At 52.5% G+C, this 125,540-nt stretch overlaps 6 protein-coding genes, 2 long non-coding RNA genes and 1 pseudogene across 11 annotated transcripts in view; 4 read left to right on the top strand and 5 right to left on the bottom strand.

Moving 5' to 3' along the window:
* The window catches only part of LOC135988990 (uncharacterized), a 2,666-nt gene extending 2,282 nt beyond the window's left edge, over positions 1–384 (bottom strand). Inside the window, exon 1 of the long non-coding RNA XR_010606260.1 lies at positions 1–384. This exon is cut by the window's left edge and continues 21 nt beyond it. This is a non-coding gene — a long non-coding RNA (uncharacterized LOC135988990).
* A 1,200-nt stretch (positions 385–1,584) lies between these two features.
* Positions 1,585–6,189, top strand: LOC135988751 (gastrula zinc finger protein XlCGF26.1-like). Of its 3 annotated transcripts, none has more exons than XM_065634946.1 (4): positions 1,585–1,801; positions 2,391–2,517; positions 3,007–3,114; positions 3,294–6,189. In XM_065634946.1, exons 2-4 carry the CDS (start codon positions 2,391–2,393, stop codon positions 5,024–5,026), a joined length of 1,968 nt encoding a protein of 655 aa, XP_065491018.1. In that variant the 5' UTR covers positions 1,585–1,801; the 3' UTR covers positions 5,027–6,189. The 3 variants fall into 3 exon arrangements, with proteins under 3 accessions (XP_065491018.1, XP_065491008.1, XP_065491029.1); XM_065634936.1 differs by having other exon boundaries at positions 3,291–6,189; XM_065634957.1 differs by lacking the exon at positions 3,007–3,114 and having other exon boundaries at positions 3,474–6,189.
* A 4,123-nt stretch (positions 6,190–10,312) lies between these two features.
* On the bottom strand, positions 10,313–17,493 carry LOC135988735 (oocyte zinc finger protein XlCOF6-like; annotated as a pseudogene).
* An 11,055-nt stretch (positions 17,494–28,548) lies between these two features.
* Positions 28,549–31,677, top strand: LOC135988968 (uncharacterized). The gene is made up of 3 exons (XR_010606257.1): positions 28,549–29,082; positions 29,253–29,402; positions 30,465–31,677. It is a non-coding gene; the product is annotated as an uncharacterized LOC135988968 (long non-coding RNA).
* A 3,075-nt stretch (positions 31,678–34,752) lies between these two features.
* LOC135988745 (oocyte zinc finger protein XlCOF6-like) lies at positions 34,753–38,525 on the bottom strand. Of its 2 annotated transcripts, none has more exons than XM_065634912.1 (3): positions 38,453–38,525; positions 37,908–38,015; positions 34,753–37,726 (listed from the first exon to the last, which is right to left on the bottom strand). In XM_065634912.1, exons 1-3 carry the CDS (start codon positions 38,484–38,486, stop codon positions 35,742–35,744), a joined length of 2,127 nt encoding a protein of 708 aa, XP_065490984.1. In that variant the 5' UTR covers positions 38,487–38,525; the 3' UTR covers positions 34,753–35,741. The 2 variants fall into 2 exon arrangements, with proteins under 2 accessions (XP_065490984.1, XP_065490994.1); XM_065634922.1 differs by having other exon boundaries at positions 34,753–37,723.
* Positions 38,526–47,883: 9,358 nt separating this feature from the next.
* On the top strand, positions 47,884–51,362 carry LOC135995109 (proline-rich proteoglycan 2-like). The gene is made up of 4 exons (XM_065646202.1): positions 47,884–48,687; positions 48,798–48,948; positions 50,581–50,597; positions 51,179–51,362. The coding sequence occupies exons 1-4, from the start codon at positions 47,884–47,886 to the stop codon at positions 51,185–51,187; spliced, it is 981 nt and encodes a 326-aa protein (XP_065502274.1). The 3' UTR covers positions 51,188–51,362.
* A 3,907-nt stretch (positions 51,363–55,269) lies between these two features.
* On the bottom strand, positions 55,270–118,972 carry LOC135988953 (zinc finger protein 850-like). The gene is given in 9 exon segments (XM_065635362.1): positions 55,270–56,776; positions 71,397–73,072; positions 84,618–85,583; positions 115,553–115,976; positions 115,978–116,425; positions 116,608–116,730; positions 117,371–117,479; positions 118,118–118,268; positions 118,439–118,972. Coding segments are annotated over 5 exon segments (4,989 nt in total). The 5' UTR covers positions 116,412–116,425; positions 116,608–116,730; positions 117,371–117,479; positions 118,118–118,268; positions 118,439–118,972; the 3' UTR covers positions 55,270–55,287.
* Positions 74,942–84,064, bottom strand: LOC136000028 (uncharacterized). The gene is made up of 3 exons (XM_065653704.1): positions 84,007–84,064; positions 75,423–76,073; positions 74,942–75,315 (listed from the first exon to the last, which is right to left on the bottom strand). The coding sequence occupies exons 1-3, from the start codon at positions 84,062–84,064 to the stop codon at positions 74,942–74,944; spliced, it is 1,083 nt and encodes a 360-aa protein (XP_065509776.1).
* On the top strand, positions 96,470–99,431 carry LOC135988830 (gastrula zinc finger protein XlCGF26.1-like). Its single transcript, XM_065635095.1, has 3 exons — positions 96,470–96,596; positions 97,236–97,343; positions 97,510–99,431. The coding sequence occupies exons 1-3, from the start codon at positions 96,470–96,472 to the stop codon at positions 98,904–98,906; spliced, it is 1,632 nt and encodes a 543-aa protein (XP_065491167.1). The 3' UTR covers positions 98,907–99,431.
* Positions 118,973–125,540: the final 6,568 nt, after the last annotated feature.

Genomic DNA, 125,540 nt, shown 5'->3' with positions numbered 1-125,540 from the left:
GGTTTCTCCACTCCTCCCGCTGCTTGGGGAAGCTACCGAGGGAGCTGATGGAGTGACGGCCGGCAGTCCCCGGCACAGCCCCGGCTGGTCAGTGCCATCTTGGGAGAGCGGTGGGTGCTTGTCCTGTCCACCCACGAGCAGAACTCTGCTGCGTTCTCCTCCCTCCTGCAGAACAAACGGAAACAGATATGGTGTATTAACAGCCAAAGGCACCTCTGAGCGAGCTGTGTGGGGAGGAACTGCAGCAGCGGCACACACTAGAAATCACAACAGGAAACTATGATGGCCTGTCATGGAGGACTCTCTGCTGAGGGGCACCGAGGCACCTGTTTGTCAGCCCAACCGGGAACTATTTGATGTTTTCTGCCTTCCAGGTGATGAGGTCTGGGATGCCACAACTTGTTAGGAACTTGGGCCATTATGCACTGTTGCTGTTTCATGTGGGCACAAATGTCATGGCCAGGTGGAACCTGGGCAGAATCAAGCAAGGCTGCAAAACTCTAGGGGTGCAGTTCAAAGGGATGGGTGCTCAAGTTATGCTTTTCTGTTTTTCCCAGTCAGAGGAAAGGGTGCAGGCAGGAGCAGACACATTATGTGAATCAACACTTGGCCACCTGGCTGGTGCTGCCACCGGGGTTGTGGCTTTCACGCTGACGGGACACACAGTGATGACTCTGACCTCCGAGGGGGAGATGGGACACGGCCGACTAGAAAAGGCGAAGGAATGTTTGCCAAGAGCAACCCTGCCCGACCCCCCGCGCGTCCCGCCGTGTGCCGGTGCCCCCGGTGCCGGGACTCCCTGCCAGGGGCCCCGCGGGGCCAGGGCTGCGGGGCAGGGCCAGGGGCCACCAGGCCACAGCGGTGCTCCCCGGTGCCCGCCCCCCCGAGCCGAGCGGAGCGGGGCGGGGCGGGGCGGAGCGGCAGGACTCCAGCTCCCGTGCTGCAGCGGCGGCGGGCGGCCCTCCCGGGCTGACGCTGCCGGCGGCTCCCGGCGCCGCCTTTGTCCGTGCCGGGCTGGCGGCGCGGCCCCGGCGCAGGTAGGGGCGGCGGGCGGCGGGCCCGCGGCACGGGGATGGGCGCTGCCCCCCCGCGGGGTCCCGGCGCTCCCCGGCCGCGGGCATCCCCCGCCGGGCGGCCCCGGGAGGGGACCCCGGCCCCGACGGCCTCTCCCGTGCTCTCCCCTCCGCCGGCCGCCCCCCAGCCCTGCCGGCCCCCCCCGGACTCCCCTTAGGGCCCGGCTCCCCCCGGCGCTCCGGCCTTTCCCCGCCTCGCCCCGTGGCCCCCGTGCAACGCGGACACGCTGCTCCGTGGCCCACCCGCCCGGGCCCCCCTGGATCCGGCCCTGGCGGCACCGGCGCTGGGAAGGGCTGGGCTGGGGCCGGGCCGGCTGCTCAGAGCCCCGGGACACCCCTGCACATCTGCCTGCTGCCGCTGGGGGGCAGTGCAGGAAGGTTTGGGTAGTCGGCAGCTTCCAAAACTCTTCGTGCCTCTTTCCCGGCTTTTCCTGGAGCTGGAAGGGTTGTTGCGTGACGCTCTTGGTGGGTCCTTTTCCCAGTAGCTGTGCAGGCTCGGGGTGCAGGGAAGGCAGCTGTGGGCGGTGGAGTGAACTTGTGCCGCTGATCTCTTAATGAAATTGTTGTGCTTGGCAGGGACCATCTCTCCTGGCTGTGCTGGTTGACGGGCCAGGCATCTCCTGTGGAATCCGGAGCATCCCGCCTCCCTCTTCCCGGATCAATACCTGCACGGGCTCCATCTCCCGCCAAGAGCAGTGACGCGCCGGGCTCCAGGCTGCTGCGGCAAGGTGGGGTCAGGCACGGCCCCGGCCCGTCGGACTGGCCGAGTTGCGGGTCCGGTTGGTGCGGGGCGGTGCGGGAGAGCAGTGGTTTGAGACCCGGTGCGGTGCAGGGTGCTCCCGTTCCTGCCCGCTGAGCCGCAGCACGGGCAGGGGCAGGCAGGAGCGTGCCTGCTGCCAGGCCTCGGGCCAGGCCTTGTGTCACGGTGCTGTGCCCGGGCCTGGGGGGTGATCTGGCCTGTGGCATGGGTGGGGGGCAGGGTGCAGTCCCCCGTGCTGTAGTATGGCTTCCTTCATGCTCTAGCATGGGTCCCTGATCTGGCAGGAGCAGGGGACACCTGCCTCTAAGCCTGCCAGCCCTGTCCTCCTGCAGCACAGTTGGTGAGGTGTCAACCCAGGGACTTGCTGAGTGAGTCCCCGTGCCCCAGCTGTGCCACCCAGGTGTGCCAAGACTGCACCTCTGCTCTCCTGGCACTGCCCTCGGGATGCCAGAGCCCCTCGTGCCAGTGGGTCCCTGCCTGGCAGCAGCAGGATTTCAGCAGAGGTGTTCAGCAAACGTGTGGTGGGGCGTGCTGAGCCGGGTTGCTTCTTGCTGCAGATGTCGGTGACGTTTGAGGACGTGGCCCTCTACTTCTCCCCCGAGGAGTGGGCAAAGCTGTCGGGCTGGCAGCGGCAGCTCTACTGGCAGGTGATGCTGGAGAACTACCAGATGGTCGCCTCGCTGGGTGAGGACTCTCTCTGGTGATGTTGGGCTGGGGTCGAGCTGGAATTCCTCTCTTTAACTGAGCCGGAGCCCTTGAAAGGGAAAATCCAGCTGTCTCTATTGCTGCCTGAGCGGTTATGACTGTAGGTTTTACCCTGCCAGACAGCGTCCTGTGGAGAGCGGTCCTGGAGGACAGGATGGGATGGGATGGGATGGGATGAGATGGAACTTGTTCTGGGGTTTGACCAACCTCTTGGTACAGAAATTCTTCTTCACTTCCAATCTAAACCTCCCTGGCGGAGCTTTGAGCTGTTCCCAGGTATCGTGTCTGCAGGAGAGTGGCTGAAGTGACGAGGGTGAGGCGAGAGGAGGCTGTAGGTGCAGGGAAAGGGGGGGTGAAGCCGCAGCCTGGGAGCGGCAGGAGAAAGGAATGGAGTGGGGGGGGATGCGGGAGCTGGTGCTGCTGTCCCGGCAGTGCAGGAGAGGGGGTTTCTCTTCATGCCCTGGACAGGCTGGGCCACCATTAAGCCAGATATCATCTGCAAGATGGAGCGAGAAGAGGCACCACATGTGCCAGACCCCCCTGGAGAGCAGCAGAGACACCAGACCCCTGTGCCAGGTTAGTGCCAGGGTTCTGGAGGGTGGGATGGGGGATTCAAGGAGCACCGTCCCCTTTCTCCAGGTGCTCCATGCACCTGGAAGGTTGGGGGCTGGCTGGGTACCTGTACCACTCACTGTGGGGAGGGGTCCCACATGCCCTGGTACCTGGCAATGACCGTATTCTCTCCTTCCCAGCAGCCGTCAGCCCCGGGATGCAGAAGGAGACCAAGCAGGTCCCAGAGGGGCTGCCAGAACCCACAGCCCTGCTCCCGGGAATGCCAAACCCTGGCATGAGCTGTCAGGCAGGCATGGCCTGCAGCCAGCCAGGTGGGAGCCAGGGGACCCAGTTTGGGCTTCCCTGTCTCTCCTCTCTCCCAGAGCCGCAGCCATTAGAGAAGAGCCGTCCCACATGCTCTGAGTGCGACAGGAGCTTCAAGAGCCAGACAGCACTGGGTGCCCACATGCGGAGCCACATACGTGAGCCTCCCTTCCACTGCACTGACTGTGGCAAGAGCTACATCTACAAGCAGCATCTGCTGAATCACCAGCGTGTGCACAGCAGTAGGAAGACCTTTGCCTGTGACGACTGCAACAAGAAGTTCACGAAGAAGTCGACCCTCATCATCCACCAGCGCATTCACACTGGGGAGAAGCCCTTTGCCTGCACCAACTGTGGCAAGAGCTTCAAAGAGAAAAGGAGCCTCATCATCCATGAGCGCATCCACACCGGGGAGAAGCCCTTCGTCTGCACTGACTGTGGCAAGAGCTTTGTCCAAAGGCCACACCTGCTGAGGCACCAGCACATCCACACTGGAGAGAAGCCATTCACCTGCTCTGACTGCGGCAAGAGTTTCAGACAGAAGGCAAACCTCGTCAACCATGAGAGCATCCATACTGGGGAGAAGCCATTCGCCTGTGGTGACTGCGGCAAGACCTTCAGGGACAAGTCAGTCTTCATCATCCACCAGCGCATCCATAACATGGAGAAACCCTTTGCCTGCATTGACTGTGGCAAGAGCTTCAGGGAGAAGGGAAACCTAAACATTCACCAGCGCATCCACACTGGGGAGAAGCCCTTTGCCTGCACCCACTGCCCCAAGGCCTTCAGGAATAAGAAGACCCTCATCATCCACCAGCGCATCCACACTGGGGAGAAGCCCTTTGCCTGTGGTGACTGCAGCAAGAGCTTCAGGAACAAGTCGATCCTCATAATCCACCAGCGCGTCCACACTGGGGAGAAGCCCTTTGCTTGTGGTGATTGCGGCAAGAATTTTAGGAACAGGTCAGCCTTCATCATCCACCAGCTCATCCACAGTGGAGAGAAGCCTTTTGCTTGCACTGACTGTGGCAAGAGCTTCAGGGAGAATGCGAACCTCATCATCCACCAGCGCATCCATACTGGGGAGAAACCCTTTGCCTGTATCAACTGTGGCAAGAGCTTCAGGGACAAGAAGACCCTCATCATCCACCAGCGCATCCACACTGGGGAGAAGCCCTTCACCTGCTCCAAGTGTGGCAAGGGATTTGTCCAGAGGGCAAGCCTGCTGAGTCACCAGCGCATCCACACTGGGGAGAAGCCCTTCACCTGCACGGACTGTGGCAAGAGCTTCAGGGAGAAAAGGAAACTCATCATCCACCAGCGCATCCACACCAGGGAGAAGCCCTTCACCTGCACCAACTGTGGCACGAGCTTCAGGTATAAGAAGCACCTGAAAAAACACCAGCAGGTGCACCAGGGCCCAGGGGTTGTGCCCGAAGGTGGACAGCAGGACAGGGCAGGTCCGTCCCCAGCAGGGCTGCAGAGAGAGGCCAAGCCTTTCCAGTGCGGTGTCTGCAAGAAGCGGTTTTGGAAGGAGAGGCTCATGCTGGCTCACCAGCGCACCCACGGCACCCCCAGCCTGCAGCCGCCTCCGCAGACCAGCACCCCCTGAATCTGCTGCTGAGGGGCCCGTGGGGTGCTGGGGGCTGTTGCGGGGGTGGCTGTGGGGGGATGTCCTGGTTTTGTTTGGGATGGAGTAAATTTTCTTCTGACTAGATGGTATATTGCTGTGTTCTGGTTTGAGAATGAGAAGAATGTTGCTGATACATGGTTATTTTAATTGTTGCTGAGCAGGACTTTTCAGCTCTTGATGCCCTGCCAGCTGGGAGGGGGCACAGCTGGGACAGCTGCCGCAAAGTGGCCAAAGGGCTATTCCTTACCATCTGACATCATGCTCGGTATAGAAACTGGGGGGAGTTGGAAGGGGGCACTGCAGCCCAGGGACGGGCTGGACATGAATCAGCGGGTAGTGAGCAATTGTGTTGTGCATCGCTTTTTTTGTATGTTCTTACATCATCATCATCATCATCATCATTATTCCCTTCCCCTGCTACTAAACTGTCTTCATCTCTACCCACTAGTTTTACACACATCACTGGATGAGATCAACAGAACTTTTGTATCTATCATTTACCTCTTAGAAATATTTTTTAAATAGAATGCTAAATAAGTGAGCCGTATGGCAATGGTTTTACTACTCACAGGTCTGTGGATGAGCTGAATTCAAGTTCAATATTAATCATTTAGCTTAAGTTGATGCACACTAAATGTAATGCATTATTTAGAGATATAAAGTTGTATGATTTTTAATATATTCTTTGCTACATGTTACTTGGTAAGCTGGATTTGCTAAAATTTTAAGCTGTAAAGTTCTCATATTTACCAAAAGTGACTACAAACTACACTGAACACTTGCAAGATAAGGTCTAGCATTTTGCTGGGAAAAACAACGATCCAAGGCTAATGCAGAGACATTACAGACATCTGCAAAACGGGGCCTATTTCACACTTTGCTGAGAAGAAAGGATTTATTCAGACAAAACAGTACCTGCAAGGCTATGGACCATAAACAATGTCTACAGCTGAACAAAACAAGGTCCCACGTGGAGTCAGAGAAGAAGATTCAATGGGAAGCAAGAAGACCTCAAAGTTAAATATTTCTATTGGACTGAATCATGGTATGAATGGTTTGTAAAGATGTAAAGGTCTATGGTTTTCTATGCTCGGTTGGACCTCTGCGCAGGTACCCAGCTTGAGCCAGCCCTCCTGCTATTCTACTCCATTAAATTTTTTTTCCCAAGAACTTTGTTTCCTGAAAGTCTGTTTTGCATACGGTTATTGGGCCTCGCCTGAAATTTTGCCTCTGGAGCTTTCAGCACAGACCCCAGAGCAACGGCTATCAGGAGGGAATGCCTGAAAGTTCGCTTTTGCGAACGGTACAGGCCTCCCATGAAAGTCTGCCTTCGGAGCTTTAAAATACAGACTCTGGAGCGAATGATTATCAGGGAGAGAAGAATCCTGAAAGTTTGCACCGCGACGGATACAGGCCTCGCCGGAGAGTTTGTGGAGCTCCAAGACACAGACTCCAGAGTGAACGGTTATCAGGGAGGGAAGGCACCTGAAGGTTTGCTTCATGAACTGATACAGGCTCCTGAGAAAAGGTAAGAAGCGTTTGGCTTGGCGTATTTCCCCATGCGGTAAATAACAGAGTGAACCTGCCACTGAATTCTTTCAAGTCGCACTTCTCTTTAAGAAATCTAAACGTCGTTCTGCAGTGAGCAGAACCCTAAATTACTCCCCCGTGACATCACCTGATTCTTTTTATCGCTTGGCTAGGATTTCAAAGTTTCATCATTCTGCATCTCATCCTCTTTACCTCCCCTCCAGGGGCCTGGTGCCAGGTCACTCCAAAGCCTGGATCCCAGGTCTCTTGAATCCAACTCTCAGGCGTTAAAGCTCGTAGAAATCAACAATTGAATGGAGTGGTCCAGCAGCAGGGTTGGCTCGAGCTGGGTGCCTGCGCAGAGCTGCCGAGCCCAGCATAGAATTCTCTGGGTAATTACACCCTGACAGGCTATTTACCTGCCTCTCATGTGATGATTCAATTGAATAGTAATGTTTGAGTCTGGGGTCTTCTTGTTTCTCATTGGATCCTTTCACTGTCTTCAGACAGACCCTTATCTTCTTTTGCTGCAGACTTTGTTGATAGCCCGTAGCTGCTTCATGCTGGCCTTGAAGCTGTTATTTGGCTCAAATGGATCCTATTTTGCTTTATGTGGTACAATTCAGGCATTATTGTGCAGGTTGATGTTTTGTAGCTGCTTTGTTTTGCTCAGGTAGACACAAGTTTGATGAATATGAGCAGAACTTTACAACATACAGTTGAAGATTTCAGCAAATATTGAATCATAGAATCATTTTGATTGGAAGAGACTCTTAAGATCATGGAATCCAACCATAACCTAAATGTAGCACTAAATCATGTCCCTACGAGTCTCATCTATATGTCTGTTAAACACCTCCAGGAACGGCGACTCCACCACTTCTCTGAACTTGCTCCAGCAACTCAAGGTCTTTCTTGTAGTCAGGGGCCCAAAACTGAACACAGGATTCAAGGTCAGGCCACCAGTGCCCAGTCCAGGGGGGTGATCACTTCCCTAGTCCTGCTGGCCACACTATTCTTGATGCACCCCAGGATGCTGTTAGCCGTTTTGGCCACCTGGGCACACTGCTGGCTCATGTAGCTACTGCATACTGGTTCATATAGATACTAGTTAACACGAAGTGGACAGTATATGAAAAATCACATTACCTTATAATTCTAAGCGATTCATTCTATTTAAAATGTACTTATTTAATCTAAATGATTAACATGACATTAAATTGGGCTTATCCAGTGTAAAACTCATGTACTGAGATGAAGAGAGTTTAGCTACCGGTGACCACTGTGCCCCTTGGTTCCTAACCCAAAGAACAGTTTATTGGGCAGGAGGTCTTAATCCTTTGGAATGGGGAAACCCTCTCACCATAACAGGGTCAATGGACCAATTCGTGGAAAATGTCCAAAAAGCAGTGTGTCTGCAAATGATGCATGATCGGGAGCCTAAAGTCAGGCAAGAGTCTCCTGTGATGATGCCTGTTGGCCCTGAACAGATGACCCCCTTGATAGGAGGTCTTCCTGAATCTCTAGAACCTACTGGCATACAACTACAAAGCACTATCAAGGCGGTACCTCTGATACCTAAAGTGATGCTTCAGGAGATGATGGGTGGGTTACCACTCCCAACCTGGAAGTCTTGGTGAGAGGCTGGGCCAAAATACTGATGGCATGGAAAAGAAAAATAAAACAGAAGACAAGGTGGACCTTAGGAGGGTGGAAGAAAATAGGAAGATAAAAGCTACACTCTTGCACAATCTTCAACCCTCTCTGGTGAGGCCGGCGCAACCTCCTGATAAGAAAACATCTAGAAGATGGACAGGGGTATCTCTTTTGTATGGTGACGGCTTCTATTTGCAGGCCCCAACTGTTATATTGTCACCATGTTTTCTGAAACTTCATACTTAGCTGTACATACACTTTTTTTTGTTGTTAATATTTTTAGGAGGTTGTCCCATCCCAACAGATGGGATGAGGGATGAGTTAACTCAGAGGTGAGATCAGGTGTGAGTTAACTCTGGGTATTTCTGCACGGTAATGCGAAGTGAAGGAAAGACAATCACTCCAGAGGTCCAATTCAGTTATGAACTTACTAAAAGCATGTGGTGGAATAAAAATTACAGCGATTAGTGAGTTGGCAAAGTATGTTATAATATGACAAAACTTATCAATACATTGACAGAAAAACCCTTCTAAAAATGGTGTATTGGCAACAATTAGTAAGTATAATGAAAAACTTAACAAGGTGTTAGCAGCAGAACTTACAATGATATTGCTTTTGTATGTTCAAGTACAAGGAAAAGAGAGAGAGAGAAGGAAAAATAAGATGTCAGAGAGAGAGAGAGACAGTAAGATTTCACAGAGAGACAGGGACAGTAAGATATCACCACTCCACAAGCCGATCGACCCCGCAACGTCCTCTGGAGGGGGGATGGACGCATTGAAGATTTTGGTACATGCCTCCACCTCATGTCACACGTGAGGTCATTTTACAACCTGGTTCATTTACATGCAGGATAGGAGAAGGCAGCTCCTCCCTCTGTTTGCTCTTCATGCTAATTAGGAAGACTCTTCTGGAAATGGATCTGGGGTCTTCAAACTAGGGGAAAGTTCACAGTACTGACCAGAAGCGAGTTGTTTGGCCCGTCAGGGTAGCTGTTGGTTCATGGTGTCTTCTGGTAATTGGTTGTCTGACAGACGGTTCATCTCTATCATCCCAATTAGGCCCTGAGGCCTTCACAGCAGCACTGTTAATTGCCTATATATTACAAGGTGTCTGCCTCCAGGGCCATCTATCTTTTCTGTCCAAAGTATCAATCACAAAACCTTGGGAAAGACAAGACAAGATGTCTGCCTCCACAGCCATCTATCTTTTCCTCCCAAAGTAACAAAAACCAGATGTTTAACGCATAACATAGCCCTTTGTTCTGCTGAGGATGGGGGGAGTGCTTCAAGGTTGTCACAGGTGTATAACGTGGTATCGCAGACGCTGCTTTGGGCGACCATTCTCTTTGCCCTTAACACCTCAGGAGACTCCCAGCTTGCCATCTCAGGTACTGGTATGATACAAGTGGAAACATAAAACGCTTTATGCATTTTTTTGCCTTTCACAAATGTCACAACTAATGATGATTGGGGATGGCATGGATGCAGATGCACGTGGAGTAACCAAGTTGGGGCCTGGAATTGTACCTACGGGGTAAAAAATTGTGCAGCAACAAAAACAACATCTATGGGAGGAGCATTTGGAACCCGGTCAACCACCTGTCATGACAGCCCCAAAGGAGGTAAATGGAGTCCCTTTTCTTCCCCTCTACTCTGCCCTGGTGAGACCTCATCTGGAATATTGTGTCCAGTTCTGGGCCCCTCAGTTCAAGAAGGACAGGGAACTGCTGGAGAGAGTCCAGCCCAGGGCCACAAAGATGATTAAGGGAGTGGAGCATCTCCCTTATGAGGAAAGGCTGAGGGAGCTGGGGCTCTTTAGCTTGGAGAAGAGGAGACTGAGGGATGACCTCATCAATGTTTATAAATATATAAAGGGTGGGTGTCACAAGGATGGAGCCAGGCTCTTCTCGGTGACAACCAACAGTAAGACAAGGGGTAATGGGTTCAAGCTGGAACACAAGAGGTTCCACTTAAATTTGAGAAGAAACTTCTTCTCAGTGAGGGTGACGGAACACTGGAACAGGCTGCCCAGGGAGGTTGTGGATTCTCCTTCTCTGGAGACATTCAAAACCCGCCTGGACACCTTCCTGTGTAACCTCACCTAGGTGTTCCTGCTCTGTCAGGGGGATTGGACTAGATGATCTTTCGAGGTCCCTTCCAATCCCTAACATTCTGTGATTCTGTGATTCTGTGATTCAAATGGTGCCTGCGCCCTACAAGGCCATTATTGGATTTATGGGCAGTATGCCTACAGAAAATTGCTCCCCTATTGGACTGGAATATGTTATGCAGGATATATTAGGCCCTTTTTATTTTTCTCTTACCCCAAATTCAAGGAAATACGTTAGGCATTTGAGTATATGATAATCTAGTAAGAGAAAAACAATTGATTGATACCTCCCTTACTGGTGGAAGCACTCAAAAGTGGGTAAAATATCGATGGCCACCAGAACGAGTTATACAGCATTATGGGCCAGCCATTTCGAGCCCGAATGAATGGATCAGGGGTGCTCAAGAACCTATCGATAACTTAAACCATAGCACCTGGTTACAGGCCATCCTAGGAATTGTTACCAATGAGACCGCCCATGCTTTTGATCTGTTCGCACATCAAGCCACACAGATGCAAACAACGATTTTCCAAAATTGTGTGGTTCTTGATTACTTGTTAGCCCAAGAAAAGTGATTCTGTGGTAAGCTAAATGATTCTAATTGTTGTTTAAAGATTGATGACAATGGTCAAGTTGTTAAGCAAATCACCATGGGAATAGAAAAGCTAGCCCATGTTCCTGTCCAAACCTGGAAGAGTTGGGAAGTCAAACCCTCCTCTTGGCTTCCAGGTGCCCCATGGGTTAAACGCATTCTGTTTTATAAGTTATGTGGTGTTATATTGTTGTTACTCCTTCCCTGTTTAATTCACTGAAATATGCAATTTATAGACGCTTCACTGCAGGGTGATGTTATACCAGGCTGAGCCTGAATCCACAGTTATACAGACTGTATAAAATAACGCTCTTTTCCATACTTACCTGTTTTCACTATTTTCCTGCCACCATGGACAAAGAAGCAACAACCTTTGAGCCACAGGGTGGTGTCAGGGACCATATTTTAAGTTAAATGTCTCAAAGTTTGTTTGCTCCTGACTGTCTCTGCCGTGAACAGCTACATCATTTTTCCGGACACCTGCCTGGCTACAAGTCAGAGAGAACCTGCACAGCTACAGGCAAGAGAGGACTTGCCTGGCTACAAGCAATCACCTTCCCCTGCTGAGGCACACACAGTGCTACATGGGACCAGCATGCTGGGACTGAGAGCATGCAGAGAAGTGCAGACTTGGCAGTATGTGCCATTGCCCAGGAAACAACATCCCAGAATAGCCCCAAAATGCCTTAAAGAAGTCTGTATGACCAGACAGTAGCACGTGTGCGATCCAGAGACCCCCACCAGCAACAGGTACTACGTGTGTACCTCTCAGGGATGTAAGGGGGGGTCATTTTGTGAGTGATGAATGAGCTGCCTTCCTGAGACGCACCGCCCCGCCTACTAAAGAGAAAACGCTGCTGGATCGATCCATGGTGGTCCCTTGCAAATCTGTCCCAACCGCTCACTAGGTTTCCTCCTCTCCCGTCTCCTTCTCCCTGTTCTATCCATATTTCCTTATGCTTGGTGTACTGGTTAGACGGAAAGTGAGTTAATCTTCTTCATGCAGTTAAAAACCTATTCTTTTTCATAGCTAGCAAGGTTATTATTTGTGAGGGGTGAGGCAGCTGGGAAGGGCGGCATAGATGGTACAGACCTTGACTGACATCCAGACTGACCAATAAGACTATTCCACGCCATTAGTGTCATGCTTCATATTTAAGGAGAGTTGCAATCTGACAGCTGGCAACAGAGTCAGAATGTAGTTAAGGCAGAGACGGGACACACAGGGATGGAGACCCATTCTGGTTCTGCTCCATTGCAGGGAAGTTCTGTTTGAGAGTTGCATCAGTTCAGCCTTTTGCCATCCTGCCGTGTTGCAGTGACCTCTGGGCCTTCCTGCCTTTTTGCATGTTGATGGGTTGTAGCTGCTTTGTTTTGCTCAAGTAGACACAAGTTCAGTGAATGTGAGTGAAACTTTACAACACACAGTTTTAGATTTCAGCAAATTTAGCTACTAACTAATGCAAAGCTGACAGTATACTAAAAAAAAAAAATCACACAAGCTTATAATTCTAAGTGATTAATTCTATCTAAACTGTATTCCTTTAAGCTAAATGACTGATACAAAACTTAAACAGCACTCATCCAGTGATCTATGTAAAACTCGTGGGCTGAAATGAAGACAGTTTAGTAGAAGGGGAAGGGAATAATGACAATGATGATAATGATGTAAGAATACAGAAAACAAGTGATGCACAACACAATCACTCACGACCTACTGACTGACGCCCAGCCCATCCCTGAGCCACAGTGCCCCTGGCCAGCTCCCCCCAGTTTCTATACTGACCAAGAGGTCAGATGGTAAGGAATAGCCCTTTGGCCACTTTGGGGCAGCTGTCCTGGCTGTGCCCCTTCCCAGCTGGCAGGGCATGACAAGCTGAAAAATCCTTGACTGCTCAGCAACAACTCAATCAGCCACGTAATTGGAAAATTCTTCTCATTCTCAATCCAAAACACAGTACTATACCAGCTATTAGGAAGACAATTATCCCAACCAAATAAGGACATCCCCCTACAGCAGCCCCCAGCACCCCACTAGCCTCTCAGCAGCAGATTCAGGGGTGCTGGGCTGCAGAGGTGGCTGCAGGCTGGGGGTGCCTTGGGTGCAAAGGTGAGCCAGCATGAGCCTCTCCTTCCAAACAATGCAACGGAAGGGTTTGGCCTTTGCCTGTCCCCCCACTGCAGACAGACACCCTGTCTGGCACTACACACATTCCGGCACCACCCCCAGGCCCCAGTGCACCTGCTGGTGTCTCTTCAGGTGTTTCTTCTCCCTGAAGTTCTTGCCGTACTGGGTGCAAGCGAAGGCATCTCCCTGGTGTGGATGTGCTGGTGGATGATGAGGGTCTCCTTATCCCTGAAGCTCTTCCTGCAGTCAGTGCAGGCGAAGCGCTTCTCCTCGGTGTGGATGTGTTGGTGGATGATGAGGCTCTTCTTCTGCCTGAAGCTCTTGCTGCAGTTGGTGCAGGTGAAGGGTTTCTCCCCAGTGTGGATGCGCTGGTGACTCAGCAGGTGCTGCCTCTGGACAAAGCTCTTGCCGCAGTCGGAGCAGGAGAAGGGCTTCTCCCCAGTGTGGATGCGCTGGTGGATGATGAGGCTCTTCTTCTGCCTAAAGCTCTTGCTGCAGCTGGTACAGACGAAGGGCTTCTCCCCAGTGTGGATGCGCTGGTGGCTCAGCAGGCTGTCCCTGCAGACAAAACTCTTACTACAGTCAGTGCAGGAGAAGGGCTTCTCCCCAGTGTGGATGCGCTGGTGGATAATGAGGCTCTTCTTCTGCCTGAAGCTCTTGCTGCAGTTGGTGCAGGCAAAGGGCTTCTCCCCGCTATGGATGCGCTGGTGGATGAAGAGGCTCTTCTTCTCCCTGAAGCTCTTGCCACAGTCAGTGCAAGCAAAAGGCTTCTCTCCACTGTGGATGCGCTGGTGGATGACAAGGGTTGACTTCTTCCTGAAGCATTTGCTACAGACGATGCAAGCGAAGGGCTTCTCCCCACTGTGGATGCGCTGGTGACTCAGCAGGGTCTGCCTTTCGATAAAGCTCTTGCCACAGTCGGTGCAGGTGAAGGGCTTCTCCCCAGTGTGGATGCGCTGGTGGATGATGAGCTTCCTCTTTTCCCTGAAGCTCTTGTCGCAGTCAGTGCAGGTGAAGGGCTTCTCCCCAGTGTGGATGCGCTGGTGATTGATGAGGGTCGACTTCCTCCTGAAGCTCTTCCTGCAGTTGGTGCAGGCAAAAGGTTTCTCCCCGGTGTGGATGCGTTGGTGACTCAGCAGGTGTTGCCTTTGGACAAAGCTCTTGCTGCAGTCAGTGCAGGTGAAGGGCTTCTCCCCTGTGTGGATGCGCTGGTGGATGATGAGCCTCTTCTTCTGTCTGAAGCTGTTGCCACAGCTGGAGCAGGTGAAGGGCTTCTCCCCTGTGTGGATGCGCTGGTGGGTGATGAGGCTCTTCTTCTCCCTGAAGCTCTTGTCACAATTGGTGCAGTGGAAGGGATGCTTACGCACGTGGCTCAACATGTGGACATCCAGTTCCATCTGGTTCTTGAAGCTCTTGTCGCACTCAGAGCACCTGGGAGGGCCCTTCTGTAATGGTTGGCGTTCTGGGAGGATGGGGAGGTGGAAGTTCCCCAACCAGGCCCCCTGGCTCCCACCTGGCTGGCTCAACGCCAAGCCCCCATGATGCTTCCTGCCCGAGTTCGGCATCCCTGAGAGCAGGGTGTTCTCAGTCCCAGCACGCTGGTCCTGTGTAGTGCTGTGTGAGCCTCGGCAGGGGAAGGTGATTGCTTGTAGCCAGGCAAGTCCCCTATTGCCTGTAGCTGGGCAGGTTTCCTGGGGATCGTAGCAAGGCAGGTCTTCGAGGAGTGACGTCACTGTTCAGAGACAGGAGCAAACTCACTTTCAGACATTTAACTTAAAATATGGTCCCTAACAGCTATTTGCCATCCATTCTGTCACTTTAAAAAACACCAGGTCTCCAGCACCCTCCTGTCAGCATCTCAGGAATCCCCTTGGTCTCCCTGTGTGTCCTGGAGCTGACAGCTACTGGGGAGAAGAGACCAGGGTCACAGCCAGGGACAGGATGGGCACGTGGGACCTCTCCCCATGGGGAGCGGCATGGACACTCTGCCAGCCTCACACCCTTTCAGGCACATGGATCACCTGGAGCAAGGGGACGGTGCCAGCTGAGCCCCCAACCCCCTACCATACCCCTGGTACCTACCTGGCACAGGAGTTTCATGCCTTTGTCGCTCCCTGGGGGGATCCGGCACACATAGTGTCTCTTCTCGCTCCATCTTGCAGATGATCTCTGGCTTGTCGGTGGCCCAGCCTGTCCGGGGCACAGACAGAATCCCCCTCTCCCGCACTGCCGGGACAGCAGCACCGGCCCCCGCACCCACAGCCCCAGCATCCCCCCCACCCCGCTCCTCTCTCCTGCCCCTGCCAGGCTGCGGCTTCAGCCCCCCCGTCCCTGCACCTGCAGCCCCTCTCGCCTCGCCCTCGTCACCTTGGCCACTCTCCTGTGGACAGGACCCCTGGGAACAGCTCAACACTGTAGCACGGAGGTTTAGACTAGGCATGAGGAAGCATTTCTGTACCAAGAGGGTGGTCAAACCCTGGAACAGGCTTCCTGGAGAGGCAGTCAATGCCCCAAGCCTGTCCCTGTTTGAGAGACGTTTGGACAACGCCCTTCACAACACACTGCAACTTGTGGTCACACAGTTGGACTAGATGGCCCCAGTATGTCCCTTCCCACTAAAATAGGCTATTCCATGCCATCCTGTCTCCCAGGACCGCTCTCCACAGGAGGCTGCCTGGCAGGGTCAAACCTGCAGTCGGAACCACTCTGGCAGCAGGGGAGACCAGCTGGATTTTCCCGTTCAAGAACTCCAGCTCAGTTAAACAGGTGAATTCCAGCTTGACCCCAGCCCAACATCACCAGAGAGAGTCCTCACCCAGCGAGGCGACCATCTGGTAGTTCTCCAGCATCACCTCCCGGTAGAGCTGCCGCTGCCAGCCCGACAGCTTTGCCCACTCCTCGGGGGAGAAGTAGAGGGCCACGTCCTCAAACGTCACCGACATCTGCAGCAAGAAGCAACCCGGCTCAGCACGCCCCACCGCACGTTTGCTAAACACCTCTGCTGAAATCCTGCTGCTGCCGGGCAGGGACCCACTGGCACCACGGAGTCTGGCATCCTGAGTGTAGCGCTGGGAGATCTTGGAGCATCCTGTGCCAGGGAAGGACGAGGGCAGAGGAGCAGTTTTGGCACAGCCGTGTCGCACAGCAGGGCCACCGGGGCACAAGGGTCTTGCTCAGCCCACCAGCTGTGCCAAGACAGTGGCAGGGCTGGCAGGTTTAGAGGCAGGTTTCCCCTGCTCGTGCCAGATTGGGGACCCATGCCAGAGCAGCCGAGACTATGCCGTGTCCCCCACCCATATTACAAACCAGATCACCCCCCAGGCCCGGGCACAGCACCGTGACACAAGGCCTGGCCCGAGGCCTGGCAGCAGGCACGCTCCTGCCTGCCCCTGCCCGTGCTGCGGCTCAGCGGGCAGGAACGGGAGCACCCTGCGCCGCACCGGGTCTCAAACCACTGCTCTCCCGCACCGCCCCGCACCAACCGGACCCGCAACTCGGCCAGTCCGACGGGCCGGGGCCGTGCCTGACCCCACCTTGCCGCAGCAGCCTGGAGCCCGGCGCGTCGCTGCTCTTGGCGGGAGATGGAGCCCGTGCAGGTATTGATCCGGGAAGAGGGAGGCGGGATGCTCCGGATTCCGCAGGAGATGCCTGGCCCGTCACCAACTGCATGGGAGCAGCGAGGACAGATGGTCCCTGCCAAGCACAACATTTTCAATAAGAGATCAGGGGCACAAGTTCACTCCACTGCCCACAGCTGCCTTCCCTGCACCCCGAGCCTGCACAGCTACTGGGAAAAGGACCCACCAAAGAGCGTCACACAAGAACCCTTCCAGCTCCAGGAAAGGCCGAGAAAGAGGCACGAAGAGTTTTGGAGGCTCCCGAGTGGCCGAACCTTCCTCCCCTGCCCCCCAGCGGCAGCAGGCAGATGTGCAGGGGTGTCCCGGGGCTCTGAGCAGCCGGCCCGGCCCCAGCCCAGCCCTTCCCAGCGCCGGTGCCGCCAGGGCCGGATCCAGGGGGGCCCGGGCGGGTGGGCCACGGAGCAGCGTGTCCGCGTTGCACGGGGGCCACGGGGCGAGGCGGGGAAAGGCCGGAGCGCCGGGGGGAGCCGGGCCCTAAGGGGAGTCCGGGGGGGGCCGGCAGGGCTGGGGGGCGGCCGGCGGAGGGGAGAGCACGGGAGAGGCCGTCGGGGCCGGGGTCCCCTCCCGGGGCCGCCCGGCGGGGGATGCCCGCGGCCGGGGAGCGCCGGGACCCCGCGGGGGGGCAGCGCCCATCCCCGTGCCGCGGGCCCGCCGCCCGCCGCCCCTACCTGCGCCGGGGCCGCGCCGCCAGCCCGGCACGGACAAAGGCGGCGCCGGGAGCCGCCGGCAGCGTCAGCCCGGGAGGGCCGCCCGCCGCCGCTGCAGCACGGGAGCTGGAGTCCTGCCGCTCCGCCCCGCCCCGCCCCGCTCCGCTCGGCTCGGGGGGGCGGGCACCGGGGAGCACCGCTGTGGCCTGGTGGCCCCTGGCCCTGCCCCGCAGCCCTGGCCCCGCGGGGCCCCTGGCAGGGAGTCCCGGCACCGGGGGCACCGGCACACGGCGGGACGCGCGGGGGGCAGTCGGGGCGCTGCGGCGTCGCTGGGCTGCTGGGTCGGGATCCTCAGGGGATCTGTCACCAGCAGTGACTTCGGGCCCTGCTGTCACACGGCGGTGTTGAGATCGCTGTCGTGGTTTAACCCGAGCTGGCAATACAACCAGGATAGCCGCTCGCTCACCCCCTCCCCTTCCACCTCTAATAGGGGAGAAAATCGAAAGGGAAAATCTTGGATTGAGATAAACACAGTTTAATACAATAACAAAATACTAATACACTACTAGGAAATATATATATAAAATAGAAATAAAATTTACTCAAGGCAATTTCTCACAAACACACTGAGCAACCAGGTCTACAAAACAGCACCTGGTCCCAAAGCCGATCGCAGAGAGAGAAAAGAGAGGAAAAAGGCAGAAAGGCTCATAGGCCTCTGCAAAACGGCAAAAGGCCGGACCAAACGTACCGCAGCGAACTCCTCTGGCTCTGACAAAAGAGCGAAAAAGCATGAATGGATTTGTGGTATGCACCTTCTGTAGGAAGAAATTACAAGTTCCTTCAAACAGATCAGAATCTTTTGTCCCTTTTCTGGAAACTGGAGCAGCCATTTTCCTAGGAGTTCTTCCTCCTAACTCACGTACCCATTCCTGAACAGGTGAGGCAAGAAGCCGGCTTGGCTGAGCAGGGATATTCTTCTTGAACTACGGCGTAAAAAGAAAGCACATGGTCAGTGGAAGCAAGTCAGGCGTCATGGGAGGATTACAGAGATGCTGCTCACCACTGCGGGTAGGAAATTCATGTGGTCAAAGCCCAGCTAGAGTTGAAGGTGGCTAGTACTGTGAGGGACAGTAAAAGCTGAAACGTTTCATGCTTTCTTTGCCTCGCTCTTCCACACTGAAGATGGGCTCTGGGCCCCCCATAACCCTGGGCTAAAGAACTGTGGCTGCGAGAACAATAATTCAGATCAATTCAGAACATGTGCAGGATTTACTGCTCTGGCTAGATCCCTACGGGTCGATGGAGCCTGATGGGATTCATCTAAGGGTACTTAAGGAGCCGGCTGATGTCACAGTGAGACCTTTCTCCGTGATTTTCCCACACTCCTGGGAATCTGAAGAGGTCCCGGTTGACTGGAAGTCAGCCAGTTGAATCACGACTGTGGTCACGGGGTGGATGTGTGGCAGATGCACTTCCTTACCCCCACCACCCCTCTGAAAGCACCAAAGACTTCTAGGCTCATGGACCACTATGGTCTTGTGCACACTCCTTGGTCAACAGACATGGCCCTTGACCAATGAAACACCTTGTTTGAGAGAAATTGCTGGACCACTACCATAAATGACCACAGCTCAGATTCCACTTAGGATATAAATGGGGCTGCCAGGGACTCCCACACAGTCCTCTTGTCAAGGACTGAGACACTTTGCTTGATTGGTGAGTGATTATACCTTCTGGGTACCCTTGAGAGTCGTCACTGTTTATGAGTGGGAAGATGCGCATTTTGAATCATCATTCTAGAGTTTGGGGATTACTTGAGTCTGAATCGGCTGTGTAGTAATTGAACTCTTAACAGGTATACAAATCTGTGTTTTATAATGTTGTTGGAGTGTTGTATAATTTTGGAAAAACCCCGTTTCTAGTTGGTGCTTCGCTAAACAGTTCTAGTTAGAATAAAGTCTGTTAGGAGCTTATCACCTGCCTAAATTAATTTTTGGGGTGCCTCCATGACAAATGCTCATCCCTAGCAGCTGAGATACTGGTCTGTACAGATGGAGAGGGGAACCTTTCTTCAAATTGCCAGGATCTTTGGACAGTTTCTCACCTAACCTGTCTGGCAGTTTCTCCACTGTGGAGATACAGGTCTGTAGGAAGTTAGGGAGCCTGCCTTCGTCTCACCAGAGTTGGCCAGCCAATTCACCCGCTGTTTGTCCCTCACCTTCTATCCAGGATATTATAGCCAATGGGCTGACATATGACAATGGTGTGCTCCGTAGAAACCTCTGCCACATGGGTTGTGTGCATTGGATTTCATCTGGATCTGTGGGTAAATGGATACTTCTGGATACTTCTCCAAGGTGGTCCACATGCCTGGGTGACAGGTCACATCTCCCTTGAAGGGCTGCATTTCCCTCACACCTGATAGAAGTCACCTACAGAGCCTGAGGGTTTGCGTCTTTTTCCCAGTTGCATTGTCAATGCCCCCTTCCCTATACAGGGATCCCAGCTGCTCGGCTTCCCTGTCCTCTAATTCCAGGGTACTGGCCCCATTGTCATATACTCATACAATGTCCTGAGTTGGAAGGGACCCACAAGGATCATCGAGTCCAACTCCTGTCCCTGCATAGGACAACCCCAACATTCACACCATGTGTCTGAGAGCATCGTCCAAACGCTTCTTGAATATTGTCAGGCTTGGGACGTGCTTGCGATAGAGCAGTGTTTAACCACACGGGTGGTTAGTAGGTTGAGAGAGGTTCTCCTTCCCCTCTACTCTGCTCTGGTGAGACCTCATCTGGAATATTGTGTCCAGTTCTGGGCCACTCAGTTCCAGAAGGACAGGGAACTGCTGGAGAGAGTCCAGCGCAGCCACGAAGATGCTGAAGGGAGTGGAGCATCTCCCGTGTGAGGAAAGAAGAATATAATATTATATAATATATTCTTTTGGGAAGAATATAAGGCTGTTGTCAGAGGATGTAGGGAGACAACTAGGAAAGCTAAGGCCTCCTTGAGTTAAACCTGGTGAGAGGGGTCAAGGACAACAGGAAGAGCTTCTTCAAATACATGGCAGATAAAACTAACACCAGAGGCAATGTAGGCCCACTGATGAATGGGGTGGGTGCCCTGGTGACAGAAGATACAGAGAAGGCAGAGTTACTGAATGCCTTCTTTGTCCCTGTCTACTCTGCCGGAGGCTGTCCTGAGGAGCCCCGTACCCCTGAGGCCCCAGAGGAAGGCAGGGCAATGGAGGAGTTTGCCTCAGTTGATGAGGACTGGGTTAGGGACCAGTTAAGCAATCTGGACATCCATAAATCCATGGGTCCAGATGGGATGCACCCGCGGGTGCTGAGGGAGCTGGCTGAAGTCATTGCTGGACCGCTCTCCATCATCTTTGCCAAGTCTTGGGAAACGGGAGAGGTGCCTGAGGACTGGAGGAAAGCAAATGTCACTCCGGTCTTCAAAAAGGGCAAGAAGGAGGACCCGGGCAACTATAGACCGGTCAGCCTCACCTCCATCCCTGGGAAAGTGATGGAACACCTTATCCTTGGTGCCATCTTAAGACATATCAAGGATAAGAGGGTCATCAGGGACAGTCAACATGGCTTCACCAAGGGGAAGTCGTGTTTGACCAACCTCATAGCCTTTTATGAAGACGTAACAAGGTGGATTGACGATGGCAGAGCAGTGGATGTGGTCTACCTTGACTTCAGCAAAGCATTTGACACCGTCTCCCACAGCATCCTCACGGCAAAACTGAGGAAGTGTGGACTGGATGATCGGGTAGTGAGGTGGACTGCAAACTGGCTGAAGGAGAGAAGCCAGAGAGTCGTGATCAATGGGGCGGAGTCTGGTTGGAGGCCTGTATCTAGTGGAGTGCCTCAAGGGTCAGTTCTGGGACCAATACTGTTCAATATATTCATCAATGACTTGAATGAGGGAATTGAGTGTACTATCAGCAAGTTTGCTGATGACACCAAGCTGGGAGGAGTGGCTGACACGCCAGAGGGCTGTGCTGCCATCCAGAGACCTGGACAGGCTGGAGAGTTGGGCAGGGAAAAATTTAATGAAATATAACAAGGGAAAATGTAGAGTCTTGCATCTGGGCAGGAACAACCCCAGGTTCCAGTACAGGTTGGGGAATGACCTATTAGAGAGCAGTGTAGGGGAAAGGGAGCTGGGGGTCCTGGGGACAGCAGGGTGACCATGAGCCAGCACTGTGCCCTTGTGGCCAAGAAGGCCAATGGCATCCTGGGGTGTATTAGAAGGGGGGTGGTTAGTAGGTCGAGAGAGGTTCTCCTTCCCCTCTACTCTGCCCTGGTGAGACCTCATCTGGAATATTGTGTCCAGTTCTGGGCCCCTCAGTTCAAGAAGGACAGGGAACTGCTGGAGAGAGTCCAGCCCAGGGCCACAAAGATGCTGAAGCGAGTGGAGCATCTCCCTTATGAGGAAAGGCTGAGGGAGCTGGGTCTCTTTAGCTTGGAGAAGAGGAGACTGAGGGGTGACCTCATCAATGTTTATAAATATATGAAGGGTGGGTGTCACGAGGATGGAGCCAGGCTCTTCTCGGTGACAACCAACAGTAAGACAAGGGGTAATGGGTTCAAGCTGGAACACAAGAGGTTCCACTTAAATTTGAGAAGAAACTTCTTCTCAGTGAGGGTGACGGAACACTGGAACAGGCTGCCCAGGGAGGTTGTGGATTCCCCCTCTCTGGAGACATTCAAAACCCGCCTGGACGCCTTCCTGTGTAACCTCACCTAGGTGTTCCTGCTCTGGCAGGGGGATTGGACTAGATGATCTTTCGAGGTCCCTTCCAATGCCTGACATTCTGTGATTCTGTGATTCTGTGAAAGGCTGAGGAGCTGGGGCTCTTGAGCTGGAGAAGAGGAGACTAAGAGGTGATCTCACTAATGTTTATAAATATATATGAAGGCTGAGTGTCAGGAGGATGGAGCCAGGCTCTTCTCGGTGACAACCAATGGTAAGACAAGGGATAATGGGTTCAAGCTGGAACACAAGAAGTTCCACTTACATTTGAGAAGAAACTTCTTCCCAGTGAGGGTGCCAGAGCCTGGCCCAGGCTGCCCAGGGAGGTTGTGGAGTCTCCTTCTCTGCAGACATTCCAACCCGCCTGGACACCTTCCTGTGTAACCTCATCTGGGTGTTCCTGCTCTGGCGGGGGGGTTGCACTGGATGAGCTTTTGAGGTCACATCCTATCTCTGACATTCTGTGATCCTGTGATTTAAAGCAAAGTGCGACTTAACAGAGTTTGATGGCAAGATCCAATCTAGTACTTCCTGCATGGGGGAAATATGCTAAGGACAATCTAGTGAGAGTTGTTTTAGAGTGATTTATACATGGACAGGAGATGTGAAAGGGTAGAGGGAGGCCCTGAAGTTGAGTCACCAGGTTCAGAATGGAACCCCTCACTCTCTAAACTCCTTCTCAGAGAGAAGTCCAGGTGCGGCTGGATCTCAGCTTAGTCCTAGACATGGCCAATACTTCAAGACAGAGAGGGTAAAAACAAAACAGGAAAGGGAATATATGAGTTTATGGCCAAAGGATTGTATGTGCTCACCTGATTCTTTATAATGCTTGACTAGGATTTCAAAGTGTCATTATTCTGCATTTCAACCTGCTTACCTCCCCTCCAGTAGCCTGGTGCCAGGTTGCTCTGAAGTCCAGATCCCAGGTCTCTTGAAGCCAACTATCATTAAAGCTTATAGAAATAAAGCTAGCCCATGTTGCTGTCCAAACCTGGAAGGGTGGGGGAGCCGATCCCTTCTCCTGGCTTCCAGATGCCCCATGGGTTAAACGCATTCTTTTTTATATGTTATGTGGTATTCTAATGTTGTTACTCCTTCCCTGTTTAATTCACTGTTTCAAATATGCAATTTACAGCCACTTCACTTCACTTCACTCAGGGTGATGCTATATCAGGCTAAGCCTGAATCCACAGTTATACACATTGTATAAACTTACACTCTTTTCAACACTCACCTGTTTTCGCTACTTTCCTGCCACCATGGATGAAAAGCAACAACCTTTGAGACATGGAGTGGTGTCAGGACCATATTTTAAGTTAAATGTCTCAAAGTTTGTTTGATCCTGTCTCTGCTGTGAACAGCCACGTCATTTTCCAGAGACCTGCCTGGCTACAAGCCACAGGAACCTCCCCAGCTACAGGCAATAGGGGACTTGCCTGGCTACAAGCAATCACCTTCCCCTGCCGAGGCTCACGGGACCAGCGTGCTGGGACTGAGAGCATGTGCAAAAACGCTGACTGGGCAGTACCTGCCCAGGAAACAACATCCCAAAATAGCCCCAAGATGTCTTATAAAAGACTGTATGACCATGCAGTAACGCGCGCGCGATCCAGAGACCCCCACCACTGACAGGTACTACGTGTGTACCTCTCAGGGATGTAAGGGGTGGTCATTTTGTGAGTGATGAACGAGCTGCGTTCCTGAGACGCACCGCCCTGCCTACTAAAGAGAAAACCCCACTGGATCGATCCATGGTGGTGTCTCTTGCAAATCTATGCCCACTGCTCACTAGGTTTCCTCCTTTCCTAGTCTGCTTCTCCCTGTCCTATCACTATTTTCTTACCGTAACACACAGGCATCCATTTACAGAAGTGTTTAATAAAGTTCCATAGTTAAGCAGCATTTGACCTGATTTGCATCTTAATCTCACTCTGAGTATAATTAACGAATTTCTCTGGCTCAGGGCTTCCCAGACCACATCGTAACAGGATTATATGAGTTTATGGCCAAAGATGTGCACATTCAATTCTTTATATTGTTTGATGTGCTGGCTTGACTGAGAGTGAGTTAATTTTCTTTATGCAGTTAGAAACCTTTCCTTTTCATAGCTAGCAGGGTTATTGTTTGAATTTAGTTCGAGATCAAGAAGATAGCACCCCGGACACAGCTAATGTTCTTAATTGCAATTGTCTGAAAGCCAAGGTCTCTGAGCTCTCTGCCCAGAGGTGTGAGGCAGCTGGGAAGGGGGACATAGATGGGACAGGCCTTGACTGACAGCCAGACTGATCAAAAAGAATATTCCATGCCACTAGCATCATGCTTCATATTTAAGGAGTGTCAGGATCTGACAACTGGTGGCAGAGTCAGGATGGAGTTGGGGCAGAATCGGGCCAGACAGGGACGGAGACTCATTCTGGTTCTGCTCTGTTTTGGGGAAGTTCTGTTTGGGAGTTTCATCAGTTCAGCCTTTTGCCATCCTGCCGTGTTGCAGTGGCCTCTGGGCCTTTTGTGGGGGACTGCGGCGGGTCCGTGGATTCCCTGATGGAGGGTATGGGAACAGAGATTGACCTTGGAGATATTAAGGTGTTCCTGTGAGAAAGAAGGGAGTAAAAGAGCAACATTGACAACAGCAAAATTAGCCAATGATATGTTACTATTGCAGCCTGTAACCAATAGAAAAAAGACACGTGTTGATAAAGACTATATAAAAAAGCATTTGTGGCAATAAATGGAGACTGCTGTTTGTACATAAGAAGAACTTTGTCTGTGTCATTTGTCCATCTTAACTGCCACAGCCTTTCAGCCTTTTGTGAACGTTGATGGTTTGTAGCTGCTTTGTTTTCCCCAAGTAGACACAAGGCTGGTGAATGTGAGCAGAACTTTACAAGACACAGTTTAAGATTTGAGACAGCATCTGGACTATTGTGTTCAGTTCTGGGCCACTCAGTTCCAGAAGGACAGGGAACTGCTGGAGAGAGTCCAGCGCAGCCATGAAGATGCTGCAGGGAGTGGAGCATCTCCCGTGTGAGGAAAGGCTGAGGAGCTGGGGCTCTGGAGCTGGAGAAGAGGAGACTGAGGGGTGACCTCATTCGTGGTGATCAATATGGAAAGGGGGAGTGTCACGAGGATGCGTCCCATGAACGGGAAGGGCGAGGGCAGAGGGGAGGGGGTGGCACAGCCAGGTGGCACAGCAGGGTCACTGCGGCACTTGGGACTTGCTCAGACTTGCTGCAAGTCACCCCCTGCCACCCTGTGGGGCAGTACACCCCACCAGCTGTGCTGGGAGAGGGGCAAAGCTCAGAGGCCTAGAAGCCTAGAAAGGTTTCCTCTGCCCGTGCCAGATTAGGGACCTATGCCAGAGTAGCCGAGACTGTGCCCTGTCTCCCCATTGCACCACAAGCCACACCACCCTCTGGGGCTGGGCACAGCACCACGACACACGGTCTGGCCCAGCCTGTGGTGCGGCTCAGCGGGCAGGAATGGGAGCACCCTGCACCGCACCAGGTCCCAAGCACGTCTCTCCCACATCGCTTCACATCAACCGGACCACCTGCCTGGCTGGTCCTGCAGGTGTTCTGCTGCTGCTGCACCACAGCACCAACCACGGCAATCCCAGCCCGTGGTGTCCCCAGAGCTGGGGCCGTGCCTGACCCCACCTTGCCGCAGCAGCCTGGAGCCCAGCGCGTCGCTGCTCTCGGCGGGAGATGGAGCCCGTGCAGGTATTGATCCGGGAAGAGGGAGGCGGGATGCTCCGGATTCCACAGGAGATGCCTGTCCTGTCACCAGTCACACCAGAGCACTGCGCTGACTCACGTTCAGGGGTCTCTTACTTGTCTGCTGGGTGACCTCAAGACTCTCTGCGAGCCTCTGCGCAAGCTCCTCTTTGTTGGCCTTAGTAACAGGGAGGAGGTGGGGGCAAGTTTGGCTGAGGCGGCAGGTGAAATCCATCTTCTGGACAGCAGCTATTGCTACTTGTAGTTCCAGGTCAGAGAGACCTGTACAACACAATTCTTTTCCTCAGGCCTCTCTCCAAGTTCTTGTACAATTCTTTTTATCAGGGCATCTGTTCTCCAAGTCCCTGATGGCAATGCTCAGGCAAATACTGTTCTTCAAACCAACTCTTACACCTGTTCCCCCGTTTCTGGGGACTTGCTCTTGCTCTGTCCCTGCCAGCTGCTCCAGTGGGGGTCCTGCCCATGGGGCTCAAGGAAGGAGCAGAGGGAGCCCAGGGAGGAGGGTCTGCCCCCCAGCAGAGAGCCCAGGGAGTCCATAGATGCTAGCAGGGCCCATGGGGAGAGTGACACCGTAAAGTTGTCAAAAACACTCCTTAACACTGTTTAGAAAGTGTTAAAAACTTTTAATACAGCGCACAGGACGCTCAGAGGATTGCTTCTCTAATCGAGCATGTGTGTGATTCGCACTTCTTGGTATTTATTACATACACCTATTGCATATACATTTGTTTCTACCACTTAGTTAATGCATTAAACTCAGATTATTTACATAACCCCACCCTTTGCCAGAAATCCTTCTTTGGTATTTGAGAGGCTTCATCAGGGGTCTATAGTGGTCCCTGCTAGTCTTTGCAGCCTGGGAGTGGAGCATCTCCCTTATGAGGAAGGGCTGAGGGAGCTGGGGCTCTTTAGTTTGGAGGAGACTGAGGGGTGACCTCATTAATGGTTATAAATATATAAAGGGTGAGTGTCACAAGGATGGAGCCAGGCTCTTCTCGGTGACAACAAATGGTAAGACAAGGGATAATGGGTTCAAGCTGGAACACAAGAAGTTCCACTTAAATTTGAGAAGAAACTTCTTCCCAGTGAGGGTGCCAGAGCCTGGCCCAGGCTGCCCAGGGAGGTTGTGGAGTCTCCTTCTCTGCAGACATTCCAACCTGCCTGGACACCTTCTGTGTAACCTCATCTGGGTGTTCCTGCTCCGGCAGGGGGATGGGACTGGATGAGCTTTCGAGGTCCCTTCCAATCCCTGACATTCTGTGATTCTTTGTCATTCTGGGATTCTGTGGTGCCTCCCCAGTGTCGGATTCTTGATCTAATTTCTTGAACATGCATATTGTCATTTTGTGCTGCTACTCAGTAGAAGTCATGAAGCTCTTTCCTCATTTAGTGGAACATTCCACTTCCCCAGCTTGCAAGCCAATGACATCCCGCTTTGCCTCATGTCCAGTCTCTATAGAGCTATTGTTTCTCTGTTAGGTCGCTGTTACATTAGGCTTCGTCTTGCTACATTATGCCTAGGGGTTCCTAAAAGAGTTTTGTTCCTCTTATGGACAGGCATTCCTTGCATGACACCTCCACTCTTGCCCTGTGCAGGAGGAGAAGGAAGAGACCCCTTTGCGCCCCGGCCCCTCCGGCGGGACCCGCCGGCAGCACCCCCTCCTCGGCCGGCGGGCAGGGCTGCCCAGCGCGGACAGGGGCAGGGCAGGGGCTGAGGGGCTGCGGCAGGACCTGGGGGTCTCCCCCACACTCACCACATCTCCAGGGTCAAAGTGGGTTTCTCCACTCCTCCCGCTGCTTGGGGAAGCTACCGAGGGAGCAGACGGAGTGACGGCCGGCAGCCCCCGGCACAGCCCCGGCTGGTCAGTGCCATCTTGGGAGAGCGGTGGGTGCTTGTCCTGTCCACCCACGAGCAGAACTCTGCTGCGTTCTCCTCCCTCCTGCAGAACAAACGGGGACAGATATGGTGTATTAACAGCCAAAGGCACCTCTGAGCAAGCTGTGTGGGGAGGAACTGCAGCAGCAGCACACACTAGAAATCACAACAGGAAACTATGATGGCCTGTCATGGAGGACTCTCTGCTGAGGGGCACCGAGGCACCTGTTTGTCAGCCCAACAGGGATCTATTTGATGTTTTCTGCCTTCCAGGTGATGAGGTCTGGGATGCCACAACTTGTTAGAAACTTGGGCCATTATGCACTGTTGCTTTTTCATGTGGGCACAAATGTCATGGCCAGGTGGAACCTGGGCAGAATCAAGCAAGGCTGCAAAACTCTAGGGGTGCAGTTCAAAGGGATGGGTGCTCAAGTTATGTTTTCCTGTTTTTCCCAGTCAGAGGAAAGGGTGCAGGCAGGAGCAGACACATTATGTGAATCAACACTTGGCCGCCTGGCTGGTGCTGCCACCGGGGTTGTGGCTTTCACGCTGATGGGACACACAGTGATGACTCTGACCTCCGAGGGGGAGATGGGACTCGGCCGACTAGAAAAGGCGAAGGAATGTTTGCCAAGAGCAACCCTGCCCGACCCCCCGCGCGTCCCGCCGTGTGCCGGTGCCCCCGGTGCCGGGACTCCCTGCCAGGGGCCCCGCGGGGCCAGGGCTGCGGGGCAGGGCCAGGGGCCACCAGGCCACAGCGGTGCTCCCCGGTGCCCGCCCCCCCGAGCCGAGCGGAGCGGGGCGGGGCGGGGCGGAGCGGCAGGACTCCAGCTCCCGTGCTGCAGCGGCGGCGGGCGGCCCTCCCGGGCTGACGCTGCCGGCGGCTCCCGGCGCCGCCTTTGTCCGTGCCGGGCTGGCGGCGCGGCCCCGGCGCAGGTAGGGGCGGCGGGCGGCGGGCCCGCGGCACGGGGATGGGCGCTGCCCCCCCGCGGGGTCCCGGCGCTCCCCGGCCGCGGGCATCCCCCGCCGGGCGGCCCCGGGAGGGGACCCCGGCCCCGACGGCCTCTCCCGTGCTCTCCCCTCCGCCGGCCGCCCCCCAGCCCTGCCGGCCCCCCCCGGACTCCCCTTAGGGCCCGGCTCCCCCCGGCGCTCCGGCCTTTCCCCGCCTCGCCCCGTGGCCCCCGTGCAACGCGGACACGCTGCTCCGTGGCCCACCCGCCCGGGCCCCCCTGGATCCGGCCCTGGCGGCACCGGCGCTGGGAAGGGCTGGGCTGGGGCCGGGCCGGCTGCTCAGAGCCCCGGGACACCCCTGCACATCTGCCTGCTGCCGCTGGGGGGCAGGGGAGGAAGGTTCGGCCACTCGGGGGCCTCCAAACCCTTTCTTTTCCGTGGCTGTTTCTCGCCTTTACCGCAAGCTGGCTGGGTCGGTGGGCAACACTCTCTGAGTGCAGGGAAGGCAGCTGTGGGCAGGTGAGTGAACATGTGCCCCTGATTTCTTAAGGAAAATGTTGTGCTTGCAGGGACCATCTGTCCTCACTGTGCTGGTGACGGGCCAGGCATCTCCTGCGGAATCCGGAGCATCCCGCCTCCCTCTTCCCGGATCAATACCTGCACGGGCTCCATCTCCCGCCAGAGCAGCGACGCGCCGGGCTCCAGGCTGCTGCGGCAAGGTGGGGTCAGACACGGCCCCGGCTCTGGGGACACCACGTGCTGGGATTGCTGTGGTTGGTGCTGTGGTGCAGCAACAGCAAAACACCTGCGGGACCAGCATAAGACAAGGGGTAATGGGTTCAAGCTGGAACACAAGAGGTTCCACTTAAATTTGAGAAGAAACTTCTTCTCAGTGAGGGTGACGGAACACTGGAACAGGCTGCCCAGGGGGGTTGTGGATTCTCCTTCTCTGGAGACATTCAAAACCCGCCTGGACGCCTTCCTGTGTAACCTCACCTAGGTGTTCCTGCTCCGGCAGGGGGATTGGACTAGATGATCTTTCGAGGTCCCTTCCAATCCCTAACATTCTGTGATTCTGTGATTGTAACCTAGGAGTCTGCCAGAGCCTGGCAGCTCCCACTTGGTACCAGTGATAAGGCCACCTGTGTGGCCTTGGCTGTATTTAAACTGCAGCAAGAAGAGAAAGGAAAAAAAAAAAAAAGGAAAAACCTGGCTGCCTGCTGCTAAAACAGTGAAAGCGGGGGAAGAGGGTGCAGATCTGCTTGCTGCAAGCAAGAAATCTCCAAGGAAATTTTGGATGCTGTATTTCTGCTAGTACGGGCAGCTGAAGTATCTGGTAAAGCCAACACTACACTGATAGCACTGAGACATACCTGAAACAGGATTTCCAATAAACATAGACATGGACATATCCGATAAATACAAAAGCCAAAATGGGCTTAGCGACTCTGATGTACAAGTTTATGACAACCCTACAGGCTGACTGTATTCGATTACACTTGCAGATTTTTGACAACCTGTGGCTATTGTAGGGCAATATGATGAGAAAGCAAACAGACTGATATATTTGGAATGGAATATTTTTCCCAGTTCTTTCCATAAAACTATTACTCAGCTTCTAGAATTGATGGTTACTCTGATCAAAAAAGGCAGAGAGCATACTCAGGTCTTAATAGGCAATGAGCCATCTGTCATATATGTACCATTTGTGAAATCTGATTTTTATTTTTTTATTCACAATCTATGTCCTTGCAAACTGTGCTATCTGATTTTTTTAACAGCACAGCTTTTGGCATGCCTAAATGTAAATCGCTGCAGAATCTGCATGTCTGTGACATCAGGCCACAGACCGTACTTGTATTTGGTCCGATCCCACATGCTCGCACAGTTTTTGTTGATGGATGGCAGCTGCAGGCGCCCCCCTCACTCCAGTTAACACCTTCTTTGCCTATTTGGCTATTATCTCCTACAATAATGCAGTAAGTGTTTCTTTTGTGATGTCTTGGTATGGTTCCAGCTGTAGAGGGAGAGCACGTATATTGGGCTTACATCGTGGATCCACCTCTTTTCAGACCTCTAACATGATGGGATCCTGAAGTTCCTCTCTCCAACAATGACACACACTGGGTAGGTGGTGCACGGATACCACCAGCAGGTCAGGTGCTGGAAAACAGGGATTGGAATAAATTAAATCAAACACAACAGTATTTTGTTGAGACCCCTCCTGTATGTGTTTCTAACACACCAATTAACAATTGTCTAATGATGTCAGAGAAGTTTCACCTGTTTTATCAACAGCAAGAGAAGGGAGGGGTTGTTCAGGGCAATTTCACTTTTATTTCCATTCCAGGTCTTGAACACCAAGATGTAAGTCACAATTCTGCTTTGAAACCTCCTGCTGACATTCCAACATGCAAGGTTTCTAAAATGACCACAGGAGATGTTTTGAGTTTGTACCGGGCCCCCTGTAAATTAGAGGCACCAGCATATCAGAATGGGACAGATTTACATTATCGGGACTGAGGACCCAGAGGACATTTGATTTCAAATTCATCTAAGCCTGTTAATTTTTCACAAGTAAGCAATGAGACAGTAAAGTGGTCAGGACGTGGGTTGTCAGGACTGGTTTTGCAGGTACAAGTAAACGATAGCCTTAGTCCAGTTAATTTGAAAACCCGGTGATTAGCCTTGCCTTTTTTTATGAGGCACGTGGCTCATGGAAATTAGAAGAAAAGCCAAATCAGTACACATTAAATCTCACTCACTAGCATAGTGATACAGTTACGATTTCTACTTCACATCCTTATGTGCTGGCGGCTGCTGCCAACGTGCAGGTACCAATGAAGGATTATATCTATGTGGTAAATTTGACTAACCCTGGCTATGCCAATTGTCATCACCTTTATGGTCATTACCCTCGCTGTGTTCTCGCTGGTGGCTCTGTACAGAATGTGTGAGAAGAAAACTCCAGAGAGACAAGAGAACGGCACCGAACAGGCCCAGGCAGATAAAGAAGGTGTCAAACTTGTTTCTGTAAAGACAACTTTGCTGAGACTGGAGAGCACTCACCGCAGGGCAGGAATAGAACTCGACAACTCTTCACACCTCTGCAATAAATATTTGTGAAGCAACCCTGTTGTGGATGGGAGACCAAAAACTGAGGGCTGACTTCTTTGAGAAGCTCTTGCTCAAGCATGTGCTTCTCCCCAGTGTGGATACGCTGGTGGATGAGGAGGGTCAACTTCCTTGTGAAGCCCTTGCCACAGCCGGTGCAGGCAAAGGGCTTCTCCCCAGTGTGAATGCGCTGGTGCATCAGCAGGATTGGCCCGTGGGTGAAACTCTTGCCGCAGTCAGTGCAGGAGCAGGGCTTCTCACAGCTGTGCACCTGCCGCTGATTCAGCAGGTTCTCTTTGTAGATGAAGCTCTTGCCGCAGTCAGTGCAGTGGAAGGGACGCTCACACATGAACATCCAGCGCCGTCTGGTTCTTGAAGCTCTTCTCACACTCAGGGCACCAGGGAGGGCTCTTCTTTAATGGGTGAGGGTCTGGGAGGGAGGGGAGGTGGAGATGCCCCAGCTGGGCCCCCTGGCTCCCACCTGGCTGGCTGCAGGCCGAGCCCCCATGATGCCTCCCGCCCGGGTTTGGCATCCCCGGGAGCAGGGCGGCGAGGCCTGGCAGCACCTCTGGGACCTGCTCGGTCTCCCTCTGTGTCCCGGGGCTGACGGCCGCTGGGGAGGAGAGGCTGGGGTCACCGCCAGGGACAGGGTGGGGACGTGGGACCTCTCCCCATGGGGAGCGGCACAGGAAGCCCACCAGCCCCGCACCCTTCCAGGTTCGTTGATCCCCTGGGGCAAGGGGACAGTGCACCTTGAGCACTCCACCCCCTCACCAGAGTCCCAGTACCCACCTGGCACAGGGCTCTGGTGCCTCTGCCAGTCCGCAGGGGTATCTTTCACACACGGTGTCTCTTCCTGCTCCATCTTGCAGATGATCTCTGGTTTATCGGTGGCCCAGCCTGTCCGGGGCACAGACAGAAGCCCCCTCTCCCGCACTGCCGGGACAGCAGCACCGGCCCCCGCACCCACAGCCCCAGCATCCCCCCCACCCCGCTCCTCTCTCCTGCCCCTGCCAGGCTGCGGCTTCAGCCCCCCCGTCCCTGCACCTGCAGCCCCTCTCGCCTCGCCCTCGTCACCTCGGCCACTCTCCTGCAGACGGGACCCCTGGGAACAGCTCAAAGCTGCACCAGCGAGGTTTAGACTGGACGTGAGGAAGCATTTCTGTACCGAGAGGGTGGTCAAACCCTGGAACAGGCTGCCTGGAGAGGAGGTCGATGCCCCAAGCCTGTTCCTGTTTGAGAGACGTTTTGACAACACCTGTAACAACACGCTGCCACTTGTGGTCAGCCCCGAAGTGTCGCACTGTTGGCCTAGATGGGCATTTAGGTCCCTTCACACTGAAAGGGGCTGTTCTGCCCCATCTCATCCCATCCCGCCCCATCCCCTCTCCCAGGACCGCTCTCCACAGGAGGCTGCCTGGCAGGGTCAAACCTGCAATCGCAACCGCTCAGGCAGCAATGGAGACAGCTGGATTTTCCTGTTCAAGGGCTCCAGCTCAGATAAAGAGGTGAATTGTGGCTCGACCCCAGCTCAACATCACCAGAGGGAGTCCTCACCCAGCGAGGCGACCGTCTGGTAGTTCTCCAGCATCACCTCCTGCAGTGAATGAGGCATGGACTCTCTTTTTTAGGTGCAAGGAGAGGCATTTATTACAAATTCAGGCTTGCATTTGTAGTTGCTATGATGCTTGCTCAAGCATTTGCTGATTTGCTAAATTAGTCATTACATAAGCGATATATTTTGTGTTCCCACCAGTAATTTCCCAATTGCTTTCATTGCTCATTTTGCTATTACACTATATATCTCTCTGGGATATGCAACTTGATTCTCCGGCAAAGCATGGGCACATTCCCCAGCTAGATGACTGTAACCAGTTCCTCTTTGCCAATATGCGTTATCAATAGCCTCTGTAGTACAGTTCTCCCGAAAATCAGATAGCCGTGCAGTATATTGAGTAGTGGTTGAGATCATTTTCAACAAAGAACGGCAGTCATGCGGAGTAAGTGTGTAGGAGTAGCTTAACGCTTCTAAAAATTCACAACAAATTAGGAAGTAACCCCATTTTCTTTAACTAATGTTCGCAATTCCTTTTCAATTTCATACGATACCTGTTGAAAGTCTAGAGGTTGCCGTTCACCGTAGATCACAGGGCATGCCGTAAACACTTTCCAGTCACCTGTTTTAAAAGCCTCTTCTCTACATTTATCCCACATGGTTAAATTAGTTTCAGTTGCAAAGTATCATCTAGGGGGAATAAATCAGGCTCTCACTCCAGGTCCATCGGGCCAGGATCAAGAGGGTTGCTGGGCGACTCCCACAAACCATCTTTTGTCAAAAGCGTTCACTGTAGCGTACACGTGAGACTTCGTTATCAGCCAGCCCTTTCTCCGCTACTGCATCCATGGTCAGTGCATTTTTGACGGATACATCTACAGGATCCCACTCCTTCCCTGCCGAGGGAGGAGCAGAAGGTTCACAGCCAGCCACTACTTGTGCAGCTACTCCCTTCTGAGCCACTTTTAAAGTACTCATAATTTTCCCCCGAGTAGATAAATGTTCACAAGCAGCACTATCTCCAGTCGCTGCCTGTTCGTATAATACTTGTCGGACTTTGTGGCATGCCTCCAACTGAAATGTACCACTCGTAGGAAAGTCTGGCACATAATCAGCAATCCATTCTAATAAAGTCACTAATCGTACTCCTGATATGTCCTGATTTTGCCTTCGTAACAAAGGTTGAAGGACATCTAGGCTTTGCCTTTGTTCTAGGGATATCTTCCCTCCCGTGGTTCCCAATTGCTCACCTTTCCTCGGTGATGGGTGCACTGCGATTCCTGTACCTGGTTCAAGGGGGCTTCGCTACCAAACAGCAGCTTCCTTTACAGTCGAACTGAAAGTCCCTGCTCAGGGCGCCGTTTGTAGCGAATGAGGCACGGACTCCCGGTAAGGTGCAATGAGAGGCATTTATTACAAACTCAGACTTGCGTTTATACTTGCTATGGTGCTTGCTCAAGCATTTGCTGATTTGTTTAGTTAGTCATTACATAAGCAATGTGTTTTGTGTTCCCACCAAAGTTACTGCCATAAATGCCTTTTTATCTATCACACACTATTCTTTTGTCCTTGGTGTTGTCATGTAGCATGTAGGCCCAGCACTTGTTCTCACGATCGTCAACTTCTGCAGTTTCTCACAAGCCAGATCTCAACATATTGCCACATCGGGGTGTTTCTCCCTTTTGTGTACATTGATGGTTTGTATCTGCTTTGATTTGCTCTAGTAGACACGAGTTCAGTGAACATAAGAGGAACTTTACAACACACCATTTATGATTTCAGCAAAATTACCTACTAATGCAAACCAGACAGTATACTAAAAAAATCCACAAGCTTATAATTCTAAGTAATTCTTTCTATTTAAAACATATTTCTAAAAGCTAAATGATAGACACAAAACTTCAGTTGGGCTCATCCAGTGATCTGTGTAAAACTCATGGGTTGAGATGAAGACAGTGTAGTAGAAGGGGAAAGGAATAATGACAATGATGATGATGTAAGAATATACAAAACAAGCAATGCACAACACAATCACTCACCACCCGCTGACCGATGCCCAGCCCGTCCCTGAGCCACGGTGCCCCTGGCCAACTCCCCCCAGTTTCTAAACTGAGCATGATGTCATAAGGAATAGCTTTTTGGCCACTTTGGGGCAGCTGTCCTGGCTGTGCCCCCTCCCAGCTGGCAGGGCATGAGAAGCTGAAAAATCCTGCTCAGCAACCACCAAAACATCCATGTATTAGCAGTATTGTTTTCATTCTCAATCCAAAACACAGCACTATGCCAGCTACTAGGAAGAAAATTTACTGTATCCCAAAGAAAACCAGGATATCCCCCACAGCCACCCCCACAGCAGCCCCTGGTGCCCACGGGCCCCTCAGCAGCAGATTCAGGGGGTGCTGGGCTGCGGAGGCGGCTGCAGGCTGGGGGTGCCGTGGGTGCGCTGGTGAGCCAGCATGAGCCTCTCCTTCCAAAACCGCTTGTCGCAGACACCGCACTGGAAGGGCTTGGCCTCTGCCTGCCCCCCTGCTGGGGAAAGGCTCCCTTTCTCCTGCCGGCCACCCACTGGCAAAACCCCCGAGCCACGGTGCAGCCACAAGTGTCTCTTCAGCTGCTTCTGCTGCCTGAAGCTCTTGCCACAGTCAGTGCAGGCGAAGGGCTTCTCCCCAGTGTGGATGCGCTGGTGGATGATGAGGGTCTTCTTCTCCCTGAAGCTCTTGCCACAGTCAGTGCAGGCGAAGGGCTTCTCCCCAGTGTGGATGCGCTGGTGCGTCAGCAGATTCTGCCTCTGGACAAAGCTCTTGCCACAGTCGGTGCAGGTGAAGGGCTTCTCCCCAGTGTGGATGCGCTGGTGGATGATGAGGGTCGCCTTATACCTGAAGCTCTTGCCACAGTCAGTGCAGGCAAAGGGCTTCTCCCCAGTGTGGGTGCGCTGGTGCGTCATGAGGCCCGACTTCTGGGTAAAGCTCTTGCCGCAATCAGAGCAGGTGAAGGGTTTCTCTCCACTGTGGATGCGCTGGTGGATGATGATGTAGTCTTTCTGCCTGAAGCTCTTGCCACAGTCGGTGCAGGTGAAGGGCTTGTCACTGGTGTGGATGCGCTGGTGAATGATGAGCTTGCTCTTCACCCTGAAGCTCTTGCCACAGTCGGTGCAGACAAAGGGTTTCTCCCCGGTGTGGATGCGCTGGTGGATGATGAGGGTCTCCTTTGCCCTGAAGCTCTTGCCACAGTCGGTGCAGGTAAAGGGCTTTTCCCCAGTGTGCATGCGCTGGTGGATGATGAGGGTCTCCTTTGCCCTGAAGCTCTTGCCACAGTCGGTGCAGGTAAAGGGCTTTTCCCCAGTGTGGATGCGCTGGTGGATGTTGAGGGTCTTCTTATCCCTGAAGCTCTTGCTACAGTTGGTGCATGTGAAGGGCTTCTCCCCATTGTGCATGCGCTGGTGGATGATGAGGTCCACCTTTGCCCTGAAGCTCTTGCCACAGTCGGTGCAGGTGAAGGGCTTGTCCCTGGTGTGGACGCGCTGGTGAATGATGAGCTGGCTCTTCACACTGAAGTTCTTGCCGCAGTCAGTGCAGACAAAGGGTTTCTCCCCGGTGTGGATGCGCTGGTGGATAATGAGGGTCTCCTTTTTCCTGAAGCTCTTGCCACAGCTGGTGCAGGCAAAGGGCTTCTCCCCAGTGTGGATGCGCTGGTGGATGACGAGGGTCGCCTTATCCCTGAAGCTCTTGCTACAGTCAGCGCAGGTGAAGGGCATCTCCCCAGTGTGGATGCGCTGGTGCTTCAGCAGGTTTGGCCTTAGCACAAACCGCTTGCCACAGTCAGTGCAGGCAAATGGCTTCTCGCCAGTGTGGATGCGCTGGTGATTCAGCAGGTACTGCCTCCGGACAAACCGCTTGCCACACTCAGTGCAGGTGAAAGCCTTCTCCCTGTGGATGCGCTGGTGGATAATGAGGCTCGACTTCTCTGTGAAGCTCTTGCTGCAGTCAACACAGGCAAAAGTCTTCTCACCGCTGTGCACACACTGGTGATTCAGCAAGCGGTGCTTGTAGATGTAGCTCTTGCCACAGTCAGTGCAGTGGAAGGGACGCTCACGCATGTGGCTCCGCACATGGACATCCAGCAACATCTGGTTCTTGAAGCTCTTGTTGCACTTCGGGCACCTGAGACGCCTCTTCTCTAATGGCTGGGGGTCTGGAAGGGAGGAGGGACGGGGGAGCCCCAACTGGAGCCCCTGGCTCCCGCCTGGCTGGCTGCAGGCCGAGCCTGCCTGGCAGCTCATGTCAGGGTTTGGGATCCCCGGGAGCAGTGCGGTGGGTCCTGGCAGCCCCTCAGGAACCCGCTCGGTCTCCGTCTGCGTCCCAGGGCTGACGGCTGCTGGGGAGGAGAGACTGGGGTCACTGCTGGAAACAGAATGGCAACATGGGAGCCCTTCCCTTGGGGAGCAGCATGGGCACCCTGCCAGCCTCGCACCCTCTCAGGCACATGGATCACCCCGGGCAAGGGGACAGTGCTCCTTTAACTGCCCACCCCGCCCCGTGAGAAACCTGGTACTTACCTGGCACAGGGGTCTGGTGCCTCTGGCACTCCCCGGGGGGCTCTGGCACACACGGTGTCTCTTCCTGCTCTATCTTGCAGATGATCTCTGGCTTGACCTTGGCCCAGCCTGTCCAGGGCACAGACAGAAGCCCCCTCTCCCGCACTGCCGGGACAGCAGCACCGGCCCCCGCACCCACAGCCCCAGCATCCCCCCCACCCCGCTCCTCTCTCCTGCCCCTGCCAGGCTGCGGCTTCAGCCCCCCCGTCCCTGCACCTGCAGCCCCTCTCGCCTCGCCCTCGTCACCTTGGCCACTCTTCTGTAGACAGGATGCCTGGGAACAGCTCAAAGCTGCCCCAGGGAGGTTTAGACCCATCCCATCCCACCCCATCTTCTCTTCCAGGACCGCTCTCCACAGGAGGCTGCCTGGCAGGGTCAAACCTGCAATCACCACCACTCAGGCAGCAATGGAGAGAGCTGCATTTTCCTGTTCAAGGGCTCCAGCTCAGTTAAAGAGGTGAATTCTGGCTTGACCCCAGCCCAACATCACCAGAAAGAGTCCTCACCCAGCGAGGCGACCATCTGGTAGTTCTCCAGCATCACCTCCTGGTAGAGCTGCCGCTGCCAGCCCGACAGCTTTGCCCATTCCTCAGGGGAGAAGTAGAGGGCCACGTCCTCAAACGTCACTGACATCTGCAGCAAGAAGCATGCTCGTCTCAGCACGTCACACTGTATGTTTGCTAAACACTTCTGCTGAAATTCTGCTGCTGCCGGGCAGGGACCCACTGGCACCAGGGCTCTGGCATCCCGAGGGCAGCACTGGGGGATCTCAGAGCATCTTTGTCAGGGAAGGGCGAGGGCAGAAGGGAGGCGGTGGCACAGCCGGGTGGCACAGCAAAGTCACCAGGGCACTTGGGACTTGCTCAGACTTGCCGCCCTGTGTGGCGGGACACCCCACCAGCTGTGCTGGGAGAGGGGCAAAGATTAGAGGCCTAAAGGCAGGTTTGCTCTGCTTGTGCTAGATTAGGGACCTATGCCAGAGCAGCTGAGGTGGTGCCCTGTCTCCCCATCGCACCACAAACCACATCGCCCTCTGGGGCTGGGCACAGCACCGTGACACAAGGTCTGGCCCAGCCCGTGGTGCAGTTCAGCAGACAGGAATGGGAGCACCCTGCACCGCACTGGGTCTCAAAGCACGTCTCTCCCACAACACTCTGCACCAACCGGACCGACAGCCTGGCTGGTCCCACGGGTGTTTTGCTGTTGCTGCACCACAGCACCAACCACGGCAATCCCAGCCCGCGGTGTCCCCAGAGCCGGGGCCGTGCCTGACCCCACCTTGCCGCAGCAGCCTGGAGCCCGGCGCGTCGCTGCTCTCGGTGGGAGATGGAGCCCGTGCAGGTATTGATCCGGGAAGAGGGAGGCGGGATGCTCCGGATTCCACCGGAGATGCCTGTCCTGTCACGAGCACAGCCAGGAGAGATGGTCCCTGCCAAGCACAACGTTTTCATGAAGAAATCAGTGGCACATGTTCACTCCACTGCCCACAGCTGCCTTCCCTGCACCCCGAGCCTTCACAGCTACTGGGAAAAGGACCCACCCAAACAGCATCGCCAACTGACCCACTTGGCTCCCGCCAAAGGCGAGAAAGAGCCACGAAAAAGAAAGGGTTTGGAGGCCCCCGAGTGGCCGAACCTTCCTGCACTGCCCCCCAGCGGCAGCAGGCAGATGTGCAGGGGTGTCCCGGGGCTCTGAGCAGCCGGCCCGGCCCCAGCCCAGCCCTTCCCAGCGCCGGTGCCGCCAGGGCCGGATCCAGGGGGGCCCGGGCGGGTGGGCCACGGAGCAGCGTGTCCGCGTTGCACGGGGGCCACGGGGCGAGGCGGGGAAAGGCCGGAGCGCCGGGGGGAGCCGGGCCCTAAGGGGAGTCCGGGGGGGGCCGGCAGGGCTGGGGGGCGGCCGGCGGAGGGGAGAGCACGGGAGAGGCCGTCGGGGCCGGGGTCCCCTCCCGGGGCCGCCCGGCGGGGGATGCCCGCGGCCGGGGAGCGCCGGGACCCCGCGGGGGGGCAGCGCCCATCCCCGTGCCGCGGGCCCGCCGCCCGCCGCCCCTACCTGCGCCGGGGCCGCGCCGCCAGCCCGGCACGGACAAAGGCGGCGCCGGGAGCCGCCGGCAGCGTCAGCCCGGGAGGGCCGCCCGCCGCCGCTGCAGCACGGGAGCTGGAGTCCTGCCGCTCCGCCCCGCCCCGCCCCGCTCCGCTCGGCTCGGGGGGGCGGGCACCGGGGAGCACCGCTGTGGCCTGGTGGCCCCTGGCCCTGCCCCGCAGCCCTGGCCCCGCGGGGCCCCTGGCAGGGAGTCCCGGCACCGGGGGCACCGGCACACGGCGGGACGCGCGGGGGGTCGGGCAGGGTTGCTCTTGGCAAACATTCCTTCGCCTTTTCTAGTCGGCCGTGTCCCATCTCCCCCTCGGAGGTCAGAGTCATCACTGTGTGTCCCATCAGCGTGAAAGCCACAACCCCGGTGGCAGCACCAGCCAGGCGGCCAAGTGTTGATTCACATAATGTGTCTGCTCCTGCCTGCACCCTTTCCTCTGACTGGGAAAAACAGGAAAACATAACTTGAGCACCCATCCCTTTGAACTGCACCCCTAGAGTTTTGCAGCCTTGCTTGATTCTGCCCAGGTTCCACCTGGCCATGACATTTGTGCCCACATGAAAAAGCAACAGTGCATAATGGCCCAAGTTCCTAACAAGTTGTGGCATCCCAGACCTCATCACCTGGAAGGCAGAAAACGTCACATAATTCCCTGTTGGACCGACAAACAGGTGTCTCGGTGCCCCTCAGCAGAGGGGCCCCATGAAAAGCCATCATCATTTCCTTTTGTGATTTCTAGCGTGTACTGCCGGTGCAGTTCATCCACCAGATAAAAATGAAAACATAGATTGATGATTCAGAGACAAAGCTGGAGAGCAGCGGATTTCAAGCAATATACAGTTTACAGTGCTTTGAGAAAACAACTACAATTGAAAGAAATGCAAAGTCTCCTGACAAGCCTACTAAAAACCAGAGAATGCAAGACAGTATAGGAGATTATAAATCTAATGACTAAAAGTATACAATATATTACACTAATTAAGACCTCTACGTTTGTCCCAGGTATCTATATAGTTGTATAAAAACAAGTCTCACCAAAGAATCACAGTCTTTGCTATTTAGGCCCTCACTACCTATGGGATTTATAAAATGGAATGCAAACTTCTCCCTCTGAATTCGTAAGTAACCTCAAAGGATGCAAACAATCCTGTTTGCTACTCTGTAAGACTGGAACCTCATTTTCATCAGGGTTGTGGGTACTATCGTGACAGTCACAGAAATAACTGCAGTTGAATATGGAGATACTTGACGCCGTCACAAACTAACCGGCCAGGTAAGACTGCAGAGGGAGTGCAATGGCATTTGCCAAGACCCTGCTACAGCTTTCCCAGTGGCACCGTGCTGCCAGCCGAGCAGCTCCCAGCCTTCCAGCCTTCTGCTAGAAATGGGCAATGTTTTGCAGCCCTGTCAATGCAAGTTCTGAAAAAGTGCTGCCTGCAAGATAGGCAGTTTTTACTCTATGACATGCATTTCTTGTCTAATCCTGTGAAGAACTGGTTCCCAAGAAGGACACTTACAATAAAAACATAAACAAATCACAACCCCCCTCCCTGTTTTGCTGCTTTAGCAGCGAGCCGTGAGGTTTTTTCTTCTCGCTGCAGTTTAGATACAGGCAAGGCCATGCAGGTGATGTGATGGCTAGTACCAAACTGGGGGGAGCTGTTGACACTCTGGAGGATGCAGAGAAAGATCTGGGGGTTCTGGTCAACAGCAAGTTGAACATGAGCCAACAGTGTCCCTGGCAGCCAGTGTCACGGCCCCAAGCCTGACGGTGTTTAAGAAGAGACTGGACAACGTCCTCAGACACATGGTGTGACCTGTGTGGTTGTCATATACAGGAACAGGAGGTTGACTCGATGATCCTTGTGGGTCCCTTCCCACTCAGGACATTCTGTGGTTCTAAGTGGGAGCTGCTGGGCCCTGGCAGCCTCCTCTATTGCAATGAGCTGGCCAAGTTTAACTTGCAGCCTAACACAGGCCTGAAGTTTATGTTCATGACACAGCGAATTAACTAATTAACACTTAACTAATTAATACTTAGAGAACTAACACTTAAGGAGCTAACACTTAGAGAGCAAACCCTTAACCCACAACACTTAGATCCCTTAACCCACATTACAATTGCCTATCTTTGCTTGGCTTTGTGTAACTTCTTGTAAGAGAAACAAAAGTTCACTGATGACTTTACAGGCATTGCAGAGAGACAAAATCTTGGGTGCATCCTTGGCGCATCCTTGGGTGAATTAGATAACTGAAACTTGGGCACAGCACAGGAGATACGCCAGTTCTAACCAACTCAGCAGTCTGAGTCCCAGCCAACTCAGCACACCAGGCCAGAGGTGAACGTGTACAGAGAAGACGACCCCAGTTCACGGTCACTGCGCAGGCGCAACCAGGAGGGGCCAAAGGTGGAGACTGTGGAAATAATTTCCCGGAACTCATTGTAATAAGAACCGCCTTCTCGGGGACAGGTTATCGATATGTATAGGCGTTCCTAGAACTTTCATGAATATGTAACACTGTACAGCATTTAACTAAGCTCACAGCTACTGAAAATTTGCACACGTTTTAGGTGGAAATTATTCCTCCGTGTGTCCAGTGCTGTAAATACATACCTTCTTTACAATCTCAAGGATTGTAAGGTCATTTCTGTGCCTCATTCAACTTGTACAGCACAGGCCTTGGCTTTTGATGTCTCTTTTCATTGTTTTTTGGGGGTTTTTTTGGTTGGTTTTTTTGGTTTGGTTGTTGTTTTTTTTTTTTTTTCAATTTCATTCCTTCTATTATGCATATGCAATTAATTGAGAAATAGTCATTCCCACAGTCCCATCCACTCTCCACAACCTCTCAAGGGTGTCAACAAGCAACACATTAAACATCAACCCACTATCTTCACCCCCTTATCCAAATCAGTCCACACTCTGGCTGCCCTCCAATACAACCTCTCCCAATTTCACACCCCTCACAGCATTTAGTTTTCCTTTTCATATTTCCAACTAGTACGTAAGTTCCAAGCAAAGCAGAGATTAACAGCTTACATTCTTTTACGATCTCAAATTATTATGTAAAAAGTAGAACAAGCTAACATACAGTACTGGACTTCACCTCATTTTTCCAAACTTCTGCAGAGCAACACCAACTGCAATACAGAACCCAAAATCCCATATTCAGGCCACTTCTCCCCTCAAATTTACTCTAATGTGTAAGGATGCATCCTTAGGGGGAGCAAGATGGTACTTTAGTATAGGAACCAGTTCCCATTTTGTAATTATCTCCCAAAATGAATTTCTTTTTGTACCAAATATTAATATGCATACTAAAATACTGATCTCAGATAAGCAAACCAAACACCAAGTTCAAATATGCAAACGGATCACAATTACACTTGTTCAAGACAACATCTCAAGTTTAGCACTGCACCTCTTTTTTTTGTCTCTTCTAGTTCTTCACAGGAGTATATAGCTCCCCTGTTAGCATGTGAGCAGCCACTGCAGCTTGTGCCGGTGAGAAGCTGTTGTTTAAGAGCAGATTGTAAGTAATTTGCTTGGGTTCTTTCTTGTTCTAACTGTCACTTTAAATCCTCTACTTGTCCCTGCAAGGACTGAACAAGGGCTTGCAAGGACTGTATAGTTCGAGGTTGAGCACTGCGTTGTCACTCCCTGGCTTCTACAGCTGCCACCAGATTGGCACCCAACACGGCATATATGATGGCTTTCCCTTTTCCAGACTGGAGTCTAGCATTTCTATGCAGGATGCTAATTCAGTCAGTAACACTTAGCAAGTTATGCCAATCATCTTGTGCCCAATTTATACCGGGTGCTGATGGTCGTGCTTTACATTTGTCTAAAAAGTTATAGAGCCCATCCCTGCCTGCAGGGATGGTATCACTGTCACGCATATTTAATTCTGGGAAATCTCTCTTCACAGGGTCTTTGAGCATTATTGCTTTAAAAGAATAAATTCGGCAGAGGCTAAACCCTCTCATGTTCCAGCTTGACCTCAGTATAATACTGGGGGCTGGGAGGGGCTGGGCTTGGCCTCTGAGTGATGCCCAATTGCGCTCAATGGCAAATTACATCTCTTGAAAAGAGAGATGCAGCCCCTCAGCCAAGGGCACACACTTTCCCCATTAGGGTCCCTTTGGAGCATACAGGGATTGTTCAACAAGCAGGTTTTGACAAGCGAAGTGGGGGTGGAGGGTCAGAGGTCGTCTCAGGGAGGCAGCACATAAGTATAAATTTTACACAAAGGTCCACCCCTTCCCTCCTGAGAAGTACACACTTAAAACAGATGACACTCTCACTTCCAGGTGATCCTGCCCATGACGCCAGAAATGTTGGGGTCTGGTCCAGGAAGCCGCGAGCCAGAGAGATTCGTTTATATCAGCCGGAGTGAGATTGAGACACAAACGAGGTCAGATGCTGCTTAACCAGGGAACTTTATTGAGCACTTATGAAGAAGACAGTGATAGGGCAGAGAGAAAAAGACAGGAAAGGAGGAAACTTAGCAGGCGGTCGGAACAGTTTTGCAAGAGAAAGTTTGCCACCATGGATCCAGGATCCAGTCGGCTTCAGTAGGCGGGGCAGTGCGTCTCAGGAAGGCAGCTTGTTTGTCACTCACAAGGTGACTGTCCCTCATGTCCCTGAGAGGTACACACATGAGGATGGTCAGTGGCTGGGGTCTCTGCGTCGTGAGCTCGTGCTGCGTGGTCATACAGTCTTTTATAAGGCATTTGGGGTATATTCTGGGATGTAGTTTCCCCTGGCAATGACACATACTGCTCGGTAAGCACCTTTGCACACACTCTCAGTGCCAGCACGCTGGTCCCGTGTAGCACTGCATGTGCCTCGGCAGGTGAAGGTGATTGCTTGTAACCAGGCAAGTCCCCTATTGCCTGTAGCTGGGCAGTTTCCAGGGGATCATAGCAAGGCAGGTCTTCAAGGAGTGACGTCACTGTTCAGAGACAGGAGCAAACTCACTTTGAGACATTTAACTTAAAATATGGTCCCTGAAAACTAGTCAGCATCCAGTCTGTCACTTGAAAACACACCAGGTCTCCAGCACCCTCCTGTCTCATTGTCGCTTAGTGGCACATCAGCTTCTGTTCCAACAAGAGGTCGCACCTCCCGATGCTTGGGATCCACACCCACGATCAGCTTCTGGCTTTGGGCAACACGGGGGAGCTTCCCCAGTTGTGCTAACACAATCTCTTGTTCTAAAAAATATGTCCATTCTCTCCCTCCCCGTATCTCCGCTTTCAAACAATCTATTTCTAGTTGTCGCATCTCTCCAACTGTTTATAATATTTGCGCCGCTCTCGTACCTGCTTTAAGCTGGCGAACAGGATGACACAGAGAACAGCACGAAGAACAGCACACGTGGCTACGGCCACTCAGTGACTGAACCACCTCTCTTCTGTGCCCCAATTTTGGACAGAATGGTGTGGAAAGATCACAGCTGTACCTCTGGAATAATTTCTCCATTTTTGGTATCCCACCAAATACACCCATTTAAATATGTCACAGAGGCACCCCAAAATGACTTCAAGCAAATAAGAAGCTTAAATCAACTTTATTTTGCAACAGGAACAAAATGACAGAAACCAAGGCAAGTGAGGGGGGGAAGTAATGCAAGATCAATCAGCACTCTGAGAACATTTAACAAACTGCAGGTTTGATGTACCACTTGAGGATATTATCACCACACAACCACACAAGAATAATGATCCCCAGCCCACATGCCCTCTTTCAAAGAGAAGCCTCTCTCCCCCAAGGGCACCCTGGAGAAATCATCACTTGCCCGGTGGGGGCAAGGGCTCACTCCAGGGTATATCCAGGAGAAATAATTGCTCACCAAGGGGAAGGTGAGGGCTCTCAATCCCAGGAAGTCTCCTTAGATGGGGTTCACTTCCAGACAGTTTAACCCCTTCTTGCCATTGGGCCTCCTTGCCCCCCATGCCAGATCATTCCCCAGTCTCACATCACTGCTGCTGAGCAGTTAGAATTAGGACTTCCCGTTCACGGGTCTCACACTATCCAACAGTATTTGCCTCAACATTGCCATCAGGGACTTGGAGAACAGATGCCCTGAGAGAAAGAACTGTGCAAGGACTCTCCGACCTGGGACTACAGGTAACGATATCTGCTGTCCAGAAGATGGATTTCACCTGCTCCCTCAGCCAAACTTGCCCCCACCTCCTCCCTGTTACTAAGGCCAACGAAGAGGAGCTTGCGCAGAGGCTCGCAGAGGGTCTTGAGGTCACCCAGCAGACAAGTAAGAGACCCCTGAACACAAGGCGACGCAGGCGCAGACAAGTTCTGCCAAGCGAAGCGGGGACTTGTGCAGTTAAGTCTGGATTGCGAAACAAAGTCGGAGATTGGCCTCAATCCATGGGAGAAAGGGAGAGGTAAAGAAGCATAAAAGATGGTTCCTGACTGAACGTCGTTGAGATCTCCCCACCAAAGGACCACGGATCATGACGGAGAACCGGCAGGACGCTGCTTCAGGACCTGGTACCACAGGGACACCTTTGGACCTGTGGTGGCAGCTATTATCCCCTTCCCCCCTTTTTCTTTCCATTTCTCCACTTTCTCTATCGCGTGCCACTTTATGGGCAAATTAATAAGGTTAACACTGTTTGATTGAATTATAACCCCTTGACATTTTGGTCGCCTTAATTTTGCGCTTCGAGATCAACGTAAATGAACCATCACGAGTCTATCACTGAATGGCCCGTGACAGGGCCTTGAAGACCAGTATCAGAGATAAAGAGGAAGCATTGTCAGCAGAGACTGCAAACCATCTGGATAAGAACAGTAAAAAAGCTGGATGGAGGACTGAGAGAGTCCAATAAGAAAAAAAGAAGCCCTGGGTGGCCTGGAGAACGAGGACAACCTCCAGGACAAGCTGCCCTGTGGCCATGACGGGTGGGCAGCTCCAAATCTGCAGAGCTTTGTGTCCTGTCCCCTCCATTCCTGGTGACTTGCTCTTCCTCTGTCCCTGCCAGCAGCTCCAGTGGGGAAGAGACCCCTTTGCGCCCCGGCCCCTCCGGCGGGACCCGCCGGCAGCACCCCCTCCTCGGCCGGCGGGCAGGGCTGCCCAGCGCGGACAGGGGCAGGGCAGGGGCTGAGGGGCTGCGGCAGGACCTGGGGGTCTCCCCCACACTCACCACATCTCCAGGGTCAAAGTGGGTTTCTCCACTCCTCCCGCTGCTTGGGGAAGCTACCGAGGGAGCTGATGGAGTGACGGCCGGCAGCCCCCGGCACAGCCCCGGCTGGTCAGTGCCATCTTGGGAGAGCGGTGGGTGCTTGTCCTGTCCACCCACGAGCAGAACTCTGCTGCGTTCTCCTCCCTCCTGCAGAACAAATGGGAATGGATATGGTGTATTAACAGCCGAAGTCACCTCTGAGCAACCTCTGCAGGGAGGAACTGCAGTGGCAGGACACGCTAGAAGTCAAAAAGGAAATGATGATGGCTTGTCACAGGAGACTCTCTGCTGAGGGGCACCGAGGCACCTGTTTGTCAGCCCAACCGAGAACTATTTGATGTTTTCTGCCTTCCAGGTGATGAGGTCTGGGATGCCACAACTTGTTAGGAACTTGGGCCATTATGCACTGTTGCTGTTTCATGTGGGCACAAATGTCATGGCCAGGTGGAACCTGGGCAGAACCAAGCAAGGCTGCAAAACTCTAGGAGTGCAGTTCAAAGTGCTCGAATTATCTTTTCTGTTTTTCCCAGTCAGAGGAAAGGGTGCAGGCAGGAGCAGACACATTATGTGAATCAACACTTGGCCGCCTGGCTGGTGCTGCCACTGGGGTTGTGGCTTTCACGCTGATGGGACACACAGTGATGACTCTGACCTCCGAGAGGGAGATGGGACACGGCCGACTAGAAAAGGCGAAGGAATGTTTGCCAACAGCAACCCTGCCCGACCCCCCGCGCGTCCCGCCGTGTGCCGGTGCCCCCGGTGCCGGGACTCCCTGCCAGGGGCCCCGCGGGGCCAGGGCTGCGGGGCAGGGCCAGGGGCCACCAGGCCACAGCGGTGCTCCCCGGTGCCCGCCCCCCCGAGCCGAGCGGAGCGGGGCGGGGCGGGGCGGAGCGGCAGGACTCCAGCTCCCGTGCTGCAGCGGCGGCGGGCGGCCCTCCCGGGCTGACGCTGCCGGCGGCTCCCGGCGCCGCCTTTGTCCGTGCCGGGCTGGCGGCGCGGCCCCGGCGCAGGTAGGGGCGGCGGGCGGCGGGCCCGCGGCACGGGGATGGGCGCTGCCCCCCCGCGGGGTCCCGGCGCTCCCCGGCCGCGGGCATCCCCCGCCGGGCGGCCCCGGGAGGGGACCCCGGCCCCGACGGCCTCTCCCGTGCTCTCCCCTCCGCCGGCCGCCCCCCAGCCCTGCCGGCCCCCCCCGGACTCCCCTTAGGGCCCGGCTCCCCCCGGCGCTCCGGCCTTTCCCCGCCTCGCCCCGTGGCCCCCGTGCAACGCGGACACGCTGCTCCGTGGCCCACCCGCCCGGGCCCCCCTGGATCCGGCCCTGGCGGCACCGGCTACCCCCTTGTGGGACAGGGGAGCAAGATCTGGGTAGTCGGCAGCTTCCAAAACTCTTCGTGGCTGTTTCTCGGCTTTGCCCCGAGCCTGACCAGTCGGTGGGCGCTGCTCTTTGGGTGGGTCCTTTTCCCAGTAGCTGTGCAGGCTCGGGGTGCAGGGAAGGCAGCTGTGGGCAGGTGAGTGAACATGTGCCCCTGATTTCTTAAGGAAAATGTTGTGCTTGCAGGGACCATCTGTCCTCACTGTGCTGGTGACGGGCCAGGCATCTCCTGTGGAATCCGGAGCATCCCGCCTCCCTCTTCCCGGATCAATACCTGCACGGGCTCCATCTCCCGCCGAGAGCAGCGACGCGCCGGGCTCCAGGCTGCTGCGGCAAGGTGGGGTCAGGCACGGCCCCGGCTCTGGGGACACCACGTGCTGGGATTGCTGTGGTTGGTGCTGTGGTGCAGCAACAGCAAAACACCTGCGGGACCAGCATAAGACAAGGGGTAATGGGTTCAAGCTGGAACACAAGAGGTTCCACTTAAATTTGAGAAGAAACTTCTTCTCAGTGAGGGTGACAGAACACTGGAACAGGCTGCCCAGGGGGGTTGTGGATTCTCCTTCTCTGGAGACATTCAAAACCCGCCTGGACGCCTTCCTGTGTAACCTCACGTAGGTGTTCCTGCTCCGGCAGGGGGATTGGACTAGATGATCTTTCGAGGTCCCTTCCAATCCCTAACATTCTGTGATTCTGTGATTGTAACCTAGGAGTCTGCCAGAGCCTGGCAGCTCCCACTTGGTACCAGTGATTAGGCCACCTGTGTGGCCTTGGCTGTATTTAAACTGCAGCAAGAAGAGAAAGGAAAAAAAAAAAAAAAGGAAAAACCTGGCTGCCTGCTGCTAAAACAGTGAAAGCGGGGGAAGAGGGTGCAGATCTGCTTGCTGCAAGCAAGAAATCTCCAAGGAAATTTTGGATGCTGTATTTCTGCTAGTACGGGCAGCTGAAGTATCTGGTAAAGCCAACACTACACTGATAGCACTGAGACATACCTGAAACAGGATTTCCAATAAACATAGACATGGACATATCCGATAAATACAAAAGCCAAAATGGGCTTAGCGACTCTGATGTACAAGTTTATGACAACCCTACAGGCTGACTGTATTCGATTACACTTGCAGATTTTTGACAACCTGTGGCTATTGTAGGGCAATATGATGAGAAAGCAAACAGACTGATATATTTGGAATGGAATATTTTTCCCAGTTCTTTCCATAAAACTATTACTCAGCTTCTAGAATTGATGGTTACTCTGATCAAAAAAGGCAGAGAGCATATTCAGGTCTTAATAGGCAATGAGCCATGTGTCATCTATGTACCATTTGTGAAATCTGATTTTTATTTTTTTATTCACGATCTATGTCCTTGCAAACTGTGCTATCTGATTTTCTTAACAGCACAGCTTTTGGCATGCCTAAATGTAAATCGCTGCAGAATCTGCATGTCTGTGACATCAGGCCACAGACCGTACTTGTATTTGGTCCGATCCCACATGCTCGCACAGTTTTTGTTGATGGATGGCAGCTGCAGGCGCCCCCCTCACTCCAGTTAACACCTTCTTTGCCTATTTGGCTATTATCTCCTACAATAATGCAGTAAGTGTTTCTTTTGTGATGTCTTGACATGATTCCAGCTGTAGAGGGAGAGCATGTATATTGGGCTTACATCGTGGATCCACCTCTTTTCAGACCTCTAACATGATGGGATCCTGAAGTTCCTCTCTCCAACAATGACACACACTGGGTAGGTGGTGCACAGATACCACCAGCAGGTCAGGTGCTGGAAAACAGGGATTGGAATAAATTAAATTAAACACAACAGTATTTTGTTGAGACCCCTCCTGTATGTGTTTCTAACACACCAATTAACAATTGTCTAACGATGTCAGAGAAGTTTCACCTGTTTTATCAACAGCAAGAGAAGGGAGGGGTTGTTCAGGGCAATTTCACTTTTATTTCCATTCCAGGTCTTGAACACCAAGATGTAAGTCACAATTCTGCTTTGAAACCTCCTGCTGACATTCCAACATGCAAGGTTTCTAAAATGACCACAGGAGATGTTTTGAGTTTGTACCGGGCCCCCTGTAAATTAGAGGCACCAGCATATCAGAATGGGACAGATTTACATTATCGGGACTGAGGACCCAGAGGACGTTTGATTTCAAATTCATCTAAGCCTGTTAATTTTTCACAAGTAAGCAATGAGACAGTAAAGTGGTCAGGACGTGGGTTGTCAGGACTGGTTTTGCAGGTACAAGTAAACGATAGCCTTAGTCCAGTTAATTTGAAAACCCGGTGATTAGCCTTGCCTTTTTTTATGAGGCACGTGGCTCATGGAAATTAGAAGAAAAGCCAAATCAGTACACATTAAATCTCACTCACTAGCATAGTGATACAGTTACGATTTCTACTTCACATCCTTATGTGCTGGCGGCTGCTGCCAACGTGCAGGTACCAATGAAGGATTATATCTATGTGGTAAATTTGACTAACCCTGGCTATGCCAATTGTCATCACCTTTATGGTCATTACCCTCACTGTGTTCTCGCTGGTGGCTCTGTACAGAATGTGTGAGAAGAAAACTCCAGAGAGACAAGAGAACGGCACCGAACAGGCCCGGGCAGATAAAGAAGGTGTCAAACTTGTTTCTGTAAAGACAACTTTGCTGAGACTGGAGAGCACTCACCGCAGGGCAGGAATAGAACTCGACAACTCTTCACACCTCTGCAATAAATATTTGTGAAGCAACCCTGTTGTGGATGGGAGACCAAAAACTGAGGGCTGACTTCTTTGAGAAGCTCTTGCTCAAGCATGTGCTTCTCCCCAGTGTGGATGCGCTGGTGGATGAGGAGGGTCAACTTCCTTGTGAAGCCCTTGCCACAGCCGGTGCAGGCAAAGGGCTTCTCCCCAGTGTGAATGCGCTGGTGCATCAGCAGGATTGGCCCGTGGGTGAAACTCTTGCCGCAGTCAGTGCAGGAGCAGGGCTTCTCACAGCTGTGCACCTGCCGCTGATTCAGCAGGTTCTCTTTGTAGATGAAGCTCTTGCCGCAGTCAGTGCAGTGGAAGGGACGCTCACACATGAACATCCAGCGCCGTCTGGTTCTTGAAGCTCTTCTCACACTCAGGGCACCAGGGAGGGCTCTTCTTTAATGGGTGAGGGTCTGGGAGGGAGGGGAGGTGGAGATGCCCCAGCTGGGCCCCCTGGCTCCCACCTGGCTGGCTGCAGGCCGAGCCCCCATGATGCCTCCCGCCCGGGTTTGGCATCCCCGGGAGCAGGGCGGCGAGGCCTGGCAGCACCTCTGGGACCTGCTCGGTCTCCCTCTGTGTCCCGGGGCTGACGGCCGCTGGGGAGGAGAGACTGGGGTCACCGCCAGGGACAGGGTGGGGACGTGGGACCTCTCCCCATGGGGAGCGGCACAGGAAGCCCACCAGCCCCGCACCCTTCCAGGTTCGTTGATCCCCTGGGGCAAGGGGACAGTGCACCTTGAGCACTCCACCCCCTCACCAGAGTCCCAATACCCACCTGGCACAGGGCTCTGGTGCCTCTGCCGCTCCCCAGGGGGCTCTGGCACACACGGTGTCTCTTCTCGCTCCATCTTGCAGATGATCTCTGGCTTGTCGGTGGCCCAGCCTGTCCGGGGCACAGACAGAAGCCCCCTCTCCCGCACTGCCGGGACAGCAGCACCGGCCCCCGCACCCACAGCCCCAGCATCCCCCCCACCCCGCTCCTCTCTCCTGCCCCTGCCAGGCTGCGGCTTCAGCCCCCCCGTCCCTGCACCTGCAGCCCCTCTCGCCTCGCCCGCGTCACCTCGGCCACTCTCCTGCAGACGGGACCCCTGGGAACAGCTCAAAGCTGCACCAGGGAGGTTTAGACTGGACGTGAGGAAGCATTTCAGTACCGAGAGGGTGGTCAAACCCTGGAACAGGCTGCCTGGAGAGGAGGTCGATGCCCCAAGCCTGTTCCTGTTTGAGAGACGTTTTGACAACACCTGTAACAACACGCTGCCACTTGTGGTCAGCCCCGAAGTGTCGCACTGTTGGCCTAGATGGGCATTTAGGTCCCTTCACACTGAAAGGGGCTGTTCTGCCCCATCTCATCCCATCCCGCCCCATCCCCTCTCCCAGGACCGCTCTCCACAGGAGGCTGCCTGGCAGGGTCAAACCTGCAATTGCAACCGCTCAGGCAGCAATGGAGACAGCTGGATTTTCCTGTTCAAGGGCTCCAGCTCAGATAAAGAGGTGAATTCTGCTCAACTCCAGCCCAACATCACCAGAGAGAGTCCTCACCCAGCGAGGCGACCGTCTGGTAGTTCTCCAGCATCACCTCCTGCAGTGAATGAGGCATGGACTCTCTTTTTTAGGTGCAAAGAGAGACATTTATTACAAATTCAGGCTTGCATTTGTAGTTGCTATGATGCTTGCTCAAGCATTTGCTGATTTGCTAAATTAGTCATTACATAAGCGATATATTTTGTGTTCCCACCAGTAATTTCCCAATTGCTTTCATTGCTCATTTTGCTATTACACTATATATCTCTCTGGGATATGCAACTTGATTCTCCGGCAAAGCATGGGCACATTCCCCAGCTAGATGACTGTAACCAGTTCCTCTTTGCCAATATGCGTTATCAATAGCCTCTGTAGTACAGTTCTCCCGAAAATCAGATAGCCGTGCAGTATATTGAGTAGTGGTTGAGATCATTTTCAACAAAGAACGGCAGTCATGTGGAGTAAGTGTGTACGAGGAGCTTAACGCTTCTAAAAATTCACAACAAATTAGGAAGTAACCCCATTTTCTTTAACTAATGTTCGCAATTCCTTTTCAATTTCATACGATACCTGTTGAAAGTCTAGAGGTTGCCGTTCACCGTAGATCACAGGGCATGCCGTAAACACTTTCCAGTCACCTGTTTTAAAAGCCTCTTCTCTACATTTATCCCACATGGTTAAATTAGTTTCAGTTACAAAGTATCATCTAGGGGGAATAAATCAGGCTCTCACTCCAGGTCCATCGGGCCAGGATCAAGAGGGTTGTTGGGCGACTCCCACAAACCATCTTTTGTCAAAAGCGTTCACTGTAGCGTACACGTGAGACTTCATTATCAGCCAGCCCTTTCTCCGCTACTGCATCCATGGTCAGTGCATTTTTGACGGATACATCTACAGGATCCCACTCCTTCCCTGCCGAGGGAGGAGCAGAAGGTTCACAGCCAGCTGCTACTTGTGCAGCTACTCCCTTCTGAGCCACTTTTAAAGTACTCATAATTTTCCCCCGAGTAGATAAATGTTCACAAGCAGCACTATCTCCAGTCGCTGCCTGTTTGTATAATACTTGTCGGACTTTGTGGCATGCCTCCAACTGAAATGTACCACTCGTAGGAAAGTCTGGCACATAATCAGCAATCCATTCTAATAAAGTCACTAATCGTACTCCTGATATGTCCTGATTTTGCCTTCGTAACAAAGGTTGAAGGACATCTAGGCTTTGCCTTTGTTCTAGGGATATCTTCCCTCCCGTGGTTCCCAATTGCTCACCTTTCCTCGGTGATGGGTGCACTGCGATTCCTGTACCTGGTTCAAGGGGGCTTCGCTACCGAACAGCAGCTTCCTTTACAGTCGAACTGAAAGTCCCTGCTCAGGGCGCCATTTGTAGCGAATGAGGCACGGACTCCCGGTAAGGTGCAATGAGAGGCATTTATTACAAACTCAGGCTTGCGTTTATACTTGCTATGGTGCTTGCTCAAGCATTTGCTGATTTGTTTAGTTAGTCATTACATAAGCAATGTGTTTTGTGTTCCCACCAAAGTTACTGCCATAAATGCCTTTTTATCTATCACACACTATTCTTTTGTCCTTGGTGTTGTCATGTAGCATGTAGGCCCAGCGCTTGTTCTCACGATCGTCAACTTCTGCAGTTTCTCACAAGCCAGATCTCAACATATTGCCACATCGGGGTGTTTCTCCCTTTTGTGCACATTGATGGTTTGTATCTGCTTTGATTTGCTCTAGTAGACACGAGTTCAGTGAACATAAGAGGAACTTTACAACACACCATTTATGATTTCAGCAAAATTACCTACTAATGCAAACCAGACAGTATACTAAAAAAATCCACAAGCTTATAATTCTAAGTAATTCTTTCTATTTAAAACATATTTCTAAAAGCTAAATGATAGACACAAAACTTCAGTTGGGCTCATCCAGTGATCTGTGTAAAACTCATGGGTTGAGATGAAGACAGTGTAGTAGAAGGGGAAAGGAATAATGACAATGATGATGATGTAAGAATATACAAAACAAGCAATGCACAACACAATCACTCACCACCCGCTGACCGATGCCCAGCCCGTCCCTGAGCCACGGTGCCCCTGGCCAACTCCCCCCAGTTTCTAAACTGACCATGATGTCATAAGGAATAGCTTTTTGGCCACTTTGGGGCAGCTGTCCTGGCTGTGCCCCCTCCCAGCTGGCAGGGCATGAGAAGCTGAAAAATCCTGCTCAGCAACCACCAAAACATCCATGTATTAGCAGTATTGTTTTCATTCTCAATCCAAAACACAGCACTATGCCAGCTACTAGGAAGAAAATTTACTGTATCCCAAACAAAACCAGGATATCCCCCACAGCCACCCCACAGCAGCCCCCAGAGCCCCACGGGCCCCTCAGCAGCAGATTCAGGGGGTGCTGGGCTGCGGAGGCGGCTGCAGGCTGGGGGTGCCGTGGGTGCGCTGGTGAGCCAGCATGAGCCTCTCCTTCCAAAACCGCTTGTCGCAGACACCGCACTGGAAGGGCTTGGCCTCTGCCTGCCCCCCTGCTGGGGAAAGGCTCCCTTTCTCCTGCCGGCCACCCACTGGCAAAACCCCCGAGCCACGGTGCAGCCACAAGTGTCTCTTCAGCTGCTTCTGCTGCCTGAAGCTCTTGCCACAGTCAGTGCAGGCGAAGGGCTTCTCCCCAGTGTGGATGCGCTGGTGGATGATGAGGGTCTTCTTCTCCCTGAAGCTCTTGCCACAGTCAGTGCAGGCGAAGGGCTTCTCCCCAGTGTGGATGCGCTGGTGGATGATGAGGGTCTTCTTCTCCCTGAAGCTCTTGCCACAGTCAGTGCAGGTGAAGGGCTTCTCCCCAGTGTGGATGCGCTGGTGCGTCAGCAGATTCTGCCTCTGGACAAAGCTCTTGCCACAGTCGGTGCAGGTGAAGGGCTTCTCCCCAGTGTGGATGCGCTGATGGATGATGAGGGTCTTCTTCTCCCTGAAGCTCTTGCCACAGTCAGTGCAGGCAAAGGGCTTCTCCCCAGTGTGGGTGCGCTGGTGCTTCATGAGGCCCGACTTCTGGGTAAAGCTCTTGCCGCAGTCAGAGCAGGTGAAGGGTTTCTCTCCACTGTGGATGCGCTGGTGGATGATGATGTAGTCTTTCTGCCTGAAGCTCTTGCCACAGTCGGTGCAGGTGAAGGGCTTGTCACTGGTGTGGATGCGCTGGTGAATGATGAGCTGGCTCTTCACCCTGAAGCTCTTGCCACAGTCGGTGCAGGTAAAGGGCTTTTCCCCAGTGTGCATGCGCTGGTGGATGATGAGGGTCTCCTTTGCCCTGAAGCTCTTGCCACAGTCGGTGCAGGTAAAGGGCTTTTCCCCAGTGTGGATGCGCTGGTGGATGTTGAGGGTCTTCTTATCCCTGAAGCTCTTGCTACAGTTGGTGCATGTGAAGGGCTTCTCCCCATTGTGCATGCGCTGGTGGATGATGAGGTCCACCTTTGCCCTGAAGCTCTTGCCACAGTCGGTGCAGGTGAAGGGCTTGTCCCTGGTGTGGACGCGCTGGTGAATAATGAGCTGGCTCTTCACACTGAAGTTCTTGCCGCAGTCAGTGCAGACAAAGGGTTTCTCCCCGGTGTGGATGCGCTGGTGGATAATGAGGGTCTCCTTTTTCCTGAAGCTCTTGCCACAGCTGGTGCAGGCGAAGGGCTTCTCCCCAGTGTGGATGCGCTGGTGGATGACGAGGGTCGCCTTATCCCTGAAGCTCTTGCTACAGTCAGCGCAGGTGAAGGGCATCTCCCCAGTGTGGATGTGCTGGTGCTTCAGCAGGTTTGGCCTTAGCACAAACCGCTTGCCACAGTCAGTGCAGGCAAATGGCTTCTCGCCAGTGTGGATGCGCTGGTGATTCAGCAGGTACTGCCTCCGGACAAACCGCTTGCCACACTCAGTGCAGGTGAAAGCCTTCTCCCTGTGGATGCGCTGGTGGATAATGAGGCTCGACTTCTCTGTGAAGCTCTTGCTGCAGTCAACACAGGCAAAAGTCTTCTCACCGCTGTGCACACACTGGTGATTCAGCAAGCGCTGCTTGTAGATGTAGCTCTTGCCACAGTCAGTGCAGTGGAAGGGACGCTCACGCATGTGGCTCCGCACATGGACATCCAGCAACATCTGGTTCTTGAAGCTCTTGTTGCACTTGGGGCACCTGAGACGCCTCTTCTCTAATGGCTGGGGGTCTGGAAGGGAGGAGGGACGGGGGAGCCCCAACTGGAGCCCCTGGCTCCCGCCTGGCTGGCTGCAGGCCGAGCCTGCCTGGCAGCTCATGTCAGGGTTTGGGATCCCCGGGAGCAGTGCGGTGGGTCCTGGCAGCCCCTCAGGAACCCGCTCGGTCTCCGTCTGCGTCCCAGGGCTGACGGCTGCTGGGGAGGAGAGACTGGGGTCACTGCTGGAAACAGAATGGCAACATGGGAGCCCTTCCCTTGGGGAGCAGCATGGGCACCCTGCCAGCCTCGCACCCTCTCAGGCACATGGATCACCCCGGGCAAGGGGACAGTGCTCCTTTAACTGCCCACCCCGCTCTGTGAGAAACCTGGTACTTACCTGGCACAGGGGTCTGGTGCCTCTGGCACTCCCCGGGGGGCTCTGGCACACACGGTGTCTCTTCCTGCTCTATCTTGCAGATGATCTCTGGCTTGTCGGTGGCCCAGCCTGTCCGGGGCACAGACAGAAGCCCCCTCTCCCGCACTGCCGGGACAGCAGCACCGGCCCCCGCACCCACAGCCCCAGCATCCCCCCCACCCCGCTCTTCTCTCCTGCCCCTGCCAGGCTGCGGCTTAGTCCCCACTGTCTCTGCACCTGCAGCCCCTCTCGCCTCGCCCTCGTCACCTTGGCCACTCTTCTGTAGACAGGATGCCTGGGAACAGCTCAAAGCTGCACCAGGGAGGTTTAGACCCATCCCATCCCACCCCATCTTCTCTTCCAGGACCGCTCTCCACAGGAGGCTGCCTGGCAGGGTCAAACCTGCAATCACCACCACTCAGGCAGCAATGGAGAGAGCTGCATTTTCCTGTTCAAGGGCTCCAGCTCAGTTAAAGAGGTGAATTCTGGCTCGACCCCAGCCCAACATCACCAGAGAGAGTCCTCACCCAGCGAGGCGACCACCTGGTAGTTCTCCAGCATCACCTCCCGGTAGAGCTGCCGCTGCCAGCCCGACAGCTTTGCCCATTCCTCAGGGGAGAAGTAGAGGGCCACGTCCTCAAACGTCACCGACATCTGCAGCAAGAAGCATGCTCGTCTCAGCACGTCACACTGTATGTTTGCTAAGCACTTCTGCTGAAATTCTGCTGCTGCCGGGCAGGGACCCACTGGCACCAGGGCTCTGGCATCCCGAGGGCAGCACTGGGGGATCTCAGAGCATCTTTGTCAGGGAAGGGCGAGGGCAGAAGGGAGGCGGTGGCACAGCCGGGTGGCACAGCAAGGTCACCAGGGCACTTGGGACTTGCTCAGACTTGCCGCCCTGTGTGGCAGGACACCCCACCAGCTGTGCTGGGAGAGGGGAAAAGATTAGAGGCCTAAAGGCAGGTTTGCTCTGCTTGTGCTAGATTAGGGACCTATGCCAGAGCAGCTGAGATGGTGCCCTGTCTCCCCATCGCACCACAAACCACATCGCCCTCTGGGGCTGGGCACAGCACCGTGACACAAGGTCTGGCCCAGCCCGTGGTGCAGTTCAGCAGACAGGAATGGGAGCACCCTGCACCGCACCGGGTCTCAAAGCACGTCTCTCCCACAACACTCTGCACCAACCGGACCGACAGCCTGGCTGGTCCCACGGGTGTTTTGCTGTTGCTGCACCACAGCACCAACCACAGCAATCCCAGCCTGCGGTGTCCCCAGAGCCGGGGCCGTGCCTGACCCCACCTTGCCGCAGCAGCCTGGAGCCCGGCGCGTCGCTGCTCTCGGCGGGAGATGGAGCCCGTGCAGGTATTGATCCGGGAAGAGGGAGGCGGGATGCTCCAGATTCCACAGGAGATGCCTGGCCCGTCACGAGCACAGCCAGGAGAGATGGTCCCTGCCAAGCACAACGTTTTCATGAAGAAATCAGGGGCACATGTTCACTCCACTGCCCACAGCTGCCTTCCCTGCACCCCGAGCCTGCACAGCTACTGGGAAAAGGACCCACCCAAACAGCATCGCCAACTGACCCACTTGGCTCCCGCCAAAGGCGAGAAAGAGCCACGAAAAAGAAAGGGTTTGGAGGCCCCCGAGTGGCCGAACCTTCCTCCCCTGCCCCCCAGCGGCAGCAGGCAGATGTGCAGGGGTGTCCCGGGGCTCTGAGCAGCCGGCCCGGCCCCAGCCCAGCCCTTCCCAGCGCCGGTGCCGCCAGGGCCGGATCCAGGGGGGCCCGGGCGGGTGGGCCACGGAGCAGCGTGTCCGCGTTGCACGGGGGCCACGGGGCGAGGCGGGGAAAGGCCGGAGCGCCGGGGGGAGCCGGGCCCTAAGGGGAGTCCGGGGGGGGCCGGCAGGGCTGGGGGGCGGCCGGCGGAGGGGAGAGCACGGGAGAGGCCGTCGGGGCCGGGGTCCCCTCCCGGGGCCGCCCGGCGGGGGATGCCCGCGGCCGGGGAGCGCCGGGACCCCGCGGGGGGGCAGCGCCCATCCCCGTGCCGCGGGCCCGCCGCCCGCCGCCCCTACCTGCGCCGGGGCCGCGCCGCCAGCCCGGCACGGACAAAGGCGGCGCCGGGAGCCGCCGGCAGCGTCAGCCCGGGAGGGCCGCCCGCCGCCGCTGCAGCACGGGAGCTGGAGTCCTGCCGCTCCGCCCCGCCCCGCCCCGCTCCGCTCGGCTCGGGGGGGCGGGCACCGGGGAGCACCGCTGTGGCCTGGTGGCCCCTGGCCCTGCCCCGCAGCCCTGGCCCCGCGGGGCCCCTGGCAGGGAGTCCCGGCACCGGGGGCACCGGCACACGGCGGGACATGCAGGGGGTCGGGCAGGGTTGCTGTTGGCAAACATTCCTTCGCCTTTTCTAGTCGGCCGTGTCCCATCTCCCTCTCGGAGGTCAGAGTCATCACTGTGTGTCCCGTCAGCGTGAAAGCCACAACCCCGGTGGCAGCACCAGCCAGGCGGCCAAGTGTTGATTCACATAATGTGTCTGCTCCTGCCTGCACCCTTTCCTCTGACTGGGAAAAACAGGAAAACATAACTTGAGCACCCATCCCTTTGAACTGCACCCCTAGAGTTTTGCAGCCTTGCTTGGTTCTGCCCAGGTTCCACCTGGCCATGACATTTGTGCCCACATGAAAAAGCAACAGTGCATAATGGCCCAAGTTCCTAACAAGTTGTGGCATCCCAGACCTCATCACCTGGAAGGCAGAAAACGTCACATAATTCCCTGTTGGACCGACAAACAGGTGTCTCGGTGCCCCTCAGCAGAGGGGCCCCATGAAAAGCCATCATCATTTCCTTTTGTGATTTCTAGCGTGTACTGCCGGTGCAGTTCATCCACCAGATAAAAATGAAAACATAGATTGATGATTCAGAGACAAAGCTGGAGAGCAGCGGATTTCAAGCAATATACAGTTTACAGTGCTTTGAGAAAACAACTACAATTGAAAGAAATGCAAAGTCTCCTGACAAGCCTACTAAAAACCAGAGAATGCAAGACAGTATAGGAGATTATAAATCTAATGACTAAAAGTATACAATATATTACACTAATTAAGACCTCTACGTTTGTCCCAGGTATCTATATAGTTGTAGAAAAACAAGTCTCACCAAAGAATCACAGTCTTTGCTATTTAGGCCCTCACTACCTATGGGATTTATAAAATGGAATGCAAACTTCTCCCTCTGAATTCGTCAGTAACCTCAAAGGATGCAAACAATCCTGTTTGCTACTCTGTAAGACTGGAACCTCATTTTCATCAGGGTTGTGGGTACTATCGTGACAGTCACAGAAATAACTGCAGTTGAATATGGAGATACTTGACGCCGTCACAAACTAACCGGCCAGGTAAGACTGCAGAGGGAGTGCAATGGCATTTGCCAAGACCCTGCTACAGCTTTCCCAGTGGCACCGTGCTGCCAGCCGAGCAGCTCCCATTTGCCTGGGTTAAGTAAGGACTCATTCAAGGATATACCCCATAGAGAAAAATAACCACTCACCAAACGAGGAAGTGAGGCGATCTCAATCCCGGGAAGTCTTCTTAGACGGCGTCCCAGTCTAAGGGGTGGGCCCCAGTTCACAGACCCGCTGCTTCGAGAAGACCACTCAAAGGGTGTCTTTGGCAGGGACCTCGTTTTATAGCCTGGTCAGATCTGGCTGTGGGCATTACAACATGGTCCAGAAGCTTTGCAGCTACTCTGGGCACCTCCTTTGTTGAGGACCCTGTCAATTGACCGAGGGTCCCACCCCTCCTGCCCCCCCAGCTGGGGGAGGTGAAGTCACCCTGCCCGGGGCAGGGGAGGATGTGACTGTCAGCACGTTGGTACCACCCTGGTGTGTACGTGGGGACAGGCACCGTGGGGCACAAAAGGTGTTAAAGAGCCATCAACTGCCCCATTGAAGACTCCAGACAGGGTCCTCAACAAAGGAGGTGCCCAGAGTAGCTGCAAAGCTTCTGGACCATGTTGTAATGTCCACAGCCACATCTGACCAGGCTATAAAACAGGGTCCCCACCGAAGACACCCTTTGAGTGGTCTTCTCGAAGCAGCGGGTCTGTGAACTGGAACCCTTTCCTTAGACTGGAACACCACCTAAGGAGACTTCCCGGGATTGAGAGCACCTCACCTCTTTGTTCGGGTGAGTGGTTATTTACCGGATATACCCTTGAACGAGCCCTCGCCTAACCCAGGCAAGTGATTATTTCTTGTGAGTACCCTGAAGTGAGAGGCCTCTGGTTTTGTTTCTTGTGAGTGACTACCTGCACGTTGCGGATCCTCATTATTCTTATGTTGTTGTACCCCAATAATTTTCTCAACTGATATCTGAACCTGTATTTTATGTTGGTGGAGTGCTAAATAATTGTATAAACCCTGTTTCTAGTTGGTTTATTGGCTACACTTTTCCAGCTGGAATTAATTCTGGTTTAGAACTTGTTGTCCACCTAAACCTGACTTTGGGTGCCTCCGTGACACAGATAAAGAAGGAGTCAAAGTTCTTTCTGTAAAGACAGTCTCAGATGAGACTGGGGAGCAGTCATCTAAGGGGAAGAATAAAACGTGACAACTCTTCACACCTCTGCGATAAATATACGTGAAGCAGCCCTGTTGTGGATAGGAGATGGACAGAACACTCTGGCTACCAGAATAAAACTGCACTGCGATTGGGAATATACTCAAAAGAATTTATATGTAACACGGTTGAAATGGAATTATAATGTTTATGAGCAGACTCAAGTGAAACAACACGCCCAGAGGGCATTCTCAGCTAATGTGCAAGGCCTGGTTCAGGATTTAGCCAGTGCCCTGCAAAAACAACTGCATGATTTGCAAGAATTAACACTGCAAGACCTAATGGATGACATTTTCTAATAGCGTAAAGTGGTTAGACCCAAAAAGATGGTCTTCAGGCCTCAATCTGCATATGTGGGTTTTTGTGGGAACTGGATGTGCTTGTGCAAGATTTTTTCTTGTAGTCCTCTGAATCATCTGGAGAATGATACAGAATGTAAAGAAGAATGAAGCCAAGGTCCTTGCTGCGCTCATTGTGAACCCAATGTTCAAAAACAAAAAAGTGGCAGATGTGGGAACGGCAGGACTGTACCAAGAGCTTCAGGGAGAAGGGAAAGCTCATCATCCACCAGCGCTTCCACACTGGGGAGAAGCTCCTCACCTGCACTGACTGTAGCAAGAGCTTCGTGGACAGGAGAAGCCTCATCATCCACCAGCACATCCACACTGAGCAGAAGCCCTTTGCCTGTACCGACTGTGGCAAGAGCTTCATGGAGAAGAGGAAGCTCATCATCCACCAGCGCATCCACACTGGGGAGAGGCCCTTTGCATGCACCAACTGCAGCAAGAGCTTCAGGGAGAAGAAAGACCTAAAGAGACACCAGCAGGTGCACCAGTACTCAATGGTTGTGCCCGAGGGTGGTGGGCAGGAGAGTCGGGGTCCATCCCCAGCAGGGGGGCAGGCAGAGGCCAAGCCCTTCCAGTGCGGTGTCTGCGAGAAGCGGTTTTGGAAGGAGAGGCTCATGCTGGCTCACCAGCGCACCCACGGCACCCCCAGCCTGCAGCCGCCTCCGCAGCCCAGCACCCCCTGAGTCTGCTGCTGAGGGGCTCATGGGACACTGGGGGCTGCTGTGTGGGTAGCTGTGGGGGGATGTCCTGGTTTTGTTTGGGATGGAGTAAATTTTCTTCCTAGTAACTGATATAGTGCTGTGTTTTAGATTGAGAATGCGAAGAATGTTGCTGATACATGGATGTTTTAATTGCTGCTGAGCAGGAGTTTTCAGCTCTTGGTGCCCTGCCAGCTGGGAGGGGGCACAGCCAGGACAGCTGCCCCAAAGTGGCCAAAGGGCTATTCCTTACCATCTGACATCATGCTCGGTATAGAAACTGGGGGCAGTTGAAAGGGGACACCACATCTCAGGTAGGGGCTGGACATGGGTGAGCAGATAGGGAGCAGTTGTGTTGTGCATCGCTTGTTTTGTATATTCTTATGTCACCATCATCATCGTCATTATTCCCTTCCCTTTCTACTAAATCGTCGTCATCTCAACCCACTAGTTTTACACACATCACTGGATGAGATCAACTGAACTTTTGTATCTATCATTTAGCTTTTAGAAATATGTTTTAAATAGAATGCTAAATAAGTGAGCCATATGGCAATGGTTTTACTACTCACAGGTCTGTGGATGAGCCGAATGCAAGTTCAATATTAATCATTTAGCTTAAGTAGATACACACTAAATGTAATGCATTATTGAGAGATATAAGGTTTTATGATTTTTAATGTACTCTTTGCTACATGTTACTTGGTAAGCTGGATTTGCTAAAATTTTAAGCTGTAAAGTTCTCATATTTACCAAAAGTGACTACAAACTACACTGAACACTTGCAAGATAAGGTCTAGCATTTTGCTGGGAAAAACAACGATCCAAGGCTAATGCAGAGACATTACAGACATCTGCAAAACGGGGCCTGTTTCACAAAACAGCACCTGCTAGGCTATGGATCATAAACAATGTCTACAGCTGAACAAAACAAAGTCCCACATGGAGTCAGAGAAGAAGATTCAATGGGAAGCAAGAAGACCTCAAAGTGAAACATTTCTATTGGACTGAATCATGGTATGAATGGTTTGTAAAGATGTAAAGGTCTATGGTTTTCTATGCTCGGTTGGACCTCTGCGCAGGTACCCGGCTTGAGCCAGCCCTTCTGCTATTATAGTCCATTAAATTTTTTTTCCCAAGAACTTTGTTTCCTGAAAGTCTGTTTTGCATACGGTTATTTGGCCTCGCCTGAAATTTTGCCTCTGGAGCTTTCAGCACAGACCCCAGAGCAAACGGCTATCAGGAGGGAATGCCTGAAAGTTCGCTTTTGCGAACGGTACAGGCCTCCCATGAAAGTCTGCCTTTGGAGCTTTAAAATACAGACTCTGGACCGAAGGATTATCAGGGAGGGAAGAATCCTGAAAGTTTGCACCGCGACGGATACAGGCCTCGCCTGAGGGTTTGTCTGTGGAGCTCCAAGACACAGACTCCAGAGTGAACGGTTATCAGGGAGGGAAGGCACCTGAAGGTTTGCTTCATGAACCGGTACAGGCTCCTGAGAGAAGGTAAGAAGCGTTTGGCTTGGCGTATTTCCCCCATGTAGTAAATAACAGAGTGAACCTGCCACTGAACTCTTTCAAGTCACACTTCTCTTTAAGAAATCTAAACGTTCTGCAGTGAGCAGAACCCTAAATTACTCCCCTGTGACATCACCTGATTCTTTGTATCGCTTGGCTAGGATTTCAAAGTTTCATCATCCTGCATCTCATCCACTTTACTGAGGCACGGAAATGACTTTGCAACCTGTAAGATTGTAAAGCAGGTATGTTTATTTCAGCGTTGGACACACGGGGGAATAATTTCCACCTAAGACGTGTGCAAATTTCCAGTAGCTGTGAGCTTAGTTAAATGCTGCAAAGTGTTACACATTCATGAAAGTTCTAGGAACGCCTATACATATTCATAACCTGTCCCCGAGAAGGCGGTTCTTATTACAATGAGTTCCGGGAAATCATTTCCACAGTCTCCACCTTCGGCCCCTCCTGGTTGCTCCTGCGCAGTGACCGTGAACTGGGGTCGTCTTCTCTGTACACGTTCACCTCTGGCCTGGTGTGCTGAGTTGGCTGGGACTCAGACTGCTGAGTTGGTTAGAACTGGCGTATCTCCTGTGCTGTGCCCAAGTTTCGGTTATCTAATTCACCCAAGGATGCACCGAGGATGAACCCAAGATTTTGTCTCTCTGCAAGGCCTGTAAAGTCATCAGTGAACTTTTGTTTTTCTTACAAGAAGTTACACAAAGCTAAGCAAAGCTAGGCAATTGTAATGTGGGTTAAGGGTTCTAAGTGTTGTGGGTTAACGGTTTGCTCTCTAAGTGTTAGCTCCTTAAGTGTTAGTTCTCTAAGTATTAATTAGTTAAGTGTTAATTAGTTAATTACCTGTATCATTACCTCCCCTCAAGGGGCCTGGTGCCAGGTCACTCCAAAGCCTGGATCCCAGGTCTCTCGAAACCAACTCTCAGGCATTGAAGCTCATAGAAATCAACAATTGAATGGAGTGGTCCAGCAGCAGGGTTGGCTCGAGCTGGGTGCCTTCACAGAGCTGCCGAGCCCAGCATAGAATTCTCTGGGTAATTGCACCCTGACAGACTATTTACCTGCCTCTCATGTGATGATTCAATCCAATAGTAATATTTGAGTCTGGGGTCTTCTTGTTTCTCATTGGATTCTTTCACTGTCTTCAGGCAGACCCTTATCTTCTTTTGCTGCAGACTTTGTTGATAGTCTGTAGCTGCTTCATGCTGGCCTTGAAGCTGTTATTTGGCTCAAGTGGATCCTGTTTTGCTCGATAAGGTACAATTCAGACCTTATTGTGCAGGTTGATGTTTTTTAGCTGCTTTGTTTTGCTCAGATAGACACAAGTTTGATGAATATGAACAGAACTTTACAACATACAGTTGAAGATTTCAGCAAATATTGAATCATAGAATCATTTTGGTTAGAAGAGACCATTAAGGTCATGGAATCCAAACATAACCTAAATGTAGCACTAAAACATGTCCCTAAGAGTCTCATCTATATGTCTGTTAAACACCTCCAGGAACGGCGACTCCACCACTTCTCTGAACTCGCTCCAGCAACTCAAGGTCTTTCTTGTAGTCAGGGGCCCAAAACTGAACACAGGATTCAAGGTCAGGCCACCAGTGCCCAGTCCAGGGGGATGATCACTTCCCTAGTCCTGCTGGCCACACTATTCTTGATGCACCCCAGGATGCTGTTAGCCGTTTTGGCCACCTGGGCACACTGCTGGCTCATGTAGCTACTGCATGCTGGTTCATATAGATACTAGTTAACACGAAGCGGACAGTATATGAAAAATCACAACCTTATAATTCTAAGCAATTCATCCTATTTAAAATGTACTTATTTAATCTAAATGATTGACATGAAATTAAATTGGGCTCATCCAGTGATCTGCGTAAAACTCATGCACTGAGATGAAGACAGTTTAATGGGATAGAGGAGGAAAAGAATATACATGGAGGGTATCGTTGTCAGGTGGCAAGCAAATACTACTCAGTGAAAAAGAAGCCGAGAGATATTGGGAACCGGGGGTGTTCCTAGCTACAGGTGACCACTGTGCCCCTTGGTTCCTAACCCAAAAAACAGTTTATTGGGCAGGAAGTCTTAATCCTTTGGAATGGGAAGACGCTCTCACCATAACAGGGTCAATGGACCAATTGCTGGAAAATGTCCAAAAAGCAGTGTGTCTGCAAATGATGCATGATTGGGAGCCTAAAGTCAGGCAAGAGTCTCCTGTGATGATGCCTGTTGGCCCTGAACGGATAACCCCCTTGATAAGAGGTCTTCCTGAATCTCTAAAACCTACTGGCATACAACTGCAAAGCACTATCAAGGCGGTACCTCTGATACCTAAAGTGACGCTTCAGGAGATGATGGGCAGGTTACCACTCCCAACCTGGAAGTCTTGGTGAGAGGCTGGGCCAAAATACTGACGGCATGGAAAAAAAAAAAACCAAAACGGAAGACAAAGTGGACCTTAGGAGGGTGGAAGAAAATAGGAGGATAAAAGCTACACTCTTGCACAATCTTCAACCCTCTCTGGTGAGGCTGGCACAACCTCCTGATAATAAAAGGTCTACAAGATGGACAGGGATATTTAAAACCCATCCATCTCTTGGTGACGGCTTCTATTTGCAGGCCCCAACTGTTATATTGTCACCATGTTTCCTGAAACTTCATACTTAGCTGTACATAGACTTTTTTTGTTGTTGTTAATATTTTTAGGAGGTTGTCCCATCCCAAGAGATGGGATGAGGGATGAGTTAACTCAGAACGTGACACATGCCCTGCCTTACCAGGTGACATCAGGTGTGAGTTAACTCTGGGTATTTCTGCACGGTAATGCGAAGTGAATGAAAGACAATCACTCCAGAGGTCCAATTCAGTTATGAACTTACTAAAAACATATGTTGGAATACAAATTGCAGCAATTAGTGACTTGGAAAAGGTGTGTTATAATATCACAAAACTTATCAATACATTGACAGAAAAACCCTTCTAAAAATGGTGGATTGGCAACACTTGGTAACTATAATGCAAAACTTAACAAGACGTTAGCAGCAGAACTTACAATGATATTGCTTTTATACGTTCAAAAAAAAGGAAAAAAGAGAGAGAGAAGGAAAACTAAGATATCAGAGAGAGACAGAGACAGTAAGATATCACCACTCCACAGGCCAATGGATCCCACAGCGTCCTCTGGAGGGGGCGTGGACACATTGAAGATTTTGGTACATGCCTCCACCTCATCCACATGTGAGAGAGGAGATGACAGTTCATCTCCTCCCTGTGTTTGCTCTTCATGCTAATTAGGAAGACTCCTCTGGAAATGGGTCTGGGTTCTTCAGACTAGGGGAAAGTCCACAATACTGACCAGAAGCGAGTTGTTTGGCCCGTCAGGGGTAGCTGTTTGTTTACGGTGTCTTCTGGTAATTGGTTGTCTGACAGATGGTTCATCTCTATCATCCCAATTAGGCCATGAGGCCTTCACAGCAGCACTGTTAATTGCCTATATATTACAAGGTATCTGCCTCCAGGGCCATCTATCTTTTCTGTCCAAAGTAGTAATCACAAAACCTTGGGAAAGACAAGACGAGGTGTCTGCCTCCACAGCCATCTATCTTTTCCTCCCAAAGTAACAAAACCCAGATGTTTAAGGAATAACATAGCCCTTTGTTCTGCTGAAGATGGGGGAGCGCTTCAAGGTTGTCACAGGTGTATAATGTAGTATCGCAGACGCTGCTTTGGGCGACCATTCTCTTTGCCCTTAATACCTCAGGAGACTCCCAGCTTGCCATCTCAGTTACGGGTATGATACAAGTAGAAATATAAAATGCTTTACCCACTTTTTTGCCTTTCACAAATGTCACAACTAATGATGACTGGGGATGGCCTGGATGCAGCTGCACGTGGAGTAATCAAGTTGAGGCCTGGAATTGTACCTACAGGGTAAAAAATTGTGCAGCAACAAAAACAACATCTATGGGAGGAGCATTTGGAACCCGGTCAACCACCTGTCATGACAGCCCCAAAGGAGGTAAATGGAGTCCCTTTTCAAATGGTGCCTGCACCCTACAAGGCCATTACTGGATTTATGGGCAGTATGCCTACAGACAATTACTCCCCTACTGGACTGCAATATGTTATGCAGGATGTATTAGGCTCTTTTTTTTTTTTTTTTCTCTTACCCCAAATTCAAGGAAATACGTTAGGCATTAGAGCATATGATAATCTAGTAAGAGAAAAACACCTCCCTAAATTGGTGGATGCACTCAAAAGTGGGTAAAATATCAATGGCCACCAGAACGAGTTATACAGCATTATGGGTCAGCCATTTCGAGCCCGAATGAATGGATCAGTGGTGCTCAAGAACCCATCAATAACTTAAACCATATCACCCGGTAACAAGTGGCCCTAGGAATTCTTACCAATGAGACCGCCCATGCTCTTGATCTGTTCGCACATCAAGTCACACAGAGGCAAGCAGCGATTTTCCAACATTGCGTGGTTCTTGATTACTTCTTAGCCCAAAAAAAGTGGGTCTGTGGTAAACTAAATGATTCTAATTGTTGTTTAAAGATGGATGACAATGGTCAAGTTGTTAAGCAAATCACCATGGGAATACGAAAGCTAGCCCATGTTCCTGTCCAAATCTGGAAGAATTGGGAAGTCGAACCCTCCTCTTGGCTTCCAGGTGCTCCATGGGTTAAATGCATTCTCTTTCATATGCATTCTCTTTCATATGCAGTAGCGCTTGCAAACTGGAGACCCCCACCACTGACAGGTATGACGTGTGTACCTTTCAGGGACGTAAGGGGTGGTCATTTTGTGAGTGATGAACAAGCTGCCTTCCTGAGACACACCGCCCCGCCTACTAGAGAGAAAACCCCGATGGATAGATCCATGGTGGTAAACGTCTCTTGCAAATCTATCCCTCCTGCTCACTAGATTTCCGCCCTTCCCATCTCCTTCTCCCTGTCCTATCGCTGTTTTCTTACCGTAACACACAGAAATCCATTTACAGAAGTATTTAATAAAGTTCCTCAATTAAGCGGCATCTGCCCTCATTTGCGTCTTAATCTCACTCTGGCTATAATTAAAGAATTTCTCCAGCTCAGGGCTTCCCTTGTGTTACCTCTGCATGGGAGCTTAGGTGCTACTTCAGAGATCCCCCAGTAGAGAGGTAACTAAAATAAAACTTGCTCTTTGCAAATGCATTCGTGGCCTCTGGCTCTTCTTGCGATGTGCCTGCGTTGGTTTAGACACACACACAATTCTTTACATTCCTTGATGTGCTGGCTTGACTGAAGTGAGTTAATCTTCTTCATGCAGCAAGAAACCTTTCTTTTTTGTAGCTAGCATGGTCATTACTTGCATTTTGTTGGAGAATGAGAAGATAGCATCCCAGGACAGAATTAGTGTTCTTAATTGCTGTTGTCTGAGAACCACAGTCTCTGAGCTCTGTACCCAGAGGTGTGAGAGAGCTGGGAAGGGGGGTATAGATAGGACAGAGCTTGACTGACATCCAGACTGACCAATAAGAATATTCCATGCCATTAGTGTCATGCTTCGTATTTAAGGAGAGTTGCGATCTGGCAGCTGGCAACAGAGTCAGGACGTAGTTGGGGCAGAGTCGGGACACACAGGGATGGAGACTCATTCTGCTTCTGCTCCATTGCAGGGAAGTTCTGTTTGAGAGTTGCATCAGTTCAGCCCTTTGCCATCCCGCCGTGTTGCAGTGAACTCTGGACGTTTCTGCCTTTTGTGCATGTTGATGGGTTGTAGCTGCTTCATTTTGCTCCAGTAGACACGAGTTCGGTGAATATGAGCATAACTTTACAAGACACAGTCTAAGATTTCAGCAAATTTAGCTACTAAATAATGCAAAGCGGACAGTATACTAAAAATCACAAAATCTTATATTTCTAAGTGATACATTGTATTTAAAATGTATTTATTTAAGCTCCATATCTGATACAAATCTTAAATTGGGCTGATACAGTGTTTTGTGTAAAACACATGGGTGGAGATAAAGACAGTTTAACAGGATAGAAGAGGAAAGGAGTAATGACAATGATGATGATGATGATGAAAGAATATACAAAACAAGTGATGCACAACACAAACACTCACCACCCATTGACGTATGTCCAGCCTGTCCCTGAGGCGCGGTGCCCCCATTCCCCTCCCCTCAGTTTCTATACTGAGCATGATGTCAGATGGTAAGGAATAGCCCTTTGGCCACTTTGGGGCAGCTGTCCTGGCTGTGCCCCCTCCCAGCTGGCAGGGCACCAGAAGCTGAAAAGTCCTTGACAGCTCAGAAACAACTCAAAATATCCATGTATTAGCAGTATTGTTTTCATTCTCAATCCAAAACACAGCACTATGCCAGCTACTAGGAAGAAAATTTACTCTATCCCAAACAAAACCAGGATATCCCCCCACAGCCACCCACACAGCAGCCCCCAGAGCCCCACGGGCCCCTCAGCAGCAGATTCAGGGGGTGCTGGGCTGTGGAGGCGGCTGCAGGCTGGGGGTGCCGTGGGTGCGCTGGTGAGCCAGCATGAGCCTCTCCTTCCAAAACCGCTTCTCGCAGACACCGCACTGGAAGGGCTTGGCCTCTGCCTGCCCCCCTGCTGGGGCCAGAACCCCCGTCTCCTGCTGGACACCCTCCAGCACAACCCCCGGGCCCTGGTGAAAACACTGGTGTCTCTTCAGGTGCTTCTTATACCTGAAGCTCTTGCCACAGTGTTGACTTCTTTCTGAAGCTCTTGCTGCAGTTGGTGCAGGCGAAGGGCTTCTCCCCAGTGTGGATATCCTGGTGGATGATGAGGCTGCTCTTCTGCCTTAAGCTCTCACCACAGTCCTTGCAGTGAAAGGGCTATTGCCCAGTGTGGGTGCGCTGGTGACTCAGCAGGCTGCGCCTGTGGACAAAGCTCTTGCCACAGTCAGAGCAGACAAAGGGCTTCTCCCCGGTGTGGATGCGCTCATGGTTGATGAGGGTTGACTTATTCCTGAAGCTCTTGCCACAGTCATTGCAGGTGAAGGGCTTTTCCCCAGTGTGGATGCGCTGGTGGATGATGAGGGTTGACTTATCCCTGAAGCTCTTGCCACAGTCATTGCAGGTGAAGGGCTTTTCCCCAGTGTGGATGCGCCGGTGGACGATCAGTTTCGCCTTCTCCCTAAAGCTTTTGCCACAGTCAGTGCAGGCGAATGGTTTCTCCCCGGTGTGGATGCGCTGGTGGATGATGAGGGTTGACTTATCCCTGAAGCTCTTACTACAGTCTGAGCAGACAAAGGGTTTCTTTACAGTGTGGATGCGCTGGTGGTTGGTGAGGTTTGACTTATCCCTGAAGCTCTTGCTGCAGCTGGTGCAGACGAAGGGCTTCTCCCCAGTGTGGATGCGCTGGTGACTCAGCAGGCTGTCCATGCGGACAAAGCTCTTGCCACAATCAGTGCATGTGAAGGGCTTCTCCCGGGTGTGGATGTGCTGGTGACTCAGCAGGCTCTGCCTCTGGGCAAAGCTCTTGCCACAGTCCATGCAGATGAAGGGCTTCTCCCCAGTGTGGATGCGCTGGTGACTCAGTAGCCTGCCCCTGTGGACAAAGCTCTTGCCACAGTCGGTGCAGGCAATGGGCTTCTCTCTGGTGTGGATACGCTGGTGACTCAGTAGGTTGTCCCTGCGGACAAAACTCTTGCCACAGTCGGTGCAGGTAAATGGCTTCTCCCCAGTGTGGATGCGCTCATGGTTGATGAGGGTTGACTTATCCCTGAAGCTCTTGCCACAGTCAGTACAGGTGAAGGGCTTCTCCCCAGTGTGGATGCGCTGGTGGATGATGAGGGTTGACTTATCCCTGAAGCTCTTGCCACAGTCAGTGCAGGCGCAGGGCTTTTCCCCAGTGTGGATGCGCCGGTGCACGATCAGTTTCGCTTTCTCCCTAAAGCTTTTGCCACAGTCAGTGCAGGCGAATGGCTTCTCCCCAGTGTGGATGCGCTGGTGGATGATGAGCTGCATCTTCTCTCTGAAGCTCTTGCCACAGTCATTGCAGGTGAAGGGCTTCTCCCCAGTGTGGACGCGCTCATGGGTTACGAATCTCTTCTTCTCCCTGAAGCTCTTGCCACAGTCAGAGCAGACAAAGGGCTTCTTTACAGTGTGGATGCGCTGGTGGTTGATGAGGTTTGACTTACACCTGAAGCTCTTGCTACAGTTGATGCAGGTGAAGGGTTTCTCCCCAGTGTGGATGCGCTGGTGACTCAGCAGGCTGTCCCTGCGGACAAAGCTCTTGCCACAATCAGTGCAGATGAAGAGCTTCTCCCGGGTGTGGATGCGCTGGTGACTCAGTAGGCTCTGCCTCTGGGCAAAGCTCTTGCCACAGTCAGTGCAGGTGAAGGGCTTCTCCCCGGTGTGGGTGCGCTGGTGGATGATGTTTGACTTCGTTGTAAAGCTCTTGCTGCAGTCACCACAGGAAAAGTTCTTCCTACTGCTGTGCACACACTGGTGATTCAGCAGGTTCTGCTTGTAGATGTAGCTCTTGCCACAGTCAGTGCAGTGGAAGGCAGGCTCACGCATGTGGCTCCGCACATGGACATCCAGCAACAACTGGTTCTTGAAGCTCTTGTCACACTCAGGGCACGTGGGACGGCTCTTCTCTAATGGCTGGGGTTCTGGGAGGGAGGAGAGACAGGGGAGCTCCAACTGGAGCCCCTGGCTCCCGCCTGGTTGGCTGCAGACCGAGCCCCCCTGACACCTCATGCCAGGGTTTGGCATCCCCGGGAGCAGGGCGGTGGGTTCTGGCAGCCCCTCTGGGACCCGCTCGGTCTCGCTCTGCATCCCAGGGCTGATGGCTGCTGGGGAGGAGAGACCACGGTCAGGGACAGGATGGTCAGCTGGGACCCCTCCCCATGGGGAGCAGCATGGCCACCCTGCCAGCCCCACACTCTTCCTGGTGCATGGGGCAACTGCAGCAAGAGGACGGTGCAACTTGAACCCCCCACCAGCCCCACGACCCCCCAGTACCCACCTGGCACAGGGGTCTGGTGTCTCTGCCGCTCCCTGTGGGGCTCTGGCACACACGGTGTCTCTTCCTGCTCTATCTTGCAGATGATCTCTGGTTTGATGTTGGCCCAGCCTGTCCGGGGCACAGACAGAAGCCCCCTCTCCCGCACTGCCGGGACAGCAGCACCGGCCCCCGCACCCACAGCCCCAGCATCCCCCCCACCCCGCTCCTCTCTCCTGCCCCTGCCAGGCTGCGGCTTCAGCCCCCCCGTCCCTGCACCTGCAGCCCCTCTCGCCTCCCCCTAGTCACCTCGGCCACTCTCCTGTGGACAGGATGCCTGGGAAAGGGTAAAAGCTCCATCAGGGAGGTTTAGACTGGGCATGAGGAAGCATTTTTGTACCAAGAGGGTGGTCAAACCCTGGAACAGGATTCCTGGAGAGGCAGTGGATGCCCCAAGCCTGTCCCTGTTTGAGGGACATTTGGAAAACGCCCATAACAACATGCTGCAATTTGTGCTCAGCTCTGAAGTGGTCGCACAGTTTGAGTAGATAGATATTGAAGGTCCTTTCCAACTGAAATAGGCTGTTCCATTCCATCCCGTCCCATCCCATCCCATCCCATGCCACCCCATCCTCTCTCCCAGGACCACTCTCCACAGGAAGCTGCCTGGCAGGGTAAAACCTGCAATTGCAACCGCTACGTCAGCGCTTGGGCACCCTGTTCAAGTGCTCCAGCTCAGTTAAAGAGGTGAATTCCGGATCCACCCCAGCCCAACATCACCAGAGAGTGTCCTCACCCAGCGAGGCGACCATCTGGTAGTTCTCCAGCATCACCTGCCGGTAGAGCTGCCGCTGCCAGCCCGACAGCTTTGCCCACTCCTCGGGGGAGAAGTAGAGGGCCACGTCCTCAAACGTCACCGACATCTGCAGCAAGAAGCAACCCAGCTCAGCACGCCCCACCGCACGTGTGCTAAACACCTCTGCTGAAATCCTGCTGCTGCCGGGCAGGGCCCCGCTGGTACCGGCGGCTCTGGCATCCTAAGGGCAGTGCCCAGAGAGTTCGGAGCGTGCCAAGAAAGGGAAGGGCAACGGCAGAGTGGCAGTCTTGCCACAGCCATGTGGCACAGCAGGGTCTCCGGGGGGCTTGCTCGGTATGTCCCTGGGCAGGGGGACACCCCACCAGCTGTGCTGGAAGAGGACAGGGCTGGCAGGCTTAGAGGCAGGTGTCCCCTGCTCATGCCAGATTAGGAACCCATGCTACAGCACGGGGACTGTGCCCTGTCCCCACCCATGCCACAGGCCAGATCACCCCCCAGGCCCGGGCACAGCACCGTGACACAAGGCCTGGCCCGAGGCCTGGCAGCAGGCACGCTCCTGCCTGCCCCTGCCCGTGCTGCGGCTCAGCGGGCAGGAACGGGAGCACCCTGCACCGCACCGGGTCTCAAACCACTGCTCTCCCGCACCGCCCCGCACCAACCGGACCCGCAACTCGGCCAGTCCGACGGGCCGGGGCCGTGCCTGACCCCACCTTGCCGCAGCAGCCTGGAGCCCGGCGCGTCGCTGCTCTCGGCGGGAGATGGAGCCCGTGCAGGTATTGATCCGGGAAGAGGGAGGCGGGATGCTCCGGATTCCACAGGAGATGCCTGGCCCGTCACCAGCACAGTGAGGACAGATGGTCCCTGCAAGCACATTTTCATTAAGAAATCAGGGGCACATGTTCACTCCACTGCCCACAGCTGCCTTCCCTGCACCCCGAGCCTGCACAGCTACTGGGAAAAGGACCCACCAAAGAGCGTCACACAACAACCCTTCCAGCTCCAGGAAAGGCCGAGAAAGAGGCACGAAGAGTTTTGGAAGCTGCCGACTACCCAAACCTTCCTCCCCTGCCCCCCAGCGGCAGCAGGCAGATGTGCAGGGGTGTCCCGGGGCTCTGAGCAGCCGGCCCGGCCCCAGCCCAGCCCTTCCCAGCGCCGGTGCCGCCAGGGCCGGATCCAGGGGGGCCCGGGCGGGTGGGCCACGGAGCAGCGTGTCCGCGTTGCACGGGGGCCACGGGGCGAGGCGGGGAAAGGCCGGAGCGCCGGGGGGAGCCGGGCCCTAAGGGGAGTCCGGGGGGGGCCGGCAGGGCTGGGGGGCGGCCGGCGGAGGGGAGAGCACGGGAGAGGCCGTCGGGGCCGGGGTCCCCTCCCGGGGCCGCCCGGCGGGGGATGCCCGCGGCCGGGGAGCGCCGGGACCCCGCGGGGGGGCAGCGCCCATCCCCGTGCCGCGGGCCCGCCGCCCGCCGCCCCTACCTGCGCCGGGGCCGCGCCGCCAGCCCGGCACGGACAAAGGCGGCGCCGGGAGCCGCCGGCAGCGTCAGCCCGGGAGGGCCGCCCGCCGCCGCTGCAGCACGGGAGCTGGAGTCCTGCCGCTCCGCCCCGCCCCGCCCCGCTCCGCTCGGCTCGGGGGGGCGGGCACCGGGGAGCACCGCTGTGGCCTGGTGGCCCCTGTGTTTCCCCTTATCTCTGGGACTGGTCTTCAAGGCCCCCCCATCACTAAGCAACCAGGTCAAGATAAGCCCACACTATGTTGCCTGGCATTTCAGCGAGCCTGGTTGCTCATGCTAAGTTTGGCTAAAATAGGTTATTCAAACAAAAGAATACAGCTAAAATAATAGAATGCACTTAAAACGTTAGCTTGATTAAAGTTATTCTGCAGCAGTGGGCTGTAGAAGTGGGCTGACAGGAACCTCACGAAGTCCAACGAGTGCAGATTCGTGCCCTGGGGAGGAACCAGCCCAGGCCGGGGCCACCCGGCTGGAAACAGCTCGGCAGAGAAGGTCCTGGTGGGAACCAAGTTGGCCATGAGCAAAGGTGTCCTGGGCCGCATCACGAGGAGCGTGGCCAGCAGGCTGAGGGGGGGGATCCTCAACTGGGAGAGCTGGGGTGTTCAGCCTGGAGAAGAGCCGGCTCAGGGGGATCAGCCATGTCCAGGAATACCTGGGTACCCTTGAGAGTCCTCTCTTCTTATGAGTGGGAAGATGCGTATTTTGAATCATCATTCTAGACTTTGGGGGTCGCGTGAGTCTGAATCGGCCGTGTAGTAATTGAACTCCTAATGGGTATCCAAATCTGTGGTTTATAATGTTGTTGGAGTGCTGAATAATTCTGGATAAACCCCATTTCTAGTTGGTTCTGCGCTAACAGTTCCAACTAGAATAAAGTCTGTTAGGAGCTTTTCGCCTGTCTGAATTGATTTTGTGGGTGCCTCCATGACAAATGTTCATCCCAAATAGCTGAGATACTCGTCTGTACAGGTGGGGAGGAGAAGTTATCCTTGAATTGCTGGAATCTCAGGACAGTTTCTCAGCTAACCTGTCTGGCAGTTTCTCCACAGTGGAGATATTGTCACATCCTGTAATAAATTTCGACTCCAATTAACTTAAACAACTAAAATTTTATTGCCAAATAGTAGCAGGCTATGATAAGCAAAGACAGCGCTGGGTGCGGCCTAGAGACCTCAGTCTCTCTGGTGGCGCATGCACACACGAACTTAGTCCTTTCGGCTTCTATAGTCCTCTTGCAGGTTTCGGATGTAATTCTCCACTCACATTGAAGGCTTGTGCTATGGTGCAACTTGCGGTGTGTCTTGCGTCATGTGGGCGTCGACCGCTGTATATCTCTCTTTGTTTCTGGTTATCTTGTCTCGGCTTCTTATCAGGTAAACATGGCAGGCAAAGTCTATCAAGTAAACACACTATTTCCTGTTTTGCTACAGCATGTTTCCACGAGTTTTAATGAACAAAGATTTCTCAGGACTGTTTGTGACACATCCCGCCCAGAGGTAGGGGTGGGAGGAGAGGTGACTCAGTTCACAGGTCACCTTGGTTGGAAAAGAGTATACACAATGCTTAGGGTCCGTAAACAAAAGGCTTTTATTTTGCAGCTTGGCTCAATTGGGAAATGATTTAGTGGCAGAGGGATTTATGTGATTTAAGTTCAGTCGGTAAGCATAAAAAGTTTGTAGCACATGTGAGGTTGTAAATCTTATGTTAATATATTACTTATAAAAACGTAAGCAAAAGAATAGAATATAGGAAAGAAAGAAGAGAGAGAGATGTCACCATCCTTATTGAAGAGAAGCTGCCAAATTAATGTATACTGTGATTAAGTCGCAAAGGTTGTACCCATCATTAACCAATTGACATGAGATAAATGCTTTCTGACCACCTACAAAACAAGGTGATATTTTTTAAGTTTTAGATCCTTCTGCAGGACAAGGAGGAGACAGAAGATTAAGTGCTACATTGTTTAGAAGCAGAGTGCTTAGTTTATATTTAACCAATAATTAATAGATGTATTGTAAGTAAGGAACTAGACAATTATAACTAACAACATCAATTATTTCTTAGTATAGATGTATGTCAAAATTTTCAAAAATTGTAATGCATATGTAATAATTATGTGAATATAAGCAGCGCAATAGCATCCAGTCTTTGGACCACTTATGGAGGATGATCTCCAGTGTTCCCCAGCGCTGATAAAATAAAAAATGCCACTTAACAGTATGACTGACTCTGCTGTTCAGTTTATTTCTCCGTTTCATTATGGCTCTGCTTTGTGTATGATGTGGTTCATACTCTGTGATCCAGTCATGTGCAGCATCCTCCGGTGTCTTGTTCAGTTCCTGCGGTGAGACTGGTGGCTGGAGTCATCCTCAGGATGGTGGGTGCGCCACCAGTGCTTGCGTAGCTGGGCTTTTTACAAACCTGTGGATTGCCTGCTTGCATAATCTTTGGCCTTTCGCACAGGCATCACTGGGGTGCGATTGTGAAAGATGGAAGAGTCCTGAAGGGTCTCAGGCCATCTTGAAGGGTCTTGGCAGTCTGGGGCTTCCTCCCTTAGTGCCATGCTGGGCCTGTCAGGACATGGCTGCTACGTGCCCTTCAACATGGTCCCCGGCTCCTGCATCAGCCAGCCGGCCTTTGCCTGTGGCTCGTTAGCTTGTCCTTGGTATATAAATTGCCATTCACCTTATCATGAATTGTCCCACCTCCTGTGGCTGGATGTTGCAGAACTGGTTTTGCCACAATGTCTGAGACTTTACCGTTTCAGTCTCTGACAGACACAAGCCAGTAGAGGGGAAGAGAAAGTTCCTTTGTCTCGCCGGAGTTGGCCAGCCAATTCATCCACCGTTTTACCCTCACTTTCTTTCCAGAACAATAGTGCCAATGGGCTGGCATTCGAGGATAGTGCACTCCATAGAAACTTCTGCCACATGGCTTATGTGCATTGGACTTCATCTGGATCTTTTGGGATCACTATAAATCACCTCCAGCACAGTTAATTCCCAAAAGCACTGGATACTTCTCTCCAAGATGGTCCACATGCCTGGATGACAAGTAACATCTTCCTTGAAGGGGTACATTTCCTTCACATCTGATAGAAGTCACCTCCAGAACCTGAGGGTTTGTGTCTTTTTCCCAGTCGCCTTGTCAATGCCCCCTTCCCTAGACAGGGATCCCAGCTGCTTGGCTTCCCTACCCTCTAATTCCAGGGTGCTGGCCCTGTTGTCATAGACTCATAGAATGTCCTGAGTTGGAAGGGACCCACAAGGACGATCGAATCCAACTCCTGTCCCTGCATAGGACAACCCCAAAATTCACACTGTGTGTCTGAGAGCATCATCCAAACTCTTCTTGAATATTATCAGGGTTGGGTCGTGCTTCTGACAGAGTTTAGATCACTTAAAGCAAAGTGCGACTTAACAGAGTTCGACGGCAAGGTTCACTCTAGTACTTCCTGCATGGGGGAAATATGCCAAGGAGAATCGGATGAGAGCTGGTTTAGAGTGATTTATAGAGAGGGACAGGAGATGTGAAAGGGTAGAGGGAAGCCCTCCTGTTGAGTCACCAGGTTCAGAGTGGAACCCCTTGCCCTCTGAACTCCTTCTGAGAGAGGAGTCCAGGTGAGGCTGGAACCAAACTTAGACCCAGATTTGATCAACGGTTCATCTCTAAAAGATGTAGAAGGTAAGGGAAAGCAGGTATGGCATTCTATGAATTTACAGCCAATGGATTATATGTGCTCACCTGATTCTCTATATCGCTTGCCTCGAGTTTCAAAGTTGCATCATTCTGCATCTCAACCTGCTTACCTCCCCTCCAGGGCCTGGTGCCAGGTCATGCCAAAGTCTGGATCCCACGTGTCTTGAAGCAGCCTCTCAGGCATCAAAACTCACAGAATCACAGAATCACAGAATGTTAGGGATTGGAAGGGACCTCGAAAGATCATCTAGTCCAATCCCCCTGCCGGAGCAGGAACACCTAGGTGAGGTTACACAGGAAGGTGTCCAGGCGGGTTTTGAATGTCTCCAGAGAAGGAGACTCCACAACCTCCCTGGGCAGCCTGTTCCAGTGTTCCGTCACCCTCACTGAGAAGAAGTTTCTTCTCAAATTTAAGTGGAATCTCTTGTGTTCCAGCTTGAACCCATTACCCCTTGTCTTACTGTTGGTTGTCACCGAGAAGAGCCTGGCTCCATCCTCGTGACACCCACCCTTTATATATTTATAAACATGGATGAGGTCACCCCTCAGTCTCCTCTTCTCCAAGCTAAAGAGACCCAGCTCCCTCAGCCTTTCCTCATAAGGGAGATGCTCCACTCCCTTCATCATCTTTGTGGCCCTGCGCTGGACTCTCTCCAGCAGTTCCCTGTCCTTCTGGAACTGAGGGGCCCAGCACTGGACACAATATTCCAGATGAGGTCTCACCAGGGCAGAGTAGAGGGGAAGGAGAACCTCTCTCGACCTACTAACCACCCCCCTTCTAATACACCCCAGGATGCCATTGGCCTTCTTGGCCACAAGGGCACAATGCTGGCTCATGGTCACCCTGCTGTCCCCAGGACCCCCAGGTCCCTTTCCCCTACACTGCTCTCTAAAAGGTCATTCCCCAACCTGTACTGGAACCTGGGGTTGTTCCTGCCCAGATGCAAGACTCTACATTTCCCCTTGTTATATTTCATTAAATTTTTCCCCGCCCTGCTCTCCAGCCTGTCCAGGTCTCTGGATGGCAGCACAGCCCTCTGGCGTGTCAGCCACTCCTCCCAGCTTGGTGTCATCAGCAAACTTGCTGATAGTACTCTCAATTCCCTCATCCAAGTCATTGATGAATATATTGAACAGTATTGGTCCCAGAACTGACCCTTGAGGCACTCCACTAGATACAGGCCTCCAGCCAGACTCTGCCCCATTGATCACGACTCTCTGGCTTCTCTCCTTCAGCCAGTTTGCAGTCCACCTCACTACCCGATCGTCCAGTCCACACTTCCTCAGTTTTGCCGTGAGGATGCTGTGGGAGACGGTGTCAAATGCTTTGCTGAAGTCAAGGTAGACCACATCCACTGCTCTGCCATCGTCAATCCACCTTGTTACGTCTTCATAAAAGGCTATGAGGTTGGTCAAACACGACTTCCCCTTGGTGAAGCCATGTTGACTGTCCCTGATGACCCTCTTATCCTTGATATGTCTTAAGATGGCACCAAGGATAAGGTGTTCCATCACTTTCCCGGGGATGGAGGTGAGGCTGACCGGTCTATAGTTGCCCGGGTCCTCCTTCTTGCCCTTTTTGAAGACCGGAGTGACATTTGCTTTCCTCCAGCCCTCAGGCACCTCTCCCGTTTCCCAAGACTTGGCAAAGATGATGGAGAGCGGTCCAGAAATGACTTCAGCCAGCTCCCTCAGCACCTGCGGGTGCATCCCATCTGGACCCATGGATTTATGGATGTCCAGATTGCTTAACTGGTCCCTAACCCAGTCCTCATCAACTGAGGCAGACTCCTCCATTGCCCTGCCTTCCTCTGGGGCCTCAGGGGTACGGGGCTCCTCAGGACAGCCTCCGGCAGAGTAGACAGAGACAAAGAAGGCATTCAGTAATTCTGCCTTCTCTGTATCTTCTGTCACCAGGGCACCCACCCCGTTCATCAGTGGGCCTACGTTGCCTCTGGTGTTAGTTTTATCTGCCATGTATTTGAAGAAGCTCTTCCTGTTGTCCTTGACCCCTCTCGCCAGGTTTAACTCTAAGGAGGCCTTAGCTTTCCTAGTTGCCTCTCTACATCCTCTAACAACAACCTTATATTCTTCCCAAGTGGCCAGCCCCTCCTTCCATGATTTGTAAACCCTCCTCTTCCACTTGAGTTTGCCCAGCAGTTCCCTGTTTAACCACGCAGGTCTCCTGGCTCCCTTCCTTGACTTCCTGCGCGTCGGGATGCACTGATCTTGAGCTTGGTAAAAGCAGTCCCTGAATGTTAACCAACTATCTTGGGCCCCTTTACCTTCTAGCAGCCTTGCCCACGGGATTTACTCCAGCAATTGTTTGAAAAGGCCAAAGTCGGCCCTGCTAAAGTCCAGGGTTGCAATTCTGCTCGGTATTCTGCTCCCACCACAGGAGATTCTGAACTCCACCATCTCATGGTCACTGCAACCAAGGCAGCCCCCCACCTTTACTGCTTCAACCAGACCCTCCTTGTTAGCGAGGACGAGATCCAGCAGCGCACCTCTCCTAGTCGGCTCCTCCACCATTTGCATCAGAAAGTTATCGTCAATGCACTGGAGGAACCTCCTAGACTGAGGCTGGCTGGCTGAGTAGTCCTTCCAGCAAACATCAGGGTAGTTAAAATCCCCCATAACAACCAGAGCCTGTGACTGTGAGGCCACGCTCAGCTGCCCGTAGAGGCCTCATCAACATCCTCACTCTGATCTGGTGGCCTGTAATAGACTCCCACAACAGTGTCACCCCTGCCAGCCTGCCCCTTAATTCTCACCCACAGACTCTCAACTCGCTCCTCAACCGCACCTGGACAGTACTCTATACATTGTAGTTGCTCTCTCACGTAAAGAGCAACTCCACCACCACGCCTGGCTGGCCTGTCTTTCCTGAAAAGGACATAGCCATCCATGGCCACATTCCAGTCGTGTGAGCTGTCCCACCATGTCTCTGTTAATGCCACCAGATCATAATCTCCTGACCGAACGCAGGTTTCTAACTCCTCCTGCTTATTCCCCATGCTGCGCGCATTGGTGTACAGTCACTTCAGGGAGCGAGCCGAGTACACCGATTGCACCCTAGGGGCCTGAGGGGCCTCCCGGTCTTTATGTATTCCAGCATGCTGCCCCACTGATGCAAGCCCAGCTACAACCCCATCCCCCTTCGAATCTAGTTTAAAGCCCTGCCAATGAGCCCTGCTAATTCCTGTCCCAGCATCCTTTTGCCCCTGTGAGATAAACCTTTCCCACGTACCACTGTCTGGACTGGTGTCTTATAAAACCAGCCGTTATCAAAGAACCCAAAGCCCTGCCTGTAGCACCAGTCCCGAAGCCAATCATTTACGGACTCAATTTTTCTATTCCGTCCTACATCGTCATCCAAAATGGAAGGAGGGAAGAGAAGATAACTTGAGCCCCAGACTCTTTCACCATTCGTCCCAAGGCCTTGAAGTCTTTCTTCATTCCCCTCAGACTACAGGATGCCGCTTCCTCCCCATCTGTCTGGAAGATCAGTAGCGGGTAATAGTCCATTGGGCGCACCAGTTTGGGGAGCGCCCTGGCGATATCCCTGATCCGAGCTCCAGTAGGCTACAAACTTCCCGATGCTGAGGGTCAGCTCTGCATATCGGGCCCTCTGTCCCTCTCAGAAGGGAATTGCCTACCACAATTACCCTTCTTTCTTTTTTATCGGAGGCAGACTCATAGAAATAAACAATTCAATGGGAGTGGTCCATCAGAAGGGTCAGCGGGAGCTGGGTGCTTTCACAGAGCTGCCAAGCCCAGCATAGAAGTTTCTGGGTAATTCTACCCTCACAGAATATTTACTTGACTCTCATGATGATTCAGTCCAATGGTGATATTTGAGTCTGGGGTCTTCTTGGCTCTCATTGGATCCTTATCTTGTTTTGCTGCAAACTTTGTTGATAGTCCATAGCTGCTTCATGCTGACCTTGAAGAGGTTATTTGGCTCGAGTAGGTCCTGTTTTGCTCGATAAGGTGCAAACCAGGCCTTATTGTACAGGTCGATGGTTTGCAGCTGCTTCCTTTTGCTCAAGTAGACACAAGTTCGGTGAATATGAGCATAACTTTACAAGACACAGTCTAAGATTTCAACAAATTTAGCTACAAAGCAACATGAAGGAGACAATATAATAAAAATCACACAACCTTATGTTCTAAGTGATGCATTCTATTTAAAAAGTATTTATTTAAGCTAAATAATAAACATAAAACTTAAATTTGACTCATCCAGTGATGTGTGTAAAACTCCTGGGATGTAACAAAGTTTAATAGGATACAAGATGAGGGGAATAATGAGAATGATGATGATGTAAGAATATACAAAACAAACCCTGCACAACACAGTTGCTCACCACCCACTGACGGATGGCCAGCATGTCCCAAGCCATGGTGACCCTGGCCAACTCCCCCCAGTTTCTATGTTGAGCATGACACCATATGGTAAGGAATAGCCCTTTGGCCACTTTGGGGCAGCTGTCCTGGCTGTGCCCCCTTCCAGCTGGCAGGGCACCAGAAGCTGAAAAGTCCTTGACTGCTCAGCGACAACTAAAACATCCATGTATTAGCAACATTGTTCTCATCTTCAATCCAAAACACAGCACTATGCCAGCTACTAGGAAGAAAATTTACCCTATCAAAAAAACCCAGCAGGACATCCCCCCACAGCCACCCCACAGCAGCCCCCAGAGCCCCACGGGCCCCTCAGCAGCAGATTCAGGGGGTGCTGGGCTGTGGAGGCGGCTGCAGGCTGGGGGTGCCGTGGGTGCGCTGGTGAGCCAGCATGAGCCTCTCCTTCCAAAACCGCTTGTCGCAGACACCGCACTGGAAGGGCTTGGCCTCTGCCTGCCCCCCTGCTGGGGATGTACTCACCCTCTCCCACCGGCTGCCCTCTGGCACAACCCCTGGGTCCTGGTGCACCTGCTCGTGTTTCTTCAGGTGGACCGTCCGCATGAAGGTCTTGCCACACTCGCCACACTTGTAGGGTTTCTCCCCAGTGTGGATGCGCTCATGGACGATGAGGGTCCTCTTCTCCCTGAAGGTCTTGGGGCAGTGGGAGCAGGTGAAGGGATGCTCCATGGTGTGGATGCTCTGGTGCCTCAGCAGGTTCTCACTGTAGCTGAAGCTCTTGCCGCACTTGGTACATAAAAACGGCTTCTCCCCGGTATGAGTGCACTGGTGGATGATGAGGTTCGCCTTCTCCCTGAAGCTCTTGCTGCAGTTGGTGCAGGTGAAGGGCTTCTTTGTGCTGTGGATGCGCTGATGCCTCAGCAGCTGCTGCCTGTAGCTGAAGCTCTTGCCGCACTCGGTGCAGGCAAAGGGCTTCTGCCCGGTGTGGATGTGCTGGTGGCTCAGCAGGCTCTGCCTCTGGACAAAGCTCTTGCCACAGTCAGAGCAAGTGAAGGGCTTCTCCCCGGTGTAGATGCGCTGGTGGATGATGAGGGCTGACTTCTCCCTGAAGCTCTTGCCGCAGTCAGTGCAGGGAAAGGGCTTTTCCCCAGAGTGGATGCGCTGGTGGATGCTGAGGGCGGTATTATCCCTGAAGCTCTTGCCACAGTCGGTGCAGGCAAACTGAGTCTCCCTGGTGTGGACGCACTCACGGATGATACGTGTCGCCTTCCCCCTGAAGCTCTTGCTGCACTTGGTGCAGGGAAAGGGATTCTCCCCAGAGTGGATGCGCTGGTGGCGCACCAAGTGCTGCCTAAGGACAAAGCTCTTGCCGCACTCAGTGCATGTGAAGGGCTTCTCCCCGCGGTGGATTTGCTGGTGGCGCACCAGGTGATGCCTCTGGAAAAAGCTCTTGCTGCAGCTGGTGCAGGTGAAGGGCTTCTCCCTGGTGTGGATGTGCTGATGCATCAGCGTTTTCCACCTGTGAATGAAACTCTTGCCGCAGTCAGTGCAGTGGAAGGGACGCTCACACGTATTGCTCCGCACGTGGACATCCAGCGCCGACTGGCTCTTGAAGATCTTGTCACATTTGGGGCACATGGGGGGGCTCTTCTCCAATGACCAGGGGTCTCGGAGTGGGGAGAGGTGGGGGTGCTCCAATCGCTCTCCCTGGATCCCACACGGCTGGTCACAGGGAGAGCTCCCCTGCTGCCTCCTGCCCAGGTTTGGCATCCCTGGGAGCAGAGCGGTGGGTGTCAGCAGCTCCTTGGGGACCCCCTCAGCCACCCTCTGCATCCTAGGGCTGACGGCTACAGGGGAAGAGAGACTGGGGTCACTGCCAGGGACAGGACAGGCATGTGGGCCCTATCCCGATGGGGAGTGGCATGAGCGCCCTGCCAGCCCCACACCTTTCCTGGTGCACGGGGCACCTGCAGCAAGAGGACAGTGCAACTTAAATGCCCCGCCAGCACCATGAATCCCCAACGCCCACCTGGCACAGGGCTCAGGTGCCTCTGATTCTCCCTGGTGGGCTCTGGCACACACGGTGTCTCTTCCTGCTCTATCAGGGTCACTGCCAGGGACAGGATGGGAAGGTGGGATCCCTCCCCATGGGGAGTGGCACAGGCACCCTGCCAGCCTCGCACCCTTTCAGCCTCGCACTCTTTCAGGCACGTGGATCACCTGGACTAAGGGGATGGTGACTGTTGAGCTCCCCAAGCCCCTGCAAGACTCCACGTGCCCACCTGACACAGCGGTCTGGTTACTCTGATGCTCCCCAGGGGGGTCCAGCACACACGGTGTCTCTTCTTGCTCCATCTTGCAGATGATCTCTGGTTTGATGTTGGCCCAGCCTGTCCGGGGCACAGACAGAAGCCCCCTCTCCCGCACTGCCGGGACAGCAGCACCGGCCCCCGCACCCACAGCCCCAGCATCCCCCCCACCCCGCTCCTCTCTCCTGCCCCTGCCAGGCTGCGGCTTCAGCCCCCCCGTCCCTGCACCTACAGCCCCTCTCGCCTCGCCCTTGTCACCTTAGGCACTCTTCTATAGACAGGACGCCTGGGAACACCTCAAAGCTGCCCCAGGGAGGTTTACACTAGACGTGAGGAAGCATTTCTGTACCAAGAGGGTGGTCAAACACTGGAACAGGCTTCCTGGAGAGGCAGACAACAACCCAAGCCTGTCCCTCTTTGAGAGGTGTTTGGAGAATGCCCGTAACAACACGCTGCAGTTTGTGCTCAGCCCTGAAGTGGTCAGGCATTTGGACTAGGTGGATATTGAAGGTCCCTTCCAACTGAAATAGGCTGTTCCATCCAATGCCACCCCATTCTCTCCCAGGACCACTCTCCACAGGAGGCTGCCTGGCAGGGTAAAACCTGCAATTGCAACCACTACGTCAGCACTTGGGCAGCCCTTTCAAGGGCTCCAGCTCAGTTAAAGAGGTGAATTCCAGTTTGACCCCAGTCCAACATCACCAGAGAGAGTCCTCACCCAGCGAGGCGACCATCTGGTAGTTCTCCAGCATCACCTCCCGGTAGAGCTGCCGCTGCCAGCCCGACAGCTTTGCCCACTCCTCGGGGGAGAAGTAGAGGGCCACGTCCTCAAACGTCACCAACATCTGCAGCAAGAAGCAACCCGGCTCAGCATGTCCCACCGCACGTGTGCTAAACACCTCTGCTGAAATCCTGCTGCTGCCGGGCAGGGACCCGCTGGCACTGGGGGCTGTGGCATCCTGAGTGTAGCGCTGGGAGAGCTTAGAGTATCCTGTGCCAGAGAAGGTTGGGGGAGAAGGTGCAGTCTTGGCACAGCCAGGCAGCACAGCAGGGCCACCCAGGCACAGGGGGCTCACTCAACAGGTCTCTAGGCAGGGGAACACCCGACCAGCTGTGCTGGAAAAGGGGCAGGGCTGGCAGGCTTAGAGGCAGGTTTCCCCTGCTTGTGCCAAATTAGGGACCCAGGCCAGAGTAGCCGGGACGGTGCCTGGTCTCCCCCCTTATGCCATAAGCCAGATCACCCGCCAAGACCGGGCACAGCACCATGACAGGAGGCCTGGCCCCAGGCCTGGCAGCAGGCACGATCCTGCCTGATCCTGCTTGTGGTGTAGCTGAATGGGCAGAAATGGGAGCACCCTGCACTGCACCAAGTATCAAAGCACTTCTGTCCCACACCGCCCCACTGGAACTGGAAACACAACTTGGCCAGTCCCATGGGCATTTTGCTATTGCTGCACCACAGCACTAAACCATGGCAGTCCCACCCTGTAGTGTCCATGAAGCCACAGCAGTGCCTGACCCCACCTTGCCGCAGCAGCCTGAAGCAGGGAGATGGAGGACTGTACAGATATTGATCCTGGAAGAGGGAGGCAGGATGCTCCAGATTCCACAGGAGATGCCTGTCCCGTCACCAGCTGCATGGGACCAGCGAGGACGGATGGTCCCTGCAAGCACAACGTTTTCATTAAGAAATCAGCGGCACAAGTTCACTCACTTGCCCACAGCTGCCTTCCCTGCACCCCGAGCCTGCACAGCTACTGGGAAAAGGACCGACCAGGCGGCTTGGGGTAAAGAGCCATGAAAGGAGGAGTTTTGGAAGCTCCTGACTACCCAAATCTTCCTCCGGTGCTCCACAAGAGCAGCAGAAGATGTACAGGGGAGTCCGGGGGGCGGCCGGCAGGGCTGGGGGGCGGCCGGCGGAGGGGAGAGCACGGGAGAGGCCGTCGGGGCCGGGGTCCCCTCCCGGGGCCGCCCGGCGGGGGATGCCCGCGGCCGGGGAGCGCCGGGACCCCGCGGGGGGGCAGCGCCCATCCCCGTGCCGCGGGCCCGCCGCCCGCCGCCCCTACCTGCGCCGGGGCCGCGCCGCCAGCCCGGCACGGACAAAGGCGGCGCCGGGAGCCGCCGGCAGCGTCAGCCCGGGAGGGCCGCCCGCCGCCGCTGCAGCACGGGAGCTGGAGTCCTGCCGCTCCGCCCCGCCCCGCCCCGCTCCGCTCGGCTCGGGGGGGCGGGCACCGGGGAGCACCGCTGTGGCCTGGTGGCCCCTGGCCCTGCCCCGCAGCCCTGGCCCCGCGGGGCCCCTGGCAGGGAGTCCCGGCACCGGGGGCACCGGCACACGGCGGGACGCGCGGGGGGTCGGGCAGGGTTGCTCTTGGCAAACATTCCTTCGCCTTTTCTAGTCGGCCGTGTCCCATCTCCCCCTCGGAGGTCAGAGTCATCACTGTGTGTCCCATCAGCGTGAAAGCCACAACCCCAGTGGCAGCACCAGTCAGGCGGCCAAGTGTTGATTCACATAATGTGTCTGCAAGTTTGGGGGCAAGTTTGGCTGAGGGAGCAGGTGAAATCCATCTTCTGGACAGCAGCTATTGTTACCTGTAGTCCCAGGTCGGAGAGTCCTTGCACAGTTCTTTCTCTCAGGGCATCTGTTCTCCAAGTCCCTGATGGCAATGTTGAGGCAAATACTGTTGGATAGTGTGAGACCCGTGAACGGGAAGTCCTAATTCTAACTGCTCAGCAGCAGTGATGTGAGACTGGGGAATGATCTGGCATGGGGGGCAAGGAGGCCCAATGGCAAGAAGGGGTTAAACTGTCTGGAAGTGAACCCCATCTAAGGAGACTTCCTGGGATTGAGAGCCCTCACCTTCCCCTTGGTGAGCAATTATTTCTCCTGGATATACCCTGGAGTGAGCCCTTGCCCCCACCGGGCAAGTGATGATTTCTCCAGGGTGCCCTTGGGGGAGAGAGGCTTCTCTTTGAAAGAGGGCATGTGGGCTGGGGATCATTATTCTTGTGTGGTTGTGTGGTGATAATATCCTCAAGTGGTACATCAAACCTGCAGTTTGTTAAATGTTCTCAGAGTGCTGATTGATCTTGCATTACTTCCCCCCCTCACTTGCCTTGGTTTCTGTCATTTTGTTCCTGTTGCAAAATAAAGTTGATTTAAGCTTCTTATTTGCTTGAAGTCATTTTGGGGTGCCTCTGTGACATATTTAAATGGGTGTATTTGGTGGGATACCAAAAATGGAGAAATTATTCCAGAGGTACAGCTGTGATCTTTCCACACCATTCTGTCCAAAATTGGGGCACAGAAGAGAGGTGGTTCAGTCACTGAGTGGCCGTAGCCACGTGTGCTGTTCTTCGTGCTGTTCTCTGTGTCATCCTGTTCGCCAGCTTAAAGCAGGTACGAGAGCGGCGCAAATATTATAAACAGTTGGAGAGATGCGACAACTAGAAATAGATTGTTTGAAAGCGGAGATAGGGGGAGGGAGAGAATGGACATATTTTTTAGAACAAGAGATTGTGTTAGCACAACTGGGGAAGCTCCCCCGTGTTGCCCAAAGCCAGAAGCTGATCGTGGGTGTGGATCCCAAGCATCGGGAGGTGCGACCTCTTGTTGGAACAGAAGCTGATGTGCCACTAAGCGACAATGAGACAGGAGGGTGCTGGAGACCTGGTGTGTTTTCAAGTGACAGACTGGATGCTGACTAGTTTTCAGGGACCATATTTTAAGTTAAATGTCTCAAAGTGAGTTTGCTCCTGTCTCTGAACAGTGACGTCACTCCTTGAAGACCTGCCTTGCTATGATCCCCTGGAAACTGCCCAGCTACAGGCAATAGGGGACTTGCCTGGTTACAAGCAATCACCTTCACCTGCCGAGGCACATGCAGTGCTACACGGGACCAGCGTGCTGGCACTGAGAGTGTGTGCAAAGGTGCTTACCGAGCAGTATGTGTCATTGCCAGGGGAAACTACATCCCAGAATATACCCCAAATGCCTTATAAAAGACTATATGACCACGCAGCACGAGCTCACGACGCAGAGACCCCAGCCACTGACCATCCTCATGTGTGTACCTCTCAGGGACATGAGGGACAGTCACCTTGTGAGTGACAAACAAGCTGCCTTCCTGAGACGCACTGCCCCGCCTACTGAAGCCAACTGGATCCTGGATCCATGGTGGCAAACTTTCTCTTGCAAAACTGTTCCGACCGCCTGCTAAGTTTCCTCCTTTCCTGTCTTTTTCTCTCTGCCCTATCACTGTCTTCTTCATAAGTGCTCAATAAAGTTCCCTGGTTAAGCAGCATCTGACCTCGTTTGTGTCTCAATCTCACTCCGGCTGATATAAACGAATCTCTCTGGCTCGCGGCTTCCTGGACCAGACCCCAACATTTCTGGCGTCATGGGCAGGATCACCTGGAAGTGAGAGTGTCATCTGTTTTAAGTGTGTACTTCTCAGGGGGGAAGCGGTGGACCTTTGTGTAAAATTTATACTTATGTGCTGCCTCCCTGAGATGACCTCTGACCCTCCACCCCCACTTCGCTTGTCAAAACCTGCTTGTTGAACAATCCCTGTATGCTCCAAAGGGACCCTAATGGGGAAAGTGTGTGCCCTTGGCTGAGGGGCTGCATCTCTCTTTTCAAGAGATGTAATTTGCCATTGAGCGCAATTGGGCATCACTCAGAGGCCAAGCCCAGCCCCTCCCAGCCCCCAGTATTATACTGAGGTCAAGCTGGAACATGAGAGGGTTTAGCCTCTGCCGAATTTATTCTTTTAAAGCAATAATGCTCAAAGACCCTGTGAAGAGAGATTTCCCAGAATTAAATATGCGTGACAGTGATACCATCCCTGCAGGCAGGGATGGGCTCTATAACTTTTTAGACAAATGTAAAGCACGACCATCAGCACCCGGTATAAATTGGGCACAAGATGATTGGCATAACTTGCTAAGTGTTACTGACTGAATTAGCATCCTGCATAGAAATGCTAGACTCCAGTCTGGAAAAGGGAAAGCCATCATATATGCCGTGTTGGGTGCCAATCTGGTGGCAGCTGTAGAAGCCAGGGAGTGACAACGCAGTGCTCAACCTCGAACTATACAGTCCTTGCAAGCCCTTGTTCAGTCCTTGCAGGGACAAGTAGAGGATTTAAAGTGACAGTTAGAACAAGAAAGAACCCAAGCAAATTACTTACAATCTGCTCTTAAACAACAGCTTCTCACCGGCACAAGCTGCAGTGGCTGCTCACATGCTAACAGGGGAGCTATATACTCCTGTGAAGAACTAGAAGAGACAAAAAAAAGAGGTGCAGTGCTAAACTTGAGATGTTGTCTTGAACAAGTGTAATTGTGATCCGTTTGCATATTTGAACTTGGTGTTTGGTTTGCTTATCTGAGATCAGTATTTTAGTATGCATATTAATATTTGGTACAAAAAGAAATTCATTTTGGGAGATAATTACAAAATGGGAACTGGTTCCTATACTAAAGTACCATCTTGCTCCCCCTAAGGATGCATCCTTACACATTAGAGTAAATTTGAGGGGAGAAGTGGCCTGAATATGGGATTTTGGGTTCTGTATTGCAGTTGGTGTTGCTCTGCAGAAGTTTGGAAAAATGAGGTGAAGTCCAGTACTGTATGTTAGCTTGTTCTACTTTTTACATAATAATTTGAGATCGTAAAAGAATGTAAGCTGTTAATCTCTGCTTTGCTTGGAACTTACGTACTAGTTGGAAATATGAAAAGGAAAACTAAATGCTGTGAGGGGTGTGAAATTGGGAGAGGTTGTATTGGAGGGCAGCCAGAGTGTGGACTGATTTGGATAAGGGGGTGAAGATAGTGGGTTGATGTTTAATGTGTTGCTTGTTGACACCCTTGAGAGGTTGTGGAGAGTGGATGGGACTGTGGGAATGACTATTTCTCAATTAATTGCATATGCATAATAGAAGGAATGAAATTGAAAAAAAAAAAAAAACAACAACCAAACCAAAAAAACCAACCAAAAAAACCCCCAAAAAACAATGAAAAGAGACATCAAAAGCCAAGGCCTGTGCTGTACAAGTTGAATGAGGCACAGAAATGACCTTACAATCCTTGAGATTGTAAAGAAGGTATGTATTTACAGCACTGGACACACGGAGGAATAATTTCCACCTAAAACATGTGCAAATTTTCAGTAGCTGTGAGCTTAGTTAAATGCTGTACAGTGTTACATATTCATGAAAGTTCTAGGAACGCCTATACATATCGATAACCTGTCCCCGAGAAGGCGGTTCTTATTACAGTGAGTTCCGGGAAATTATTTCCACAGTCTCCACCTTTGGCCCCTCCTGGTTGCGCCTGCGCAGTGACCGTGAACTGGGGTCGTCTTCTCTGTACACGTTCACCTCTGGCCTGGTGTGCTGAGTTGGCTGGGACTCAGACTGCTGAGTTGGTTAGAACTGGCGTATCTCCTGTGCTGTGCCCAAGTTTCAGTTATCTAATTCACCCAAGGATGCGCCAAGGATGCACCCAAGATTTTGTCTCTCTGCAATGCCTGTAAAGTCATCAGTGAACTTTTGTTTCTCTTACAAGAAGTTACACAAAGCCAAGCAAAGATAGGCAATTGTAATGTGGGTTAAGGGATCTAAGTGTTGTGGGTTAAGGGTTTGCTCTCTAAGTGTTAGCTCCTTAAGTGTTAGTTCTCTAAGTATTAATTAGTTAAGTGTTAATTAGTTAATTCGCTGTGTCATGAACATAAACTTCAGGCCTGTGTTAGGCTGCAAGTTAAACTTGGCCAGCTCATTGCAATAGAGGAGGCTGCCAGGGCCCAGCAGCTCCCACTTAGAACCACAGAATGTCCTGAGTGGGAAGGGACCCACAAGGATCATCGAGTCAACCTCCTGTTCCTGTATATGACAACCACACAGGTCACACCATGTGTCTGAGGACGTTGTCCAGTCTCTTCTTAAACACCGTCAGGCTTGGGGCCGTGACACTGGCTGCCAGGGACACTGTTGGCTCATGTTCAACTTGCTGTTGACCAGAACCCCCAGATCTTTCTCTGCATCCTCCAGAGTGTCAACAGCTCCCCCCAGTTTGGTACTAGCCATCACATCACCTGCATGGCCTTGCCTGTATCTAAACTGCAGCGAGAAGAAAAAACCTCACGGCTCGCTGCTAAAGCAGCAAAACAGGGAGGGGGGTTGTGATTTGTTTATGTTTTTATTGTAAGTGTCCTTCTTGGGAACCAGTTCTTCACAGGATTAGACAAGAAATGCATGTTATAGAGTAAAAACTGCCTATCTTGCAGGCAGCACTTTTTCAGAACTTGCATTGACAGGGCTGCAAAACATTGCCCATTTCTAGCAGAAGGCTGGAAGGCTGGGAGCTGCTCGGCTGGCAGCACGGTGCCACTGGGAAAGCTGTAGCAGGGTCTTGGCAAATGCCATTGCACTCCCTCTGCAGTCTTACCTGGCCGGTTAGTTTGTGACGGCGTCAAGTATCTCCATATTCAACTGCAGTTATTTCTGTGACTGTCACGATAGTACCCACAACCCTGATGAAAATGAGGTTCCAGTCTTACAGAGTAGCAAACAGGATTGTTTGCATCCTTTGAGGTTACTGACGAATTCAGAGGGAGAAGTTTGCATTCCATTTTATAAATCCCATAGGTAGTGAGGGCCTAAATAGCAAAGACTGTGATTCTTTGGTGAGACTTGTTTTTCTACAACTATATAGATACCTGGGACAAACGTAGAGGTCTTAATTAGTGTAATATATTGTATACTTTTAGTCATTAGATTTATAATCTCCTATACTGTCTTGCATTCTCTGGTTTTTAGTAGGCTTGTCAGGAGACTTTGCATTTCTTTCAATTGTAGTTGTTTTCTCAAAGCACTGTAAACTGTATATTGCTTGAAATCCGCTGCTCTCCAGCTTTGTCTCTGAATCATCAATCTATGTTTTCATTTTTATCTGGTGGATGAACTGCACCGGCAGTACACGCTAGAAATCACAAAAGGAAATGATGATGGCTTTTCATGGGGCCCCTCTGCTGAGGGGCACCGAGACACCTGTTTGTCGGTCCAACAGGGAATTATGTGACGTTTTCTGCCTTCCAGGTGATGAGGTCTGGGATGCCACAACTTGTTAGGAACTTGGGCCATTATCCACTATTGCTTTTTCATGTGGGCACAAATGTCACAGCAAGGTGGAACCTGGGCAGAACCAAGCAAGGTTGTGAAACTCTAGGGGTGCGGTTCAAAGGGATGGGTGCTCAAATTATCTGTTCCTCTGTTTTTCCCAGTCAGAGGAAAGGGTGCAGGCAGGAGCAGACACATTATGTGAATCAACACTTGGCCGCCTGGCTGGTGCTGCCACTGGGGTTGTGGCTTTCACGCTGATGGGACACACAGTGATGACTCTGACCTCCGAGGGGGAGATGGGACACGGCCGACTAGAAAAGGCGAAGGAATGTTTGCCAAGAGCAACCCTGCCCGACCCCCCGCGCGTCCCGCCGTGTGCCGGTGCCCCCGGTGCCGGGACTCCCTGCCAGGGGCCCCGCGGGGCCAGGGCTGCGGGGCAGGGCCAGGGGCCACCAGGCCACAGCGGTGCTCCCCGGTGCCCGCCCCCCCGAGCCGAGCGGAGCGGGGCGGGGCGGGGCGGAGCGGCAGGACTCCAGCTCCCGTGCTGCAGCGGCGGCGGGCGGCCCTCCCGGGCTGACGCTGCCGGCGGCTCCCGGCGCCGCCTTTGTCCGTGCCGGGCTGGCGGCGCGGCCCCGGCGCAGGTAGGGGCGGCGGGCGGCGGGCCCGCGGCACGGGGATGGGCGCTGCCCCCCCGCGGGGTCCCGGCGCTCCCCGGCCGCGGGCATCCCCCGCCGGGCGGCCCCGGGAGGGGACCCCGGCCCCGACGGCCTCTCCCGTGCTCTCCCCTCCGCCGGCCGCCCCCCAGCCCTGCCGGCCCCCCCCGGACTCCCCTTAGGGCCCGGCTCCCCCCGGCGCTCCGGCCTTTCCCCGCCTCGCCCCGTGGCCCCCGTGCAACGCGGACACGCTGCTCCGTGGCCCACCCGCCCGGGCCCCCCTGGATCCGGCCCTGGCGGCACCGGCGCTGGGAAGGGCTGGGCTGGGGCCGGGCCGGCTGCTCAGAGCCCCGGGACACCCCTGCACATCTGCCTGCTGCCGCTGGGGGGCAGGGGAGGAAGGTTCGGCCACTCGGGGGCCTCCAAACCCTTTCTTCTTCGTGGCTCTTTCTCGCCTTTGGCGGGAGCCAAGTGGGTCAGTTGGCGATGCTGTTTGGGTGGGTCCTTTTCCCAGTAGCTGTGCAGGCTCGGGGTGCAGGGAAGGCAGCTGTGGGCAGTGGAGTGAACATGTGCCACTGATTTCTTCATGAAAACGTTGTGCTTGGCAGGGACCATCTCTCCTGGCTGTGCTGGTGACGGGCCAGGCATCTCCTGTGGAATCCGGAGCATCCCGCCTCCCTCTTCCCGGATCAATACCTGCACGGGCTCCATCTCCCGCCGAGAGCAGCGACGCGCCGGGCTCCAGGCTGCTGCGGCAAGGTGGGGTCAGGCACGGCCCCGGCCCGTCGGACTGGCCGAGTTGCGGGTCCGGTTGGTGCGGGGCGGTGCGGGAGAGCAGTGGTTTGAGACCCGGTGCGGTGCAGGGTGCTCCCGTTCCTGCCCGCTGAGCCGCAGCACGGGCAGGGGCAGGCAGGAGCGTGCCTGCTGCCAGGCCTCGGGCCAGGCCTTGTGTCACGGTGCTGTGCCCGGGCCTGGGGGGTGATCTGGCCTGTGGCATGGGTGGGGACAGGGCACAGTCCCCGTGCTGTAGCATGGGTTCCTAATCTGGCATGAGCAGGGGACACCTGCCTCTAAGCCTGCCAGCCCTGTCCTCTTCCAGCACAGCTGGTGGGGTGTCCCCCTGCCCAGGGACATACCGAGCAAGCCCCCCGGAGACCCTGCTGTGCCACATGGCTGTGGCAAGACTGCCACTCTGCCGTTGCCCTTCCCTTTCTTGGCACGCTCCGAACTCTCCGGGCACTGCCCTTAGGATGCCAGAGCCGCCGGTACCAGCAAGGCCCAGCCTGGCAGCAGCAGGATTTCGGCAGAGGTGTTTAGCAAACGTGTAGTGGGACATTCTGAGCCGGGTTGCTTCTTGCTGCAGATGTCGGTGACGTTTGAGGACGTGGCCCTCTACTTCTCCCCTGAGGAGTGGGCAAAGCTGTCGGGCTGGCAGCGGCAGCTCTACCGGCAGGTGATGCTGGAGAACTACCAGATGGTCGCCTCACTGGGTGAGGACTCTCTCTGGTGATGTTGGGCTGGGGTCGAGCCAGAATTCACCTCTTTAACTGAGCTGGAGCCCTTGAACGGGGTGCCGAAGCGCTGACGTAGCGGTTGCAATTGCAGGTTTTACCCTGCCAGGCAGCCTCCTGTGGAGAGTGGTCCTGGGGGAGAGGATGGGGTGGGATGGGATGGAACAGCCTATTTCAGTTGGAAGGGACCTTCAATATCCATCTAGTCAAATAGCCCGACGACTACAGCGCTGACCACAAATTGAAGCAGGTTGTTATGGGCATTGTGCTAACTTGTCTCAAACAGGGACAGGCTTGGGGCATCGACCGCCTCTCCAGGCAACCTGTTCCAGGGTTTGACCACCCTCTCGGTACAGTAATGCTTCCTCATGCCCAGTCTAAACCTCCCTGGTGCAGCTTTGAGCTGTTCCCAGGGGTCCCGTCTGCAGGAGAGTGGCCGAGGTGACGAGGGGGAGGTGAGAGGGGCTGCAGGTGCAGGGACGGGGGGGCTGAAGCCGCAGCCTGGCAGGGGCAGGAGAGAGGAGCGGGGTGGGGGGGATGCTGGGGCTGTGGGTGCGGGGGCCGGTGCTGCTGTCCCGGCAGTGCGGGAGAGGGGGCTTCTGTCTGTGCCCCGGACAGGCTGGGCCACCGACAAACCACAGATCATCTGCAAGATAGAGCAGGAAGAGACACTGTGTGTGCCAGAGCCCCCCAGGGAGCGGCAGAGGCACCAGAGCCCTGTGCCAGGTGGGTATTGTGTGTCGTGGGGGGTTCAAGTTGCACCGTCCTCTTGCTGCAGTTGCCCCATGCACCAGGAAGAGTGTGGGGCTGGCAGGGTGCCCATGCTGCTCCCCATGGGGAGGGGTCCCAGCTGACCATCCTGTCCCTGACCGTGGTCTCTCCTCCCCAGCAGCCATCAGCCCTGGGACGCAGAGGGAGACCGAGAGGGTTCCTGAGGGGCTGCCAGAACCCACCGCCCTGCTCCTGTGGATGCCCAACCCAGGCACGAGGTGTCAGACAGGCTCGGTCTGCAGCCGACCAGGTGGGAGCCAGGGGCTCCAGTTGGGGCTCCCCCGTCCCTCCTCCCTTCCAGACCCCCAGCCATTAGAGAAGAGGCATCTCAAGTGCCCCAAGTGTGACAGGAGCTTCAAAAACCATATGTCGCTAGATGTCCATGTGCAGAGCCACATGCATGAGCGTCCCTTCCACTGCACTGACTGTGGCAAGAGCTACATATACAGGCAGCACCTGCTGAATCACCAGCGTGTGCACAAAGGTGAGAAGTCCTTTGCCTGTGTTGACTGCAGCAAGAGCTTCACAAAGAAGTCGATCCTCATCATCCACCAGCGCATCCACACCGGGGAGAGGCCCTTCACCTGCACCGACTGTGGCAAGGGCTTCAGGGAGAGGAAGAAACTCATTGACCACCAGCGAATCCACACTGGGGAGAAGCCCTTTGCCTGCACTGAGTGTGGCAAAAGCTTCAGAGAGAAGGCGACCCTCATCATCCCCAAGCGCATCCACACTGAGGAGAAGCCCTTCACCTGCTCCAACTGTGGCAAGAGCTTCAGGGAGAAGAAGACCCTCATCATCCACCAGCGCATCCACACTGGGGAGAAGCCCTTCACCTGTACTGACTGTGGCAAGAGCTTTAGGGCAAAGAGGACCCTCATCATCCATGGACGCATCCACACTGGGGAGAAACCCTTTGCCTGCACTGACTGCGGTAAGAAATTTGTCCAAAGTCACCACTTGGTGAGGCACCAGCGCATCCACACTGGGGAGAAGCCCTTCATCTGCACTGACTGTGGCAAGTACTTCAGGGAAAAGAAGACACTCATCATCCACCAGCGCATCCACACCGGGGAGAAGCCATTCACCTGCACTGACTGCGGTGAGAGCTTCAGGTATAACAAGAGCTTCATCCTCCACCAGCGCATCCACACTGGGGAGAAGCCCTTCACCTGCACTGACTGTGGCAAGAGCTTCAGGGAGAAGAGGAAACTCATCATCCACCAGCGCATACACAGTGGACAGAAGCCCTTTGCCTGCACCGACTGCGGCAAGAGCTTCAGGGAGAAGAAGCACCTGAAGAGACACCAGCGGGTGCATCAGGGCCCACACTTTGTGCCAGTGGGTGTCCAGCGGAAGAGTCGGGGTCCGTCCCCAGCAGGGGGGCAGGCAGAGGCCAAGCCCTTCCAGTGCGGTGTCTGCGAGAAGCGGTTTTTAAAGGAGAAGATCATGCTGGCTCACCAGCGCACCCACGGCACCCCCAGCCTGCAGCCGCCTCCGCAGCCCAGCACCCCCTGAATCTGGTGCTGAGGGGCCAGTGTGGCGCCAGAGGCTGCTATGTGGTTGGCTGTGGGGGCATGCCCTCTTTTTTCGGGAGGATAGATTTAATTTTCTTCCTAGTAGCTGGTTTAGTGCCGTGTTTTGGATTGACAATGAGAACAATGTTGCTAATACATGGATGTTTTAATTGCTGCTGAGCACTCAAGGACTTTTCAGGTTCTGGTGCCCTGCCAGCTGGGAGGGGGCACAGCCAGGACAGCAGCCCCAAAGTGGCCAAAGGGCTATTCCTTACCATCTGACATTGTGCTCAGTATAGAAACTGGGGGGAGCTGGCCAGGGGCACTGTGGCTCTGGGACGGGCTGGACATGGGTCAGCGGTTGGTGAATGATAGTGTTGTGTATCGCTTGTTTTGTATATCCTTACATCATCATCATCATCATCATCATCATTGTCATTATTTCTTTCCTCTTCAATCCTATTAAACCGCCTGTATCTCAACCCATGAGTTTTACACAGATCAGTGGATCAGCCCAATTGAAGATTTGTATCACATGTTAAGCTTAAATAAATACATTTTAACTAGAATGTATCACTTAGAATTCTAAAATTTTGTGATTTTTAGTATACTGTCCACTTTGCATTACTTAGTAGCTAAATTTGCTGGAATCTTAAACTGTGTCTTGTAAAGTTATGCTCACATTCACCAAACTTGTTTCTACTTTAGCAAAACAAAGCAGCTACAAACTATCAACATGCACAAAAGGCTGAAAGGCCCAGAGGCCACTACAACACAGCAGGATGGCAAAAGGCTCAACTGATGACGCTCCTGAACAGACTCCCCCGAAATTGGCATACTGCCCACAAATCCAATAATGGCCTTGTAGGGCACAGGCACCATTTGAAAAGGGACTCTTTTTACCTCCTTTGGTGCTGTCATGATAGGTGGTCAACCGGGTTTCATGTGGTCCTCCCATTAGCGTTGTTTTTATTGCTGCACAATTTTTTACCCCGTAGGTACAATTCCAGGCCCCAACTTGGTTACTCCACGTGCAGCTGCATCCATGCCATCCCCAATCATCTTTAGTTGTGACATCTGTGGAAGGCCAAAAATGGGTAAAGCATTTTATGTTTCCGCTTGTATCATACCAGTACCTGAGATGGCAAGCTGGGAGTCTCCTGAGGTGTTAAGGGCAAAGAGAATGGTCGCCCAAAGCAACGTCTGCAATACTACATTATACATCTGTGACAACCTTGAAGCGCTCCCCCCATCCTCAGCAGAACAAAGGGCTACGTTATTCCTTAAACATCTGGGTTTTGTTACTTCGGGAGGAAAAGATAGATGGCTCTGGAGGCAGACACCTTGTAATATATAGGCAATTAACAGTGCTGCTGTGAAGGCCTCAGGGCCTAATTGGGATGACAGAGATGAACCATCTGTTGGACAACCAATTACCAGAAGACACCATGAACCAACAGCTACCCCTGATGGGCCAGACAACTCACTTCTGGTCAGTACTGTGAACTTTCCCCTAGTTTGAAGACCCCAGGCCCATTTCCACAAGAGTCTTCCTAATTGCCATGAATAGCAAACGGGGGAAAGAACCGCCCTCTCCTATCCCACATGTAAATGAACTGGGTTGTAAAACGACTTCACAGTGACATGAGGTGGTGGTGTGTACCAAAACCTTCAGTGCATCCATCCCACCCTCCAGAGGATGTCGCGAGATTGATCAGCCTGTGGAGTGGTGATATCTTACTGTTTGAGCCAGCACTGGGCCCTTGTGGCCAAGAAGGCAAATGGCATCCTGGGGTAGATTAGAAGGGCAGTGGTCAGTAGGTCAGAGAGGTTCTTCTGCCCCTCTGCTCTGCCCTGGTGAGTCCGCATCTGGAATATTGTGTCCGGTTCTCAACCCTTCAGTTCCAGAAGGACAGGGAACTGCTGGAGAGAGTCCAGCACAGCCACGAAGACGCTGAAGGGAGTGGAGCATCTCCCGTGTGAGGAAAGGCTGAGGAACTGGGGCTCTTGACCTGGAGAAGAGGAGACTGAGGGGTGACCTCACTCCTGGGGATCAATATGGAAAGGGGGAGTGTCAGGAGGATGGAGTCAGGCTCTTCTGGGTGACAGCCAGTGATAGGACAAGGGGCAATGGGTGCAAACTGGAACACAAGAGGTTCCACTTAAATTTGAGAAGAAACTTCTTCCCAGTGAGGGTGACGGAACAGTGGCCCAGGCTGCCCAGGGAGGTTGTGGAGTCTCCTTCTCTGCAGACATTCCAACCCGCCTGGACACCTTCCTGTGTAACCTCATCTGGGTGTTCCTGCTCCGGCGGGGGGATTGGGCTGGATGAGCTTCCAAGGTCCCTTCCAATCCCTGACATTCTGGGATTCTGGGATTCTGTCTCTCTCTCTCTCTGATATCTTAGTTTTCCTTCTCTCTCTCTCTTTTCCTTTTTCTTGAACATAAAAAACAATATCATTGTAAGTTCTGCTGCTAACATCTTGTTAAGTTTTGCATTATAGTTACAAATTGTTGCCAATCCACCATTTTTAGAAGGACTTTGCTGTCAATGTATTAATAAGTTTTGTGATGTTATAACATGCTTTGCCAACTCATTAATCACTGTAATTTTAATTCTACCACATGCTTTTAGTAAATTCATAACTGAATTTGACCTCCGGAGCGATCGTCTGTCATTCACTTCATATTACCGTGCAGAAATACCCAGAGTTAACTCACACCTGATGTCACCTGGTGAGGCAGGGTGTGTGTCACGTTCTGAGTTAACTCATCCCTCATCCCATCTGCTGGGATGGGACAACCTCCTAAAAATATTAACAGGAACCAAAAAAAGTCTATGTACAGCTAAGTATGAAGTTTCAGTTTTGACCATGTTATGGTGAGAGGGTCTCCCCATTCCAAAGGATTAAGACCTCCTGCGCAATAAACTGTTCTTTGGGTTAGGAACCAAGGGGCACAGTGGTCACCCGTAGCTAAGAATAGCCCTGGTTCCCAATGTCCCTTGGCTTCTTTTTCACTGAGTAGTATTTGCTTGCCACCCGACAATGATACCCTCCATGTATATTCTTTTCCTCCTCTATCCCATTAAACTGTCTTCATCTCAGTGCATGAGTTTTACGCAGATCACTGGATGAGCCCAATTTAATTTCATGTTAATCATTTAGATTAAATAAGTACATTTTAAATAGGATGAATTGCTTAGAATTATAAGGTTGTGATTTTTCATATACTGTCCGCTTCGTGTTAACTAGTATCTATATGAACCAGCATGCAGTAGCTACATGAGCCAGCAGTGTGCCCAGGTGGCCAAAACGGCTAACAGCATCCTGGGGTGCATCAAGAATGGTGTGGCCAGCAGGACTAGGGAAGTGATCATCCCCCTGGACTGGGCACTGGTGGGGCCCGACCTCCAATCCTGTGTTCAGTTTTGGGCCCCTGACTACAAGAAAGACCTTGAGTTGCTGGAGCGAGTTCAGAGAAGTGGTGGAGTTGCCATTCCTGGAGGTGTTTAACAGACATATAGATGAGACTCTTAGGGACATGGATTACTGCTACTTTTAGGTTATGGTTGGATTCCATGACCGTAATGGTCTCTTCTAACCAAAAGGATTCTATGATTCTATATTTGCTGAAATCTTCAACTGTATGTTGTAAAGTTCTGCTCATATTCATCAAACTTGTGTCTACCTGAGCAAAACAAAGCAGCTACAAAAGGTCAACCTGCACAATAAGGTCTGATTTATACCATCTAAAGCAAAACAGGATCCACTTGAGCCAAATAACAGCTTCAAGGCCAGCATGAAGCAGCTACAGACTATCAACAAAGTCTGCAGCAAAAGAAGATAAGGGTCTGCCTGAAGACAGTGAAAGAATCCAATGAGAAACAAGAAGACCCCAGACTCAAATATTACTATTGGATTGAATCATCACATGAGAGGCAGGTAAATAGTCTGTCAGGGTGCAATTACCCAGAGAATTCTATGCTGGGCTCGGCAGCTCTGTGAAGGCACCCAGCTCGAGCCAACCCTGCTGCTGGACCACTCCATTCAATTGTTGATTTCTATGAGCTTCAATGCCTGAGAGTTGGTTTCGAGAGACCTGGGATCCAGGCTTTGGAGTGACCTGGCACCAGGCCCCTTGAGGGGAGGTAATGATACAGGTAATTAACTAATTAACACTTAACTAATTAATACTTAGAGAACTAACACTTAAGGAGCTAACACTTAGAGAGCAAACCGTTAACCCACAACACTTAGATCCCTTAACCCACATTACAATTGCCTAGCTTTGCTTAGCTTTGTGTAACTTCTTGTAAGAAAAACAAAAGTTCGCTGAGGACTTTACAGGCCTTGCAGAGAGGCAAAATCTTGGGTTCATCCTCGGTGCATCCTTGGGTGAATTAGATAACCGAAACTTGGGCACAGCACAGGAGATACGCCAGTTCTAACCAACTCAGCAGTCTGAGTCCCAGCCAACTCAGCACACCAGGCCAGAGGTGAACGTGTACAGAGAAGACGACCCCAGTTCACGGTCACTGCGCAGGCGCAACCAGGAGGGGCCGAAGGTGGAGACTGTGGAAATGATTTCCCGGAACTCATTGTAATAAGAACCGCCTTCTCGGGGACAGGTTATGAATATGTATAGGCGTTCCTAGAACTTTCATGAATGTGTAACACTTTGCAGCATTTAACTAAGCTCACAACTACTGGAAATTTGCACACGTCTTAGGTGGAAATCATTCCCCCGTGTGTCCAGCGCTGAAATAAACATACCTGCTTTACAATCTTACAGGTTGCAAAGTCATTTCCGCGCCTCAGTAAAGTGGATGAGATGCAGGATGATGAAACTTTGAAATCCTAGCCAAGCGATACAAAGAATCAGGTGATGTCATAGGGGAGTAATTTAGGGTTCTGCTCACTGCAGAACGTTTAGATTTCTTAAAGAGAAGTGTGACTTGAAAGAGTTCAGTGGCAAGTTAACTCTGTTATTTACCGCATGGGGGAAATACGCCAAGCCAAACGCTTCTTACCTTTTCTCAGGAGCCTGTACCGGTTCATGAGGCAAACCTTCAGGTGCCTTCCCTCCCTGATAACCATTCACTCTGGAGTCTGTGTCTTGGAGCTCCACAGACAAACCCTCAGGCGAGGCCTGTATCCGTCACGGTGCAAACTTTCAGGATTCTTCTCTCCCTGATAATCATTTGGTCCAGAGTCTGTATTTTAAAGCTCCAAAGGCAGACTTTCATGGGAGGCCTGTACCGTTCGCAAAAGCGAACTTTCAGGCATTCCCTCCTGATAGCTCTGGAGTCTATGTTGAAAGCAAGGCCTGATACCCATATGCAGAGCAGACTTTCAGGAAACAAAATTCTCAGGAAAAAAAATTTAATGGAGTAGAATAGCAGGAGGGCTGGCTCAAGCTGGGTACCTGCACCGAGGTCCCACCAAACATAGAAAACTGCAAACTTTCATATCTTTGCACACCATTCATACCATGATGCAGTCCAACGGCAGTATTTCACTTTGCGGTCTTCTTGCTTCTCATTGGATCTTTTTTGCTGATTCCACATGGGCCTTTATTTTGTTCAGCTGTAGACATTGTTCATGGCCTTGCAGGTACTGTTTTGTCTCAATAAATCCTTTCTTCTCAGCAAAGTGCAAATTAGGGTTCATTTTGCAGATGTCTGTTATGTCTCTGCATTAGCCTTGCATCATTGTTTTTCCCAGCAAAGTGCTAGACCTTATCTTGCAAGTGTTCAATGTAGTTTGTAGTTGCTTTTGGGAAATATGAGCAGAACTTTACAGCTTAAAATTTTAGCAAATCCAGCTTACCAAGTAATATGTAGCAAAGAGTACATTAAAAATCATAAAACCTTATCTTTCTAAATAATCCATTACATTTGGTGTGCACCTTCTTAAGCTAAAAGATTAATATTTAACTTGAATACAGCTCATCTACTGACCTGTGAGCAGTAAAACCATTGCCACACAGCTCACTTATTTAGCAGGGAGAGCTCAAAGTGGGCTCATCCAGGCTGTTGTATTTGTAGAATGAAGTGGTTGACCCGTAGTCAAATTACACATAGTAGGAAAAGTCTGCACGAGACTCCCTGCGCCCACAAGCCACCAGCATTCAGTTGCCGTTCTGCTTCCCTGTGGGTCTCCTGGAAGGAGTTCTTAGCCTGGCTGCACCTCAGGCCCTTCCCTCCTCTGGAGCCTGGACCAAACTGCTCTGGTTTGGCTGGGGGGTGTCGAGTGCACGCGCCACAGGCACGTGGCTCCTCCTTCTGATACGCCCAGCATGGCACAAAGGGAAAAGCTGAGACCCTTCCAGATGGCCTGAAACTTGGCAAATTTTCGCAATCACCCCCCCAGGCTTTTCTATCTTTTTGCAGTAACACCTCTGTAAAAGGTAAAAGAAAAATTACGCAATCATCAGGCAACCCAGAGGGCTATAAAAGGCTCGCCTAAACCAGCACTGGCAGGGAACCCACCATCCTGAGGACTCTTCCACCCACCAGCCTTGCCACAGGAACTGGACCAGCCATCTGAGGACGCTGGGTCCCGAACTACAAACACCAGCCTGCTTGTCTCAGGACATGGAGGCCACATACCACTGGGCCCAGACTACACGTCCCATCATCCACACTGCGGAGCCTTAAGAGGGGCGGGATCCCTCACTTTCTTTCTTCCTTTCTATTTTTTCTCATCCTTCTTGCCTTCTCTTTTTTTTTCCTATATCCCTATATCTTTTCCTCTCCTTCTGTGAGTGGTGTAATAACATAAGGCTTACAATCCTACGTGTGCTGCAAACTCCTTTATGTAAATCCTTTTCCTGTTAAACTATTCACTAATTAGGCTTAAGTAAGTTAAATCTTCCTTCCACCGAAACTGCTTTATTTTCCTCAAGTAGACACAAGTTTGGTGAATGTGAACAGGACTTCACAATACACTGGGTCTCCAGCACCCTCCTGTCTCATTGTCGCTTAGAGGCGCATTAGCCTCTGTTCCAACAAAAGGTTGCACCTCCCGACTCTTGGGATCCACACCCATGGTCAACTTCTGACTTTGGGCAACACGAGGGAGCTTCCCCAGTTGTGCTAACACAATCTCTTGTTCTAAAAAACATGTCCGCTCTCTCCCTCACCGTATCTCCGCTTTCAAACAATCTATTTCTTGTTGTCACACCTCTCCAACTTTTTACAGTATTTGCGCCGCTATCGTACCTGCTTTAAGCTGGCAAACAGGATGACAAAGAGAACAGCACAAAGAACAGCACATGTGGCTACGGCCACTCAGTGACTGAACCACCTCTCTTCTGTGCCCCAATTGTGGACAGAATGGTGTGGAAGGATCACAGCTGTACCTCTGAGCCCATCCTGCCGGCACCTTCCTTGCAGCAATTGCCAGACATGGCTGATCCCCCTGAGCCAGCACTTCTCCAGGCTGAACACCCCAGCTCCCCCAGTTGAGGATCCCCCCCCTCAGCCTGCTGGCCACGCTCCTCCTGATCCAGCCCAGGACACCTTTGCTCATGGCCAACTTGGTGCCCACCAGGACCTTCTCTGCCGAGCTGCTTTCCAGCCGGGTGGCCCCGGCCTGGGCTGGTGCCTGGGATGGTTCCTCCCCAGGGCACGAATCTGCACTCGTTGGACTTCATGAGGTTCCTGTCACCCTATTTCTCCATCCCACTGTTGTAGAGTAAGTTTAATCAAACTAATGTTTTAAGTGCATTCTATTATTTTAGCTGTATTCTTTTGTTTGAATACCCTATTTTAGCATGAGTAGCCAAACTTAGCATGAGCAGCCAGGCTCGCTGGAATTGCAGGCCACATAGTGTGGGCTTATCTTGACCTGGTTGCTTGGTGATGGAGGGGGTCTTGAAGACCAGTGTCAGAGATAAAGAGGAAACACTGTCAGAAGAGGCTGAAAACCATCTAGATGAGAACAGTAAAAAAGCTGCATGGAGGATGGAGAAGGAGAGTCCAAAAAGAAAAAAAAAAGAAGCCCCAGACCCAGAATTACCATTGCAACGAAAGGCGCATGGACAGCATGTGAAGGACACTTGAGGAGCAGGTGCAGAGATTGTGAGGGTTTAAAAGCCTCTTTTGTCTCACAGTCCCTCGCCTTGAGAGGCACCCAGTCCGCAATGTTTCTTTCATGTACCTTTCAATTTTTTTTTTTATTTTATCTTTTGACTCCATTATTTTTTAAGCACAGACATCTGAGACCATGCTACAGGAAAGGTAAGGTCAAGAACAGTTCTTTAACAACACCCAGGTCCCCAGACGCCAGTACACCCAGTGTGGTACCAGCTGAGGCGCGGTAATGACCTTACAACCTATAAGATTGTAAAGCAGGTATGTTTATTTCAGCGCTGGACACACGGGGGAATAATTTCCACCTAAGACGTGTGCAAATTTCCAGTAGCTGTGAGCTTAGTTAAATGCTGTACAGTGTTACATATTCATGAAAGTTCTAGGAACACCTATACACATTCATAACCTGTCCCCGAGAAGGCGGTTCTTATTACAATGAGTTCCGGGAAATCATTTCCACAGTCTCCACCTTTGGCCTCTCTTGGTTGCGCCTGCGCAGTGATCGTGAACCCAGGTCGTCTTCTCTGTACACGTGTCTCTCTTCATAGCCCAAATAAGTTACTTGTTGCTGTATCATCTGAGCTTTCTTCTGTGATACCTGCTATCCTTGGAGCCCCCAAAAGTTCAATAAAATTACGGTCCAGGTTATGCAAGTCTCCTTTGTTCTGGTAGCGATCAAAATATCATCCACATATTGTAGCATCTGTCTTTCATTAGGCGGGGCTTCTCAAGATTCAAGATCTTTAGCAAGCTGATTTCCAAATATTGTCGGGCTGTTCTCAAATCCTTGTGGCAACACCGTCCATGTGAGCTGGGTTTTACGTAAATATTGTCTGGCTGGCTTCACGGAGGGGGAGGCATCTTTTAAATCTAAAACAGTAAACCAAATCAGGGTTAATACAGTCAGAAGGGTGTATGGGTTTGCTACCACTGGGTAGAGATCCTCTGTTATTTTGTTTATAGCTCGTAAGTTCTGAACCATCCGATATGACCCGTCTGGCTTATGGACGGGCAATACAGGGGTGTTATAACTGGACTCACATTCCTTTAATAACCCGATTTGCAGGAATTTCTCTATCACCAGCCGAATTCCCTCCCTGTCTTCCCTTTTCAAAGAGTATTGTTTTATCCTTACCGGTTTTTGTCTTTCTTTGATTTTTACCTCGACAGGTGGAGCATTTTTGGCCCTTCCAGGTACATCAGTAGCCTATACCCCGGGATACACTTGGTTCATGACTTCTTCATTAATCTTGCCTTCTGTGGGAATAGTTGCTAAAAGCAAGCTCATTATTTGCACATATTGCTGATCATTTACCTCCAGAGTAATTTCTCCTTTTTCAAATCTGATTACCGCTCCCATTTGTTCCAAAAGATTTCTCCCCAAAAGAGTTTTCGGGGGATTGGGCATATATAAAAATGAATGCCATTTATGAATGCCTACTTGTTTATCCAATTTGTATTTCAAAGGTTCACAAAACATGCTTTTTCACTTTGGCCAGTGGCTCCCTCTACCTACTATGTAATTGTTACTTATTGGCAATCTACCAAAAATTCCACTTGTTTCTGTTCTTTCCCTGGCTTCATTATAACCCTTCATAATAAGGGTAGAATCCTCAGGTTCCCATCAGTCCTTTTCAAAACTTGCTACTGTCTGATTCCCTCTCTGTCTACTTCCTCTGTACCTTCCCTGACATTCATTTTCCCAATGTACGTTGATCTCTCTCTAAATGCTTTCAAAGCCTTCCAACCTCTTTAGTTCCCTACTCATATTCTTTTGACAATCTTCCTCTTCCCTGTTACTAAATACTCTCCAAGCTTCATCTAACAACGTTTCCAAATTTCTACTTTCTGTTGCTCTCAGTTTCCCTAACTTCCTCCGAATATAATTTGCTGACTGACCTATAAATAATGACACTAACTGCTGTATCCCTACTTCTGAACCCAGATCAAGAGGTGTATGTCTTCTCGTGGTATCTCGCAACTTATCTAGGAATTCTGTGGGGGTTTCTTTTGGCCCTTGCCTGATACTGTACAAGGCTGACCAATTAATCGTTCGTGGGATGGCTCGTTCCATCCCTTTCACCACCCAGTCTCTATATTGGTTTAATAATCCCATGTGTGCTCCCCTATTTGGATCCCAATGGGGATCCTGTAAGGGAAGTAGTTTTTCACATCTCTTCCTGCATCGCCAATTTGCTTAATAGCCAAATCTTGGGTTGTTTTCAATATTAGCTGTTTTTCAGTTTCTGTCATGTGGTCTAATAACAATTGTATATCGTTCCAATCGGGGTTATGTTGTTTGATCAAAAACTGGAAATGCCTGGTGACCCCCACAGTATCACTCCGATAATTCTTGGTTACTGTTTTCCATGTTTCAAGATCAAATGAAGAGAAAGGTACCCTTATTAAGACTGACTCCCCTTCTGGCCCACTGCCTCTCTGAGGGGAGCTTGCAATGTTTCCTTGCTTCAGGTGTGAGAGGATACAGGGCTACCCTGAGAGGTATCCAACTGCCCCCCACGGTCCTGTCCTCCCCCGCCGCTCCGTATTCCTCCCCCCACCTTCGCCGCTTCTAGCAGCGGTTTTTCTATTTTTTTTTTCTTTCTCTCTCTTGCTGCAGTTTAGACACAAGGCAAGGCCACGTGGACGGAGGAGGTTGAGTTTATCTTGCAGCTTGGCACAGGCCTGAAATTTATGTTCAAGCGGTACAGCCCAGGCCTGGGATGTTTCGCTTTCTTTTCTTTTTTGTTTTGTTTTGGTTTTCCATTTAATTCCAGTCATAATACACTTTATATGCAATTCCAATTAGTTCAGCAATAGTTACATTCCATTTACCTTTTACAATTTCTTACAGATGTCAGAAAAACAGCTTATTAAACGTAAGTCCGTTATTTCCATTTTCCTAGATCGAATTCAGTTCATATTCTAGCGGCTTTTAAACCACTTTTAAATACAACCTCTCCCAAGCTCACATCCATCACAACATTTAGTTTGTTGTTTTTTCCATATTTCCGACTAGCACATAAATTCAATACGAATCAAAGTTTAACAACTTAAATCCTTTTCTGGTCTCAAAATTATCAGATAACAATAACAGCAAATTAACTTACAGTACTGTACTTCATCCTATTTTTCCCAAGTTCTGCAGAACAACATTAATTGCCACTACTTGCTATAATCCCACATTCAAGCCACAAGTGAATACAATATTGTTTCAAACTTTCTTTTATCAGGATTCCTCCCTAAGTTACTCTAATGTGTAAGGATGCATCCTAAGGGAAGCAAGGTGGTATTCTAGTATTTTAATGGAACCGGTTCCCATTTTGTTATTATGTCTCTAGTTTTGGAGGGTAAAAAACATATCTGCATATACTTTCTTACACTGTGCGCACTGTAATTTAACTCATGCCACGTGACTTAAATCAAAGTATTTTAAGCTCGTCTTCTGCTTTATACAGATCACAGGCTAAAGCTTACCACCATACTGTAATTACTGTAATTAGTACACACTCACACAGACACGCAGACACTTTTACCGGCTGGTTAACTTTGTGACAGATAGCTATCTCGGTTACTGCTTAGAATGGAATGCATGGAATGCCCGGGCACTTACAAAAGGTAACACACAGTTACAGAATGACTATTACTCCTCAGCAGCTGCAAAACTAAGTCGAGATTCTGCATTACCCTTCACCTCTTTGCTAAAATCATTAGCAGAGGTCCGTCTCCTGGCTCCCGAAACCAGGACACAGAATCTCGGGGTTGCTTCATCCACTGCCGAGATTGCTAACAGCCGATTCTCGGACAGCAGCCCCCACCACTTCCCAGGTACACCACTGCAGAAACCTTGGCCACATGTAAGGCGTCCCACTACGACTTATTGGCTCGCCGCGTTAAAATGCAATTGCAATTTATTGCAACATATCTTATCTGCTGTTAGTCTGTTGGAGGTCTGTCTGCTCCTGCAATGACCAGCTGGGAGAGGAGGTCTTCCGAAAAAAAAAAGCTTCAGGGCGTGCCAAACTCGTCCATGCTCAGCTGTTCATGTGGCCGAGCAGAACTCCGTCCTGCCTGGCTCACCAAAAATGAGGCGTGGTAATGGCCTTACAACCTGTAAGATTGTAAAGCAAGTATGTTTATTTCAGCGCTGGACACACGGGGGAATGATTTCCACCTAAGACGTGTGCAAATTTCCAGTAGTTGTGAGCTTAGTTAAATGCTGTACAGTGTTACATATTCATGAAAGTTCTAGGAACGCCTATACACATTCATAACCTGTCCCCGAGAAGGCGGTTCTTATTACAATGAGTTCCGGGAAATCATTTCCATAGTCTCCACCTTCAGCCCCTCCTGGTTGTGCCTGCGCAGTGATCATGAACCGGGGTCATCTTCTCTGTACACGTTCACCTCTGGCCTGGTGTGCTGAGTTGGCTGGGACTCAGACTGCTGAGTTGGTTAGAACTGGCGTATCTCCTGTGCTGTGCCCAAGTTTCGGTTATCTAATTCACCCAAGGATGCACCAAGGATGCACCCAAGATTTTGTCTCTCTGCAAGGCCTGTAAAGTCATCAGTGAACTTTTGTTTTTCTTACAAGAAGTTGCACAAAGCCAAGCAAAGCTAGGCAATTGTAATGTGGGTTAAGGGATCTAAGTGTTGTGGGTTAACGGTTTGCTCTCTAAGTGTTAGCTCCTTAAGTGTTAGTTCTCTAAGTATTAATTAGTTAAGTGTTAATTAGTTAATTCCCTGTATCACCAGCCACCCCCACCCCCCAGTTTTGTGGGTGCCCGGTGCCAGCCCGTCCTCACTGGGGCCGGACACTGAGGGGGTTGTACCCCCAGCTGTGAGATGGATGGATGAAGCAGGGCAGTGGGGAAAGAGAAAACATTTAATTTGTTAACATTTCAGATGGGAGTGTGCCCCTCTTCCTGCACCTCCATTCCAGCAGGGGGGGAAGGAGGGCCCCCTGGGGGGGTCCCACTGCAGGGAACCCCGCACCGGGCCAGCACTGCTCAGTCACCACCTGGGTGTCCTGGAGAACAACGACAACCTCCAGGACGAGCTGCCCTATGGCTGTGACCATGATTGAGGGGGCAGCTGCACATCTGTGGGGCTCTGTGTCCTGTCCCCTCCATTCCTGGGGACTTGCTCTTGCTCTGTCCCTGCCCGCAGCTCCAGTGGGGGTCCTGCCCATGGGCAGCTCCTCACTGCCCAGCCGGCTGTCCGACAGCCTTGGGAAACCAGGGAGGTCCCAGTTGTTCAAGTGCCACCAGCTGCACCCTTGTGCCGAGACAGGGCTTGAGGAAGGAGCAGAGGGAGCCCAGGGAAGAGGAGCTGCCCCCCGACAGAGAGCCCAGGGAGCCCAGGGAGGACAGCGGGGCCCGTGGGAACAGATGCTCCCTGCATGACAGTCCAGGCTGGACCGGAATATGTTATGCAGGATATGTCAGGCCCTTGTTCTTTCTCTTACCCCAAATTCAAGGAAATAAGTTAGGAATTAAGAGTATAGGATGATATAGTAAGAGAAAAAAAAAAATGCCTGATGCCTCCCTTACTGGTGGAAGCACTCAAAAGTGGGGAAAAGATCAATGGCGACCGGAATTAAGTATAGAGCATTAGGGGTCAGCCACTTGGAACCAGAATGAATGGATCAGGGGTGCTCAAGAACCTGTCTATAACTTAAACCATATCATCCAGTTACAGTCCGTCCTAGAAATTCTTACCAATGTGACTGCTCATGCTCTTGATCTCTTAGCAGATCAAGCCACACGGATGCCAACAGCGATTTTCCAACATGGCGTGGTTCTCGATTACTTGTTAGTCGAAAAAGGGAGAGTCTGTAGTAAACCAAATGATTCTAATTGTTGCTAATGATTGATGACAATGGTCAAGTTGTTAAGCAAATCACCATGGGAATACAAAAGCTAGCCCATGTTCCTGTCCAAAGCTGGAAGAGCTGGGAAGTCAATCCCTCCTCTTGGCTTCCAGGTGCTCTATGGGTTAAACACATTGTTTTTTATATGTTATGTGGTATTGTATTGTTGTTACTCCTTGCCTGTTTGATTCACTGCTTGAAATATGCAATTTATAGCCCCTTCACCGCAGGGTGATGTTATACCAGGCTCAGCCTAAAACCACAGTTATACAGACTCTATCAAATTACGCTCTTTTCCATACTTACCTGGTTTCGCTACTTTCCCGCCACCATGGACAAAGAAGCAACAACCTTTGAGCCATGGGATGGTGTCAGGGACCATATTTTAAGTTAAATGTCTCAAAGTTAAGTTAAATGTCTCTGTCGTGAACGGCCACATAATTTTCTGGACACCCGCCTGGCTACAAGCCACAGGAACCTCCCCAGCTACAGGCAAGACAGGACTTGCCTGGCTACAAGCAATCACCTTCCCCTGCCGAGGCTCACACAGTGCTACACGGGACTGGCGTGCTGGGACTGAGAACATGTGCAGAAGTGCAGACCAGGCAGTACATGCCCAGGAAACAACATCCCAAAATAGCCCCAAAATGCCTTATAAAAGACTGTATGACCACGTAGTACCGTGTGCATGATCTGGAGACCCCCACCACTGACAGGTATTACGTGTGTACCTCTCAGCGACGTAAGGGGTGGTTATTTTGTGACTGACAGATGAGCTGCCTTCCTGAGATGCACTGCCCTGTCTACTAAAGAGAAAACATGGCTGAATCCATCCATGGTGATAAGTACCTCTTGCAAATCTATCCCCACTGCTTGCAAGGTTTCCTCCTCTCCCGTCTCCTTCTCCCTGTCCTATCACTATTTTCTTACCATAACATACAGACAGTCCATTTAGAGAAGTGTTTAATAATTTCCTTAATTAAGAGGAACTTGACCTCATTTGTGTCTTAACCTCACTCTGGGTATAATTAATTAATCTCTTGGGCTTGGGGCTTCCCCAAGCAGACCATAACAGGATTACATGAGTTTATGACCAAAGATTATATCCACACACCCAATTCTTTATATTGCTTGCTGTGCTGGTTTGACTGAAAGCAAGTTAATTTTCTTCATGCAGTTAGAAACCTTTCTTTTTCGTAGCTGGCAGGGTTATTGATTTAATGTAGTTTGAAGAAGGCGATAGCACCCCAGGACAGAGTTAATGTTCTTAATTGCAATTGTCTGAGAGCCAAGGTCTATGAGCTCTGTACCCACAGGTGTGAGGCGGCTGGGAAGGGGGGCATAGATGGGGCAGACCTTGATTGACATCCAGACTGACCAATGAGAATATTCCATGCCATTAGTGTCATGCTTCAGATTTAAGCACAGTCAGGATCCAACGGCTGGCAGCAGATTCAGGATGGAGTTGGGACAGAGGTGGGACACACAAGGATCCATCCTGGTTCTGCTCTGTTTTGGCCAGTTCTGTTTGGGAGTGTCATCAGTTCAGCCTTTTGCCATCCTGCCGAGTTGAAGTGGCCTCTGGGCCTTTCTGCCTTTTGTGAACGTTGATGGTTTGTAGCTGCTTTGTTTTGCTCAAGTAGACACAAGTTTGGTGAATGTGAGTGGTGCTTTACAAGACACAGTTTAAGATTTCCGCAAATTTAGCTACTAAGAAATGCAAAGCGGACAGTATACTAAAAGTCACAGAATCTCACAATTCTAAGTGATTCTTTCTATTTAAAAGGTATTTATTTAAGCTAAATACCTGATACAAACCTTCAACTGGGATGATCCAGTGATCTGTGTAAAACTCAGAGGTGGAGATAAAGACAGCTTAATAGAAGAGGAAAGGAATAACGACAATGATGATGATGATGTAAGAATATACAAAACAAATGATGCACAACACAATCACACACCACACGCTGACCCATGCCCAGTCCGTCCCTGACCCGTGGTCCCCCCAGTCCCCTTCCCCCATTTTCTATACCAAGCATGACACCATATGGTAAGGAATAGCACTTTGGCCACTTTGGGGCAGCTGTCCTGGCTGTGACCCCTCCCAGCTGGCAGGGCACCAGAAGCTGAAAAGTCCTTGATGGCTCAGCAACAACAAAAACATCCATGTATTACAAACATTCTTCTTCTCATCCTCAATTCAAAACACAGCACTATATCAGCTACTAGGAAGAAAATTTACTCTATCCCAAACAAAACCAGGACATCCCCCACAGCCACCCCCAGAGCAGCCCCTGGTGCCCACGGGCCCCTCAGCAGCAGATTCAGGAGTGCTGGGCTGCGGAGGCGGCTGCAGGCTGGGGGTGCCGTGGGTGCGCTGGTGAGCCAGCATGAGCCTCTCCTTCCAAAACCGCTTCTCGCAGACACCGCACTGGAAGGGCTTGGCCTCTGCCTGCCCCCCTGCTGGGGCCAGAACCCCCGTCTCCTGCTGGACACCCTCCAGCACAAGCTCCAGGCCCTGGTGAACACACTGGTGTCTCTTCAGGTGCTTCTTATACCTGAAGCTCATGCCGCAGTCTTTGCAGGTGAAGGGCTTCTCCCTGGTGTGGATATGCTGGTGCATGATGAGGCTCTTCTTGTCTCTGAAGCTCTCACCTCAGTCCTTGCAGGGAAAGGGCTTTTCCCCAGTGTGGCTGCGCTGGTGCCTCAGCAGGCTGTCCCTGCGGACAAAGCTCTTGCCACAGTCAGTTCAAGCAAAGGGCTTCACCCCAGTGTGGATGCGCCGGTGACTCCGCAGGTGTGGCCTTTGGACAAAGCTCTTGCCACAGTTGGTGCAGGTGAAGGGCTTCTCCCCGGTGTGGATACGTTGGTGGGTGATGAGGTCTCCCTTCGCCCTGAAGCTCTTCCCGCAGTCAGTGCAGGCAAAAGGCTTCTCCCCAGTGTGGATGTGCTGGTGACTCAGAAAGTGCTGCCTCTGGATAAAGCTCTTGCCACAGTCGGAGCAGGTGAAGGGTTTCTCTCCGGTGTGGATGTGCTGGTGGTTGACTAAGGTCACCTTCTCCCTGAAGCTCTTGCCACAGTCGCTGCAGGTGAAGGGCTTCTCCCGTGTGGATGCACTGGTGGATAATGAGGGTTGACTTCTTCGCAAAGCTCTTGCTGCAGTCACCACAGGCAAAGGGCTTCTCACCACTGTGCACACGCTGGTGATTTACCAAGTGCTGCTTGTAGATGAAGCTCTTGCCACAGTCAGTGCAGTGGAAGCGATGCTCATGCATGTGGCTCTGCACATGGACATCCAGCCACAGCTGGGTTTTGAAGCTCTGGTTGCACTCGGGGCACATGGGGGGGCTCTTCTTTAATGGCTGGGGGTCTGGAAGGGAGGAGGGACGGGGGAGCCCCAACCCGACCCCCTGGCTCCCACCTGGCTGGCTGCAGGCCGAGCCCCCCTGACACCTCGTGCCAGGGTTTGGCATCCCCGGGAGCAGGGCGGTGGGTTCTGGCAGCCCCTCTGGGACCCGCTCGGTCTCCCTCTGCATCCCGGGGCTGACGGCTGCTGGGGAGGAGAGACCACGGTCAGGGACAGGGACAGGATGGTCAGCTGGGACCCCTCCCCATGGGGAGCAGCATGGCCACCCTGCCAGCCCCACACTCTTCCTGGTGCATGGGGCAACTGCAGCAAGAGGAAAGTGAAACTTGAACCCCACACCAGCCCCATGATCTCCCAATACCCACCTGGCACAGGGCTCTGGTGCCTCTGCTGCTCACTAGGGGCATCTGGACACACGGTGTCTCTTCTCGCTCCATCTCGCAGATGATCTCTGGTTTGTCAGTGGCCCAGCCTGTCTGGGGCACAGACTGAAGCCCCCTCTCCCGCACTGCCGGGACAGCAGCACCGGCCCCCGCACCCACAGCCCCAGCATCCCCCCCACCCCGCTCCTCTCTCCTGCCCCTGCCAGGCTGCGGCTTCAGCCCCCCCGTCCCTGCACCTACAGCCCCTCTCGCCTCGCCCTCGTCACCTCGGCCACTCTCCTGTGGACAGAACCCCTGGGAACAGCTCAAAGCTGTCCCACGGAGGTTTAGACTGGATGTGAGGAAACATTTCTGTACAAAGAGGGTGGTCAAACCCTGGAACAGGCTGCCTGGAGAGGCGGTCGATGCCCCAAGCCTGTCCCTGTTGCAGAGACATTTGGACAATGCCCATAACAACACGCTGCAATTTGTGCTCAGCTCTAAAGTGGTCATGCAGTTTGACTAGATAGATATTGAAGGTCCCTTCCAACTGAAATAGGCTGTTCCATCCCATCCCATCCTATCCCATCCCATCCCATATTCTCTCTCCCAGGACCACTCTCCACAGGAGGCTTCCTGGCAGGGTAAGACCTGCAATTGCAACCGCTACGTCAGCGCTTGGGCACCCCGTTCAAGGGCTCCAGCTCAGTTAAAGAGGTGAATTCCAGCTCAACCCCAGCCCAACATCACCAGAGAGAGTCCTCACCCAGCGAGGCAACCATCTGGTAGTTCTCCAGCAACACCTCCCAGCCCGACAGCTTTGCCCACTCCTCGGGGGAGAAGTAGAGGGCCACGTCCTCAAATGTCACCGACATCTGCAGCAAGAAGCACACCCGGCTCTGCACGCCCCACCGCACGTTTGCTAAACACCTCTGCCGAAATCCTGCTGCTGCCGGGCAGGGACCCACTGGCACCAGGGCTCTGGCATCCCGAGGGCAGCACTGGGGGATCTCAGAGCATCTTTGTCAGGGAAGGGCGAGGGCAGAAGGGAGGCGGTGGCACAGCCGGGTGGCACAGCAAGGTCACCAGGGCACTTGGGACTTGCTCAGACTTGCCGCCCTGTGTGGCGGGACACCCCACCAGCTCTGCTGGGAGAGGGGCAAAGATCAGAGGCGCAGAGGCAGGTTTGCTCTGCTTGTGCTAGATTAGGGACCTATGCCAGAGCAGCTGAGTCTGTGCCCTGTCTCCCCATCATACGAGAGCACCCTCTAGGGCTGGGCACAGCACCGTGACACAAGGTCTGGCCCTGCCCATGGTGCGGCTCATTGGGCAGGAATGGGAACACCCTGTACCATGCCAGGTTTCAAATAATGTCTCTCCCACACTGCTCTTTGCCAACCAGACTGTCAATCTGGCTGGTCCCGCGGGTGTTTTGCTGTTGCTGCAGCACAGCACCAACCATGGCAATCCCAGCACGCCGTGTCCCCAGAGCCGGGGCCGTGCCTGACCCCACCTTGCCGCAGCAGCCTGGAGCCCGGCGCGTCGCTGCTCTCGGCGGGAGATGGAGCCCGTGCAGGTATTGATCCGGGAAGAGGGAGGCGGGATGCTCCGGATTCCACAGGAGATGCCTGGCCCGTCACCAGCACAGTGAGGACAGATGGTCCCTGCAAGCACAACATTTTCAATAAGAAATCAGGGGCACAAGTTCACTCACCTGCCCACAGCTGCCTTCCCTGCACCCAGAGAGTGTTGCCCACCGACCCAGCCAGCTTGCGGTAAAGGCGAGAAAGAGCCACGAAAAAGAAAGGGTTTGGAGGCCCCCGAGTGGCCGAACCTTCCTCCCCTGCCCCCCAGCGGCAGCAGGCAGATGTGCAGGGGTGTCCCGGGGCTCTGAGCAGCCGGCCCGGCCCCAGCCCAGCCCTTCCCAGCGCCGGTGCCGCCAGGGCCGGATCCAGGGGGGCCCGGGCGGGTGGGCCACGGAGCAGCGTGTCCGCGTTGCACGGGGGCCACGGGGCGAGGCGGGGAAAGGCCGGAGCGCCGGGGGGAGCCGGGCCCTAAGGGGAGTCCGGGGGGGGCCGGCAGGGCTGGGGGGCGGCCGGCGGAGGGGAGAGCACGGGAGAGGCCGTCGGGGCCGGGGTCCCCTCCCGGGGCCGCCCGGCGGGGGATGCCCGCGGCCGGGGAGCGCCGGGACCCCGCGGGGGGGCAGCGCCCATCCCCGTGCCGCGGGCCCGCCGCCCGCCGCCCCTACCTGCGCCGGGGCCGCGCCGCCAGCCCGGCACGGACAAAGGCGGCGCCGGGAGCCGCCGGCAGCGTCAGCCCGGGAGGGCCGCCCGCCGCCGCTGCAGCACGGGAGCTGGAGTCCTGCCGCTCCGCCCCGCCCCGCCCCGCTCCGCTCGGCTCGGGGGGGCGGGCACCGGGGAGCACCGCTGTGGCCTGGTGGCCCCTGGCCCTGCCCCGCAGCCCTGGCCCCGCGGGGCCCCTGGCAGGGAGTCCCGGCACCGGGGGCACCGGCACACGGCGGGACGCGCGGGGGCAGAGCGGGCGGGGGGCAGTCGGGGCGCTGCGGTGTCGCTGGGCTGCTGGCAGAAACTCGGATGGAGATAAACACAGTTTAATACAACAAAATACTACCACACTCCTAGTAAATATATATATAAAATAGAAATAAAAGACACTCCAGGCAATTCCTCATGACCGTGCTGAGCAGTCAGTCCCAGGAAACAGCACCTGGTCCCAAAGCCGATCCGTGGGGCACAAGAGAGAGGAAAAAGGCAGAAAGGCTCAGAGGCCTCTGTAAAATGGCAAAATCCGGACTAAACGTCCCGCAATGAACTCCCCCAGCTCCAAGCAATTAAAAACATAAACTCTGTGCTGAGGTGTTATCTCTTGTTCTCAAACTAAGTCCAAATAATGACCATGCTAGCTATGAAAAAGAAAGGTTTTTAACTGCATGAAGATAATGAACCCATTTTCAGTCAGACCAGCACAATCACTCAACAGAGTTTGATGGCAAGGTTCACTCTAGTGCTTCCTGCATGGGGGAAATATGCCAAGGAGAATCGGGTGAGAGCTGTTTAGAGTGATTTATAGAGGGACAGGAGATGTGGAAGGGCAGAGGGAGGCCCTCCCGTTGAGTCACCAGGTTCAGAATGGAAGTCCTTGCTCTCTAAACTCCTTCTGAGAGAGGAGTCCAGGTGCTGCTGGTTCCAAACTTAGACCCAGACTTGATCAATGGTTCGTCTCCAACAGACCTGAAGGCTATAGGGAAAACAGGGAAGGGAGTCTATGAGTTTATGGCCAAAGTATTATATTGTTGATAGTCCATAGCATCTTTGTGTTGGCCTTGAAGACAGGAATTTGCGTTACTCTCTCACCTTTCTCCAAAAGAGAGGGACCTGGAAAAGTTCGAGAAGTGGGTCCATGCAAACCTCATGAGGTTCAACAAGGCCAAGTGCAAGGTCCTGCACCTGGGTTGGGACAACCCCTGGTATCAATTCAGGCTGGGGGATGAAGGGATGGAGAGCAGCCCCTAGGAGAAAGACTTGGGGGTACTAGTGGATGAGAGACTGACCGAGAGCTGGCAATGTGTGCTTGCAGCCCAGAAATCCACCCGTGTCCTGGGCTGCATCCCCAGCAGCGTGAGCAGCAGGTGGAGGGAGGGTATTCTGCCCCTCTGCTCCGCTCTGGGGAGACCCCCCTGCAGTGCTGGGCCAGCTCTGGGTCCTCAGCACAGGACATGGAGCTGCTGGAGAGGGGCCAGAGGAGCCCCAGAAATGATCCAAGGCTGGAACAGCTCTGCTGGGAGGACAGGCTGAGAGAGCTGGGGTGTTCAACTGGAGAAGAGAAGCTCCGCGGAGACCTTAGTGCGGCCTTTCCATATGTCACAGAGGCACCCAAAGCCAGTTTCAGGCGGATAAGTTCCAAAACAGACTTTATTCTGGCCGGAAAAGTGCAGCCAATAAACCGACTAGAAACAGGGTTGATACAATTATTTAGCACTCCGACAACAAAAAATATAGGTTCAGATATCAGTTGAGGAAATTATTGGGGTACAACAACATAAGAATCATGAGGATCCACAGCGTGCCTGCACACACTCACAAGAAACAAAACCAGAGCCCTCTGACTCCAGGGTCCCCACAAGAAATAATCACTCGCCTGGGTTAGGCAAGGGCTTACACTTGCCTGGTTAGGAAAGGACTCACATTTGCCTGGGTTAAGTAAGGACTCATTCAAGGATATACCCCGTAGAGAAAAATAACCACTCACCAAACGAGGAAGTGAGGCGATCTCAATCCCGGGAAGTCTCCTTAGATGGCGTCCCAGTCTAAGGGGTGGGCCCCAGTTCACAGACCCACTGCTCCAAGAAGACCACTCAAAGGGTGTCTTTGGCGGGGACCCCGTTTTATAGCCTGGTCAGATCTGGCTGTGGGCATTACAACATGGTCCAAGAGCTTTGCAGCTACTCTGGGCACCTCCTTTGTTGAGGACCCTGTCGACTGACCGAGGGTCCCACCCCTCCTGCCCCCCCAGCTGGTGGAGGTGAAGTCACCCTGCCCGTGGCAGGGGAGGATGTGACTGTCAGTGATATAAGGAATTAACTAATTAACACTTGACTAATCAATACTTAAAGAACTAACACTTAAGGAGCTAAGGCTTAGAGAGCAAACCCTTAACCCACATTAAAATTGCCTAGCTTTGCTTAGCCTTGTGTAAGAGAAACAAAAGTTTATTGATGACTTTACAGGCCTTGTGGGAGACAAAATCTTGGGTGCATCCTTGGTGCATCCTTGGGTGAATTATATAACCAAAACTTGGACACAGGGCAGGAGATAAGCCAACTCAGCAGTCTGAGTCCCAGCCAACTCAGCACACCAGGCCAGAGGTGAACGTGTACAGAGAAGACGACCCCGGTCCATGATCACTGCGCAGGTGGAACCAGGAGGGGCCAGAGGTGGATACTATGGAAATGATTTCCTGGAACTCATTGTAATAAGAACCGCCTTCTCAGGGACAGGTTATGAATATGTATAGGTGTTCCTAGAACTTTCATGAATATGTAACACTTTACAGCATTTAACTAAGCTCACAGCCACTGGAAATTTGCACACGTCGTTGGTGAAAATTATTTCCCCGTGTGTCCAGCGCTGAAATAAACATACCTGCTTTACAATCTTACAGGTTGTAAGGTCACTTTCCGCGCGTCAGTCAGCACCTTGGTACCACCCTGGTGTGTACGTGGGGACAGGCACAATGGGGCACAAAAGGTGCTAAAGAGCCATCACCTGCCCCTTTGAAGACTCTGGATTTCAGGGGGATGTGCAACTGCCACACTGTATGTAAAAGAGGCTAATAAGAAAGATGGGGACAGACTTCTGAGCAGAGCCTGTTCCAATAGGACAAGGCGGGATGGTTTTAAACTATAGGAGGAGAGATTCAGGTTCAGGCATGTGGAAGAAATTTTTTACAGTGAGGCTGGTGAAGTACCAGAACAGTTTGCATGGAGAGGTGGTGGATGCCCCATCCCTGGAGACATCCCAGGCCAGGCTGGACGGGGCTCTGAGCAACCTGAGCTGGTGAAGATGTCCCTGCTCATGGCAGGGGTTGGACTAGATGACCTTTGAAGGTCCCTTCCAACCCAAAGCCTTCTGTGATTCTATGATTCCGTGATTCTGTGATTCTATAAATGAGATGCTTTTGCCAGTCCTTCCCACTTAGGCTCATATCAGCCTCTACTGCAGTCAGCTCCTGGGATCTTCCAGTTACTCCAGAAATATGGATGCATTTTGTTCCTTTGTAGTTTGATGGGATTATTGTGCACTAATTACCAGTGTCTACCAAAGCTCTGTACTCCTGGGAGTCTGTTGTACAAGGCCATTGAATCTGCACAGCCTCTAACAGGCATCCGTGAATGGATTTGTGGTATGCACCTTCTGTGGGAGGAAATTAGAAGTTCCTTCAAACAGATCAGAATCTTTTCTCCCCTTTCTGGACACTGGAGCAGCCATTTTCCTAGGAGTTCTTCCTCTTAACTCACATACCCATTCCTGAACAGGTGAGGCAAGAAGCCGGCTTGGCTGAGCAGGGATATTCTTCTTGAACTACGGCGTAAAAAGAAAGCACATGGTCAGTGGAAGCAAGTCAGGCGTCATGGGAGGATTACAGAGATGCTGCTCACCACTGCAGGTAGGAAATTCACGTGGTCAAAGCCCAGCTAGAGTTGAAGGTGGCTAGTACTGTGAGGGACAGTAAAAAGTGCTTTTTAAAATGTGTTAATGGCAAAAGACAAGCCAGAAGTAACATTGGCCCATAACCTGATGAGCATGGTCACCTCACAGACAGGGACATAGACAAAGATGAAAAGTTTCATGCTTTCTTTGCCTCGCTCTTCCACACTGAAGATGGGCTCTGGGCCCCCCATAACCCTGGGCTAGAGAACTGTGGCTGCCAGAAGAATAATCCAAATCAATCCAGAACATGTGCAGGATTTACTGCTCTGGCTAGATCCCTACAGGTCGATGGAGCCTGATGGGATTCATCTAAGGGTACTTTAAGGAGCTGGCTGATGTCACAGTGAGACCTCTCTCTGTGATTTTCCCACACTCCTGGGAATCTGAAGAGGTCCCGGTTGACTGGAAGTCAGCCAGTTGAATCACGACTGTGGTCACGGGGTGGATGTGTGGCAGATGCACTTCCTTACCCCCACCACCCCTCTGAAAGCACCAGAGACTTCCAGGCTCACGGGCCACTTTGGTCATGCACAGTAGAGTTTGGGGATTGCTTGAGTGTGGTGGATGCACTCGACACCCCCCAGCCAAACCAGCAGCAGTTTGGTCCAGGCTCCAGAGGAGGGAAGGGCCTGAGCCGCAGCCAGGCCAAGAACTCCTTCCAGGGGACCCACAGGGAAGCAGAACATCACACTGAATGCTGGTGGCTTGTGGGCGCAGGGAGTCTCGTGCAGACTTTTCCTACTATGTGCAATTTGACTACGAGTCAACCACTTCATTCTACAAATACAACAGCCTGGATGAGCCCACTTTGAGCTCTCCCTGCTAAATAAGTGAGCTGTATGGCAATGGTTTTACTACTCACAGGTCAGTGGATGAGCCCAATTCAAGTTCAATTTTAATCGTTTAGCTTAAGTAGATGGACACTAAATGTAATGGATTATTTATAAAGATAAGGTTGTATGATTTTTAATATACTCTTTGATTCATGTTTCTTGGTAGACTAGATTTACTAAAATTTTAAGCTGTAAAGTCCTGCTCGTATTTACCAAAAGCAACTGCAGACTACACTAAATGTTTGCAAAATAAAGTCTAGCTTGTACTTTGCTGGGAAGGATGGAACTGACTGGGAAAACAACGATCCAAGGCTAACGCAGAGACATTGCAGACATCTGCATGCAGCACCTATTTTTCACTTTGCTGAGAAGAAACGATTTGTCCAGACAAAACAGCACCTGCAAGGATATGGACCCAATACAATGTCTACAAATGAACAAAACAAAGGCCCACGTGGAGCCAGAGAAAAGAGATCCAATGGGGAGCAAAATGACCTGGTGGTGAAATTTTGCTATTGGATTGAATCATGGTGTGAATGGTCTGTAAAGATAGAAAAGTTTGTAGTTTTCTATGCTTGGCGGACCTCTGCGCAGGTGCCCAGCTTGAGCCAGCCCTTCTGCTATTCTACTGCATTAAATTTTTTATTTTCTGAGAATTTTGTTTCCTGAAAGTCTGTTTTGCATGCGTTTAAGGGCCTCCCCTGAAAGTTTGCCTTTGGAGCTCTAAATACAGGCTCCAGAGGGAACAGTTATCAGGGAGAGAAGAATCCTGACAGTTTGCACCGCGACGGATACAGGCCTTGCCTGAGAGTTTGCCTCCAGAGCTCCAAGACACAGACCCTGCAGGAAACGGCTATCAGGGAGGGAAGACGCCCGAAGGTTTGCTTTGTGAACACATACACGCCTCTGGAGAGAATGTCAGCAGCATTCGGCTTGGCATATTTCCCCCATGCATTAAACAGTAGAGTGAACCTACCACCAAACTCTTATAAGTCGCACTTCTCTTTAAGAAATCTACACATTGTTCTGCAGCAAGCAGAACCCTAAAATTACTCCCCTGCGATGCTCACGGAGGGAGAATGTTGTATGATGATGCACAATACCACAACCACCACAGAGGGGGCGGTACTTCGAGTGTTGCTTTGTCTCTGCCCAGTGTTAGTTTTATGTGCCATGTATTGGAAGAAGCTCGCTCTGTTGTCCTTGACACCTCTCGCCAGGTTTAATTCTAAGGAGGCCTTAGCTTTCCTATTTGCCTCCCTACATCCTCTGACAACAGCCTTGTATTCTTCGCAAGTGACCAGCCCCTCCTTCCATGATCTGTAGACTCTTCCACTTGAGTTTGCCCAGCAGTTCCCTGTTTAACCAAGCAGGTCTCCTGGCTCCCTTCCTTGACTTCCTACCCATTGGGATGCTCTGATCTCGAGCTTGGAAGAAGCAGCCCTTGAATGCTAACCGACTATCTTGGGCCCCTTTACCTTCAAGTACCCTGTCCCATGGGATTTCCCCTAGCAATTGCTTGAAAAGGCCAAAGTTGGCCCTGCTCAAGACCAGGGTTGTGATTCTGCTTGGTATTCTGTTCCTGCCACATGAGATCCTGAACTCCACCACCTCATGGTCACTGCAACCAAGGCAGCCCTCAACCTTTACTGCTTCAACCAGACCCTTCTTGTTAGCAAGAATGAGATCCAGCAGCGTTCCTCTCCTAGTTGGCTCCTCCACCATTTGCATCAGGAAGTTCTCATCAGTGCACTGAAGGAACCTCCTGGACTGTGGATGGCTGGCTGAGTAGTCCTTCCAGCAAATATCAGGGTAGTTAAAATCGCCCACGATAACCGGGGACTGTAATTGTGAGGCTTCTCTCAGCTGCCTG

The sequence above is a fragment of the Caloenas nicobarica genome, chromosome 1 (genome assembly GCF_036013445.1).
Source record: "Caloenas nicobarica isolate bCalNic1 chromosome 1, bCalNic1.hap1, whole genome shotgun sequence".
Classification (NCBI taxonomy): domain Eukaryota; kingdom Metazoa; phylum Chordata; class Aves; order Columbiformes; family Columbidae; genus Caloenas; species Caloenas nicobarica.
Note: the sequence above shows the minus strand (reverse complement) of the source record. Positions and strands in the feature narration are given on the sequence as shown.

What these genes read in the sequence shown, in the direction of transcription:
- LOC135988745 (XM_065634912.1), bottom strand. Translation starts at nt 38,486, where the DNA reads ATGCTGGAGAACTACCAGATGGTCGCCTCGCTGG. An exon ending in CCAGATGGTCGCCTCGCTGG is followed by an intron (nt 38,016 to 38,452) that starts GTGAGGACTCTT and finishes TGCCCTGGACAG; the next exon opens with GCTGGGCCAAGGTCAAGCCA. An exon ending in GCACCAGACCCCTGTGCCAG is followed by an intron (nt 37,727 to 37,907) that starts GTAAGTACCAGG and finishes TCTCCTCCCCAG; the next exon opens with CAGCCGTCAGCCCTGGGACG.
- LOC135988830 (XM_065635095.1), top strand. Translation starts at nt 96,470, where the DNA reads ATGTCGGTGACGTTTGAGGACGTGGCCCTCTACTTCTCCCCTGAGGAG. An exon ending in CCAGATGGTCGCCTCACTGG is followed by an intron (nt 96,597 to 97,235) that starts GTGAGGACTCTC and finishes TGCCCCGGACAG; the next exon opens with GCTGGGCCACCGACAAACCA. An exon ending in GCACCAGAGCCCTGTGCCAG is followed by an intron (nt 97,344 to 97,509) that starts GTGGGTATTGTG and finishes CCTCCCCAGCAG; the next exon opens with CCATCAGCCCTGGGACGCAG.
- LOC135988751 (XM_065634936.1), top strand. Translation starts at nt 2,391, where the DNA reads ATGTCGGTGACGTTTGAGGACGTGGCCCTCTACTTCTCCCCCGAGGAG. An exon ending in CCAGATGGTCGCCTCGCTGG is followed by an intron (nt 2,518 to 3,006) that starts GTGAGGACTCTC and finishes TGCCCTGGACAG; the next exon opens with GCTGGGCCACCATTAAGCCA. An exon ending in ACACCAGACCCCTGTGCCAG is followed by an intron (nt 3,115 to 3,290) that starts GTTAGTGCCAGG and finishes TCTCCTTCCCAG; the next exon opens with CAGCCGTCAGCCCCGGGATG.
- LOC136000028 (XM_065653704.1), bottom strand. Translation starts at nt 84,064, where the DNA reads ATGGCTTGGGACATGCTGGCCATCCGTCAGTGGGTGGTGAGCAACTGT. An exon ending in GAGCAACTGTGTTGTGCAGG is followed by an intron (nt 76,074 to 84,006) that starts GTTTGTTTTGTA and finishes CGCCCCCCCGAG; the next exon opens with CCGAGCGGAGCGGGGCGGGG. An exon ending in TTGTTGTGTGACGCTCTTTG is followed by an intron (nt 75,316 to 75,422) that starts GTGGGTCCTTTT and finishes ATGTGCTTGCAG; the next exon opens with GGACCATCTGTCCTCACTGT.
- LOC135995109 (XM_065646202.1), top strand. Translation starts at nt 47,884, where the DNA reads ATGACTCTGACCTCCGAGAGGGAGATGGGACACGGCCGACTAGAAAAG. An exon ending in CGGTGGGCGCTGCTCTTTGG is followed by an intron (nt 48,688 to 48,797) that starts GTGGGTCCTTTT and finishes TTGTGCTTGCAG; the next exon opens with GGACCATCTGTCCTCACTGT.